Source organism: Mustelus asterias, chromosome 10, assembly GCF_964213995.1.
Source record: "Mustelus asterias chromosome 10, sMusAst1.hap1.1, whole genome shotgun sequence".
Taxonomy (NCBI): domain Eukaryota; kingdom Metazoa; phylum Chordata; class Chondrichthyes; order Carcharhiniformes; family Triakidae; genus Mustelus; species Mustelus asterias.
This window is the reverse complement of record NC_135810.1, coordinates 104,117,324-104,261,502: the sequence shown is the minus strand read 5'-3', so window position 1 is coordinate 104,261,502 and position 144,179 is coordinate 104,117,324. Positions and strand designations below refer to the sequence as shown.

The 144,179-nt window shown below is 45.8% G+C and overlaps 1 protein-coding gene across 1 annotated transcript; it reads right to left on the bottom strand.

Annotated features, from left to right (window-relative positions):
• Positions 1-33,355: 33,355 nt before the first annotated feature.
• Positions 33,356-123,579, bottom strand: relt (RELT TNF receptor). The gene is made up of 11 exons (XM_078222344.1): positions 123,482-123,579; positions 109,446-109,508; positions 98,665-98,778; positions 95,946-96,124; positions 83,559-83,644; positions 75,948-76,193; positions 58,546-58,632; positions 56,153-56,255; positions 46,803-47,021; positions 45,677-45,851; positions 33,356-36,813 (listed from the first exon to the last, which is right to left on the bottom strand). The coding sequence occupies exons 2-11, from the start codon at positions 109,488-109,490 to the stop codon at positions 36,802-36,804; spliced, it is 1,266 nt and encodes a 421-aa protein (XP_078078470.1). The 5' UTR covers positions 109,491-109,508; positions 123,482-123,579; the 3' UTR covers positions 33,356-36,801.
• Positions 123,580-144,179: the final 20,600 nt, after the last annotated feature.

Genomic DNA, 144,179 nt, shown 5'->3' with positions numbered 1-144,179 from the left:
GATCACTTTGCTGCGCAACACTTACCACTTGCATTTATGCTCTTCCTATACTGTAGAAAAATGTTATGATTCTAGTTGATGCTTCTGGACGGAAGATCCCAGAATGGAACCCTGACTCAAAAGATAGGCACTTGTACCATTTTTACAAAACAAAAAGAGTCACCGGACTGCCAAGTAACTTTTAACAAAAAAAACATACTATACGGTCAGTATTCCTTCACTCCCACTTCATGTATGCAGATTTTAAGGATGACGCATATTACAAAATACATCTTGTGCTACAAGGTTTTCAGTAAGCACACAGTCCCTTTGGATCTACGGGCTGACTGATCAGGCAGCACCAAATGGCAGATGCCACTCAATTGATCTGTGAATTTCTCCTCAAATTTCCCCCAGCTGATTGTTATACAAGTTTTTCCAAATTCCACTGTAAAGTGCCCAGCCTAGCTGCTGCCATGCCCACATGTCTGTCCTTGGCCTGCAGCAATGTTCCAGTGAAGCTCAACGCAAACTGGAGGAACAGCATCTTATCTTCCAGCTAGGCACATTACAGCCTTCCGGTCTCAACATTGAACCATAGAAAGAAACCATAGAAACCCTACAGTGCAGAAGGAGGCCATTCGGCCCATCGAGTCTGCACCGACCACGATCCCACCCAGGCCCTACCCCCACATATTTACCTGCTAATCTACACATCCCAGGACTCTAAGGGATAATTTTTAACCTGGCCAATCAACCTAACCCGCACATCTTTGGACTGTGGGAGGAAACCGGAGCACCCGGAGGAAACCCACGCAGACACGAGGAGAATGTACAAACTCCACACAGACAGTGACCCGAGCCGGGAATCGAACCCGGGACCCTGGAGCTGTGAAGCAGCAGTGCTAACCACTGTGCTACCGTGCCGCCCCGTTGAATTCAACAACTTCAGATGGTTTGCTCTACCCCACCTTGTTGAAGTGGAAACTTTCCTGCTTCTTGACTGTGAAAGATAGACTCTACAAAATTCGTTCCTTCAATATGACAAGCATTTATTTACGAATAACTGCATGCAGTATATGGCTGAAACTTGGGGTCAGAGAGCAGTTGATACAGCTGCTGATTCTTCCACAAGTCCGCAATTACACAGAGAAACAGTTCAGTATTTATACATAATCATTATCAGTTTTCGTGACCAGAGCATATTCAGGAATTCGATTAGTAATAGAATCATAAGCAATATCATTAATCATGTTTTAACTTGCTGACCTCCCAGAACTCGTCCCATTATTCATGCCCTTATCATGTCCTTTGATGGAACAGAAAAAGGTTGGTGACTCCTTCCTCCCTGACCTTATGTTGTTTTATTTACTCATACAGCCTTATTAACTCTTACAGGGGTCTGGCATTTTGAAATAGCTTTGGTCAGCCATTCTTTATATTGTAACAAATTGTTGACCAATTTTCCCATCATGCCCTTAGTTCGTACAACTTCACAACCTTGGCCCCCTTTGTTTTCATTCCATTTTTATTTAATTTTCCACTGTTTTCTTTCTTTATTGTCTTCATTTTCTTCCCCCCCCCTCTTTCCCCAACTCCATCCCCCTCCCCATACCTTTTCTAGCCCCCTACCGCTTCCCCTTTTCTACCTCTGTCCCATTCCCTCCCTCCCCCAACATCTCCATCTGTCACAGCTTGCAGCTTCTCTGCCGTTTGGCCATTCACACCCTTTATTCTCTCTGGGGACAGCTATTAGCTGTCTTTTCCCCTGGTTTCTGTGGCTATGACTCATCTTTCATTCCCTTCCCCTGCAGTATAAATATCTCCCACTTTCTATGCCTTTTAACTTTGACAACGGGTCGTCTGGATTTGAAACGTCAGTTCTTTTCTCTCCTTACAGATAGTCATAGAGGTTTACAGCATGGAAACAGACCCTTCGGCCCAACTTGTCCATGCTGCCCTTTTTTTTAAAAAACCCCTAAGATAATCCCAATTGCCCGCATTTGACCCATTTCCCTCTATACCCATCGTACCCATGTAACTAAATGCTTTTTAAAAGACAAAATTGTACCCGCCTCTACTACCACCTCTGGCAGCTTGTTCCAGATACTGTGAAAAAATGGCCCCTCTGGACACTTTTGAATCTCTCCCCTTTCGCCCAAACCTATGCCCTCTAGTTTTAGACTCCCGTACCTTTGGGAAAAGATATTGACTATCTAGCTGGTCTGTGCCCCTCATTATTTTATAGAGCTCTATAAGATCACCCCTCAGCCTCCTACGCTCCAGAGAAAAAAGTCCCACTCTATCCAGCCTCTCCTAACTCAATCCATTAAGTCCCAGTAGCATCCTAGTAAATATTTTCTGCACTCTTTCTAGTTTAATAATATCCTTTCTATAATAGGGTGACCAGAATTACACACAGTATTCCAAGTGTGGCCTTACCAATGTCTTGTACAACTTCAACAAGACATTCCAACTCCTGTATTCAATGTTCTGACCGATGAAACCAAGCATGCCGAATGCCTTCACCAGTCTGTCCACCTGTGACTCCGCTTTCAAGGAGCTATGAACATGTACCCCTAGATCTCTTTGTTCTGTAACTCTCCCCAACACCCTACCATTAACTGAATAAGTCCTGCCCTGGTTCAATTGTCTAAATTAAACTCCATCTGCCATTCGTCAGCCCACTGGCCCAATTGATCAAGATCCTGTTGCAATTGGAGATAACTTGCTTCACTATGCCACCAATCTTAGATGCTGCCAGACCTGCTGAGATTTTTCCAGTGTTTTCTCTTCTGGTTTGAATTCAGCTAAACTAAAAAAAGGCTTCCTACCCTAATGGTGCCCCTGGTTGCTAAGTAACCACTCGTTCCTTCTCCAAGCTTTTATTTACTTTCACGCTGTAAACCCTCTCAGCACAATAGAAACAGTTTGAACTGGAACAAAAATCCCCGAAGATGCAAACACTTTTGACGTGAATCTAACTATAGGTTTATCCTTCCTTACACACAAACACTAAATTAAACCCACTTAAATCTATACCTTAATATTTAACAATACACATATAGATTGCATAAAATTGCCTCTTTTCCTGACAATTCATGCCACCTTATGTCATTCAAGGAAAGCGATGTTAAATTTGAATCAATGTGCACCTTGCTGAAAGTTGCTTGGTGTAGCATTGGGCTTTGTTTAACTGGCTGCATTATATACTGCTGAACAAAACTGTAAATCAAATCCTTGCACTATACTGCATCACCAGCAGTGTTGCACTGAAACTGCATCAAATTGAAGATGATTGTGTAAGGTTCCTTTTCAATTCCTTAGCTAATGATTATCAAGAGAGTCAAAAGTTATTGGGAGCAGGCAGAATGCGGAGCTGAGGCCACCATCAGATCAGCCATGCTCTTACTGAATAGCAAAACAGGTTCAAGGGACTGAATGGCCTACTCCTAGTTTGCATGATTCAGTCTACGCATTTGTTGCAAGACCTGGACAATATTTAGGCATAGGCTTTTAGATGGTAAGTAATATTGAGGCCAAGTCCTAACCATCTCCAGTGCAAGTAAACACATCCCCATGTCTTTCAATGGCTTTGCCAGCATCCGTTTTGACACCATTGACTTATAAATCAATTGGAAGTTCCGTGGCTACGAAACAGCAGGTCAGAAGCTGCATTCTAGGATGAGCAACCACCTGATTCCACAAGCTTCTTGACTACCTCTAAAGCAGGGGTCTGATGGGTGCAACACTGACAGCATTCAAGAAGCCTGATAACATTCAGGACAAAACAGTCCACTTCAGTGCTAACACCTCAAGCCTCCACGCCATTGCTGGCACACCCTAGCTGTATTGTATACTATCTACATCATGCATTGCAGCAATGTGCCAAGGCTCGTGTGAGCACTTCGCACACCTCTTCTTGCCAAAAGGACAAGTAGTAGGTGCCAACCACCCAAATTCCTCTTCCAAGTCTCAAACTATGATGACTTGGGATATAGCATCATTCATCATGCATCGGCGTGGTGGAACCGCCTACCTAACAGCACTATGGAAGCATCTTCCCTACACGTCAGTGGTTCAAGAACTGACAGTAGCAGTTAGCACGGTAGCACAGTGGTTAGCACTGCTGCTTCACAGCTCCAGGGTCCCGGGTTCGATTCCCGGCTCGGGTCACTGTCTGTGTGGAGTTTGCACATTCTCCTCGTGTCTGCGTGGGTTTCCTCCGGGTGCTCCGGTTTCCTCCCACAGTCCAAAGATGTGCAGGTTAGGTTGATTGGCCAGGTTAAAAATTGCCCCTTAGAGTCCTGAGATGCGTAGGTTAGAGGGATTAGCAGGTAAAATATGTGGGGGTAGGGCCTGGGTGGGATTGTGGTCGCTGCAGACTCGATGGGCCGAATGGCCTCCCTCTGCACTGTAGGGATTCTATGATTCTATAAGAAGGTAGTTCACTTTTATCAACTCTTGCCTTGCCAGAACCCAAGAATGAATAGTTTAGAAATAGATCTACCAGTTTGTTCCTCAATGGTAACCTGCTAGAAACTGGAATAATAAAAAGCTGCCTTTTGTCCTGTGCTGAAGTGGGTATGAAGCAGTTTGAAATGACACTGCATGGAAAGAAGCCACCCCTGTACTCATTGTCCTTCCCAGTGACTTATCAGAAGTACAGCATCTTGGTCTAGTGGTGAGAACCGCAGTGAAGATATTGTTATCACCATTAACTAGCTAGATATAATCAGGCATACAGGATGTTTGCAAATCTACATTTTTAAATCTGTGGTTAGAAAAAAAGATGGCATTCAGAACTCTTTGACCTCCCAACCCTGGTCAAATTGCCTACATAAGGCCTACTCAACAAAATATCTGAATCCCCTTTAGATAATTATCTAATATATTATTGAAGGAATGTAAATCATAGAAACCCTACAGTGCAGAAGGAGGCCATTTGGCCCATCGAGCCTGCACCAACCATAATTCCACCCAGGCCCTACCCCCATATCCCTACATATTTACCCGCTAATCCCTCTAACCTATGCATCTCAGGACTCTATAAGAGGCAATTTTTAGCATGGCCAATCAACCTGACCCACACATCTTTGGACTGTGGAAGGAAACCGGAGCACCCGGAGGAAACCCATGCAGACACGAGGAGACTGTGCAAACTCCACACAAACAGTGACCCGAGCCGGGAATCGAACCCAGGTCCCTGGAGCTGTGAAGCAGCAGTGCTAACCCACTGTGCTACTGTGCTGCCCTATGTGTATGTAAATATGTGTTTGGAGAACAGGTAGTTTTAGGGAATTTGCATTAGAAATCAGGTATAGTTTTAAGTGTGTTCAATGTTTTTGTGCCTGGAGGCTTTAACTTGTAGTTATATTCATCTGGGCGAAGGTGTTTGTGTGAGGGTTGGTTAAGTTCCAACTGTGTTTCTGTTGTGCTTAGAGAAGGCAACAGTGGGAAGAATAAACAGACCAGCAGAGGAATGTGGGCATTACTTAACAACTGGAGGCCCTTGTAAGAGTAGCAAAGCTTTTAAATTTAAATTTTAATTGGTTATATTGCAGTTGGAGACAGGACACTGGGGAGTGAACCTCTCTCAACTCTGCCGGGAGAAGCTGGATAGGGCAAGGGAGTTGCAAAGATGCAAGCTTCCGAAGGAACAAATTACAGTCCAGATAACCAGGGAATTGGAACAGAAAGAACCTATTGAGACAACTGAAGTGAGAGAACAGGGACCAAGGTCTTGTTCAGCAAGGCCTTTGACAAGGTCCCTCATGGGAGGTTAGTTAGGAAGGTTCAGTCGCTAGGTATACATGGGGAGGTAGTAAATTGGATAAGACACTGGCTCAATGGAAGAAGCCAGAGAGTGGTTGTGGAGGATTGCTTCTCTGAGTGGAGGCCTGTGACTAGTGGTGTGCCACAGGGATCGGTGTTGGGTCCATTGTTGTTTGTCATCTATATCAATGATCTGGATGACAATGTGGTAAATTGGATCAGCAAGTTTGCTGATGATACAAGGATTGGAGGTGTAGTGGACAGTGAGGAAGGTTTTCAAAGCTTGCAGAGGGATTTGGACCAACTAGAAAAATGGGCTGAAAAATGGCAAATGGAGTTTAACGCGGACAAGTGTGAGATATTGCACTTTGGAGGGACAAACCAAAGAAGAACGTACAGGGTAAATGGTAGGACTCTGAAGAGTGCAGTTGAACAGAGGGATCTGGGAATACAGGTACAGAATTCCCTAAAAGTGACGTCACAGGTGGATAGGGTCGTAAAGAGTGCCTTTGGTACATTGGCCTTTATAAATCGGAGTATCGAGTATAAAAGTTGGAGTGTTATGGTAAGGTTATATAAGGCATTGGTGAGGCCGAATTTGGAGTATTGTGTACAGTTTTGGTCACCTAGTTACAGGAAGGATGTAAATAAGATTGAAAGAGTGCAGAGAAAGTTCACAAGGATGTTGCCGGGACTTGAGAAGCTGAGTTACAGAGAGAGATTGAATAGGTTGGGACTTTATTCCCTGGAGCGTAGAAGATTGAGGGGAGATTAGATAGAGGTGTATAAGATTTTGATGGGTATAGATAGAGTGAATGCAAGCAGGCTTTTTCCGCTGAGGCTAGGGGAGAAAAAAACCAGAGGGCATGGGTTAAGGGTGAAAGGAGAAAAGTTTAAAGGGAATATTAGGGGGGGCTTCTTCACGCAGAGAGTGGTGGGAGTGTGGAATGAGCTGCCGGATAAAGTGGTAAATGCGGGGTCACTTTTAACATTTAAGAAAAACTTGGACGGGTTCATGGATGAGAGGGGTGTGGAGGGATATGGTCCAAGTGCAGGTCAGTGGGACTAGGCATAAAATGGTTCGGCACAGACAAGAAGGGCCATAAGGCCTGTTTCTGAGCTGTAATTTTCTATGGTTTCTATGGTTTCAGAGGAATTCAAGGAAGAATAAACAAAGGGCTCAGAGTTAGAGATGCTTGCAGTACCAGATATAAAGTGGGACAGCAGACTTAAGAGGTAAATTAAACGTTTAATGCCATTTTAATAGAGTCTGGGAATCAAGAGTTGAAGCAATTATGAACAGTCTGTATAGCAGTCAAGACAGAGAAATCCTAAAAGGTTGGTGTAAAACCCTGGACTGGATTCACTGTTAAAAGTGGAATGGAATATTTGTTTAACAGTGTAATTTGGAAAACCTGATCTGGATTTTGGAATTCAAACTGTGAAGGAAAAGCAATACTTGGTGAGATTTTAAAGCACATTCTTTTGGGAGTGGAATTTGGGAATTCTCATGTGACAATCATCTGGCGGGATTCTGAGAAAACCACAGACACTAACTTGCGTTCAGAGCGGAGTGTGTGTATCTGACCACAGCCAATCCGTGTACTTAAAACGGGACTTTGTGTTAATGGTACCATTGTAGCTTACGATGTACTTTGTAATCTGCACTAATCTTAAAATCTGTGCCTGTTTGTTAAACTAAGGGGAGAGTAAAAGAGTATTGTACAATAATCTAACTTTTCATGTTTAATAATTTTTTTTCTTGTTAAAACTAATTAGTGTTCCTGTGACTCGGTTCCTCTGTATTTTATGCAAGAAAAGTAAAAATTACTATCTTTTGAGCCAGGGTTCCATTCTGGGATCTTCCCGCCCAGTTATAACATCAACTGGGATTGTAACAAATGTAATGATGGAGTAAGTTCAAAATAAAACATACACTGGTGCATCTGATATTTTTGCTTCTGTTACTGTCTAGGGACATGTAAAGAATGAGCAGAATAATTGACTTTCATGAGTTATTAAAATAAGTATGAAAAAGAAGGAATTGATTGTAGATGATTGTGAAGATTTCTCATATAGAGCATACATTTAATATGTCAATAGGTGAACAGCTAGATTATTAGGACCATGTAAAGGCAAAATAGGATTTGACACAAAAATATGCACAGAATATTGTGCATATAAATCAAATAAATGGATTAGATATAGGCAGATAAACATGATAGCAGAATGGGTCTATGTGAGGCAGATAAAATGTGGATGTTTCTTTTTCCTTTTATAGGAGATGGGTTTTGCCGGCTAGGCCTACATTTATTGCCCATCCCTAGTTGACCTTGAGAAGGTGGTGCCTTCATAGAAATCATAGAAACCCTACAGTACAGAAAGAGGCCATTCGGCCCATCGAGTCTGCACCGACCACAATCCCACCCAGGCCCTACCACCATATCCCTACTTATTTTACCCACTAATCCCTCTAACCTATGCATCTCAGGACAATAAGGGCAATTTTAGCATGGCCAATCAACCTAACCCGCACATCTTTGGACTGTGGGAGGAAACCGGAGCACCCGGAGGAAACCCACGCGGACACGAGGAGAATGTGCAAACTCCACACAGACAGTGACCCAAGCCGGGAATCGAACCCAGGTCCCTGGAGCTGTGAAGCAGCAGTGCTAACCACTGTGCTACCGTGCCGCCCTTCTTGAAGCGCTGCAGCCCATGTGGTGTAGGTACATCCACAGCGCTGTTAGTGAGGGTGTTCCAGGTTTTGATCCAGCAACTGTGAAGGAACGACCATATATTTCAAAGTCAGGATGGTGAGTGACTTGGAGGGGAACCTCCAAGTGATAGTGTTCCCATGTAGCTGCTGGCTTCATCCTTCTAGACGATAGCAGTTGCAAGTTTGGAAGGTGCTGCCTTGATGAGTTCCTGCAGTGCGTCTTGTAGATGGCATGTACTGCTGCCACTGTTTGTTGGTGATGGAGAGAGTGAATATTTGTGGATGGGGTGCCAATCAAGCAGGCCGCTTTGTCCTGGATGGTGTTGAGCTTTTTGAGTGTTGTTGGAACTGCACTCACCCAGGCGATTTTCACACTAACTTCATTGCAGTATTAATGTAAGCCTACTTGTGACACTAATAAATAAATAAATTGGAGAGTATTCTATCACACTCCTGACTTGTGCCTTGGAGAAAGTGAACAGGCTTTGGAAAGTCTAGAGGTGAGTTACTTACCGCAGGAATCCCAGCCTCTGACCTACTCTTTTAGCCATTGCATTTATATAATAGAAACCCTACAGTGCAGAAAGAGGCCCATCGAGTCTGCACCGACCACAATCCCACCCAGGCCCTATCCCCATATCCCTACATATTTTACCCACTAATCCCTCTAACCTACACATCTCAGGACACTAATGGGCAATTTTAGTGTGGCCAATCAACCTAACCCGCACATCTTTGGACTGTGGGAGGAAACCGGAGCACCCGGAGGAAACCCACGCAGACACGAGGAGAATGTGCAAACTCCACACAGACAGTGACCCAAGCCGGGAATCGAACCCAGGTCCCTGGAGCTGTGAAGCAGCAGTGCTAACCACTGTGCTACCGTGCCACCCAATATGGCTAGTCCAGTTCAGTTTCTGGTCAATGGTAACCCCCCAGGATGTTGCTTTTGGGGGACTCAGCAATGGCATTGAATGTCAAGGCAAAAATGTTATTTGCCATGTTTTGGCCTGATATCTAGCCTGAATAATGCCCGGGTCTTGTTGCATTTGGACATGGACCACTTCAGTATCTGAGTCGTTGAGAATGGTGCTGAACATTGAAAACATCAGCAAATGTCCCTACTTATGACCTTATGATGGAAGGGAGTTTGAAGATGAAGCAGTTGAAGATGGTTGTGCCCAGGACACTACCCTGAGGAATTCCAGCTGAGATATCCTGGAACTGAGGTGATTGACTTACAACCATCACAGACATCTTTGTGCAGATAAGACTCCAACTAGCGGAGCGGTTTTCCCCGATTCCCATTGTCTCCAGTTTTGGTAGGGTTGCTTGATGTCACACAGTCAAATGCTACCTTGGTGTCAAGGGCAGTCACTCTCACCTCTGGATTTAAGCTCTTCTGTCCATCTTTAAACCAAGGTTCTAATGAGGTCAGGAGTTGCGCGATCCTGGTGGAACCCAAACTGGGAATCCGTGAGCAAGTTATTGCAAAGCAAGTGCCGCTTGATAGCGCTGTTGCTGACTCCTTCCATCACTTTGTTGATGATCAAGAGTAGACTGATAGAGTGGGAATTTTTTTTTGTGGTCAGGACATACCAGGACAATTTGCCGGGGAGATGCCATTGTAGCTGTACTGGGACAGCTTAGCTAGAGGCTCGGCAAGATTTGGAGTACTAGTCTTCAGTAGTATTGCTGAAATTTTGTCAGGGCCCATATCCTTTGCAATGTCCAGTGCCTTTGGATAAATACGGTGATAGTTTCTGAGAGCTTCCAGATATCTATACAAGGAGTATCCAGCTAAAGATTGCAGAGCAAGAGATGGACGTGGGTTGGGAGTGACATTGGTCACTGCAGGCGTTTGATAAAATGTTTGAAATTTCAGTTGATTACTTGGAGTGCTGAAATAAATCAGGTGATAATTTTCTGATCTGTCCACAACAAAGCCAAGCATTAAACATTAAAGTTTTGTCTTAGAAACAGAAGAGGCCATTTGGCTCATCGAGTCAATTTCATGAAAAAGCATCTTGCCCAGGCCCAGCCCAATCTCCATTACCCCGCACATTTACCGTGGCTAATTCCCCTAACCTTTGGACACAAACGAGCACATAACCTACACATTTTTGGACTGTGGGAGGAAACCGGAGCACCCAGAGGAAACCCACGCAGACAGTGAGGAAACGAGCAAACTCCACACAGTCACCCAAGGCGGAAATCGAACGTGGGCCCTGGCACTCTGAGACAGCAGTGCTAACCACTGCACCACCGAGCTGCATCTCCAGTTTCCGTTGGGCCTCACTGGAACATTGTAACAGGCCGTGGAAAATAATGTGAGCATGAGAGTAATATGGTGGATTTAACTGACAAGTGACAGGAAGGTTGGTGTCCTTTTGCGAACTGGGCGAAGGTGTTCCACAAAGCGGTCACTCAGTCTGCGTTTAGTCTCCCTCGTGTAGAAGAAACCACATTGTGGGCAGTGAATATAGTGGACAAAATTGAAAGACGCACCAGTAAACCGCTGCTTCACCCGGAAGGAGTATTTGGGGCCTTAGACAGAGAGGAGGGAGGAAGTGAAGGGACAAATATTGCACCTCCTGTGATGGCATGGAAACAATGCCCAAGGAATGAGATGTTGGGGGTGAAAGAGAACTGGACCAGGTTGTTACAGAGGATACAGTTCTATCAGAATGCTGATAGGGGAGATGAGAGAAAGATGTCTTTGCTGGTGGCATGATGCTGGAGTTGGTGGAAATGGTGGAGGATGATCCTTTGAATGTGGAAGCTGGTGGATAGCAAGTGAGGACAAGAGGAAACCTATCCTGGCTCTGGGAGGGAGGGGTAGGGGTGAGGGCAGAAGTACAGGAAACGGTTAGACACAGTTGAGGACCTGTCAACCTGAGTGGGTGGAATGGGGGAGTGGGGGAGCCTTGGCTAAGGAGAAAGGAATACGTGTCAGAAATGCTGCCATGGGAGGTAGCATCATCAGAACAGGTGCAACGGAGATGGAAAAACCGGAAGAATGGAATGGTGTATTTGCAGGGAGCAGGGTTTGAGGAGATTTAGTCGAGGTAACTGTGCGAATCGATGGGCTTGTAATGACTATTGATGGAAAGTCGATCACCAGAAATGGAGACAGGGAAGCCAAGGGAGGGAAGTTTTGGAGGTAGACCATGTGAAGGCGAGAGAGGGTTGGAAATTGGAAGCAAAATTGATTAATTCTCCCAGTTCCAGGCCTGAGCACGAAGCAGTGTCGATGCAGTCATCAAGGTAACTGAAAAAGGGCCTGAATATGATCGGAACTAGAAATGTTCCACATAACCCACAAAAAGGCAGATATAACCAGGGCCCAAACAAGTAGCCATAGCCACACCATTTATTTCGAAGAGGTGAGACAAGTTAAAGGAGAAATTCTTCGGTGCAAAAATAAGTTCATCCAGGTGAGGGAAGATGGTGGTGGATAGAGAGGAAGAAGGAGCTCTCAGTCTGTCCCGGTGGAGATGGAGATGTCGAGGGATTGGACATCCTCAGTGAAGAGGGGATGGTCAGGACCAGGAAAGTGAAAATAGTTGAAATGATGTTGGGTGTCAGAAGAATCGAGAATGTAGTGGGAATGAACTAGGTAAGGGGAGAATAGAGTCAAGTCAGGAAGAAATATGTTAAGTGGGGCAGGAACAGGCTAAAATTATGGATCGAGTAGGACAGTGCTCTTTGTGGATAGATATTGACCAGGACATCAGAAACATTCTCCTGCTCTTTTTCAAATTGTGCCACAGGATATTTTACGTCCGTCTGAGATGGTGGGGTTTCCATTTTGTGTATTTGAAAGATTTCAGCACTGCCTTGGTGCTGCACCAAAATTGTGCATTCAAAATCTTGATGGGACTAAGGAACGTAGGAGCAAAAGTAGGCCATTCAGCCCATTGAGCCTGCTCTGCCATTCAATGCGATCAAGGCTGATCAGCCACTTCAATGCCTTTTCCCCCACATTATCCCCATGTAGGAACATAGAAAAACATAGAACATAGTAAAATAGGAACAGGAGGTGGCCATTTGGCCCTTTGAGCCTTTACATTGAGCCTTTAATATCCCTGTATGTCATTGGCATTTAGAAATCTATAAATCTCTGCTTTACTCAGCGACTGAGCTTCCATAGCCCTCAGGGGTAGAAAATTCCAAAAATTTACAACCCTCAGAGTAAAAAAGATTTTCCTCATCTTGATCCTAAGTGACTTGACCCTTATCTTGAAATTGTGCCCCCTGGTTCCAGACTCCCCGCCCAGGGAAAACATCCTTCCTGCATCTACCCTGTCCATCCCTCTAAAAGTATTCTGTAGGTTTCAATGAGATCACCTCTCATTCTTCAAAACCCTGGAGAATACTAGCCCAGTTTCTCCAATCTCCCTTCATAGGACAGCTCCAAATCCTGGGAACAAGTCTGCTGAACCTTTGTTGCACTCCCTCCATGGCAATAATACCCTTCCTAAGGTAAAGGAATCAAAACTGCACCCAATACTCCAAGTGCAGTCTAACCAAGGGCCTGTACGATTGAAGTAAAACTGCTGTACTGAACCCACATTCTTCTGTATCCAAACACTTGCCTTAATGTAACAATTTGAATTTGGTATAACATCCTAGTATGCTGTACAAAACGATATCAAACTAAATTTGACACCGTACCACACAAGGAGATATTCCTCATTTGCTAATGCTTTGTCTCTTTGTTTTATTTCAAATGTTCAGCGTTTTAAGGGTTTTATTTGATTTTGAGAGCCCTGGTGCTCCTGCAGTACTGAAGTTCCATCTACAGGTGGTGCTATTTGTCACGACTTTGATCTTCAAAAAAATGCAAGTAGCAATGTGGCATTTTGAGTCAAGACACCGGTAGTTAAACAAACGACTGGAGTAAACTTACCCCCCTTTTGATCCTTAAATTCCTATTTCCAATCTAAGGGTACAAGTTAGTTTTTGGACAAGTAGGGGTGGCACAGTGGTTAGCACTGCTGCCTCACAGCTCCAGGGACCCAGTTTCGATTCACGGCTTGGGTGACTGTCTGTGTGGAGTTTTCACGTTCTCCCCCGTGTTTGTGTAGGTTTCCCACGGGTGCTCCGGCTTCCTCCCACAGTCCAAAGATATGAGGGTTAGGTTGATTGGCCATGCTGAATTGCCTCGTAGTGTCCTGGGATGCGTAGGTTAGAGGGATTAGCGCAGTAAATATGTGGGGTTACGGGGATAGGGCCTGGGTGGGATTGTGGTCGGTGCAGACTCGATGGGCCGAATGGCCTCCTTCTGCACTGTAGTGATTCTATAAGTTTTTGTCAGTAATTGTGCTGCCAGTTTAAACCAATTTTTGAAAAATGGAGATTGTGTTTGGTTTTGTGACTTCTTTCTTGTGCATCCGTGTGTAGGAGATGCCCATTGGCTGCTGTAAGCCACCAGGCAGACAAGGTTGTTAAGAAGGCATATGGGGTACTTGCCTTTATTAATAGAGACACAGAATACAAAAGCAGGGAGGTTATGATGGAGCTATATAAAACATTCGTTAGGCCACAGCTAGAGTACTGTGTGCAGTGCTGGTCGCCACACTATAGAAAGGATGTGACTGCATTAGAAAAGGTGCAGAGGAGATTCAGCAGGATGTTGCCTGGACTGGATCATTTCAGCCATGGAGAGGCTGGTTAGGCTGGGGTTGTTTTCCTTGGAGCAGGGAAGGCTGAGGTGGGGGGGGCACCTGATTGAGGTGTACAGAATTATAAGGGACATGGGATAGGTAGATAGGAAGAAACCTTTTCCTCTTGGTGGAGAGGACCAAGCTAGAGTCCCAGGCTAGCCACACAGACTCCCACTGACTGTGGCAAGATCTGCAAGATATAACAGGCTACAAGATGAAAGCATGTAAAATCGCCGGCTCCAACGCACTCCTGCCCGATGAGCTCAATGCATTCTGTACCTGTTTTGAGCAAGAGATCAGCGAGAGAATGCCCTCCACTGCGGAAGCCTCGGCAGAACCCGTATCCGAGGTCACCATCGCAAAGAACAAAGAAAATTACAGCACAGGTACAGGCCCTTCGGCCCTCCAAGCCTGCACCGACTATGCTGCCTGACTGAATTAAAACCCTCTACCCTTCCGGGCACCATATCCCTCTATTCCCATCCTATTCATATATTTGTCAAGACGCCTCTTAAAAGTCACTATCGTATCTGCTTCCACTACCTCCCCCGGCAGCGAGTTCCAGGCACCCACTACTCTCTGTGTAAAAAATCTGCCTCGTACATCTGCTTTAAACCTTGCCCCTCGCACCTTAAACGCCCCCTAGTAATTGACTCTTCCAACCTGGGAAAAAGCTTCTGACTATCCACTCTGTCCATGCCCCTCATAATCTTGTAGACTTCTATCAGGTCGCCCCTCAACCTCCGTCGTTCCAGTGAGAACAAACCAAGTTTCTTCAACCTCTCCTCATAGCTAATGCCCTCCATACCAGGCAACATCCTGTAAATCTTTTCTGTACCCTCTCCAAAGCCTCCACATCCTTCTGGTAGTGTGGCGACCAGAATTGAACACTATATTCCAAGTGCGGCCTAACTAAGGTTCGAAAAGCTGCAACATGACTTGCCAATTTTTAAACTCAACACCCTGGCCGATGAAGGCAAGCATGCCGTATGCCTTCTTGAGTACCTTCTCCACCCGTGTTGCCACTTTCAGTGACCTGTGTACCTGTACACACAGATCCCTTTGCCTATCAATACTCTTAAGGGTTCTGCCATTTACTGTATATTTCCTATCTGTATTAAAGCTTCCAAAATGCATTACCCCACATTTGTCCGGATAAATGCAGCCTTTTCGAAAGTCAACCCACAGAAAGCAACTGGCCTGGATGGGGTACCTGGATGAGCACTCAGATCTCGCACAGATCAGCTGGCCGGGGGTATTCGCAGACTTCTTTAACCTCTCTTTACAACAATCTGAGGTCCCTATCTGCTTCAAGAAGATGACCATCATCCCGGTACCGAAGAAACTCCAAGCAGCGTGCCTTAATGACTATCGTCCCATGGTTCTGACATCTATTATTACTGCAAAACTTTGGGTGACACGGTGGCACAGTGGTTAGCACTGCTGCCTCACAGTGCCAGGGACGCGGGTTCAATTCTGGCCTCAAGTCACTGTCTGTGTGGAGTTTGCACAGTCTCCCTGTGCCTGCAAGTTTCCTCTGGATGCTCCAGTGCGGGTTAGGTTGATGGGCCATGATAAATTGTCCCTTAATGTCAAGGGGATTAGGAGAATAAATATGTGGGGTTACGGGGATAGGACAGGACCTGGGTGGGATTGTTGTTGGCCATGATAAATTGTCCCTTAATGTCAAGGGGATTAGGAGAATAAATATGTGGGGTTACGGGGATAGGACAGGACCTGGGTGGGATTGTTGTTGGTGCAAGCTTGATGGGCCAAATGGCCTCCTTCTGCACTGTAGATTCTATGATTATGAAGTGCCTCGAAAGGTTAGTCATGGCACAAATCAATTCTGGCCTCCCAGATTGCCTCGATCCACTACGGTTCGCCTATCACTGTAACAGGTCCACAGCAGACACCATCTCCCTGGCCCTGCCCTCAACCCTGGAGCACCTGGATAACAAAGCCACCTATTTCAGACTCCTGTTTGTTGACTACAGCTCAGCCTTCAACACCATTATTCCTACAAAGCTCATCTCCAAACTCCCTAGCCTGGGCCTCGGCTCCTCCGTCTGTGACTGGATCCTGAACTTCCTAACCCAAAGACCATAATAAGAACATAAGAACTAGGAGCAGGAGTAGGCCATCTGGCCCCTCGAGCCTGCTCCGCCATTTAATAAGATCTTGGCTGATCTTTTTGTGGACTCAGCTCCACTTACCTGCCTGCTCGTCATAACCTTTAATTCCTTTACTGTTCAAAAATTTATCTATCTTTGCCTTAAAAATATTCAATGAGGTAGCCTCAACTGCTTCACTGGGCAGGGAATTCCACAGATTCACAACCCTTTGTGTGAAGAAGTTCCTCCTCAACTCAGTCCTAAATCTGCTCTCTGCTCCCCCTTATTTTGAGGCTATGCCCCCTAGTTCTAGTTTCACCTGCCAGTGGAAACAACTTCCCTGCTTCTATCTTAACTATTCCCTTCATAAGCTTATATGTTTCTATAAGATCTCCCCTCATTCTTCTGAATTCCAATGAGTATAGCCCCAGTCTACTCAGTCTCTCCTCATAAGCCAACCCTCTCAACTCCGGAATCAACCTAGTGAATCTCCTCTGCACCCCCTCCAGTGCCAGTATATCCTTTCTCAAGTAAGGAGACCAAAACTGTACACAGTACTCCAGGTGTGGCCTCACCAGCACCTTATACAGCTGCAACATAATCTCACTGCTTTTAAACTCCATCCCTCTAGCAATGAAGGACAAAATTCCAGTTGCCTTCTTAATTACCTGCTGCACCTGCAAATCAACTCCTTGAAATTCCTGCACAAGGACACCCAGGTCCCTCTGCACAGCAGCATGCTGCAATTTTTTACCATTTAAATAATAGTCCATTTTGCTGTTATTCCTACCAAAATGGATGACCTCACATTTACCAACATTGTACTCCATCTGCCAGACCCTCGCCCACTCACTTAGATTATCTATATCCCTTTGCAGACTTTCAGCGTTCTCTGCACACTTTGCTCTTCCACCCATCTTAGTGTCATCTGCGAATTTTGACACGCTACACTTGGTCCCCAACTCCAAATCATCTATGTAAATCGTAAACAATTGCGGTCCCAACACTGATCCCTGAGGCACACCACTAGTCACTGATTGCCAACCAGAAAAATACCCATTTACCCCCACTCTTTGCTTTCTGTTAGTTAACCAATCCTCTATCCATGCTAATACATTACCCGTAAGACTGTGCACCTTTACCTTAGGTAGCAGTCTTTGGTGCGGCACCTTGTCAAATGCCTTCAGGAAATCCAGAGATACCACATCTACAGGTTCCCCATTGTCCACTGCACATGTAATGTTCTCAAAGAATTCCACCAAATTAGTCAAACATGACCTGCCATTCATGAACCCATGCTGCGTCTTACCAATGGGACAATTTATATCCAGATGTCTCGCTATTTCTTCCTTGATGATAGATTCAAGCATTTTCCCTACTACAGAGGTTAAGCTAACCGGCCTATAGTTACTTGCCTTTTGTCTATCTCCTGTTTTAAACAGTGGTGTCACATTTGCTGTTTTCCAATCTGCGGGAACCACCCCAGAGTCCAGCAAATTTTGGTAAATTACCACGAGTGCATTTGCTATTTCTCCCGCCATCTCTTTTAGTACCCTGGGATGCATTCCATCAGGACCAGGAGACTTGTCTACCTTTAGCCCCATTAACTTGCCCAACACTACCTCTTTCGCGATAATGATAGTTTCTAGGTTCTCACCTGCCATAGCCTTCCTGGCATCAATAATCAGTAAGGATAGGCAACAACACTCCACGATCATCCTCAACACCCCACAAGGCTGTGTCCTCAGTCCCTTACTCTACTCCTTATACGCCTATGACTGTGTGGCAAAATTCCCCTCCAACTCCATTTTCAAGTTTGCTGATGACACCACCATGGGGGGTTGGATTTCAAACAATGATGAGACAGAGTACAGGAATGAGATAGAGAATCTGGTGAACTGGTGCGGCAACAATAATCTCTCCCTCAATGTCAACAAAACGAAGGAGATAGTCATCGACTTCAGGAAGCATAAAGGAGAACATGCCCCTGTCTACATCACCGGGGACGAAGTGGAAATGGTCGAGAGCTTCAAGTTTCTAGATTCCCGCTCACCAACAACCTGTCCTGGTTCCCCCCATGCCGACACTATAGTTCAGAAAGACCACCAATGCCTTTACTTTCTCAGGAGGCTAAGGAAACTTGGCATGTCCACTATGATTCTCACCAACCTTTACAGATGCACTATAGAAAGTATTCTTTCTGGTTGTATCACAGTTTGGTATGGCTCCTGCTCTGTCCAAGACCGCAAGAAACTACAAAGGGCCATGAATGAAGCCCAGTCCATCACGCAAACCAGCCCCCCATCCATTGACTTGAAAAAGCAGCCAGCATAATCAAGGACCTCACGCACCCAGGACATATTCTCTTCCACCTTCTTCCGTCAGACGTTCAGAAGTCTGAGATCATGTACCTACCGACTCAAGAACAGCTTCTTCCCTGCTGCTGTCAGTCTTTTGAATGGACCTACCTTGCATTAAGTTGATCTTTCTCTACACCCCAGTTATGACTGTAACATTATATTCTGCACTCTCTCCTTTCCTTCTCTATGTACGGTATGCTTTGCCTGTATAGCGCGCAAGAAACAATACTTTTCACTGTATGTTAATACATGTGACAATAATAAATCAAATCAAAAACCAGGAGACATAGATTTAAGGTTAGGAGCAGGCGCTTTAGAGGGAATTTGAAGAAACACTTTTCCACCCAGAGGGTGTCGGGAGCCCTCACAACATTTAAGAAGCATTTAGATGAGCGTTTGAAACGTCACAGCATACAAGACCACGGACCAATTGCTAGAAAATGGGATCAGGACAGATTGGTGCTTCATGGCTGGCGTGGGCATGAACGGCTGAAGAGCCTCTCTCTGTGGTGTGAAAGTCTATGAGTATGAGAAGGCTGGGTTGTCACTCAGTGTGCTGCTAAATGATGTTGTTTTCACGGGTCAACACTCAGGCCACAATATGGAGCTCCTACATGGTGGATCGACATCCGACCGCCAGTGCCACCTTGGCATCTGCTGCTCCCGTTTCTATCACTGCAGGATTGTTCTTCCTGCCTGCGCTAGATCTATTTAAAGTGGAAATCAGCGCACACAGACTAAGCCCACTCTTTAGGCTAGGCCTTTCTTCAAGCTGAGGCAGCTGCAGCAACTGCAAAGCTCGTGGGTGTTACTTATGTCGGAGTGTCCTTCTTTTAGCCTTTGGCTCAAGAGGTCAGGGTGCAGGGGTTATTTACCCAGCTGTGATGTTTCCCTTTACGTGTCAGCCAACCCCCTCAAGGTGTGGAAATGTTGACCAATAGGAGACAACCAAAGGACATCAATCAAGCTGACTCTTTCCAAATTTTGAAATTATTTATATGGCAAATTCTAACGAGGCTTTAATAACAATATCAAGCCAATTAATTTCAGCCATTTTAATTATTTTTAAAAACGTATAAGAAACTCCATCATCACATTACAATTAAATAACACAAATTATTTCCTATATTTCATGCGCTAGCATGTGTAACAAGCTGTCAGCTTGTCTTGAATAAATGCTTTGAACGGTTTGCTACAGCAATATTTTTTGTGGATTAGCTCCTTGTGATTCAGTTGGTAAAGCTAAGACAGTTTGTACCTGCAGGCATTACTGGCATCGGGCCCCTTGGAGATGGGGAGGCAACATCTTCCGCAGGAAGGATAGAACCCCAGGCATCAGGAAAGCATGGGAGAAGGAAAGGGGGCAAGACGGACACAGAAGCCAAATCTCAGCACGGGATTTACCACCAAGACACAGCTACCCGGAGATAGGCAAGAATGAATGCTGTAGAAACAACCACTCTCCAGGCAGATGGCCAGATATTTTTGCCCTTGCTACTGAAGACCTCACACTCCACAGCAGTAATCACCATGCTCCTACAACCTATTACCTACAACACCTGTAAGTAGTCTCACAACACCAGGTTAAAGTCCAACAGGTTTATTTGGTAGCACGAGCTTTTGGAGCGCTGCCCTTTTATCAGGTGATGAAGGAACAGCGCTCCGAAAGCTTGTGCTACCAAATAAACCTGTTGGACTTTAACCTGGTGTTGTGAGACTACTTACTGTGCCCACCCCAGTCCAACGCCGGCATCTCCACATCATGGCTACAACACGTGGACTGCAGCACTACAAGAAGGGGGTTCGCCACCATCTTCCCAAGGGCAATTAGGGTTGGGAAATAAATGCTGGCATAGCCAGCGTCACCCACATCCCTAATCAGAATAATTTTTAAAAATCAAGAGCTTCTTCTATGTGTGTGCTCACTTTCCTAGCAGCTGATATGGCTTCATTTTCCACTAGTCCAGGCTGTCTCAGATCTTCACTGCAATCTCCAAAGGATCTGAGGGGACAGGGAATCCCTTCAAGGGATGACAACTGGGCCCTTTGGGGCCCCAGCCAGTGGGACAGAGGTTACACAATACTAGCTGCTTGGGAGGCCAACCACTGAGAAGGCCACCAGGCTTCTGAAGATACAATTCCAGTGCCTGGGCTGATTGAGTCGTGGGCTCAAATTCCCTCCTGCAAGGGTCTCGCTCACTGTGGTGGTCCGCTCCATTCTCCATTACATGGAGCTCTGGAGGGGTGTGGAGATTAAGGGTGGTGCGACCCAGGAAGTAGACAGCTCACTGGGAGAGGAGCAGGAAGCAAAAGATGAGGGGGAAGAGGGGACAAAGGGAGATGACACTGATGCATGCTGGGGACCTCGCTCCTCTCCTTCACCATTAGATTGGGGTTGGATGAAGTGTGGATTTGCCTTGCCAGGTGCCAGGCCTCCAGGTCCCCTGCGACATAGAACATAGAACATAGAACATAGAACATTACAGCGCAGAACAGGCCCTTCGGCCCACGATGTTGCACCGACCAGTTAAAAAAAAACTGTGACCCTCCAACCTAAACCAATTTCTTTTCGTCCATGAACCTATCTACGGATCTCTTAAACGCCCCCAAACTAGGCGCATTTACTACTGATGCTGGCAGGGCATTCCAATCCCTCACCACCCTCTGGGTAAAGAACCTACCCCTGACATCGGTTCTATAACTACCCCCCCTCAATTTAAAGCCATGCCCCCTCGTGCTGGATTTCTCCATCAGAGGAAAAAGGCTATCACTATCCACCCTATCTAAACCTCTAATCATCTTATATGTTTCAATAAGATCCCCTCTTAGCCGCCGCCTTTCCAGCGAAAACAATCCCAAATCCCTCAGCCTCTCCTCATAGGATCTCCCCTCCATACCAGGCAACATCCTGGTAAACCTCCTCTGCACCCTCTCCAAAGCCTCCACATCCTTCCTGTAATGTGGGGACCAGAACTGCACACAGTACTCCCAAGTGCGGCCGCACCAGAGTTGTGTACAGTTGCAACATAACGCTACGACTCCTAAATTCAATCCCCCTACCAATAAACGCCAAGACACCATATGCCTTCTTAACAACCTTATCTACTTGATTCCCAACTTTCAGGGATCTATGCACACATACACCTAGATCCCTCTGCTCCTCCACACTATTCAAAGTCCTCCCGTTAGCCCTATACTCAACACATCTGTTATTCCTACCAAAGTGAATTACCTCACACTTCTCCGCATTAAACTCCATCCGCCACCTCTCGGCCCAACTTTGCAACCTGTCTAAGTCTTCCTGCAAACTACGACACCCTTCCTCACTGTCTACCACACCACCGACTTTGGTGTCATCAGCAAATTTGCTAATCCACCCAACTATACCCTCATCCAGATCATTAATAAATATTACAAACAGCAGTGGCCCCAAAACAGATCCCTGAGGTACACCACTTGTAACCGCACTCCATGATGAATATTTACTATCAACCACCACCCTCTGTTTCCTATCCGCTAGCCAATTCCTGATCCAATTTCCTAGATCACCCCCAATCCCATACATCTGCATTTTCTGCAGAAGCCTACCATGGTGAACCTTATCAAACGCCTTACTAAAATCCATATATACCACGTCCACTGCCTTGCCCCCATCCACCTCCTTGGTCACTTTCTCAAAAAACTCAATAAGGTTAGTAAGGCACGACCTACCTGCCACAAAACCATGCTGACTATCACCTATCAATTCATTACTCTCCAAATAACTATAAATCCTATCCCTTATAATTTTTTCCAACATCTTGCCGACAACAGAAGTGAGACTCACCGGTCTATAATTCCCGGGGAAGTCTCTGTTCCCCTTCTTAAACAATGGGACAACATTCGCTAACCTCCAATCTTCTGGTACTATACCAGAGGCCAACGACGACCTGAAGATCAGAGCCAGAGGCTCTGCAATCACTTCTCTTGCCTCCCAGAGAATCCTTGGATAAATCCCATCCGGACCAGGGGATTTATCTATTTTCAGACCCTCCAGAATATCCTGCACATCCTCCTTATCAACTGTAATACTGTCTATTCTACTCCCCTGCAACCCAGTGTCCTCCTCAGCTATATTCATGTCCCCTTGCGTGAACACCGAAGAGAAATATTGGTTCAATGCTTCACCAATCTCCTCCGGTTCCACACATAACTTCCCTCTGCCATCTATAACTGGCCCTAAACTTGCCCTAACCAACCTTCTGTACTTGACATACCTATAGAACGCCTTAGGATTCTCTTTAACCCTATCCGCCAAAGTCTTCTCATGTCCCCTTTTAGCCCTTCTAAGCTCGCTCTTCAACTCCCTCTTAGCCAATCTAAAGCTTTCTAGTGCACTACCCGAGTGCTCACGTCTCATCCGAACATAAGCCTCCTTTTTCTTTTTAACCAACAAAGAAACTTTTTTGGTGCACCACGGTTCCCTAGCCCTACCAATTCCTCCTTGCCTGACAGGGACATACCTATCACAGACTCGCAGTAGCTGCTCCTTGAAAAAACTCCACATGTCGGACGTTCCCAGTCCCTGTAATCTCCTAGTCCAACCTATGTTTCCTAATTCTCTCCTAATAGCCTCATAATTACCCTTCCCCCAGCTAAAACCACTGGCCCGAGGTTCATGCCTATCCCTTTCCATCACTAAGGTGAACGTAACCGAATTGTGGTCACTATCACCAAAATGCACACCAACTTCCAAGTCTAGCACCTGGTCTGGCTCATTTCCCAGCACCAGATCCAATATAGCCTCACCTCTAGTTGGCCTGTCTACATACTGAGTCAAAAAACCTTCCTGCACGCTTTGAACAAAAACTGACCCCTCTAACGAGCTAGAGCTATAACAATTCCAGTCAATATTAGTCAAGTTAAAATCCCCCATAACAATTGCCCTATTACTTTCACTCCTAAGCAGGATTGACTCCGCAATCCTTTCCTCAACCTCTCTAGAACTTTTAGGAGGTCTATAAAAGACTCCCAACAGGGTGACCTCTCCTCTCCTATTTCTAATCTCCGCCCATACTACCTCAACAGATAAGTCCTCATCAAACCTCCTCTCTGACACTGTGATACAATCTCTGACCAATAATGCTACCCCTCCCCCTCTTCTACCTCCTTCCCTACTTCGACTAAAACATTTGAACCCCGGGACCTGCAGCATCCATTCCTGCCCCTGCTCTATCCATGTCTCTGAAATAGCCACAACATCGAAGTCCCAGGTACTGATCCACGCTGCAAGTTCACCCACTTTATTGCGAATACTCCTGGCATTGAAGTATACACATTTCAAACCCTGCTCCACCCCACCTCTGCAATGCCGTGCATTGCAGTCCCCATCCATGCATCCCTCACTTTCAGCCCCACTACTCAGGATCCCTCCCCCCCCCCCGAATCAGTTTAAACCTCCCTGCATGGCCTTAGCAAATTTACCCCCCAGGATATTGGTCCCCTTCTGATTAAGGTGTAGACCATCCTTCTCATAGAGGTCACACCTTCCCCAGTACGAGCCCCAATTGCTTAAGTACCTGAACCCCTCCCTCCTGCACCATCCCCTCAGCCATGAATTCAAACCTTCCCTCTCCCTATTCCTCTCTAAACTATCCCATGGTACAGGCAAGAGTCCAGAGATAACCACTCTGTCAGTCTTGGCCTTTAGTTTCCACCCCAACTCCATAAATCCCTGCCTAATATCCCCTTCCCCTATCCTCCCTATGTCGTGTGTCCCCACATGTACAATAACTTGTGGTTTATCTCCCTCCCCCCTAAGAGTCCTGAATACCCTGTCAGACACATCCCGGACCCCAGCCCCTGGTAGGCAACACACCAACCCTGAGTCCCTACCTTTAGTTCCGACCCTCCTATCTGTCCCCTTAATTGTGGAGTCCCCAATCACAAGGCCCAGTCTTTTACAGTCCCTAACCACCTGAGCTTTCTCACTCGGCTCACCCCCAGAGATCTGCTCTCTATGCTCAGTTGATTCCTCCTCAACTGTAGCCTCCAGCACCGAAAACCTATTATGGAGGGGAACCGCCCCAGGGGATTGTCTTCCCGATTGCTTCTTACCCCTCCTCCTGGCATTGACCCAAGCCTCATTTCTAGGAGTTACTATTTCTCTATAACTCCTATCAACTTCCACCTCCGCCTCCCGAATTATGCGGAGTTCCTCTAACTCCCCCTCCATCTCCTTTACACGCTCCTCCAGAAGCTGCAATCTAATGCACTTCTTACAACTAAAATCTCCTGAAACACTACTGGATTTCCTCACCACATACATCCCACAGGAGATGCAGCATACTGCCTGAACTGCCATCCCTGAAGCCATTACCAGCAAGAAAAAAAGAAAACAAAAAACTTCCCCACACTTATAATTAGGTTAGAGGAGGATGGAAGGGTGGGATCCTCTACCAGTGTAGAGGATCGGGTATCTCCTCTGCACCAATTTATAGGGCTAGGGGCCCGAGAGAAAAAAAAACTACAGCTACCGGCAGGCTTCGCGATGCGGCCTTCCGGTTTCCGTTAATTACAAAAAACCTCCCGAAAATTAGACAAAAAAAACCCCAGAATTTACTCACAGTCCGCGCTCTCTCTCTCACCGCTCACAGTCTCCACCCCGCAGGTCCGCTCCCAGAGGAACACTCTCTTCCCTGTGGTGAAGTGGAAATCTTTGGCATCGACCACATTTCCCACTGGACAGCCAGCAGCCCCAGGGATGGCTGCCGTGGGGAGTCTAAAGGAGTGCCACATTTGATCTGACCCACCTCCATTCCCATCTCCACCGGCATTGGGGGTAGGAATCCCATGTGGGTTCCCCACACTAAGATCATAACTGGAATGGGTTTCCTACCAGGGCTGAGATTCTGACTCAAAGGACAAACCTGGCTCCCGCTTCCTACCTCCGTGGTAAACGCTTACCCGAAGATCAGAGGCTGAATGCCCGTGACCGCTGAAGTGCTCCCCCACAGGAAGAGAACAGTCTTGCCTGGTGATTGTCGAGTGGTGTTCATTCATCCGTTGTCGTGGCGTCTGCATGGTTTCCCCAACGTACCATGCATGATCAGCCTCTGATCTTCGGGTAAGCGTTCTCCAAGGCGGCCTTCATGACACACAACAGCGCAGAGTCGCTGAGCAGAGACGGATAGCCAAGTTCCGCACACATGAGGACGGCCTAAACCGGGATCTTGGGTTCATGTCACACTATCGGTAACCCCCACAGCTTGCCTCCTGGACTTGCAGAATCTCACTGGCGGTCCTGTCTGGAGACAATACACATTTCTTTAACCTGTGCCTAATGCTCCCTCCACTCACATTGTCTGTATCTTTAAGACCTGATTAGCTGTAAAGATTCGCATTCTAATCAGTATTCTGTAACTTGATTTTGTGTCTCTGTGCCCTGTTTGAGAGCAGATATCCACTCCATCTGACGAAGGAGCAGCGCTCCGAAAGCTAATGGCATTTGCTACCAAATAAACCTGTTAGACTTTAACCTGGTGTTGTTAAAACTCTTACTGTGCGTATCAGGTAGACAACGTTGACCGAGTTGCAAGAGTAGGTACCGTGTACCTGGTGGATGGTGTTCTCACATGAGATGATGGTATCCGTGTCGATGATCCGGCATGTCTTGCAGAGGTTTCTGTGGCAGGGTTGTGTGGTGTCGTGGTCACTGTTCTCCTGAAGGCTGGGTAGTTTGCTGCGGACAATGGTCTGTTTGAGGGCAAGAAGTGGGGGTGTGGGGAGTCTGTCGTTTGTTACTTAATTTCTTTAATATTGTTTAATAATGTGGAATTCTATGAAAAAATAAAATAATTATTAATAATTCAATCCTAATAGTATGGAGGTGTTTTAAGCTAATTTTATACACCAGCTGCTGGCATAAAAAGTTAAACCATCATTGTTTCATATCGATAAAAGCAAAATATTGCGGATGCTGGAATCTAAAACAAAAACAACTCTGACGAAGGGCCATCCTGGCTTGTAACGTTGGCTCTATTCTCTCGCCACAGTTGCTGTCTGCCTGCTGGGATTTTCCAGCATTTTGTGTTATTGTTTCATGTTGTCCAGCTTTTCTTGATGTCAAACAGTTTGCTCGCAAGCACTGAGCTGAGTGTGAGACAAACAAATATCCACTGAGACTGGTTGGCCGGACTGACTGCTAAACTAACTTCAGATTGTATTAGAGTTCAGAAGTGCAGCATGGTGGCACAGTGGTTAGCACTGCTGACTCTCAACACCTGGAACCCGGGTTCAATTCCGGTCTCGGGTCACTGTCTGTGTGGAGTTTGCACTTTCTCCCCCTGTCTGTGTGGGTGTGCTCCGGTTTCTTCCCACAGACCAAAGATGTGCGGGTTAGGTGGATTGGCTATGTTAAATTGCCCCTTAGTGTCAGGGGGATTGGCAGGGTTAATATGTGGGTTTACTAAGGTAGGGCCTGGATGGGATTGTTGTCAGTGCAGGCTCGATGGGCTGAACAGCCTCCTTCTCCGCTAAAGTGCAAAGGGACTTGGGAGTCCTAGTCCAGGATTCTCTAAAGGTAAACTTGCAGGTTGAGTCCGTAATTAAGAAAGCAAATGTAATGTTGTCATTTATCTCAAGAGGCTTGGAATACAAAAGCAGGGATGTACTTCTGAGGCTTTATAAAGCACTGGTTAGGCCCCATTTGGAGTACTGTGAGCAATTTTGGGCCCCACACCTCAGGAAGGACATACTGGCACTGGAGCGGGTCCAGCGGAGATTCACACGGATGATCCCAGGAATGGTAGGCCTGACATACGATGAACGTCTGAGGATCGTGGGATTATATTCATTGGAGTTTAGGAGGTTGAGGGGAGATCTGATAGAAACTTACAAGATAATGAACGGCTTAGATAGGATGGACGTAGGGAAGTTGTTTCCATTAACAGGGGAGACTAGGACGCGGGGGCACAGCCTTAGAATAAAAGGGAGTCACTTTAGAACAGAGATGAGGAGAAATTTCTTCAGCCAGAGAGTGGTGGGTCTGTGGAATTCATTGCCACAGAGGGCTGTGGAGGCCGAGACGTTGAGCGTCTTCAAGACAGAAATTGATAAATTCTTGATTTCTCGAGGAATTAAGGGCTATGGGGAGAGAGCGGGTAAATGGAGTTGAAATCAACCATGATTGAATGGTGGAGTGGACTCGATGGGCCGAATGGCCTTACTTCCGCTCCTATGTCTTATGGTCTTATGGGATTCTACTCCATTGCTGCAAGAATTTCACTCCTGTGACAATTAAAGAGTTGACTTTTTGGAAATGTGGAACCTTCATTCAACAGAAATGACAGGTGATTGTGTTTTATCCATTCATGAGATGCGGGCTTCACTGTCAGGGCCAGCATTTATTTATTGCCCATCCCTAATTGCCCTTGAACTGAGTGGCTGGCTAGGCCATCTCTAGAGGGCAGTTGAGAGTCAACCACATTGCTGTGGATCTAGAGTCACATGTAGGCCAGACCAAGTAAGGACAGGAGATTTCCTTCCCTAAAGGGCATGAGTGAACCAGTGGGTTTTTAATGACAATCATGAAACTTGATTTTTATTGAATTTGGATTTCACAATGGTGGGATTTATGGCGTTGGAGCGTGGCGACTTCTTGCAAGCTGTGTCCAGCATAGCGTCTAATTCTATCTTATATTCTTGCTCTATGCTTTTAAAACACTGTTCTAACTTTTTTCTCTACACCCAAACTATGACTGTAACACTATATTCTGCACCCTCTCCTTTCCTTCTCTATGAACGGTATGCTTTGTCTGTATAGCATTCAAGAAAAAATACTTTTCACTGTATACCAATACATGTGACAATAATAAATCAAATCAAATCAAATGAACCCCGGCTCCCCAGAGCATGACCCTGGATCTCTGGATTCCCACTATGCCATCACCTCCCTTATCCACCAGCAACGAGCAAGAAAAGAAAGAAGTTATTGATGTTAGTGGCTTTAAGACTCAGAAATGGATGTCTTTCACCCAGCAGCGTATCAGCCACAATGAGTTACTCTTCTGCTGCTCTTTCAAAGATACGTCACAAGCCACAGTTACTGAGCACAGCTGAATAACGCAGCCAAGTCAGGAGGCACTTGCAAATTTACGTTGAAGAAAAAAAAGAAAACAAAACAATGACTCATTTGGAAGAGTGCCAGATTTCACAACCAGTTTAAAAATTTAATTATTAGTGTCACAAGCAGGCTTACATTAACACTGAAATGAAGTTACTGTGAAAATCCCACAGTCGCCACACTCCGGCGCCGGTTCGGGTACACTGAGGGAGAATTTAGCATGGCCAATGTACCTAACCTGCACATCTTTCAGAATGTGGGAGGAAACCGGACCACCTGGAGGAAACCCACGCAGACACGGGGAGGACATGCAGACTCCGCACAAACAGTGACCCGAGCTGGAGAATCAAACCCAGGTCTCTGGCGCTGTGAGGCAGCAGTGCTAACCACTGTGCCACCAAGCTGCCCCAGTCTTTAACTGTTATGTACCATCCATAGTTTAACTGTTGGCTTTACATCAATCAACCTCCCATATTTTGAAAAGTTGTAATGTAAAAGTATCAATCAAATATAGTTTTAAAGAATATTGAGCACTAATTGTGACAGAATCAAAGAAACATAACATCTTCATGATGATATGACATTATAGAGATCTTTCCAGCTTAATAGTAAAAGACTGTTCATAATGGAACAGGAAGTGGCAAAATGTCTTTCAAATTTGTTTCTCTTCTGACCCTCAGAGGTTACTCCAGTTTTCTATTTTAAATAATGTGCAAAGGGTACCGGGGTTGGCGGGGGGGGGGGGGGGGGGGGGGGGGGTGGGGTGGGTGGGGGGGGGGGTGGGGGGTGGGTGGGTGGGGGGGGGGGTGGGGGGTGGGTGGGCGGCTTCCCCACAGCCGCAGATTTACATCAGGATGCCTGCAGCGTTAAGTTTGCTTTGGGTACAGTATGTTTGAATCAAGTTGTTCTCAGTGTTTGGGCACACCAGTTTGGTTTCATCCAATCACACCTCTCGGTATTACCAGTTTACATCTCCCTAAGTGCCAGGAATGTTTACTTTCCCAGCCGTTCTGATGGTAATCTCTAGAACTTCCCTGCAGTACAAATTGAGAACAAAATTCAGTGATTGAACTACTGCCAAACCCTTTGATGTCTGTTGGAGCCAATTCATAGGATTTTGTAAGTTTTAAACAGTGAACCAGTTCTACACTGCCACAGACTATAACTCTCTAATCTCTTAATCATTTCTGCTGTTGGGACTAATGTTGAATGCCCCTCTAAATAACTGGCTGGGCAATTTACTGAAGGTAGCTTGGACAGGGCTCTGGCTTGAATAATGATCCTCAGGAGCTTTAACCCAACCGCTTCCATCCGACTCTTGTAGTGACTATCCAAGCACCCACCATCATGCAGTTGTTGACCTGGTAGCACTGTCGCAATGGGTCAAACTTGTGGAACATGATGTTGGTGTGGAACGGTCCACTATCATCACCAACAAACATCAAAGTTCACTAGTGGATCAGGTGACCGTGGGGTAAAGAGTAGGGAGGGAGGGTCAGCATTAATCCAACATTTCAATCAAACTATCGCTTAGTTTAGGGTAGATCTACAGATCTTAGTTTAGGGTGGATCTCCTCTGTCCAGAAAGTCAATTGTTTGACTTAAAACAGAGTTACACATGACTGCTGAGTTCCTGAATGACTCTCTTTTTAAATTCATTTGCAGGATGTGAGTGTCACTGGCTCACCCAGGTTTTATTGCCCATCTCTAATTGCCCTTCAGAAGGTGGTGGTGAGCTGCCTTCTTGAACCGCTGTCGTCGCTGTGGTGTAGGTACACCCACAGTGCTGTTAGAAAAGGAGTTCCGGGATTTTGACCCAGTAACGGTGAAGCAACGGCAATATATTTCCAAGTCAGGACGGTGAGTGGCTTGGAGGGAATCTTCCAGGTGGTGGTTCCATATGTCTGCTGCCCTTGTCCTCCTAGATGGTAGTGGTCGTGAGTTTGGAATCTGCTGCCTACGAAGCCTTGGAGTTCCTGCTGTGCACTTGTAGATGTGATGTGGAGATGTCGGCGTTGGATTGGGGTGGGCACAGTAAGAAGCCTCACAACACCAGGTTAAAGTCCAACAGGTTTCCTAATAAACCTGTTGGACTTTAACCTGGCGTTGTGAGACTTCTCACTTGTGGATGGTACACACTGCTGCCACTGTGTGTTGGTGGTGGAGGGAGTGAATGTTTGCGGAAGGGGTACCAAAACTAACTAACAGAAAGCAAAGAGTGGGGGTAAATGGGTGTTTTTCTGGTTGGCGATCAGTGACTAGTGGTGTGCCTCAGGGATCAGTGTTGGGACTGCAATTGTTTACGATTTACATAGGTGATTTGGAGTTGGGGACCAAGTGTACTGTGGCAACGTTCGCAGATGACACTAAGATGAGTGGTAAAACAAAGTATGCAGAGGACACTGAACATCTGCAAAGGGATATAGATAGTTTAAATGAGTGGCCAAGGGTCTGGCAGATGGAGTACAATGTTGGTAAATGTGAAGTTATCCATTTTGGCAGGAATAACAGCAAAATGGGCTATTATTTAAATGGTAACAAATTGCAGCATGCTGCTGTGCAGAGGGACCTGGGTGTCCTTGTGTATGAACCACAAAAAGTTGGTTGCAGGTGCAGCAGGTAATTAAGAAGGCAAATGGAATTTTGTCCTTCATTGCTAGAGGGATGGAGTTTAAAAACGGAGATTATGTTGCAGTTGTATAAGGTGCTGGTGAGGCCACACCTGGAGTACTGTGCACAGATTTGGCCTCCTCATTTGAGAAAGGATATACTGGCACTGGAGGGGGTGCAGAGGAAATTCACTAGGTTGTTTCTGGAGTCTAGAGGGTTGGCTTATGAGGAGAAACTGAGTAGACTGGGGCTATACTCATTGGAACTTGGAAGAATGAGGGGGGATTTTATAGAAACATATAAGATTATGAAGGGAATAGATAAGATAGGAGCAGGGAGGTTGTTTCCACTGGCGGGTGAAACCAGAACTAGGGGACATAGCCTCAAAATAAGGGGGAGCACTTTTAGGACTGAGTTGAGGAGGAACTTCTTGACCCAAAGGGTTGTGAATCTGTGGAATTCCCTGCCCAGTGAAGCAGTTGAGGATACCTCGTTGAATATTTTCAAGGTAACGATAGGTAGATTAAATGGAGCTGAGTCCACGAAAAGATCAGCCATGATCTTATTGAATGGCGGAGCAGGCTCGAGGGGCCAAATGGCCTACTCCTGCTCCTAGTCCTTTTGTTCTTAAAAAAGCGGGCTGCTTTGTCCTGGATGATGTCAAGTTTCTTGAGTGTTGTTGGAGCTGCACTCCTCCAGGCAGGTGGAGAATATTCCAATGCACTCCTGACCTGTACCTTGTAGATGGTGGACAGGCTTTGGGGAGTCAGAAGGTGAGTTACTCACTGCAGGATTCCTAGCCTCTGTCTTGCTCATGTAGCTATAGTATTTATATGGCTAGTCTAGTTTAGTTTCTGGTCAATGGTAACCCCCAGGATGTTGATAGTGGGGGATTCAGTGATGTAGTGCCATTGAGTGTCAAGGGGCAATGGATTCTCTCTTGTTGGAGATGGTCATTGGCTGACACTTGTGACACTTGCATGAATCTGTTTGCAACTGATGACCGTACGTTAGTGCTGTAATGTTGAATGTCAGAGAAGTTCTGATGTGTTTTTGTCTCCTTCAATAAAATGTGTCCCAGATTAGACAGATTAAATCCAGTACTGATCAAATAAATGTTTAAAGTTTACTTATTGGTGTCACAAGTGGTCTTACATTAACGCTGCAATGAAGTTACTGTGAAAATCCCCTAGTCGCCACACTCCGGCACCTGTTCGGGTACACTGAGGGAGAATTTAGCATGACCAATGCACCTAACCAGCACGTCTTTCGGACTGTGGGAGGAAACCGGATCACCCGGAGGAAACCCACGCAGACACGGGGAGAACATGCAGACTCCACACAGACAGTGAACTAAGCTGGGAATCGAACCCAGGTCCCTGACAATGTGAGGCAGCAGTGCTAACCACTGTGCCACCGTGCCGTCCCGACATAAATGGGAGTTAAATGGGAAGTTAAATCCGAATAATTGGGAGTTAAAAAAATGTATTCAGTTGTTAAAATTTTAACTCAGACAAAACAAATCACTTCAAACAAGCCCACATGGAGAAATGATGCCGAATTTGGACTGGGGTGGGCACAGAAAGAAGTCTCACAACACCAGGTTAAAGTCCAACAGGTTTATTTGGAGTCACGAGCTTTCGGAGCGCTGCTCCTTCGTCAGGTGAGTGATGAAGGAGCGGCGCTCTGAAAGCTCGTGATTCCAAATAAACCTGTTGGACTTTAACCTGGTGTTGTGAGACTTCTTACTGTGCCCACATGGAGAAAGGGTATCTTAATCAAAGAAAGTTAAGTGCAAACTTAAAATGAATCACCGTGTAATAAGTATTAGACATACTTAGTAGGACTGGCATCATTTGTGAAGAGAGAGAAACAGATGAAAACTGACGATGAATCACATTCGAGTCCAAATGTTGCCCTCGCCACAGATGCTGCCAGTCCTGCTGACTATTTCTAGCATCTTTTGTTGCCATCCCAGATTTCCAGCAGCTGCAGTATTTTGTTGTCGTATAAATCACCACGTGACTGAGTGACAAACTTTAGTTTATTGAAAGAGCCATACAATAAAAATCCTGAAACATAACCAACCACAAATAAACAAAGCACGTGACACAAGGATGGCTTTGTAATCAGTGCATTCACTTATACTTGTCAATACTTTACAGAAAGTCCAAATAAAAGTACACGATGAGGAATAAATTAAGTAAAGAGTAAAATAATTATCAAAATCATTGTAAAAAGCAGCAATATGTAAACTAATTTTCACCCAGAATTAAAATGCTGTAAACAGGTTTTGCAAAGGGGGATGGAATCAGGAGTTGCACTCTGGTGTCACACCTGATAGATTCCCTCTTTAAATGCTCAGATAAACATATTAATGATGATCTTATGATCTGACTCGAATGGATTTTTAAAACTGGATTTGTCTAATGCCTGTCCGCACTTGGAAAGAAGAAATGCTTGGTTCAGTCTTTTAAGTTTGCCCGGGACCAGGCTAGTTACTTCGAATGAAGTATGACCAGTGGTCTTTGTAGTATCTCCGATGGAGGAGACATGGCTTTGAATCCCACCCTTACTGGGTAAAGGACCAAGTCTATAATACGCTGGGGGCTTGCTGCTCCAGAAGCCAATCCGACTAGGTTGCAGGGCAATATCCATAACATCGATGGTGACAGAGAAGCAACTTTAAAAACTATGGCTAGTACAAATTAGCTGAGGGCTTGCCTATCCTGTGTCTCGGGACAACAGTGGCTGGCACTGGAGGGTCAGAAATCCAACCCCCTGCCCTCCTCTCCAAGGTTGCTCTCCACAGCTTTGGTAGTGGAAGTCATATTAGAAGATCATGCCAGTGGAACCTAGGTTGCTATGAATGGTTGTGCTGGGATATGGTATAACACATCTTCCAGTCACACTTCAGTTGTCTAACCGATTATTCAGCCAACTGAATTTATTACATAATGAAAAAAAAGTTTAATTCTTGAAACGTCTGCACTTCCTCCAAACCTCGGACCTATTTATAAATCTAAAGATGGTTAGAAAATGCTATTAGAAAATGCAAGTCAAATGCAACCATCCTTACTGGACACTGGATCAATGTTTATTGTTCTCAAGTTTGAAAAGGACAATTAGTCAGCATTTCGCTCATAGTTACCGCTATAATAAAAACGGAAGTGAGAATTGTTATGTTTGCGTGCGCCGACACATGGCCCATGTGTTGCCCAGAATCAGTGGAACCAGTCCCGTTTATGTGGTGTGAGATCCACCCAATTCCAAATCAGGGTTATAATATTGTACAATTCCACTTTTAATCGCTGGTTTGTGTCATAATTTCTGTTTTGAGCTGGTGATGTAGCCATCACAATTATCTCTTCACGGCTCGCAGCAGGCGGGTAATATTTACATTTCTGGCTGGAACCTCCTCGGTGTGAGACGTGGAACCACAAGCTAATGAAACAACACACCTAGACCGTGCCAACTCTGGGTGTCACCTCACGCACTGGTGCATAAGGCCAGTGAATGAACCCTCCGGCTGAGGGATCTCCACAATACCTACGACGCACGCAACCTCATTGCAGCAAGGTTTTGTTCTGTCTGGTTAATAGCTTCAATGTACGCAATGACACTGATAGTACACAGGGGATAAACCAAATCATCATAACTGCCACTGTAGGCAATGAACATACATGCTCCTCTCCCAGTTTAGAAAAGCCACACTGCCTTCTATCCCCTTCCCAGAAGCTGACATTTGCAGTGAAGTCACATTGAATTCAACGCCAATTCATTCTGCCATGTTTAAACAGATTGCGAATCCACACTTCCTCAAATGCCAGGTCCTGGCTGAGGCAACACAGCTGTTGTCAACAGAAGTCACACTCTAACAACGAGAAGTGAATTAGTGAAGGAAAAGTGTGTGTTGTTAATACACAAACTCCAAGTTGAAAATCATTAAACAACTCCCCCCCACCATCCTCCATTTTAAAAAGAGGGACAAATGACATCTCAAGAATGGCTACATAGCAACAATCTACTTGCATTTTTACATTATACCTTTAAAAAGGTACATTACTGCTTTTGACATATTAAAACACTTTCCAATAATAAAACACTTCAGCAGTGGGACATGGGCATCGTTGGCAAGGCCAGAATTTATTGTCCATCCCTAGTTGCCCTTGAGAAGATGGTGGTGAACTGAATGGCTTGCTAGGACATTTCAGAGGACAGTTGAGGGTCAACCACATTGCTGTGGCTCTGGAGTCACATGTAGGCCAGACTGGGTAAGGACAGCAGATTTCCTTCCCTAAAGGACTTTAGCGAAGCAGATGGGTTTTTTTGACAATGGTTTCATGGTCATCTGTAGATTCTTATTTCCAGACAGTTTTAAAAATTGAATTCAAATTCCACCACCTGCCCTGGCAGGATTTGAACCCACGTCCCCAGAACATCAGTTGAGTTTCTGGATTAATAGTCTAGCGATAATAGGGAAGTAGAGAAAGCTGTAGTATCCATTTTGACCACTTTAGAACTTCTCCTTTTTGTTTACCTAATGGGTGCTGGCATTGCCTTTAAAACGTTCAAACCCTTCAGGTTAACCTGATCACCATATCAAAGAGAAGTTCAGCTTTTGGAGGGACAATATCCAGGGTTACTTGTAACATGGATTAGGTCAAACTTTGAGACAGTTTCAAAAGTTACTATTTTTTTAAGAAACAGATCTACAGCGATTAGTCAACTTTCCTGTGAATCACTGGTTGAATATTTAGTGTGAAAGTTCAGAACTGTCTGCCTGTCACCTGCACTTGTTACCTAATTAAAATACATTTTTAAAAAACAGAAGTGATCACAGTTCATGTAGTTCCTCGTTACTGTCATTAGCGTGCACCAGTCATAAATATAGCAAGCCCAGTCTTTATTCACTTTGTATGGCTCAATAATAGTCGGGCTCCAAGACAGGAGGTTTCTAACTCAGTTCCACAACAGGGATCTAGTTGTCCTCAAGATACAATTTAAAAAATAGACAACATGTGACTTTGTCAAGACATCTTCCATGTTAAGTAAAAAAAAATCTGTCTCTAAGGGACAGTAAGCTGATAAACCACCAATTTTTGGTACAGCTTTCAGGTTGTAACTTTTTTTTTCTCTCAAAGAGTTTAAAACAACATACAAAGGAATGTAAAGTAACTGGGGTTGTGTGTAGTGTTTCAAATGATGCATATTTCAGCTGTCAACAGAGCTCGTTCTTTGAGACTCAACTTTAAAGATAAATTTTGCCCATCTTTCACACTGGGCTTTTATGCAATTTGCCAGCCCGCATTCGGGTAGACCCTGCTTCTTAATTTGTCGCAGATAATCTAGAATATTTGGGAGAGGGATTTTTTTCCTTAAATGTTCTTCGAACTGGACTTGTTCTCCTCAACCTTTGCTTTAACTCACGCTGTGAGTCCCTTGTGGATCTTCTTCACGATCTTCAGCAAACTCAGTCGCCAACCTATTTAAAAGAAAAACAAAGGCATTTTGAGATGTGATACACGGCGTCATCTCTTTTAGACTGGGATGTGTATCTAAGTGGTTAATTATCTGTTTTTTGGGATCAGATCCCCTTTAAATTGGCTGCATGGCCTACTTCTGCTCCTATGTCTTGTGGTCGTCTTATGGTCTGCCATTCTGATGTGAGGTTTAGACCGGTTGTCTGTTGAAGCTGTGGAGGCCGCTATTTCTGTCTTGTATTAAACCCAGATAGCTTCCTGCCATAGCTGGTTGATAGAAATGCCACAACACAATGTTGAGTCACAACTATTTGTGTAAAAATCCATCAATATATTCCAGTTCCATCACTCAGCTCATTGCCCTTCCCCCTCGGTACTCTCTGCCTTTGGGTAACATGCCGTAAGAGGGCGTTGCCAACCATCGACTTCTGTTGGATTGGTGTGTAATTATGCTTGACTAAGTACTGCGGTGGTTTCTTGCTGCCTTCTACAATATGGTATGATTTTTAGAGGGAAACTCTCTGACTCACCAGGCATACTGGAAGGATGTGGGCGTCGCTGGCTGGGCCATCATTTATTGCCCATCCCTAATTACCCTTGAACTGAGTGGTTTGCTCCATCATTTCAGTGTCAACAACATTGTCTGGAGTCACACGGAGGCCAGACCAGGTAAGGACAGCAGATTTCCTTCCCTAAAGGACATTGGTGAATCAGATGGGTATTTACAACAATATTTCGCAGTTGTCATCAGACTTTTTAATTCCATTTTTTTATTGAATTCAAATTTCACCATCTGGGTGTGGTAGGATTTGAACCTGGGTTCCCAGAACATTACCCTACGTCTCTAGATTACTGGTCCAGTGACAAGACCACTGCGCCACCACCTTCCCCAGACAAGCAATCTGCCATATTATGAACACACCTTCCATGGCCATCAAGTCCTAAAGTGGGACTTGAACCAGGAGCTACTGGTCCAGAGGTAGGGACGCTGCCACTGTGCCTCAAGACCTCCCCTAGATACTCTACCTAAATGCAATGGCAAACAGAAATTACTAATAACTTGTCAATTGATCTCTTTGAATATTTGAACATCCATTACTTTCGAGATATCAATAACTTAATTTGGGGTTAAAGTTACTGCAGGTTGGGATTTGCAGGTTCAAAGGAGAATTCCTAGACTCTCAGTCTATTTTCAGTTACCGCTTACACTTTGGATAATTATTATGAGAGAGAACATCTTACAGTCAACTGCCTGTTTTAATTCCTCAGACTGTAATGAAAGGTCCCAGGTTGGAACAAAGACAGGATTTGTGGCAATAGATTTTTAAAAATAAGTAAAACAATGTAGCAAGGATTAAGTAATCTTTAGTCATGCTTTCTCATTTCAAAAGGGTAGCTTAAACATCCTTAAAGAGTTCCAGGTTTGGAAAAAAGCCCCTCCCTTAACAGAAAACAATGCGAGACAGAAAGCAAGTGGATCTTTGCTTTAAGTAACAAATTACTTTTTCAGTGGAAGAATTCTGTGTGAAAACAATTATTCAGGAAACAACATTTAACTAAACCTTCAGACTAAGAGTAGTCATCCATCTGTAACTCGGTTAATGGTAGGGCGTTGGGAAGAGTTATAGAACAAAGAGATCTAGGGGTACAGGTTCATAGCTCCTTGAAAGTCCAAAGATGTGCGGGTTAGGTTGATTGGCCAGGTTAAAAAAAAAATTGTCCCTGAGATGTGTACTTAGCGGATAAATATGTGGGGGTAGGGCCTGGGTGGGGTTGTGGTCGGTGCAGACTCGATGGGCTGAATGGCCTCCTTCTGCACTGTAGGGTTTCTATGTTTCTATGAAAGTGGAGTCACAGGTGGACAAAGTGGTGAAGAAGCCATTCGGCATGCTGGATTTCATTGGACATTGAATACAGGAGTTGGGACTTCTTGTTGAAGTTGTACAAGACATTGGTAGGCCACACTTGGAATACTGTATACAGTTCTGGTCACCCTATTATAGAAAGAATATTATTAAACTAGAAAAAGAGTGCAAAAAAGAATTACTAGGATGCTTCTGGAACTTAATGGTTTGAGTTATAAGGAGAAGCTGGATAGACTGGGACTCTTTTCCATGGAGCGTAGGAGGCTTAGGGGTGACCTTATAGACATCTATAAAATAATGAGGGGCATAGATAAAGTAGATAGTCAACATCTTTTCCCAAAGGCAGGGGTGTCTAAAACTAGAGGGCATAGGTTTAAGGTGAGAGGGGAGAGATACAAAAGAGTCCAGAGGGGCACAGAGGGTGGTGAGTGTCTGGAATGAGCTGCAGAGGCAGTAGTAGAGGCGGGTACAATTTTGTCTTTTACAAAGTATTTAGACAGTTACATGGGTAAGATGGGTATAGAGGGATAGGGGCCAAATGCAAGCAATTGGAACTGGCTTAATAGTAAAAACTGGGCAGCATGGACACGTTGGGCCGAAGGGCCTGTTTCCATGTCGTAAGCCTCTATGACTATGACCTGCAATGTCCTGAAGTCATTATGCTGCACATCTACAAAAAAATATTCAGGCATTTGCACTTTTCATTTGAAGACCTAAGCAGTTTTGAAAATGCGACAATGCACCCTAGCTTCCTCATTAGTAATCAAAGAAAGCTGTAGCTTCACATCACTTTCCCTCGGGAGTAAGTAATTCCCCAGGAAGGGTTTTTGTTTTGGGGTCAGGGTGCTGAGGCCAGTGTTAAATGCGGATTCCGATTGCGCACTGCGTTGGAAACAGTCACCCGACTGACAGCCAACTAATGGTCAAAGGCCACACTCGCCCTTCAATTAATGATGGTGGCCGGGCTGTCAATATGAGGCCTTCCGACATGAAGAGCTCGGGGAGAGAGTGGCGGACGCCTCAAGACAGAGGCAGCCTCTGCGCACTTTTAGAAGTGTTGTAAATAAAAATGTCTGCAGCTGCCAGCTTGCTAAAATGTCCCTTCACAGGGTGGCGTGTGGTCACAATGGCAGCCATATTTCCACGCAGGCAACAGAATGGCGGGTGGGGAGATGACTTTAAAATATTCTGGAGTGCTGGGTCTGAGGCTGGAGGATGCCTCCTTTCACCGGCCATGTTTTGGTCAAATTGGGTGGCCTATCTGCCAACTGGAAAATTTCAGCCGCTGTGGACGAGGGGCCTGTTCTGTTTCAGTTAGCTACCTGCGCGGGCAGGTAGCCACTGCCCTTTGACCCAGCCTCCTTGAAAAGGGCTTGGAGATGGGAGAAGGCCGGAAAGCTGACACACCGCTCTCCAGCGGGATTTTCCTGGCCCCGCCTCCAAGACCATTGGAAATCTGGTCCCTCGTTTCTCAATTTAAATACTCGCCTGAACCCATCAACTACAATTAGATGAAAGTGGAAGGATAGACTTGTTTAAGTAGGTGAAAGAGGCCCATGTGCCTGGAATGTGTATGAATAATAAATAATACAATGTTCAGCAAAACAGAGTCTAAGCTCCAGAACTGACGTTATTCAGTTCACCATTACCGCCTTTCCATCTATTTAAATTGTGCTATTTTATGGTGACAAAACTCATCAAATTCTGCTTTTTAAAAAAATCTCCTAGTATTTCAGGATGTTTAGGCAATTTGAGGACTGCATTCCACGACTGATCAGTACTTCGGTGGCACAATAGTTAGCACTACTGCCTCACAGCGCCAGGGACCAGGGTTCGATTCCCAGCTTGGGTCACTGTCTGTGCGGAGTCTGCACATTCTCCCTGTTCTCTGGTGGGTTTCCTCCGACTGCTCTGGTTTCCTCCCAGAGCCCAAAAGACATGTTGGTTAGGAGCATTGGCCGTGCTAAATTCTCCCTCAGTGTACCCGAACAGGCGCAGAGGTGTGGCGACTAGGGGATTTTCACGGTAACTTCATTGCAGTGTTAATGTCAGCCTAGTTGTGACGCTAATAAATAAACTTAACTTCCGCCAAACTCAATCGAGATTTGTCCCCTTCCCTCATCTGATTTTGGCCATTTGGATTTCCGTGACATCTTTTGTTTATTTCCCAGAACTGCAAACTAACAGCAATTCCCGGTACGAACATTCCATTTGACATCAGCTTCATTTAAAATAATGGAGCGTGCGGGGGGAGCGGACGAGACAGCAATCATTGGATACCTCGAGGATTATACAATCTGCTCAAATAAGACATCATAGGAGTGCACAAGGGCTAAAAATTGAACACAGAATTCTTTGCTCAGAGGAATAGGCAAATGACGGCAACAGTACTGGAAATTAAATGGAAAGACACGCAAGCTTTAGAACAAAAATAATGACTTAAGCACTGACTTGCTGCTTTCTTTAAGAGAACCTGCCTTCATCAAAAGACTACAAAGATTCAGCATCCGTGCAATGAATGTTTAGTTTAGAAAATTATCATCATATCCCACTGGACATAAATAATAGATTTCTCTGTGTTTTTCTTTCTGTGCTCCCGTCTCTAGATTAAGGCTGGCACTGGCTGAATAGTTGAAGCAGCATTTGCAAAAATATACTCAGCTTGGAAAAGCTTCCTGTCAGTTTGGGTATGATGATGCCGTGATTAAGTTACGACACTCGACATCCAGACATGGACTGAAGTCTCCCGTGGAGACGGGGTTGGGAACAGGATAGCTGAGGAGATAGGGCGGAGTCATGGAATCATAGAATCCCTACAGTGCAGAAGGAGGCCATTCAGCCCATCAAGTCTGCACCGACCACAATCGCACCCAGGCCCTATCCCCATCATCCCATGTATTTGCCCTAGCTAGTCCCCCTGACACTAAGGGGCAATTTAGCATGACCAATGTGCCTAACCTGCACATCTTTGGACTGTGGGAGGAAACCGGAGCACCCGAAGGAAACCCAGTCACATCAGGATGGCTCCCTAATACATTTCTGCCTCAGGGGGAGCTTCCCGAATTGGGAAGGAGAGAAATTTGGATTTTTAAAATTCATTCATGGGTATTGGCATGGGCGTCACTGGCTGGCCAGCATTTATTATCCATCCCTAGTTGCCCTTGAGGGGCAGTTGAGCGTTAAACACACTGTCGTGGCTCTGGAGTCACATGTAGGCCAGACCAGGTAAGGACAGCAGATTTCCTTCCCTAAAAGGACATTAGTGAACCAGATGGGTTTTTCCGACAATCGACAATGGTTTCATGGTCATCAGTAGATTATTAATTCCAGACAGTTTTTTTATTAAATTAAAATTCCACCATCTGGCGAGATTTGAGCTCGGGTCCCCAGAACATTAGCTGAGTTTCTGGATTAATAGTCTAGCGATAATACCACTAAGCCATCGCCTCCCCACACTATATAGCATGTATCACCACCATTGGCCACCAGAACTGAGTAGATTGCAACATTTTTAAGAGGTCAAAACATAGAATCATAGAAATCATAGAAACCCTACAGTACAGAAAGAGGCCATTCGACCCATCGAGTCTGCACCGACCACAATCCCACCCAGGCCCTATCCCCATATCCCTACATATTTTACCCATTAATCCCTCTAACCTACACATCTCAGGACACTAATGGGCAATTTTAGCATGGCCAATCAACCTAACCTGCACATCTTTGGACTGTGGGAGGAAACTGGAGCACCCGGAGGAAACCCACGCAGACACGAGGAGAATGTGCAAACTCTACACAGACGGTGACCCAAGCCAGGAATCGAACCCAGGTCCCTGGAGCTGTGAAGCAGCAGTGCTAACCACTGTGCTACCGTGCCGCCCATACTGAAGAGGAAACCACCGTGCTACCGTGCCGCACACACTGAAGAGGAAACCACCGTGCTACCGTGCCGCCCATACTGAAGAGGAAACCACCGTGCTACCGTGCCGCCCATACTGAAGAGGAAACCACCGTGCTACCGTGCCGCACACACTGAAGAGGAAACCACCGTGCTACCGTGCCGCACACACTGAAGAGGAAACCACCGTGCTACCGTGCCGCCCATACTGAAGAGGAAACCACCGTGCTACCGTGCCGCCCATACTGAAGAGGAAACCACCGTGCTACCGTGCCGCACACACTGAAGAGGAAACCACCGTGCTACCGTGCCGCACACACTGAAGAGGAAACCACCGTGCTACCGTGCCGCACACACTGAAGAGGAAACCACCGTGCTACCGTGCCGCACACACTGAAGAGGAAACCACCGTGCTACCGTGCCGCCCATACTGAAGAGGAAACCACCGTGCTACCGTGCCGCCCATACTGAAGAGGAAACCACCGTGCTACCGTGCCGCACACACTGAAGAGGAAACCACCGTGCTACCGTGCCGCACATACTGAAGAGGAAACATATTGAAAGGAATGTGAAAGAGCAGGAAATGAGATCTGATGTGTCACCAGCATTGACAAAGGCACACAACATGAATCACTTCCTAATGTGTTAACACTTGCATAATTCCCAATCTATTGTAAATTACAATGTAAGATAAGGCAGATAAGTATTGTCAACAGCTTAAAGCTTTAGCGTTTCCACAGTATAGCAAGGCAACTTTCAAGAAAACACTTCCTTCATGAAGTAATGAATTTAGAATCTTAGAACCCATACAGTGCAGATAAGACCCATAAGACAGTTACATGAGTAAAATGGGTATAGAGGGATATGGGCCAAATGCGGGTAATTGGGATTAGTTTAGGGGTTTAAAAAAAAAGGGCGGCATGGACAAGTTGGGCCGAAGGGCCTGTTTCCATGCTGTAAACCTCTATGACTCTATCTGCCATGGCGGGATTCATATCTGGGTCTCCAGAATAGTAGCTGAGTTTTTGGCATTAATAGTCTAGTGATAATACCACTAGGCCATCGCTTCCCCACCTTGGTTTAATAATCTTTATTATTCTTGTCTAACTATAAACTATCAATCTGAGATTTGAACTTTTCAGTTGGCCTGTTCTCAACTTTTTTTTTCCCGGATATTTTTTGCCCATCCCTAATTGCCCTTGAACTGAGTGGTTTGCTGGACCATTTCAGAGCACAGTTGAGAATCAAGCACATTGCTGTGGCTCTGGAGTTTCATGTAGGCCAGACCAGGTAAGAAAAACAGATTTCTTTCCCAAAAGGACATGAGTGAACCAGATAGTTGTCATGGTCACCATTATTAGAACATAGAACAGTACAGCACAGAACAGGCCCTTTGGCCCACGATGCTGTGCCGAGCTTTATCTGAAACCAAGATCAAGCTATCCCACTCCCTATCATCCTGGTGTGCTCCATGTGCCTATCCAACAACCGCTTAAATGTTCCTAAAGTGTCTGACTCCACTATCACTGCAGGCACACCCCAACCACTCTCTGCGTAAAGAACCTACCTCTGATATCCTTCCTGTATGTCCCACCACGAACCCTATAGTTATGCCCCCTTGTACTAGCTCCATCCACTCGAGGAAAATTCAGACTCACTTTGTATTCCAGCTGCTAGGATGGGATTTGAACACATGTGCCCCAGATCATTAGCTGGCCTCTGGATTACTAGTCCACCGACATCACCACCAGTTAAATCACCACCCCCATGAGGGGCTGTGGTTCGCCCCTGCTCCTACATCCCTATTCCTTCTCTTTGTCTATTTACAACTGATGGACAACAAAGAACAAAGAACATTACAGCACAGGAACAGGCCCTTCGGCCCTCCAAGCCTGCACTGACCATGCTGCCCGACTTAATTAAAACCCCCTACCCTTCCGGGGACCATATCCCTCTATTCCCATCTCATTCATGTACTTGTCAAGATGGCCCTTAAAAGTCGCTTCCACTACCTCCCCCGGCAACGGGTTCCAGGCACCCACAACCCTCTGTGTAAAAGATCTGCCTCGTACATCTCTTTTAAACCTTGCCCCTCGCACCTTAAACCTATGCCCCCTAATAATTGACTCTTCCATCCTGGGAAAAAGCTTCTGATTATCCACTCTGTCCATGCCTCTCATAATCTTGTAGACTTCTATCAGGTCTCCCCTCAACCTCCGTCGCTCCAGTGAGAACAAACCAAGTTTCTCCAACGTCTCCTCATAGCTAATGCCCTCCATACCAGGCAACATCCTGGTAAATCTTTTCTGTATTCTCTCCAAAGCCTCCACATCCTCCTGGTAGTGTGGCGACCAGAATTGAACACTATATTCCAAGTGCGGCCTCCCTAAGGTTCTATAAAGCGTCAACATGACTTGCCAATTTTTAAATTCAGTACCCCGGCCGATGAAGGTAAGCATGCCGTATGCCTTCTTGACTACCTTCTCCAGCTGCATTGCCACTTTCAGTGACTTGTGTACCTGTACACCCAGATCCCTTTGCCTATCAATACTCTTAAACGTTCTGCCATTTACTGTATATTTCCTATCTGTATTAGACCTTCCAAAATGCATTACCTCACATTTGTCTGGATTAAACTCCATCTGCCATCTCTCCACCCAGGTCTCCAACTGATCTGTATCCTGCTGTATCCTCTGATGGTCCTCATCGCTATCCGCAATCCACCAACCATTGTGTCGTCCGCAAACTTACTAATCAAACCAGTTACATTTTCCTCCAAATCATTTATATATATTACAAACAGCAAGGGTTCCAGCACTGATCCCTGAGGAACACCACTTGTCACAGCCCTCCATTCAGAAATGCACCCTTCCACTGCTACCCTCTGACTTCTTTGACCGAGGCAGTTTTGTATCCACTTTGCCAGCTCGGCAAGGTGGTTACCTTGACAACGAACGGAGCAAGAAGATCCCTCAAAGAACAAGTGGGTGAAGAGTGTACTAAGCCGAGAATTGAAATGACAGAAATGGACCTGGACATGATGGGGTTGTACATTCAGTGCGTCTGCGGACATCAAACACGCCGGTGCATCTCTCTTCTTACCTCCTGCTGACTGGCTGAGTATTTTGGGCATTTTATTGAGACACTGCCCAGTAGGGATTTACAATCCACCTGTTCATCGCAGGTAGTTTCCATTGAATCAGTGTCCTTTGACGCAGGCAGAATGATCTCATCAATTAAATTCTGTTTCTGTTCAGGAATTTGAGCAACTCGAAACCTGGAACAATTTTAAAAAAAGATTGAGGACTTGGAAACTCTTCTCTTGAATCATGAACTGATTTCAGAAGTACCACTTAGAATTCATGTTATTTAATTATGATTCTATTCGTCAGAACTTCAAATGATCTAGACAAATGCACTGTTACGATTTATATACCACGCAAAAAAAATCTTCCAAGCTTGTTTTACTGAAAATATATAAATAAAATTTCCTGTAAACAGAAAATGACCTAATTCCAATCAGTAGCTGAAAGGTCTTATTACCTTCTAGGGGACAAAAAAACCCAGTGTGTCCAGTCAGCATAATTCTGGCATTTAATGTATTGTCCTCAGGAATGAGGGGGTTCCTGATGATGATTTAATGTAATTAGTCCAAAGTGGAACGCTTGGGACAAAGGAGTTTGGAAAGTAAATGCTGCCCTCGGTTATAGGACAAATGGACTCCATCCTGTCACTCACACTCTGAGAGACATGGGCTGAACTATACAGGGCACCTTGGCCCCTCTGCCCATCCCTCCCACCCCCATCCAGGGGGAAGTCCTGGCTCAGAGAGTGGTCAGTACATCGATGGACTGCTAGCAGCAGCAGGAGCGGTGACCCTGCTGTGCGGGTTAGGTGGATTGGGCCTTGATAAATTTCCCCTTCGTGTCAGGGTGATTAGCTAGGGTAAATACTTGGGGTTACGGGGATAGGGCCTGGGTGGGATTGTTGTCAGTGCAGGCTCGATTGGCCGAATAATCTCGTTCTGCACTACAGGGATTCTATGATTGTTTGAAACTTGTGCGGAGCACGGGCCAGTTTGGCTGCAAAATGTGATGTAAAATTGAAATCAACATGGTGAACATTTATTGGATGAATTGAATCTCTACTGTGGCTAAATGTGAATAACAGTCATGCGGTGAAGAATTCATGGATATTCTCTGGAACAGTGCTCGCTGCAGCTCTTTACCTGCCGATGGATAAGATGGTGATCTCACTATTCCGACTATTCCGTGTTCCCGCTTTCACAGCTTTCGTGGAGTTCCGGGCGCTCGGATTCAGCAGAAGCTCCGGCCACTTCTTCTGACTGCATCGCGTACAGCTGGATCCTAGCAGGGTCGCTGAGGTCTGCACGGTGTGGACATGATGGTGTTTGCATAGCTTGGGAATGGTTAACAATGGACCAAACCTGTAGACAAGGTGAGGGAGAGGAGAAATCTATTAGCATCATCAGTAAAGTAAATTCCAATAGCCTTGGTTCCGAGCATGAGGGAAATGTAGACAGGGATCTTGCTGAGGGGAAGAGGCTTCTTGAATAGAACTTGACATTGATACGACCATTGTGCAACTGAACATCAATTTTATTATATTCCAACTCATATACATTATATATACATAGATATAGGCTAACTACTCCGAGACCCTTTGACCAATCTCAACCGAACTTGTTGGGATGGTAGCTTGGAACAAGGTTTGTTATAGGGCAGTTGACATTTAACCATATTCATCAAGAGGGGCGGTGGGGTGGGGTTGGTTGCTTTGGCCTCCTTGTAGGAGTTTCCTTGGTCCTGACTACTCTGGGTTCCCACTGGCACTGTAACTCAGATTTGTTTTAACCAACCTTATCTATACATTCCAAGGAAGAATGCAACAAACCTACATCATAAATCCGCAACTTCCTTTCACATTTTTCCTCATATTTACATGACGCATTATCATTTGGTGAGGGAAAACAATAGGAGGGGCACAGAGCCAGGGAAACTGTACTGACTAAAAGTTGATAGGTCATCAAAGATTCTCTTTACTTTGACTCAAGAAGGAAGCGCATCTAACGTGATCAATCATAAAACACTTCGGCCAGAATCATATCACCGTTCACGCCGGCGGGATTTTCCCATCCAGCTGCAGTGAACGGAGATTCGGCTGGCCGCCAAATTCTCCGACCTCGCTGCAGCGGGAACGTGGCTTGATCGGCCGGTAAGATGGCGCCCTTACTGTTCCAACAAACGGTGAAAGTGCAGAGAGCAACGCACTGTAGAGAATGAGAACGTTTCTTTTCACACTGATGATAAAATATTCAGGGTGTAAACGAACATTGAGGGAATATATGTAGATGTAGGGAGGGACTTCACCGCCATTCTCACTGGTGGGATCTTCCGGTCCCGCCAACGGTGCACCACCACCAACCCCCCCCCGCCCCGCGGGGTGGATTCAATGGGAAACCCCATTGACAACGGCAGGAGTGTAAGATTCCGGCGGCCATTTGCAGGCTGCCTTCCACCGCCAAGAAACACACTGCAGGGGAGGCCATGAATCCCACCCGGTAGACTTTGATCCTGAAAATATTTTGAGAGTGACACTCAGAATGTGGAGAATGATTAGTAGAAACTGTCTGTGTTTCTATTATAGCTAAAGTTTTAAAGTTAAAAGTTTATTTATTGATCACAAATAGGCTCACATTAACACTGCGATGAAGTTACTGTGAAAATCCCCTAGTTGCCACACTCCGGCGCCTGTTCGGGTACACTGAGGGAGAATTTAGCACGGCCAATGCACCTAATTAGCACATCTTTCGGACTGCGAGAGGAAACCGGAGCACCCGGAGGAAACCCACGTAGACACAGGGAGAACGTGCAAACTCCACACAGACAGTGACCCAAGCCAGGAATCGAACCCTGGTCCCTGGTACTGTAAGAGAGCAGTGCTAACCACTGCGCCACTGTGCCGCCCTCTTGGGGCTAAAGGGTTTAAGGAATATGGGGGGGTGGGTGCGGGAGAGACGTGATCAGAATATTGAATTTGATGATAAGTCATGAATGGTGGAGCAAGCTCGAAGGGCCGAATAGCCTCCTCCTGCTTCTAGTTTCTATATAGCAGAAATTGTAAATCTAATTAAACTAGAGTAAAACAAAGTAAAGCAAGGGAAAGTCAATTCATCGTGAAAGTATTTTTTTTGTCAAATAATGCTGGAGTTTAATTTGTGGGAATTTAGCTCTTTGGGTACGATTTTCCCCTCCCCTCGCCGTGCCGTGTTTCGCAGTGGCAGAGGTGACCCGCCATTGGCCAGCAGTGGGATCTTTCAGTCCCGCCGCTGCCAATGGGTTTCCCAATGTTTGCACCCTCTGCTGCCGGGGATCCCACGGCGGGGCAGGGGGGCAGGTTGGGGGAGTTGCCATCGGTGGGACCAGAACATCCCGCCAGCGGGAATGACGGTAAAATCCTGCCCTTGGTGATTCATGACTGTGGGATCAAAATTGCTAATTAAAACAATTGTGTGAAAAGCGCGTGAAGGAATGAATTGCTGAACGAAATCTGTTGGATGTAAGAAATGCTTCTAATAAATTACTTCACTGAAATATTTTTGTGGTCTGATTTTCAGAACTATTTCATTCGGTCCAACAGGGTGAATATTCCAGTTTATTATTCCATAAAAACATATTCCTTATCTTATTTCTTAAATCTTGTTTTAAACATTCTTCCCTTCATTTCCCAGATGTAGAACGGGTAGCCCAGGTTATCAAATCAATAATGAACCAAATTAATTTTCCAGTGAATGAGTATTTCCGTATTCTGGACAGTCAATGATCAAAAAGGGGTGGCTATCGAAAAAATACGACGGACGTGAGTGAAACTATGAATAAGGCAAGTTGCTGAGGTTTGAATGGTGAAAAGACATGGCATTATTTGTTTCAGTGACTCAGTATAAAAGGACCAGCCAGGAACAGGACAGTAACCTGCAGACCACTGAGGCAGCATCAGTCAAAGATTTCACTAAATAAATAAGGAGGACACGTCACCAGCTAGAGCCACTTTAAAATGGAATAGTCACAAAGAAACATGAGAAACATTTGCTTTGCTTTACGTAGCCAGGAAATGACTAAATGATAACAAGCTTCTACTAAAGTAAATAGGAAAATAACTTGATATGAGTGCGGTAAGCAGGATAGGGTCATAGAATTGAATCCGTAGAATCCCCACAATGTAGAAGGAGGCCATTCGGCCCATAGAGCCTGGACCGAAAACAATCCCGCCCAGGTCCTTTCCAAGTAACCTCACGTATTTACCCTGCTACTCCCCCTGGCTCTAAGGGGCTATTTAGCATGGCCAATCCACTTAACCAGCACATCTTTGGACTGATCCTAGGTCATTCATCGGCCCTTCGGCCCACAACATCGAGGGCCGAAGGGCCTGTTCTGTGCTGTACTGTTCTATGTTCTATTTTTTTTCAATGTTGATAAAGCAATGAGTGCTGAAGGCATCATTGGGCCAGGAGTTAAAAGGCTTCCTAAAATCAACTGCCTATCCATTTTGTTTTGATTTTGAAGTCAACTTTCAGAATGGGTAGGAATTATAGAATCCCTACAGTACAGAAGGAGGCCAATCAGCCCATTGAGTCTGCACCAACAACAATCCCATCTAGACCCTATCCCCATAACCCCACGTATTTACCCTGCTAGTCTCCCTGACACCAAGGGGCAATTTAGCACGGCCAATCAACCTAACCAGCACGTCTTTCAGACTGTGGGAGGAAACCGGAGCACCCGGAGGAAACCCACGCAGACACGGGGAGAACGTTCAGACTCCACACAGACAGCCACCCAAGGCCAGAATTGGACCCAAGTCCCTGCCGCTGTGAGGCAGGCGTGCTGACCACTGTGCCAATTCTAAGCAACTAGACGGTGAACAACATGCTGTTATAAAGGATATCAGCAGCTGGTGATCCAACCACTGAGGGCTTTAAATGAATAGGACACTGAGTTTAGTGCACCACTTGCTGCGATACACACAAAGTCCTTCATTGTATTATTTAGAAAGGCTCAGTAACTAATCGCAATGAACGGAAATGAGATCTATTAGTGTTGCATATTCTGACTGCTCCACCTAAGTGCGTGTGCATCTAGTAATCTATACAAGGGAATTACTGACAGCCACTTGGTACAAATTTCCATTCTGTTCAAGTAACCCACACGCCTGCACCCAGCACCAAGGTCACTTGTGACACTTGGACAGGAAGCCATCCATCTAGTTTTCAGGCACCATGCTTGTGGTGGGCGATTGGTGACGTGTCCAATGATTAATGGCGCTAAAAATACTGCTGCTGACATCCTGGGTCAAGATCCCGCTCGAAGATATTCCTTCAGAAAATAGGCACGTTGGCGTTAAAGAGAAAAAGAATGAACCAATCCATGAAGGAAAAGTTAACGAGTCCCTCATCGCTGGGCTGTTTGTAAGATGTCGCAAATTTACGTGAGCTGATGGAGGGAGCTGGCCAGCTCACCGTCATTCTGTCAGATTGAGCTAAAGTTCCAACGTTGCCTAACAGATGTTTTCTTGTCTGTTTACATTGACTCTTCAGGCTTCCCACTGAGTGTGTGACAGGATGGAATTACTCAGCTCACATGCAGGGCGTGTGCCGGGGAAAGGAACTGGGGAGCGGGGAAGGGTCAAGGGCATCATAGTTTTACAGATGCCCAACTAGCCAGCGAGGGTCCTCACTTCTTGCAAAGTGATTGAGGGGTCACTTAGAGGTGAAAATGCAGCTTTCCCTTCTGCGATTTAAGTTTTAAACAGTAGCACTGCTAGTGCATTCATAGCAACCTCCGACTGTCCCAATGATCATTTGACATCCAAACCCTATACTCCATTTACACCTTGGATTTAAAAAGAGCAGGATTTGAAACTCTGGGAAATTCTGAGCTCAAAAGTGGGCAGCGTAAGAGTTAGGCCACAGATCAGCCATGATTTTATTGAATGGCGAAGTGAGCTTGAGGGGTTGAATGGCCTACTCCTGTTCCAATGTTTCTAAATAGAAAGGAAAATCACTTTATTATAAATGCTGCTTCTCAGGGAAGGAAGAGATCCTAGATAGGTTTAGTTTAGTTTATCAAGGCATCTGAGCCTTATGATTATTTAGACAAAGACTTGAGGTACTTGGAGGACATTTCTCTTTCCATTATTTTGAGATAGGCACTGAGGTTTTATTTACAACGGTTCATTTTGTTCGAACATGGTGGCACAGTGGTTCGCACTGCTGCCTCTCAGCGCCAGGGTCTCGGGTTCAATTCCAGCCTTGGGTCACTGTCTGTGTGGTGTTTGCGCGTTCTCCCCGTGTCTGCGTGGGTTTCCTCCGGGTGCTCCGATTTCCTCCCACAGTCCAAAGATGTGCAGGTTAGGTTAATTGGCCATGCTAAATTGCCCCTAGTGTCAGGGGATTAGCAGAGTAAACGTGTGGGGTTACAGGAATAGGGCCTGGTGGGACTGTGGTCGGTACAGACTCAATGGGCCGAATGGCCTCCTTCTGTACTGTAGGGATTCTATGGTCAGAGTCTGTTCACTTATATGACTAACAAAGGGTTTGTCGGCTACAATGTTTATTTTGCTGGAAATGCTCTTGATTGCTTCTGTTAACCCAAACACAACGGGTGAAAACGTTCTGAGATCAGTAGAGCGCAACAAATACCACAAACCCAAATTGATCCGCCTCTGTAAAGTAAGTATGGTCGCCAACCCTCCAGGATTGGCCTGGAGTCTCCAGGAATCGAAGATCAATCTCCAGGAGTGTGCGAGCCTGGAGAAAAAACATCGGGACAAGATTGGGGGTTTGTTTTTGTCATTTACGTTGAAAATTTCTTTGAACCAGGTATAAAAATGTTGAAAATGGGAGCAAAAGGCTGTTTGGCGGACAGTCAAACGTCATCCATTCGGGTAACAGTCGTTGCGTTTGCCTTTTGGCGTAGGGATGCAGAGCGTCACATGGATGGATGTGTTGACCGACCAATGGCTGGATACTAGGGGAAAGTCGTGTGATGAAACCTCCAGGAGTACATTTAATCACAGTCGGAGGCCCCAAATGGACTCCGCCTAGACGCTTCTGTCCCTGGGTAATGCAGACCGAGGGCAAATCTCCCCTAACTGCGCAGTTCAGTGAGGCAGTCGGGCCATCGGATATTATGTGAAGGATCTTCCATAACAGGGAACTTGAGAAGAGTGGTTTCTTTTCCATTTCCATCTGATGTTTTGCAGAACAGCTTGTCAAGCAGCAGAATCACCACGGCAACACAGGGCATGGAGCTTACACACATCAGTGTTGAGGGACGACACTGATCCCTTCCAATAAAAGAGATTTCAATTCGCATTCTGGGGAGTACAGCAGCATCTTTCGCATTAGTTGATGTCGGTGCACTAGAGCTTGTGCAAAAGCAAAACACTGTGGATGCTGGAATCGGAAACAAAAACAGAAAATTCTGGAAAATCTCGGCCAGGTCTTACAGCATCTGTGGAGAGAAAATGGAGCCAACGTTTCGAGTCTGGATGGCCCTTTGTCAGAGCTGGGATTTTCCAGCATTTTCTGTTTTGGTATCACAAAAATAAACTGTGCTCAGGCGATGGTTATTAATGGCGACAAATCAAAAAATTGGTCCAATTTGAGGCCGCCATTTTAAAGGTTTTAAAGTTTATTTATTAGTCACAAGTAGGCTTACATTAACACTGCAAATAAGTTACTGTGAAAATCCCTGAGCCACCACACTCTGGTGCCTGTTCAGGTACACTGAGAGAGAATTTAGCATGGCCAATGCACCTAACTAACACGTCTTTCGGACTGTGGGAGGAACTGGAGCACCCGGAGGAAACCCGTGCAGACATGGGGAGAACGTGCAGACTCCGCACAGACAGTGACCCAAGCCGGGGATTGAACCCAGGTCCCTGGAGTTGTGAGGCAGCAGTGCTAACCACTATGCCACCGTGCCACCCGGTGCCGCAACTTCATTGCAGTGTTAATGCAAGCTTACTCGTGACACTAATAAATAAACTTTAAATTCAGCAAGCACAACTGGGTCTGGTATAAGACACTCTGCAGAAAGATGGTACGATTTCCACTGTGTTAAGACCATAAGACCATAAGACATAGGAGCGGAAGTAAGGCCATTCGGCCCATTGAGTCCACTCCACCATTCAATCATGGTTGATTTCAACTCCATTTACCCGCTCTCTCCCCATAGCCCTTAATTCCTCGAGAAATCAAGAATTTATCAATTTCTGTCTTGAAGACGCTCAACGTCTCGGCCTCCACAGCCCTCTGTAGCAATGAATTCCACAGACCCACCACTCTCTGGCTGAAGAAATTTCTCCTCATCTCTGTTCTAAAGTGACTCCCTTTTATTCTAAGGCTGTGCCCCCGCGTCCTAGTCTCTCCTGTTAATGGAAACAACTTCCCTACGTCCATCCTATCTAAGCCGTTCATTATCTTGTAAGTTTCTATCAGATCTCCCCTCAACCTCCGAAACTCCAATGAATATAATCCCACGATCCTCAGACGTTCATTGTATGTCAGGCCTACCATTCCTGGGATCATCCGTGTGAATCTCCGCTGGACCCGCTCCAGTGCCAGTATGTCCTTCCTGAGGTGTGGGGCCCAAAATTGCTCACAGTGTTATTCACGGTAAGATTGTAAACCTATGCATAGAGAACCCAGTGATGGTTTTGGGAATAAGTAGTTGAAAGACTGGAATTCCTCTCTTGAGGAGCCCTCATCCCAAGAACATTCCTGAATGCATTGACATCACATGTTCTCAGATGAGCCATCCTTCAGGTCTCTCGGGGTCGTTTTGTTATAGGTTTCTGCTCATCAACTCACTTTTGATTTGATTTATTATTGTCACATGTATTAACATACAATGAAAAGTATTGTTTCTTGTGCGCTATACAGACAAAGCATACCGTACATAGAGAAGGAAAGGAGAGAGTGCAGAATGTAGTGTTACAGTCACAGCTGGGGTGTAGAGAAAGATCAACTTAATATGAGGTAGGCACCGAACATTCTCTCTTCCACCTTCTTCCCACTGGAAAAAGATACAAAAGTTTGAGGTCACGTACCAACTGACTCAAGAACAGCTTCTTCTCTGCTGCCGTCAGACTTTTGAATGGATCTACCTCACATTCAGTTGATCTTTCTCTACACCCTATGACTAACACTACATTTTGCACTCTTTCGTTTCCTTCTCTATGAACGGTATGTTTTGTCTGTATAGCGCGCAAGAAACAATACTTTTCACTGTATGTTAATACATGTGACAATAATAAATCAAATCAAATTAAATTAAATCAAATGATTCAAAAGTCTGATGGCGGCAGGGAAGAAGCTGTCCTTGAGTCGGTTGGTTCTTCTCCTCAGACTTTTGTATCTTTTTCCCGACGGAAGAAGGTGGAAGAGAGAATGTGTATCAGGCAGCAGAATGATGCGACCTTCATCCCATCAGACTGGGCTGGATTTGAACCCAGAGGCAAACAGACATTGTGTTAATCCACAATAGGACCAAAGCACACGCAACCACAGAAATAATCTCGGACTGATTTGGAACGACGACATAAGTGGGGCAATCCCAATGAAGTTCTATGGCAGGAATTCTCCGATCTCGCCCGCAGCTGGGATTCTCCGGTCCCGCTGCAGTGAATGGAGTTCTGGCTGAGCACAAGGTTCTCCATTCTCACTGGCAGCAGCAGTAGGTCGTGCGAGACTGGAGAATTCCGGCCCATTGTTACTCCAAAACACAGTTCTCGATGACTTGCAGACTTACCGAAAGAACAAAAGAAAGAATTTGTTTGAAGCAGAAGTTTGTTTGGACAAGAGGAGTGAATCCCACAGTGGGGGGAGGGTGGAGAGGAGAGAATCCGTCTCGGAATGTCTCATCAGATTTGATTTGATTTATTATTGTCACATGTATAAACATACAGTGAAAAGTATTGTTTCTTGCGTGCTACACAGACAAAGCATACTGTTCATAGGGAAGGAAAGGAGAGAGTGCAGAATGTAGTGTTACAGTCACAGCTAGGGTATGGAGAAAGATCAACTTAATGCGAGGTAGGTCCATTCAAAAGTCTGATGGCAGCAGTTGGTACATGTCCTCAGACTTTTGTATAATAATAGTGGAAGCAAAGTCCATAGTAGCCATTTGACAGGAAATGGATGAATATTAGAAAAATAGTTTAAAGGGGTAGGAAAGAAGGGCGTGGCAATTGGGATGAAGTGGATAGCTCACGCCGACAGCTTGTATTTAGGTGATGGGGTGAATGGTCTTTTGCTGTGCTATAAAATTCAACAGCCCCCATTTTAATCTGGTCCACCTGATAGGAATGGGGTGGGTTCAGGTCAGACACCCATTGTAAATGCATAATTATCACCCATCGCTGATTTCGACAGAGTAAAATCAAATGGGGCACAGAATGGGCATCCCACTCAGTGTCTCCAGATCCCAAGGTGGTTGAGGTTAAAATCAGGCCGCGACCCTCGATTTGAGCGAACGTGTGTGAAAGGGAACTTACCTTTCTGCCACATTCTTGCTGTTGATTTCTGCCATGTTCTTCTTGGTGATCCCTTCCTTCTGCTCATGCTCCTTTAACATCTCATCCAAGGCTGCAGCATTTTCTGTGGCAAAGGAGAGAACGTAACACTGGTTTGCATATGAAGTGTCTTCATACATTGACTATGGAAGAAGACCTCCAATGTGTTACTTCTAAACTACAAAGCCGGATGGTTAGATCCACAACAGGAAGAGATCTGCTGCACTATTTTACGCTGCATTTAAAAATCACTGACCAAAATGAATGGAAACGCGACCACAATTGTTGGAAGTTGACATTTCACAAATTAATCGGGAACCAGTTTGGGCTTTAAGTTCTCGTACACAATTGACAAAACCAATCTACACCCAGTACTATTGGGAGTTCAATTCTACAATTTAAGACGGATCTTCCTCTGGCTGCAATATCACAGATGGGATTTTCCAGTTGCGTCCACTCCAAGACTGGAAATTCCCACCCGATTCAAGAAAGAGACAGATAAATATTTGATCAAAAGCAGGATAAAGGGCGATGGGGAAAAGGCAGGGAAGTGGAGTTAGGATGAGTTGGAGATCAGCCATGATCGAATAGAATGGTGGAGCGGGCTCGAAGAGCTGATTTGGCTACTCTTGCTCCTAATTCCTATGTTCCTATGATATTTGTCCTACAAATGCTGGCCAACTCCAGGCGCAGCTCTGCCGTGGCCAGAAGAGGTACTGCAGCGCTGTGCCAGCTCTTTAGGTAATTCCTATGCTCCTATGTTCCTATGAGGCCAATGGATCTTTTAATGGTCTGTCGAATTTACCCCCATGAAAGGCGATCTGAAAATTTCCTTTGTCCTGTATCTCAAAAACATTCTTTTAGAAACAGTTTGTGATACTGAACAGGTGTAATATTCACACACACATCAAAGATGTTACCACACACAACTGATGGAAATTCTTCCTACACAGGTTACACATCTTTATTTACTGGATAAACAGGCAACTTTTTCATCTCCTCTCACCCATGTCCTTTACTCTGTGAGAATCAGCACCCAGGTGGCTGTCAGAGTCAGAACTACATTTTACTATCGCCTTTAGGATCCTGACATTGTGACTAAACTGCGGCCCTGATCTTGCACTTGCTGGAAGCCTGACCGAAGGAGCTATTCTTCTAAAGGCGGTCTCCTAATCGGGTGCCTCCACGCTCGCCGTCCAATCTCAGGGCTGGTCACCCTGGAACTTCAGTGTCCCCACAGGAGAGAAAGGCACAGCTCGGATGGGTAGTTTTAAGTTTATTTATTCATTAGTGTCAGAAGTAGGCTTATATTAACACTGCAATGAAGTTACTGTGAAAATCTCCGAGATCTTAAGAGTGCTTCAAAATGGAGGTGTCCTCGGCACAAAATTACATTAATTATGCAGCGTGAGGAAGGCCATGAAGGCCAATATGAAAGGGCAAGCCAGCTTGGTGGCAGGGGGCAGGGTGATAATCGCACGACCTTGGGTCAGCCATTCCTTCCTTGGACCCATGTCAGTGGGGCATGGAGTCTCTGGTCCAATGGTCTTCCCTCCAGCTACTGAGAGGCCGTCTCCAGCAAGGCCGTCTCCAGCAAGGCCGTCTCCCTGGGGAATGGGCAAGCTGCTGGTGTGTGACATTTAAAAGTTGTCAGAGAAACGGTGTCATTTTCCTCTTTCCCTGAGCACTGGGCTCCAGGATAGCACACGGAAAAATAGATAACAACAACTTGTATTTATGCAGTGGCTCTAACATAATGAAACGTCCCAAGGAGTTTCACCAGAGCATTACAGAGCAAAATATAATAACCAGCCACATAAAGAGATGGTAGGTCAGATGACCAAAAACCTGGTCAAAGAGATGGGTTTTACCAAGTGTCTCAAAGGAGGAAAGTGAGGTAGAGAGGTGTAAGGAGGGAATTCCAGAGCTTGGGCCTAGGAAACTGAACGCACAGCCACCAATGGTGGTGCAATTATGATTGGAAAGGCACAATTTTGGCCAGAATTAGAGGAGTGCAGATATTTTGGAGGGTTTTGGGATTGGAGGAGATAAAAGAGGTCGGGAGAAAAGAGAAAGAGATAGCACTGCAATCCTCCCAATCCGATTTCAGGCCTTGGCAAGGCAATAATGCTGCATCCAGTAGGTTTGTAGAAAGGCATTTACTTCCTGGATCCAAAAGTCCTTGCTTTCCTTTAGCTGTCGGACATCCCAAGCTTTGGTGAGGTAGAATTAACATAGAAGATCAGCAGTGACCTGACTGAATAGCAGAGCAGTTTAGAATAACCAACCCAGATTTCTTGCATTAATACTTCAGAAATGTCATGTGCCTACCATGGTACCTAGAATTGATAAGAATGAAAGAATTGCATGCCTACCTTTCTTCTCTGTGATCAGCCGTACCAGGACACCGATGGTGTCTTCATTGGATTCGTCTGGTTTGAAGGCATCTTCATTAATAGCAGCTGTAAAAGAGAGGAAGAAAATGAAGAGATTTGCTGCAGAATTGAACTGCTTTTAGCAGCAGCGAACCTGTAGGGTCTTTCTAATTGTCTGACTTCCTAGGGATGATTCTCAGATGCGCTGCATCAGGTAACTATAGTTACATGCCTGTGATTTCCCAATACAATATCTTAAGAGTGTGGTGGGAGCCCGAAAATCACAGATTCATCCCTCCTAACATTTTACTTTCTCAAGGTGAAATACTCATTCATACTTTCCCGCGGCTGGGAAGGTGGAGAGAGCAATGATGGGGCAGCACGGTGGCACAGTGGTTAGCACTGCTGCCTCACAGTGCCAGAGACCTGGGTTCAATTCCGGCCTTGGGTCACTGTCTGTGCAGAGTCAGCATGTTACATAGAAACATAGAATCCCTACAGTGCAGAAGGAGGCCATTCGGCCCATTGAGTCTGCACCGACCACAATTCCACCCAGGCCCTACCCCCACATATTTTACCCGCTAATCCCTCTAACCTACGCATCCCAGGACTTTAAGGGACAATTCTTAACCTGGCCAATCAACCTAACCCGCACATCTTTGGACATGTTCTCCCCATGTCTGCGTGGGTTTCCTCCGGGTGCTCCGGTTTCCTCCCACACTCCAAAGATGTGCGGGTTAGGCGAATTGGCCTTGCTAAATTGCCCCTTAGTATCCAAAGGTGTCTAGGTTAGAGGGATTAGTGGAATAAATATGTGGGGTTGGGGGGATAGGGCGGGGGAGAGGGCCTGGATAAGATACTCGTCAGAGAGTCAATGCAAACCTGATGGGTTGAATGGCCTCCTTCTGCACTGTAGGGATTCTATGCTCATGACAGACCCCAGGACCCATTTACAAAGAATTTCACTTCACCTGTGGTGTTCAACAGAATTAAGTCTCACAACACCAGGTTAAAGTCCAGTAGGTTTATTTGGAATCACGAGCTTTCGGAGCGCCACTCCTTCAGCAGGTGAGTGATTCCAAATAAACCAGTTGGACTTTTACCTGGTGCTGTGAGACTTCTTACTGAGCCCACCCCAGTCTGATGTCAGCATCTCCACATCATTTCAGCAGCATTGTCATTCCTTGTGTTTCTGGACCTGTTTTCAAAGCCTGACAACAGCTAATACAAATTTGAAAACAAAGCTACTTTACGGGTTGTAAAGTCTGCGGTCGTGAAAGACGCTATATTAACGTATGTCCTTTCTTAAATAAGACATCTCCTGTGACTATTGCAAAGTGGAGAGCGTGTGCACTTGTCAATAGCAATCCATTGTTAAAATATTTGATGGACGCATAGTGATTGGCGAGGACCCCTCATTCAGGGAATTGTCGGAAGCAATAAGTCAATACATTTTGATTTCAATATGTTTGAATGTGTTAACATGTTATTAAAGAACACCTCCATCTAAAGGTGTGCGGGTTAAGTTGATTGGCCATGCTATTGCAGAAGATACAGAGGCATGGGATTGAGGGTGATTTAGCGGTTTGGATCAGGAATTGGCTAGCTGTAAGAAGGCAGAAGGTGGTGGTTGATGGGAAATGTTCATCCTGGAGTTCAGTTACTAGTGGTGTACCGCAAGGATCTGTTTTGGGGCCCCTGCTGTTTGTCATTTTTATAAATGACCTGGATGAGGGCGTAGAAGGATGGGTTAGTAAATTTGCGGATGACACTAAGGTCGGTGGAGTTGTGGACAGTGCGGAAGGTTGTTGCAGGTTACAGAGGGACATAGATAAGCTGCAGTGTTGGGCTGAGAGGTGGCAAATGGAGTTCAATGCGGAAAAGTGTGAGGTGATTCACTTTGGAAGGAGTAACAGGATTACAGAGTACTGGGCTAACGGTAAGATACTTGGTAGTGTGGCTGAACAGAGAGATCTCGGTGTCTATGTGCATAGATCCCTGAAAGTTGGCACCCAGGTTGATAGGGTTGTTAAGAAGGCGTATGGTGTGTTAGCTTTTATTGGTGGAGGGATTGAGTTTCGGAGCCAGGAGGTCATGTTGCAGCTGTACAAAACTCTGGTGCGGCCGCACTTGGAATATTGCGTACAGTTCTGGTCACCGCATTACAGGAAGGATGTGGAAGCATTGGAAAGGGTGCAGAGGAGATTTACTAGGATGTTGCCTGGTATGGTGGGAAGGCCTTATGAGGAAAGGCTGAGGGACTTGAGGTTGTTTTTGTCAGAGAGAAGGTCAAGAGGTGACTTAATAGAGGCATACAAGATGATCAGAGGATTAGATAGGGTGGATAGTGAGAGCCTTTTTCCTCGGATGGTGATAGCTAGCACGAGGGGACATAGCTTTAAATTGAGGGGTGATAGATATAGGACAGATGTCAGAGGTAGGTTCTTCACTCAGTGAGTGGTAAGGATGTGGAATGCCCTGCCTGCAACAGTAGTAGACTCGCCAACATTAAGGGCATTTAAATGGTCATTGGATAATCATATGGATGATATTGGAATAGTGTAGGTTAGATGGGCTTTAGATTGGTTTCACAGGTCGGCGCAACATCGAGGGCCGAAGGGCCTGTACTGCGCTGTAATGTTCTATGTTCTATGCTAATTTGATCCTCGTGTCAGGGGGATTAGCATGGTAGATATGTGGGGTTACGGGTATAGGGCCTGGGTGGGATTGTAGTCGGTGCAGTCTCGATGGGCTGAATGGCCTCCTTCTGTACTGTAGGGATTCTATGATACCCCCGTTACATATTGAGCCTGAGGCGTACTTTGAAACTCGTCAACATCACATCACGTCAGCGTGGTTTACAACAAACTCACCCAGACGTGAACCTGTCATAGGGATCAAGCATAAAAAGTGGGTATAGTCCCCAGGGAAGAGGGATATGGCCAGGCAGTGTCCTGGCAATGCCCCCTGCCACAGTTTGGCACTGCCAGGTTGGTGCTATGACTGTTTGGGTAGGGGTGGTGAATACTGGCTGTGATCACAAGGGGTGGGGGGGGGGGGGGGGGGGAGTAATCTTTTGGTGTGATTGGACGCCTTTAAACGTGGTGCCCCAATCTCAGTGCAGCCAGGCTCTCCCGGTGTGTTAAGGCCCTGCCGCTCTACATGACAGCGTGAAACACGCCCACCCGGTTTTCTTGACAGCGTCATAAGATCTGGAGAGAAACACACCGTTTTTCTCACCAGAACCAACACTCTGCCATTTTCTGATAAGAGTTTGTCCATTGTCTTCACCATGGAATCATCTATCAACATTTACAGTCAACGTACACATCTGAAGAATAGTCCTTGTAGCAAAATAAGTTACTGGTGTCCATGGAACCATACCTCAGTGAGAGTCAGTTCCTTAAGGCAAGGACAGAAGAGAAAGCACCAAATATATGGGCACTAAATAGATCACATTCAAGGTTGCTGCTGAGGATCAGAGCTGGTGCCATAGTAGATTAGAGGCTGTATTAATGCTGTTCTCTATGGTCCGTCACTGAGAGGTTCAGTGACATGACTAATTCTTGGCTTCCATTTTCTATTTGATCTTATGGTTAAGGCAAAACTGACAAGTCACTAGTTATTGCCCATCCCTAGTTTCCTGAGGGCAATGTAACAACTATGTAGGGTGGAACTGACCAGACCAGGGTGGCAGGTTCTGAAGGGTATGAGTGAAACAGTTGGGTTCTTACAGCAGCCTGGCACCTTTCATGATCCTTTTTCTGGTGCCGGACCATAACTTAGCTATGTTATTGAATCCACATTTTACCTTGGTGGGATTTCACCTCTGGGTCACTCACCCAGCAGAATAACCACCAGACCTCCTGAGATTAGCAACTCACCATGTGAACAGTACACATCATATCTAAAACACACTGTCGTCTTGCCTCTCTGAACAAAGAATAGCTTTGAAATACACCCAGGCTCAAACCTAAAAGTGAAATATTTCCCAATTGTTTCAGAAGAGGAAATAATCTTTTTCGTACGACAGCCTCAGACTGTTAACAAAATTCTTTGTTGACTATGTTCCTACGTTGCACTCCATTATCATTGGATCCTGCAGTTTCACACCACTTTCATACTCAGGCGACCTCAGGTCAATGTATTTGGCAAGGACATCACACCATACTTCCCCATTAAGCTGAGGCTGCAATGCCATAATAGCCCAGGGGTTCCAAATTCTATTTGCTCCATTGTAACCCGGGAAGAGCTGGTTTTTGACCTCCTCAGCCCTTGGGGGTGGGGGGGTGGATCAAGTCATCACTGCTCCACTCGCCGCCTGACGGCTGCTCCGAATGCCAACTGACTCGCTCACCACCTCATGGCTTTTTTCATCCGGACCCCTTTGCACCTCACACCTCACCTCGCCTCGCCTCGCCTCGCCATTTCTGGTTGCTTGGTTGGTCTGAGCTCCCCCCCCCCCCCCCCCACCCCCTTTCCCCACCCCTCCCCCAGCCTTGGATCGAGGTCAAGAAACCTACTGGCTGTGTTTGTCGCCAATGTAAAGTTAAGTAAAACACAGGATCTTTGCCTCTGCTGCCTCTCTACCTCCCAGTCACCTCAAACAACATTCAGACCAGTGTTTTCTTGCTCTAGGGTGACTCTATGGGTGGCACGGTGGCACAATGTTTAGCAATGCTGCCTCACAGCGCCAGGGACCCGGGTTTGATTCCCGGCTTGGGTCACCGTCTGTGCGGAGTTTGCACATTCTCCCCGTGTCTGCGTGGGTTTCCTCCGGGTGCTCCGGTTTCCTCCCACAGTCCGAAAGACGTGCAGGTTAGGTGCATTGGCCATGGTAAATTCTCTCTCAGTGTACCCGAACAGGCGACGGAGTGTGGCGACTAGGGGATTTTCACAGTGACTTCATTGCAGTGTTAATGTAAGCCTACTTGTGACACTAATAAATAAAACTTAAAGCTGGGCCAATCAGAGTCTGATGTCGCATTTGAGCCTATCAGCAAATGCAGAATTCTCAGGTTCGGATTGGTGCCCACCGACAGTACGTGGCATGAGACACCCCCATTGGTCAGGGCCCTATGCCAAGGCACGGTGTGTTTTGTTGCAAACCTGCCTCTGCCTTCACCCTCCGAGTTGTCAGGGGGTGGGCAAGGTGTCAGCCAGCCTGCCTGGCCTCAGGGCTATTCAGACCCTCAAGGTTCCAAGTAAAGGCCACTTTAGGGCATCTTTCTATCTCCTTATTAATGTGTGTGGGAGAAGGCAAAAGGAAAATACCATCCCACCATTTTCCAAACTCAGGGTAAAGGGCAGGAAATAAGAGGTACCCCACTTTGTGCCTCTCCCCCAATGGCCTCTCAAACCCTCACCACCACCCCCCACCCCCACTCCCCCTCATTTGGGTCTCAAATCCCTTTTCGAATGAAAATGCCCGACCAAACTTAGCTTCAAGTCTAGCATTCCTGATCTTCTTTCTTGAGACTCCTTGTAGTCTCAGCAATGGCCACTAAATGCATTCTGGCGCTGCTGGGACTACTCAGCTGTCAGCCAATAAGATTGGCCTGTAGCCCTCGAGGGTGGGACTACCTGTCTCTGAGGGGCAGAAGCCCCACTGTCAGCTTGTTCAGCCTGTTCCCAGACCCCCATCAAGTTATTGCTGCAGAACAGCCTGTATTAAAGTCAGCAGATACAAGACCAATTTGTCAACCAGGGCGCAGGATGCAATACCACCCACGTGTCCCCCCCCCCACGCCCCCCCACCCCCCCCCCCACCCCGAATAATATTCACTCTGTATAGATTGTACGACTTGTCAACCTCTCCTTAACCGTCAATCAACCCCCCTCCACTCTTCCACTCTGCCCCCTTCCCCTTCCCACCTTCCCAACTAATTGCAATCATCGCCCTGTCCAAGATCTGTACAGACCAGGGATTGAGTGAAAGAATTCCCTGGTTGGCATGTGTGATACTGCACTCGATGCTGCCTCTGCAGACTTAACCAATGCTGAAGCTTCTGCAGATTTGATCAGACTAAAAAAAAAAATTTTCAAATTAATGTGCTGAGAAGATTCTCAAAGTAGTCTGCAGCCGGGTGGCAAAAGAAAAGTTCTGTTATAGAATCATCGAATCCCTACAGTGCAGAAGAAGCCCATCGAGTCTGCACCCACCACAATCCCACCCAGGCCCCATTCCCATAACTCCACATATTTACCCTGCTAATCCCCCTGACACTAGGGTCAATTTAGTTCTCAAACTGTTTGCGACCCCATGCTTTGCAATGTTTACTCCATGAAAGTTGTGGGCAGAATCCTCCCGTTCTGGGACTAATCCACCCCTTCCCCCCCACCCCCCGACCTTGCCATTGAACTTGCTGGAGGCACCATGGGAGAATTCACGGTAGACACCAGCAGAAGATTCAGGACGGTGTAAAACTGAATTCTTATTTTTATACAATCTCAAATTGAACCGAGAATTATAGAATTCCTACAGTGCAGAAAGAGGCCATTTGGCCCATCTAGTCAGCACCAATCACAATCCCTCCCAGCCAATCAACCTCATCTGCACGTCTTTACATTGTGGGAGGAAACCGGAGCACCCGGAGGAAACCCACGCAGACACGGGGACAATGTACAAACTCCACACAGGCTGTCATCCAAGCCAAGAATCGAACCCAGGTCTCTGGCGCTGTAAGGCAGCAGTGCTAACCACTGTGCCACCGCGCCGATTTCAGTTCTGAAGATCTGTACTGGTTAAATCATTTAAAATCAGTAAAGCATAACCTTTTTAGAAGTTAAACAAAAACTAGGCACCCATTTCCAGATCTTTATTAGCCCTCCTCTTTTCCTTAAATTTTCCCCGATAATCAAGTCAGGTTGCTTTCCTGAACAAAGAACAAAGAACAGTACAGCACAGGAAACAGGCCCTTCGGCCCTCCAAGCCTGTGCCGCGCATTGGTCCAACTAGACCATTCGTTTGTATGCCTCCATTCCCAGACGGCTCATGCGACTATCCAGGTAAGTCTTAAATGATGCCAGCGTGTCTGCTTCCACCACCCTACTTGGCAGCGCATTCCAGGCCCCCACCACTCTCTGTAAAAAACATCCCTCTGATATGTGAGTTATACCTCGCCCCTCTCACCTTGAGCCCATGACCCCTCATGATCGTCACCTCCGACCTGGGAAAAAGCTTCCCACTGTTCACCCTATCTATACCCTTCATAATTTCGTACACCTCTATTAGGTCTCCCCTTATTCTCCGTCTTTCCAAGGAGAACAAGCCCAGTTTACCCAATCTCTCCTCATAGCTAAGACCCTCCATACCAGGCAACATCCTGGTAAACCTTCTCTGCACTCTCTTTAAAGCCTCCACGTCCTTCTGGTAGTGCGGCGACCAGAACTGGATGCAGTACTCCAAATGTGGTCTAACCAGTGTTCTATACAGCTGCAACATCAGACTCCAGCTTTTATACTCTATACCCCGTCCTATAAAGGCAAGCATACCATATGCCTTCTTCACCACCTTCTCCACCTGTGCTGCCACCTTCAAGGATTTTGGACTTGCACAGCTAGGTCCCTCTGTGTTTCTATACTCTTGATGGCTCTGCCATTTATTGTATAACTCCCCCCTACATTAGTTCTTCCAAAATGCATCACTTCGCATTTATCTGGATTAAATTCCATCTGCCATTTCTCCGCTCAATTTTCCAGCTTATCTATATCCTGCTGTATTGTCTGACAATGTTCATCGCTATCCGCAAGTCCAGCCATCTTCGTGTCATCCGCAAACTTGCTGATAACACCAGTTACACCTTCTTCCAAATCATTTATAAATATCACAAATAGCAGAGGTCCAGTACAGAGCCCTGCGGAACACCACTCGTCACAGACCTCCAGCTGGAAAAACACCCTTCGACTGCTACCCTCTGTCTCCTGTGGCCAAGCCAGTTCTCCACCCATCTAGCCACCTCTCCTTGTATCCCATGAGCCTTAACCTTCTTAACCAACCTGCCATGAGGCACTTTGTCAAATGCCTTACTGAAATCCATACAGATGACATCCACGGCCCTTCCTTCGTCAACCGTTTTTGTCACTTCCTCAAAAAACTCCACCAAATTTGTAAGGCACGACCTCCCTCTCACAAAACCAACAATCTCGTGTGACAAGTTGAACTTTCCCAGAATCCTACAGTGCAGAAGAAGCCCATTCGGTCTTTTGAGTCTGGGCTGACACTCCAACAGAGCATCCCATCCAGGCCCCATCTCCACAACACCCTGCATTTACCCCACTAATCCCCCCAACCACCTACACATCCTGAGACATTCCCCTCCAATTCAATTTTCAAGTTTGCTGACGACACCACCGTAGTGAGTCGGATCTCAGACAATGATGAGACAGAGTACAGGGATGAGATAGAGAATCTGGTGAACTGGTGCGGCAACAATAATCTCTCCCTCAATGTCAACGAAATGAAGGAGATTGTCATCGACTTCAGGAAGCATAAAGGAGAACATGTCTCTGTCTACATCAACGGGGATGAAATAGAAAGGGTCGAGAGCTCCAAGGTTTTAGATATCCAGATTGCCAACAACCTGTCCTGGTCCCCCCATGCCGATACTATAGCTAAGAAAGCCGACCAACGTCTCTACTTTCTCAGAAGACTAAGGAAATTTGGCATGTCCGCTACAACTCTCACCAACTTTTACAGATGCACCATAGAAAGCATTCTTTCTGGTTGTATCACAGCTTGGTATGGCTCCTGCTCTGCCCAAGACCGCAAAGAACTACAAAAGGTCATGAATGTAGCCCAATCCATCACGCAAACCAGCCTCCCATCCATTGACTCTGTCTACACTTCCCGCTGCCTCGGCAAAGCAGCCAACATAATTAAGGACCCCACGCACCCCGAACATTCTCTCTTCCACCTTCAGGAAAAAGATACAAAAGTCTGAGGTCACGTACCAACTGACTCAAGAACAGCTTCTTCCCTGCTGCTGTCAGACTTTTAAATGGACCTACCTTCCATTAAGTTGATCTTTCTCTACACCCTAGCTATGACTGTAACACTACATTCTACACTCTCTCGCTTCCTTCTCTATGAACGTAATGTTTTGTCTGTATAGTGCGCAAGAAACAACACTTTTCATTGTGTTAATACATGTGACAATAATAAATCAAATCAAATCAAACGAAGGGGAAATTTAGCATGGCCAATCCAACTCACACTCCATTTTTGGACTGTGGGAGAAAACTGGAGCACTTGGAGGAGATCCAGGCAGTCACGGGGAGAACTTACAAACTCCACACTGACAGTGACCCGTGCTGGAATTGAACCCAGGCCCCTGGTGCTGTGAGGCAGCTGTGCTAACCACCGTGCCAAGTTGCTTTATAAACAACATCCTATCTATATCGGCACTGGGAGCTGACTCTCAGCGAACAACAAAACGGTGAATAATCTATGACAAGCAGACACAAAGGATTACCAAAGGCAAATATGTTAAAGTAGGAATTTTGTTTATATTAAGAGTGCAATAGTTTCCATATTGCGTCAGTGTGAAGCCTGGATTTTATTTTTAAATACCGAACTAGTCGTAACTCTTTCAAATGAAAAGTTCTCTGCAGAAGGATTTTGGGGAATTGGTGTATTTAGATTTTGCCTTGTGCAGTGTTATCTGGATGAAGACTGCCAGAATTTAAACACTAAATCCTCAACATTAGAGAGGCTCCTAAACCCCAACTGGCACCAACACATCAGAGACGAAACTTTGGGTTTCAAACAAATTTGGAAACAATGCTGTATTGAAAGGGGAAGCAATGCAACATCAAACCCTTTAAATGGAGCCTGGGTCAAAATTCCTGGTAAATTCCAATGTTGCCCACGTAACATTTACAAATACTGTGGCTCGGTTAACTGGGCAAATGTTAGCTTTGAAACAAAACGTAGTAAGTCTTCATACTAAATGTCATTAAACAAAAAAAACGTTTACCAGAACAACCCTCCAAAAATGTACTACTTTGTCAATTAATTGTTTTTTTGTTCGGGTAGGGTAGATTTTAACAAGTCTTTCTCCAGATGTCTGTCACTGAGGTACAGACTACTCTCCAAACACTGATGACAGGACATTGTTGTCTATATAATATATACATATAGATTAACCAAGGCAAATCAGATTCTGTGACACATCAAGTGAGTACTTTCAGACTGCCAAAGGTGTTGGTAGCATAGTGGTGTTGTTGCTGGATTAGTTATAGAACAAAGAAAATTACAGCACAGGAACAGGCCCTTTGGCCCTCCAAGCTTGCACCGATCATGCTGCCCGACTGAGCTAAAACCCCCTACCCTTCCAGGGACCGTATCCCTCTATTCCCATCCTATTCATGTATTTGTCCAGACGCCCCTTAAATGTCACTATTGTATCTGCTTCCATTACCTTCCCCGGCAGCGAGTTCCAAGCGCCCACCACCCTCTGTGTAAACCACTTGCCTCGTACATCTCCTTTAAACCTTGCCCCTCGCACCTTAAACCTATGCCCCCTAGTAATTGACTCTTCCACCCTGGGAAAAAATGTCTGACTATCCACTCTGTCCACGCCCCTCATAATCATGTAGACTTCTATCAAGTCACCCCTCAACCTCCGTCGTTCCAGTGAGAACAAACCAAGTTTCTCCAACCTCTCCTCATAGCTAATGGCCTCCATGCCAGGCAACATCCTAGTAAATCTTTTCTGTACCCTCTCCAAAGCCTCCTGGTAATGTAGTGACCAGAATTGAACACTATATTCCAAGTGCAGCCTAATTAAGGTTCTATAAAGCTGCAATGTGACTTACCAATTTTGAAACTCAATGCCCCAGCCGATGAAGGCAAGCATGCCGTATGCCTTCTTGACTACCTTCTCCACCTGCGTTGCTACTTTCAGTGATCTGTGTACCTGTACACCCAGGTCCCTCTGCCTATCAATATTCTTAAGGGTTTATCTACAGACCTTCCGCCACAGAGGCTGAGGGAATTTAAGTTCAATTAATAAAGTCTGGAATTAAAATGCTAGTACCATTAAGAATGATCAAGCAACTACTGGATTGTTCTAAACACCCATCTGGTTCATTGGGACTGGAAATGTACTGTCCCCCACCTCGGTGTAACTCCAGATCCGTCCGTCGCTTCTTTAGATAGCTGAGCAAGCTGCTATATTTTCAAAAGTCAAACAGCACTGTGGATGTACCTACTTGAGCTGCAATGTTTTAAGAAGGCGGCTCACCACCACCTTGTCAAGGGCAATTAGGAGAACTCCATAAATGCTGGTCGTCTCAGCAATGCTCACATCCCAGTAATGTTATTTTTAGAAAACCACTATCCTTCACTGGGTCCTGCTCCCTCATCAACCTGTTCCTGGTCAGCTCAATTGTTCCTCAGTATCTCAAGATAAAACTCTCTTCCTTGTCTTTATGTATCTCCATGCCCTCACCTCCCTACCCGTGAGCCCCTCCACGAATCTTCAAACATCTCCATTCCATTGGTAAGCTCGAAGGGCCAAATACCCTACTCCTGCCTAATATGTATGTATTTTAAGTCCCATTACTTTGGCCTCACCTTTTGCTCCACTATTGGCAACTGTGCCTTTAGCTTGCTAGACCCTGTGCTTTGGAAATCTACCCTAAACCCTCTTTGCCTTGGTACCTACCTCAAATCTTTTAAGACCTTTGTTGAAATATACCCTATTGACCGAGCCTTTGGTGACTCCACACCATAGATCCTGCTTTGGTCCAATATTCGTTAATTCCTTACACATGGTTGAAGAGCCCTGGCGATGCTATCTAAATACAAGTTGTTTTTATTGGGTGTTCCTGGGATTGCTATGTCATTGGGCCAGGGCATAGAGCTGAACTTCCTCACATTCAAAAAGCCACCGCAATCAGAAGACCATAAGATACAGGAGCAGAATTAGGCCAATCGGTCCATCAGGGCTCCGCCATTCAATCATGGTCCAAATTAGCAAAGGATATTATTAAACTAGAAAGAGTGCAGAAAAGATTTACTAGGATGCTACCGGGACTTGATGGATTGAGTTATAAGGAGAGGCTGGATAGACTGGGACTTTTTTCTCTGGAGCGTAGGAGGCTGAGGGGTGATCTTATAGAGGTCTATAAAATAATGAGGGGCACAGATCAGGTAGATAGTCAATATCTTTTCCTAAAGGTAGGGGAGTCTAAAACTAGAGGGCATAGGTTTAAGGAGAGAGGGGAGAGATACAAAAGTGTCCAGAGGGGCAATTTTTTCACACAGAGGGTGGTGAGTGTCTGGAACAAGCTGCCAGAGGTAGTAGTAGAGGCAGGTACAATTTTGTCTTTTAAAAAGCATTTAGACAGTTACATGGGTACGATGGGTATTGAGGGATATGGGCCAAATGCGGGCAATTGGGATTAGCTTAGGGGTTTAAAAAGAAAAGGGCGGCATGGACAAGGTGGGCCGAAGGGCCTGTTTCCATGCTGTAAACCACTATGACTCTATGTCTCTAATCATTTACATTCGCTGGGGAGACATTTTAATTATAAAGGCACCCAATGACAATTGGGTTTGAATTTCATATTTGCCATGAATAAATCATACATTCATTATCCTCCCTCTCGGCACTTTTAACTGTTCAACCAATGGGCATCTTTTTCCCAGGGGCTGCCTGACTCTCGCATTGGGACCCAAAGGGGGTCCAGAGTCCACGCCTGTCAGCAGGCAGACTGGGGGAGGGGGAGGGGGAAAAGGGGGGGGGGGTGTGGTGGGTGAGGTATATTCTCGGAAGCAGTCTCCTGATTGGCCGCTTCACAGTTCGCTGTCTAATTAGGGCTGCAGCTGAGCTCCCAATGACACTGGCCCAATCACAGGGCTAGCAATTCCATCGGCAGCCCAACCTAAGGAAGTGGGTGCTGCTCAGACAGGTAGGGGGACATGAGGGTGCCTCAACATGAAGCCAAGTTTGCAGGCCACACAAAAATAGCTGGAAAGGCAAGTTATGAGGGGGATACAAAGATATTGATAGATTAAGTAAGTGGGTAAAATGTTGGCAAGCGGGGTACAATGTGGGAAAAGGCAAAGTTGTTCATTTTGGATGGGAGGTCAAAAGAATAGAATATTAGTCAAATGGAGAAAAACCTCAGGAAGCTGCAACAGAAAGGGGCTTCAGGGTACTTATGCACGAAACACAGAAAGCTAGCACACAGGTGCAGCAGGTAATCAGGAAGGCTAATGGAATGTTGGCCCTTATTTCAAAGGGGTTGGAGTATAAGAGTGGGGAAGTCTTGCTGCAACATGTATAAGGTATTGGTGAGACCACATCTGGAGTACTGTGAGCAGTTTTGGTCCCCTTATTTAAGTAAAGATATTATTTCATTGGGCGCAGTTCGGAGAAAGTACACTAGGATGATTCCCGCTATGGAGGGATTGTCTTATGAAGGAAGGTTGAATAGGTTGGGGCTCTACTCATTGGTATTTAGAAGAATGAGAAGTGATCTCATTGAAATACAAAGGATTCTTAAAGGGCTTGACAGGGTAAATGCTGAGAGGATGTTTCCCCTCATGGGGGAATCTAGGGGGCATAGTCTCAGAATAAAGGGGCACCAATTTAAGACTGAGATGAGGAGGAATTTCTTCTCTCAGAGAGTTGTATGTCTTTAGAACTCCTTGCCACAAAGAGCTGTGGGGTGGCGGAGTCTTTGTGTTAGATAGACAGACTTTTAATTAGTAAGGGAATCAAGGGTTACAGAGAAAGAGCAGGAAAGTGAACATGGGGAATGTAGAATCAGCATGATCCCATTGAATGGTGCAGCTCGAGGGGCTGAATGGCCTATTACGCTTCCTATTTCTTCCGGCCTTATGGATCACGATATTTTTTGGCAGGGCTTTTCCTGGAATGACAGCCACTGCAGTGCAGGCCTCAAATAGGGGCCACGGATAAATCACAGGCTTGCCATCCAGGTGACAACTAAGTTGTCCCATCATAGCTGCCTAACAGTGTTCACCAGGTGTGGGACAGTGTATGTACACCTCATGAAGGCTCAATAGCAGTTCCCTAAAGAAATGTTTGGCATTGAGAATGGCTGTTGGGAGTTCAAACAGTTTTAACTTAACATTGCTATCCCCACTCTTCTCTTCACTCCTAGGGGTGCTGCCTCATGCTGGCAATGTTCCGTCTGAACAGACAACCATGACGTAACAAAATAACATTCTGAATTTTGACAGATCTCTCCCCTTGTCCCTTTTGTTGATTATAAAATCGTGGAAGTTGGCAGCACAGACAAGGCCTTTGGACTCTATGGTGGCTCTTTGTTGAAGCACGTTCCACTACCCCGATCCTTCGCATCATCTTTTTTATCTTCCTTTGCTTCAAACATCAAGCCCATTTTACCCTGGCATTCTCTTCCTGAACTGCTCCCTCTGACAAAAGCATTCAAACAGCCTTCTGTCTAAAGAACTCTTTAAAAACCTCTCTGTCATTTTTTAAAAAATGCTTGTTTACCTTACAGTTTGCAGTTCTGATGAAAGGTTTACACCCAAAACATTAACTTGTCTATTTCTCTATACAGATGCTAACTGACAGACTATGCGGTCCCAATATCCTATGTTTGGAATTCAATAGTGATTTATTTCAACGAATCCCTCCAATGCAGAAGAGGCCATTCGGCCCATCGATTCTGCACCAACTCTCTGACAGAACATCTTACCCAGGCCCTCTCTCCCCCCTTATCCCAGTAACACCACACATTTACCATGGCTAATCCATCTAACCTACACATTTAGGGACACTAAGGGGCAATTTAGTATGGCCAATCCACCTAATCTGCACATCTTTGAACTGTGGGAGGAAACCGGAGCAACCCCACGCAGACACGGGGAGAACATGCAAACTCCACACAGTCACCCAAGGCCAGAATTGAACTGGGGTCCCTGGAGCTGTGAGGCAGCAGTGCTAACCACTGTGCCACCGTTCCATTTTTTATAGGTACTACTCACCAATGTTTCCTTAACTGTAAGGTCAGTTTTGTGTAATTTTCAAGCACATTGCACTAAATTTCTGTCAACACATTTTCATGTAGCTATTAACCCCTTTGAAAGAAGTAGGTTAATACAGTAACAGCATTAAAACCAGGCAGGGGTAGGAAGTTATCTGAATGCAAACCATAGACTAAGACAAGTGCACAGATACAATTCTACCCACAGGAGAGTAAAACCTGTAGTGACCCAAAGGTATTGAACAATAAGCTGAAAGCATACCGGAGAAAAGTCTTCCTCTGCTTTGAACACAATGCAGAGGTGACAGTAAATGACAAGGGAGAAATGAAAGATTCTGTGATCACAGGTCAGTTTCCCAAGGAACGTTCAGATCTGCGGCCCAGAATTGCTTCCAATGCTGAGAGCATTGTATAACTGGTTAGCTCCTCTGCCTCAAGGCTCCAGGGACCCGGGTTCAATCCCCAGCTTGGGTCATTGTCCGTGTGGAATCTGCACATTCTCCCCGTGTCTGCGTGGGTTTCCTCCGGGGGCTACGGTTTCCTCCCACAGTCCAAAAGAAGTGCTGGTTGGGTGCATTGGCCATGCTAAATTCTCCCTCAGTGTACCCGAACAGGTGCCGAAGTGTGGCGACTAGGGGATTTTCATAGTAACTTCATTGCAGTGTTAATGTAAACCTACTTGTGACACTAATAAATAAACTTTAAAAACAATTATTAAAAAGTTTCCTGAAAAAATATCTGTGCGATTCAATAAGTATTTTTTACTCTGGGAGAAAGAAATCTGTAATTGTCCATAGCTTGTAAACCAGACGACAAAGAGAATCCCATGATTGGAAAATGCACTGAAGTGGACATATTTATTCTGTGCATGCATCAGAAAGAGCCTCACTAAAGGCTTCCTGACGACGGTGGGTAAACAAACCACTTGTTGCGCTTCTAAGTTGACAGAACGGCAAAGTGCTGAGATCAATAATTGGCCCCTAGTGGCTTAGCTGATCTTAGTCATTCCTGTATAATTGGTCTCAGAGCGAATGGTGGCTTCAATCGAGGGGAAGAAACTGCCACAATTAAGTTTGCTCTAACTCAGCAGTTATGAAGTTTGATCGGTCAAACAGCAGAAAGAAAGCAAAGCAGAGAGAAGAAAAGGGAAACAAAACAGCAAAGTGAAAAGCAGGAGGCGGAGGAGAATCGGTAGAGAAAGGTAGAACAGCAAAAAAAGAGAAAATTAGAAAACAAGGCAGTAACCAGAAATTAAATATTCCTGTGTAAACTCTGGAGAGAGTCTGACTGCTCACACTGGCTGGTTCCCACCTTGCTCACCAACTGCAGTGTCAAAGTTTTCATAGAATCCCCACAGTACAGACAGAGGCCATTCGACCCATCGAGTCTGTACCGACCACAATCCCACCTATTCCTGCAACCATCCTCCTAATCCCCCTGATGCTAAGGGGCAATTTGGCATGGCCAACCAACCTAACCTGCACATCTTTGGACTGTGGGAGAAAACCCACACAGACACGGGGAGAACGTGCAAACTCCACACAGACAGTGACCTGAGGCTGGGAATCGAACCTGGGTCCCTGGCACTGGGAGGAGCAGTGCTAACCACTGTGCCACCGTGCCCCTGGGAATCGAACCTGGGTCCCTGGCACTGGGAGGAGCAGTGCTAACCACTGTGCCACCGTGCCCCTGGGAATCGAACCCGGGTCCCTGGCACTGGGAGGAGCAGTGCTAACCACTGTGCCACCGTGCTGCCCTTCTTCAATATTTGTTTAAAAGTAGGCAGTTATTATCATGACGAACCCAGAAATGTTGAAACTGCGTTGGATTTGACAGGCTACCAGCAGGTGGAAAGCAGTAAAACAGAACGCATACCATCAACAGCAAACCAACCCACCCCAATTTTATGACGGGGGGCATTGGGGGTGGGACATTGGGTAGGGTGACCACCCATGGCCAAATTGAGGCCCTTAAATGAGAAATTAATGCCAATGAGAGATCCGCACTCAACACAGAGCCCAGCAGGTTTGACCCTGTGGGCCGCTGTCCAATGGTGGGACACTTTCTTTCCAGTCCGCAGTGCCAATTGGAGGCCCTCCCCCTCAATTTTCCTTCATAGTGTCTACTTTCCCCTCTGTCCTATCGAACATGTCACCTCCCCTGCTCCTACATACTTCACCGGGGTTTGCCAACCCAGACCCGGCAAGATCCTGGACTTACCTGGAGATCCGGGTCCATCACTAAACATATCCTGCTTGGCCTAGCTGCAGTACTAGCAAAGGCCAGTGCTGCCAGTGACACTGCAACATAGGTGCAACCTTTGCAAATCTCTTTGCCCAAGTTACTGCCACAGTCAATGTGAAACCAAGCGAAATGGCGTACAAACAAAAGCTCACTCCAGATTTTATCTTTACCAGTGGAACTCTCTTCATCCGCCTCTTTTTCCGACGTGCAGCGGTATCCCTTCTTCTTCAGAAAGTTGCAGACAAGAATTCCAAGCAATCCAACAATGCAGAAGACAGGCACCAATGCGAGTACAGCGTACTCAGTGTGTTTCTCCTCTGGTGTCCCCTTCTTGCTTTTGTTGGAAGACTTTGACAGGTCCTCTTGGTCTGTCGTCTGGATGTCTCTTGCCACACGCAAAAGTCGGGAATAAACACCTAACGGAAGCAAAAAATCGTTTGTAAGTCTGGATTTTATGTTGTGGCTCATATCGAGATAGGCTTGTGCATTTAACTTTGTTAGATTATTTTGTACACAATAAACTTTTTCATAATGATAATAAACTTTAATGAACTTTGGGATGGCACGGTGGCACAGTGATTAACATTGCTACTTCACAGCGCCAGGGACCCAGGTTCGATTCCCAGCTTGGGTCACTGCCTGTGTGGAGTTTGCATGTTCTCCCCGTGTCTGCGTGGGTTTCCTCCCGGTGCTCTGGTTTCCTCCCACATTCCAAAGATGTGCTGGTTAGGCGCATTGGCCATGCTAAATTCTCCCTCAGTGTACCCGAACAGGCGCCGGAGCGTGGCAACTAGGGGATTTTCACAGTAACTTAATTGCAGTGTTAATGTAAGACTACTTGTGACTAATAAATAAACTTTACTTGAAGATGTGCGGGTTAGGTTGATTGGTCATGCTAAATTGCCTCTTAGTGTCCCAAGGTGTGTAGGTTAGGGGGATTAGTCGGGTAAATACCTGGGATTACGAGAATAGGGTCTGGATGGGATTGTTGTTGGTTCAGGCTCGATGGGCTGAATGGCCTCCTTCTGCACTGTGGGGATTCTATGATTCTATAATCGCCCCCCATTGCTATGATTCCAATTATACAAAATGTTGGATGATGTTTGTCTATCATCATCATTGTAGATTCTACAAGTCCCTATTGGACAAACCAGAGTTCTCTGGTTTGAACGGTTTCGCTCCACTCAGCATAGTGCATCTACAAGCAACAATTGGCGGAGTTACTTGTCATTTTTCAAGCAATTCAACCATTTTGATTAAATTACAATTGCTAAATTCCCCACCGTCAACATCAACAGATGCTAATGATGGAAATGAGCCACCTTCCAGCATCAACACCTTTGCAATCCCAAATGTCAGCAATGTCATCGTATTCCTGGTGTCTCATATGGCCAAGGAGGGGTTAAATGGCTCATGAAACAGACGCTAAAATGGAAATTTTTCACTTGGCAAGTGTTCCAAGTTCAAACATTTAAGAAACTGTGGCGGGTGACTGGCACTATCACAAGGCAAGGATCCCGGTGCTCCTGGAAATAGCCACAGGAAACTGCCTCCAAAATGGCAATGAGTTTAACCCCGGATTATCCGTAAGATTGAGGCGGTATAAAGTGTGGCAGGTAGGTGTAAAACCCATCTCCAAAACTAGTCTAACAGACTTTTAAAGTTTATTTATTAGTCACAAGTAAGGCTTACATTAACACTGTAATGAAGTTACTGTGAAGTTCCCCTTGGCCCGATCAGAATATTCAGGTCACTGCCACCAGTAACAGGAGCTCCATTTATTTATTAGTAACAACTAGGCTTACATTCACGCTGCAGTGAAGTTACTGTGAAAATCTCCCTAGTCGCCACACTCCAGCACCTGTTCGGGTACACTGAGGGAGAATTTAGCACGGCCAATGCACCTAACCAGCACGTCTTTGGACTGTGGGAGGAAACTGGAGCACCTGGAAGAAACCCATGCAGACACAGGGAGAATGTGCAGACTCCGCACAGACAGTGACCCCAAGCTGGGAATCGAACCCAGGTCCCTGGCGCTGTGAGGCAGCAGTGCTAACCACTGTGCCGCCCCAGCTCCAGGAGAGTGGCCTTGGCTCGCTTCACCTCACAATGAGGACACTTCGCATCCATTTTGCATTGAAAGCAGTTTGTGCTTTTCAGCTGCTCACTCCCTCGCATGAAGCGGTGCATGTTCCTCTCTGTAAAAGCAACATTCTTGGCACCATTTCGCAGTCGGGTTTGGATAACGGCTGAACTTGTAAGTTTGACAGGCAGGCTTGGTTTTTCTGAAGGAAATGCAGATTTGCTTAATGCTGACACAATGGACTGCTTAAATAAAACAACACGCACTCTGACAGACGAATAAGCATTTGAAATATCTATGATGCACTAATAGAATCTGGCATGGTCCTTTGATTGCATGGTTACACTGGATGGAAGGAAGGAATTAATGACCATTTGTTGTATGTGGTCAGATCAGGACATCATGTCCCCATTAATGCTTGGATCATTAAATACTCATTTGTGCAGTTGTGCCAAGCCAATGCACAGCAGCACAACGTGGCAGCTGCTGTGCTGCCCCAAGGTGGGGCACGTCAAGCTATTTTGGGATCACGTCTGTAGGCCTTGATCACAAATAGCCTAATCCTTTGTTCGTGAGTGCGAATTATCACAAGAGGAGACAGACAAACCTCCTCCCAAAACCTCAGCAAGTTTATCCAATGATTCGATGAACCGTATAGACCAAGGAGGTCATACATTGGAGTGGGCTGATCTCAGCTGGGGAGAGCAGAAGCGGTCAGGGGCGATTCTTCCAAAAATAACTAAGTGCGCACTGGTCGAATGAGTCTCCGCCACTCTGTGCTCCTTAGAGAACCTCAGGGGATTCACACCAGTAAGTGGGGGAAGGGAGGGGGCACATCCCGCTGGAGAGGCCAGACGGAGTGTGCTGAGTGGGCCACTGCACATGTGCCGACCTGTCAGTGGGGAGATTGGCACACGCACACTGGCCCCCCCATCGCCAGCCTCCTGATCACCGGCCTCCCGATTGCTTCCCAGGCTCCCACCTCCCAATCACCAGCTTCCCAAACCTCTCTGACGCCAGCCTCCCCAACCCGCCCCCTCCCCCCGGGCCTGCCCTAATCGCCAGTCCCTCATGATTAGCCCTGTCAACCCCGCCCCCGTGGTCAGCTCCAACCCCCATGGTCAGCCCCGCCCCCCATGTGCAGCCCCCATCACCCTCCTTCCTCCCCCTCCCACCGATCCCTCAAGCGGAGTGTGTAGCGGGTGCCCCCTACCACCAATTGGCCCCGCACAAGTAGGCCATGCCCCTTATGGCTCTGCTCCCTTGGCACTGCCTGGTATCCAGTGGGCAATGCCAGGCTGGCACTGCCCAAGAGGCACCACCACTGCCCCCAACCTCCTGGTGGGGGACATTAATGGCCTCTGTCCCCACCAGCGGGGGTGATCATGCCTGGTCCCTGTTGATGGGGAGCAACTTTAATCCCCGCTGGTGGGAACATCTCCCTGCGGGCAGGGGGGAGGGGACACTAACAAGCCCAGAGACTACTGTCCTGGGCTGGCTAATGATATGGAAATATGAATTTCCATATGGTAAACAGCTTTGCGCTGATTTCTGGCGCAACGCTGATTACGTGAAAAAACACAGCCTGGGAGATTCACGATCGGCCATCCACCGGTCGCGACTCTTGCTACAGGCCTCCCCACTGACGTTTCCCGGTCTGCTGCGCTACCCGAGCAGTGAAGTGGGCTGGAGAATCCCGGCTATTAGCTTTCAATACAGCACAAAACCATGAAGGTCAGGCACAATGGTTTCTCCATTGTCTGTGGCTCCCAGAGCTTTAGCATAGCAACTAAATTGAAATTTAGTTCCATCTGGTTGAATTATTTCTTATACCTTCCTTTGGGTTCCTCCATTAATACCCCACTAGGCCAGCAGATCACTAAGAAGATTTACGAGGATGCTACTGGGACTTGGTGGTTTGAGTTATAAGGAGAGGCTGGATAGACTGGGACTTTTTTCCCTGGAGTGTAGGAGGCTTAGGGGATGATCTTATAGAGGTCTGTAAAATAATGAGGGGCACAGGTCAGCTAGATAGTCAATATCTTTCCCCAAAGGTAGGGGAGTCTAAAACTAGAGGGCATAAGTTTAAGATGAGAGGGGAGAAATACAAAAGGGTCCAGAGGGGCAATTTTTTCACACAGAGGGTGGTGAGTGTCTGGAACAAGCTGCCCGAGGTAGTAGTAGAGGTGGGTACAATTTTGTCTTTTAAAAAGCATTTAGACAGTTACATGGGTAAGACGGGTATAGAGGGATATGGGCCAAACACGGGCAATTGGGACTGGTTTACTGCTTAAAAAAAAGGGCGGCATGGACAAGTTGGGCCAAAGGGCCTGTTTCCATGCTGTAAACCTCGCTGACTCTATAATCAAATGGGACAGTTCAGCAAAGCCTCATCAGCCTCGCAATTAGGCAAAATGAAGAGGAAACTAAAATGGGAGAAGAGCATTTGGTAATCGAGGTTCCTCCTTTCAGCACACAGCCTCTTCCAAACATTGGCCTGAATTTTTGCTCCCAGGGCGAGAGTGAAAATTTGGGAAAATTCCCAGCTCCACAAACCCAGTTGGTCAGATTTCCAATCTGAGGGGTGCGGAGAGACAGTTCCGAGGCAGCACAGGAGTTGTCGGGTACGGAGCCAGGCTGGGCAGAAGGTCCACCTCACCAATCCAGCACTTAGCCCCAACTGCAAAAAAACAATAAAATGAAAACAGCCCTCAGCCCTTCAGACACCCTCCCCCCCCCTCCTACCATACACACCCTATGTCCCATCCACGCCAACGCTTGTCACCTCATGACTGCCACCTGCCCTGCATGGACCCTCATACCCTCCATTCAACCTATGCCCCTCCATACAGCCCCTTTATAACCATTATGTCAACTTAGTGAAAACTCATGCCAAGCTATGTGCTCACTCAAAACCCTTTGTTCTTACACCCTCCATGCCAACTCAACCATTATCCAGAATAGACAGATCTCAGGATTCATGCTCAGAGGAAATATAGTTCGAAGGGTCTATTGATAAAGTCACTGTTTAAAAAAACTCTCATTGATAAACACCCTTTTGCTGTATTTTGTTTCCACCAACCTCTTAATTCCTTGTAAGTGCAAGCATGTGTAATCATTACCTCACATCTTACCACTGTTCATGCCGGTGGGATGGGAACATCCCGCCACAGTGAAAGAAGATTCTCTGACCTTGCTGCAGCGGGAGCACGGCATGAACGACAGTTAAGATTGCACACAAAAACTTTAAAACCAGTTGGAGCTGTTAATCAAACTATGAACTGGCAGGCACCCCACTGTGATAATGATAGGTTATAAAATCAGTAATGGGGCACAAATCCTATAATTATAACTTTCAGGCCTATGTCAACAGACAAAGCGAAAAAGAAAACACTGATTTTTTTTTAACTTGCAGATTGCTATTTCTTAAAAAGTTAAGTACCAGGATATTTAAATCACTTGACTGCTTCCTTTCCAATTCCCTGGACAGCTCAATGGTTCCATTGATAGCCCTCATGACAGTTCCAATATGTTTGTCCACTTTTTACGCACATTCACGTCTACTTCTAACAATCTCAAAGGGCACTTGACCACACCCAAAGGACACTTGGTCTCTCCCAAAAGTGTCCCTGGACCTCTCCAAAAGGGTATGCTACATCTCCAAAGAACTCCACAAACTTTTGAATTTCTCCTGATAGGTCTAAAGTTCACAAGCTGTGTCTTGGACATCACACGAGCAAAAATTGGATCTGACTGAAGGCAACCTCTCTTTAAGAACTGCAGCTGCATCCTTGAACCATGGATGTGCAAAGTTCTCCCTGTGCCCCTGCACCCAGTGAAAATGGTGGGTGCCAGCTTTGGGGAAGGGACTTTCAGGATTGGGCCTGTGGTGCCAATTTACATAATCCTCTCCATTCTGGTGAAAACCCAACGATTCATCTCTCTAGAAAGGTAACCCATGGAAAACTCTAACGTACCAGCCTAACACTATGATCAACAATATTCAACTCTGACCTATTGTAATTGCTTGGGGAGATGACGGCCCAGTAGTATTATCGCTAGACTATCAATCCAGAAACTCAGCTAATGTTCTGGGGACTCGGGTTCAAATCCCACCACAGCTCTTGGTGGAATTTGAATTCAATAAAAAAATCTGGAATTAAGAATCTACTGAAGATCTTGAAACCATTGTCGGAAAAACCCATCTGGTTCACCAATGTCCTTTAGGGAAGGAAATCTGCCGTCCTTACCTGGTCTGGCTTACATGTGACTCCAGAGCCACAGCAACGTGGTTGACTCTCAACTACCCTCCAAGGGCAACTAGGGATGGGCAATAAATGCTGTCCAGCCAGTGACGTCCATGTTTCAAATGAATAAAAGAACTCCTCATTTCTATAGGTTGTTTTATCACCTCAATGTATATTTACCACTTAACCTTTAATCATGGTGTTCAACAGATATTCATCAGTTAATGTTTTAGAATGAGTTATTAATTTGGTATTCATTTATGAAGATCAATTTCAGGTGTAATATCTAGTTCTGTATGAATAAACTTACAAGATAATGAACGGCTTAGATAGGATGGACGTAGGGAAGTTGTTTCCATTAACAGGGGAGACTAGGACGCGGGGGCACAGCCTTAGAATAAAAGGGAGTCACTTTAGAACAGAGATGAGGAGAAATTTCTTCAGACAGAGAGTGGTAGGTCTGTGGAATTCATTGCCACAGAAGGCTGTGGAGGCCGAGACGTTGAGCGTCTTCAAGACAGAAATTGATAAATTCTTGATTTCTCGAGGAATTAAGGGCTATGGGGAGAGAGCGGGTAAATGGAGTTGAAATCAACCATGATTGAATGGTGGAGTGGACTCGATGGGCCGAATGGCCTTACTTCCGCTCCTATGTCTTATGGTCTTATGATTAATCTTGCAATTCTATCACCATGTGCCTGAGTGCCAGGCTGAACATGCAACTGTAAACATAATCTCTATTACTGATCTGTGGGCACGGATTCAAATATCAGCCCATTGTCACACCAGGCCCTTTATCATGTACTTTTATAGCAATCTCACGTCAGCTTATAAACAACTTGCTGTTTCCTGCCAACACACTACTGACAACAAGCAACAACACCAACAACCTTCAAATCCCCTGATCTTAACAAACATAGGACAGGGACATAACAAAGTGATTGCACAAATGCAAAGATTTAATAACATGGCACAGTGGTTAGCACTGCTGCCTCACACTGCAAGGGACCCGGGTTCTATTCCCAGCTTGGATCATTGTCTGTTTGGAGTTTGCACGTTCTCCCCATGTCTGCGTGGGTTTCCTCCGGGTGCTCCAGTGTTCCCCCACAGTCCGAAAGACGTGCTGGTTAGGTGTATTGGCCATGCTAAATTCTCCCTCAGTGTACCCAAACAGGTGCCAGAGTGTGGCGACTAGGGGATTTTCACAGTAACTTCATTGCAGTGTTAATGTAAGCCTACTTGTGACACTAATAAATAAACTTTTAAAAATTACATCTTTTGGTTGGCGCTCTCTCATACAGGTGTTTCTTTTCATGGAAAAATCGAATGAATGGCCAAGGCCTGTCATAAAAGACACCACTAAAATTTGCAATGATTAAGAGCATAAAGCAAGAAGTGGCGTCAATGGCTTGACTGTGGACTCAATTGTCCTCTCCCAGCTGTAGACTAACCTGCACATTCCACAGTTCCTATCTGAGCAGAAGAGCATGGAAGACATTCCTCCCCATCAGAGGATCCTTCAGCTCTGGTGAAATACCTGCAAAGCAGAGCAAAATTAAATATTAACATACAATTTTAAAAACTGACTATTACGTGCCCTGTACACTCAGATGATCCTGCAGTTATATTACAATACTGACTTATATTTATAGTGTCTTTATGGGTGGCACAGTGGTTAGCACTGTTGCCTCACTGCGCCAGGGACCCCGGTTCAATTCCGGCCTCGGGTGACGGTCTGTGTGGAGTTTGCACATTCTCCATGTGTTTGTGAGGGTTTCCTCCAGGTGCTCCAGTTTCCTCTCAAAGATGTGCGGGTTAGGTTGATTGGCCATGGTCAATTGCCTCTTAGTGTCAGGGGGATTAGCAGGGCAAATACATGGGGTTACGGGGATAGGGCCTGGGTGGGATTGTTGCTGCTGTAGGCTCAATGGGCCGAATGGCCTCCTTCTGCACTGTAGTGACTCTATGATCATTTAACCTAATGAAATGCCCCAAGTCCTCGCCAGAAATTTAAATTGACAAAAGTAAAATTTAAAATAAATGTTTTGACTTGAGTGATAAAGTATTAGGAAGGACACATTAGGCTAGGTAGGACAGACAAAAGACTAGTGATAAAAATGCAGCTGGGTATGGTAACAGGAATAAGGCTACTAACGGGATGAGTTCCAAAGCTCATAGTCTTTCATCCTCCTTGACTATGCTTCTTACGTTCTTATGAGCTAAGTGTGACAGATGCAAAACAGGCCGCCAGCGAGTTGACATCGCTATCGCCAGAAAAATATAAAGATAAGCAAAAGGAGCCACATAGTCAGACCTGACAACGGGGTGTAAAGTGGAGCCTGTGTCAAGGAGGAAAGAAGCCTTTTTTCTACGCATTTGCTCTTCTATTTCTTTTCCACTCTTGCATTTAGATTTGTTTCTCTTAGGATTCTTTTGAGAGAAAAATCTCACACCCTTCCCCAAGGCTTGAGTCAAGAGAAGATTCCTATACATAATTAATGGTGTCCCACCCTAATCGTAAACAGCTGTACTGAAAGTATCTTTTAACTCCAGATTTTTGAGGTATCTTCCTGCATGGCAAAAAATGCAAGAACTTGGAAATGCAGAGATCACGTTAAGCTCACGGACTGTTTGGGGTGGCACTGAGGCACAGTGGTTAGCACCGCTGCCTCACAGTGCCAGGGACCTGTGTTCAATTCCAGCCTTGGGTTTACTGTCTGTGTGGAGTCTGCACGTTCTCCCCGTGTCTGCGTGGGTTTCCTCCGGGTGCTCCGGTTTCCTCCCAGAGCCCAAAGATGTGCGGGTTAGGTGGATTGGCCACGCTAAATTGGCCCTCAGTGTCAGGGGGATTAGCAGCATAAATATGTGGCGTAATGGGGATAGGGCCTGGGTGGGATTGTGGTCAGTGCAGACTCGATGGGCCAAATGGCTTCCTTCTGAACTGTAGGGATTCTAACTTCATTTGCATAGCAGCATTTCCTTCCTGCTTTTGAATCCTAAATACTTTGGACATTACTAAATGTATATCCCAGTTCCCACTTCCTCATTGCACATTGATGAATTCATCCTCAGTCACACTTCTTTATCTAGACAGAAACTCAATCATTCAGAGAGGAGAGAGCATCATCATCTGGACTGCAATCCTGAGCTTGTTAACATTAATCTGAATAAGGAATCCCAATACTGTTGGAATACTAAAAGTAGTTGATAATGGATTTCTTGTAAAAACTCTGTAAGTCAGCCAACAGTAGTATTACGTTTAAAACCAAATGCTTTCTTTTTTGTTACATCCTTCTCACATTCCAAAGCCCCACCTGCTGAAAATCACAGTTTAATTGGTAGAAAATTAGGGGCTGTGCAAGTGTAATTTTCTCTTTTGTGCCCCTGGCAATTGAGCCTCTACCCAATCACTGGAACTCTACTGTCTCACCCACCACGGAATCGGAGCAGGTGAGGGTCCAACAACGGAAATCTCCATTGACCCCGGGCAGGAATTTCCGGTCTTGTCCAAGCGAGGCCGTAAAGTCCTGCCCAAGGAGTGTAGAATTGGAAAGAGTCCCACTTATAAACCTCAAATGCAGTCTTCTGTAACCGGAAGAATCCAGTTAAAATCTACAATGCAGAAGGAGGCCATTTGACTCATTGAGCCTGCACCGTCAACAATCCCACCCAGGTCCCATCCCTGTAACCCCACATATTTACAGTCCTAATCCCCCTGACACTAAGGGGCAATTTAGCATGGCCAATCAACCTAATCCTCACACCTTTGGACTGTGGAAAGAAACTGGAGCACCCGGAGGAAACCCACGCAGACACGGGGAGAACATGCAAACTCCACACAGACAGTGACCCAAGGTCGGAATTGAACCTGGGTCCTTGGTGCTGTGAGGCAGCAGTGCTAACCACTGTGCCACCGTGCCACTCTTGGTACATTACAATGTCATAGGCTAACCTTTCAGCAATTTTCTTTTATTCATTCACAGGACACAGTGGTCGCTTCCCGAAGGGACATGGACAAGGATTGTCGGAAAAAAAACTATCAGATGGTTTTTTTTCTGACAATTGACAATGGTTTCATGGTCACCAGTAATTCAATAAAATGCCGTGTCTGAACTTTCTTGTTGTTTAAAATAAGAACGTAGGTTTTTGCAATATCTCATCTTAGATTTAGACGTCACCATCTGACAATGTTAGGGAGAGATCAGTTAACAGATTTTATAATTATTGTAAAGGAGAGGCTTTAGATTAGGTTGCTCTGGCTGGGTCTAGACGTTAAGGTAGGAAACGTCCTGTGTGAGGCAGTATGGAATTTTTGGTCATTCATATGTACAGTAGTGAGCACCGCTGCCTCACAGCGCCAGGGACCCAAGTTCAATTCCTGCCTCAGGTCACTGCCTGAGTGGAGTTTGCACATTCTCCCCGTGTCTGCGTGGGTTTCCTCTGGGTGCTCTGGTTTCCTCCCACAGTCCAAAGATGTGTGGGTTAGGTGATTGGCCATGCTAAATTGCCCCTTAGTGTCAGGGGGATTAGCAGGGTAAATGTGTGGGGTTAAGGGAATAGGGCCTGGATGGGATGTGGTCAGTACAGACCCGATGGGTCGAGTGGCCTCCTTCTGCGCTGTAGGATTCTATGATTCTATCACATATGCACAACATGGAAACTGTCTGGCGATCCATTGAGCTGGAATTGGGCTCCTCTGTCAGCAGGTTTAAAGATGACTGGGGCTCGTAAAATTCAGTCCAATTAGTTCAGCATGATTTTAAATGCCTACAGAGTGTTTTGTTGCCATGTGCAACTCAAGTCTCCCATTCATAATGACTGGCGGTGGGGGGTCGGGGGGGGGGGGGGATTCACCGGCCCCATTTGCTACTAGTGGGAATCTCGACAGCCTGCTGGATAGGGGATAAAACTGGATTGCTGCCAGGCGTCAAAGCTTTTCCAATTCATCAGGACTGCCGCACTGGCCCCTATCAGATTCCAGAACAGAGAGGGCGGGAACCTAAAAATACTTTGCTGCTTTTGAAGTTGCCTGCAGCTGTGACCACAAGAATGTAGCTACAGACAATGTTAAAGCAGCTAAATGCTCTAAGGTCCTCCTTTGTATAAAAATCACAGTTAGGAACAATGGGGTCGGGGAGACTATGTGAAGGGAATGATCAACACACAAAGGTGATTGCATGCCATGGAAAACCATTATGCTGTCAATGAAATTTAAAAAGTTGGACTGAAATTGAATGGAAACAAAGGTTTTCAAAGGGATTTCAACGGCTTTGAACTTTCTATGAAGGCTCAGAGACTTGAAATAAATATGTTAAAGGAATGGGGCTGGGTGAGCAGCTGTGGAGAAACGAACACCCATCCCCACCCTCCCACCCCCCAACCGCCACCCAGTGAAAGCAACTTCTCCTGTCAGTCAGGGGGCTTGAAAGGGGTCACCTGCAGCTTCTTAGAGAGAGAAAGGGGAATCCCTTCTGCTGAATGGAGTGCTGCTGGCATTTGGAAGCCTGCCAGCTGTCCAGGGGACATAGAATCCCTACAGTGCAGAAGGAGACCATTCAACCCATTGAGACAGCACCAAACGCAATCCCACCCAGGCCCTATTCCTGTAACTCTATGTATTTACCCAGCTAATCCCCTGACACTAAGTGGCAATTTAGCAAGGCCAATCCACCTAACCCACACATCTTTCGGACTGTGGGAGGAAACCGGAGCACCCGGAGGAAACCCACACAGACACGGGGAGAACGTGCAAACTCCACACAGACAGTCACCCAAGGCCAGAATTGAACCCAGGACCCTGGCGCTTAGAGGCAGCAGTGCTAACCACTGTGCCACCGTGCCTCATGGAGATTAAAGTGACCAAGTCACTTCAAAGTTTTCACAGTTGACAGACAGGGGTGATGATTTGAATCATGGAGCTGCCTGAAATCACCATGCCAAGAGTGATCTTCAGGCTTCCCAGGGCTAGAAGGGGCAGTCTAGACAATAGATCCCCAACTCGCCTCACAGCACCAGGGACCCAGGTTCGATTCCAGCCTTGGGTGACTGTGTCTAGAGTTTGCACGTTCATCCAAGGACTGCATGGGTTTCCTCCGGGTGCTCCAGTTTCCTTCCACAGTCCAAAGATGTGCAGGTTAGGTTGATTGTCCATGCTAAATTGCCCCATAGGGCCCTATTTTACCATTTTGATTCTGAGTGCTGGGCGGACTTGAAACTGGGGGTGTTTCAGATCCGACGTTTAGACCAGTTCTCAGGCACCCCCATACGCACTCTGCCTGCAAAAATATCAGTGATTTACGAATCGACTGCACAAGCCTCTGGGTGGGGCTTAACGTGCCCGAAATCCTGCAGCTCCGATCGGCGCCTCCAACTGTGCATGCGCAGAAAAAAAAGATAGAATGCGGCTCGCCTGCCACATCGCTCCTGGACCGGATAATGCCTCCCCCTGGCCCCCACAGACACCGCTCCATCCCTACAACATTACTGACCCCCTTATCATCCCACCCCCCCCCCGCCACCCAGTTCGATTGTGGCACTCTCCCCCCCTTCCCCTCCACTGATCTCAGACAGAGTGGCAGTGGACCCACCTTCTCCCCCACCACCCCCCCCCCCCACCCGATCTCAAGCAGAGAGCCATCGGACGTTCCGCACTTACTAACTAGGGCGCCCGAATCAGACTTGTATGGAGCATGTCTGTTTTGCACCGATTCTGGATAAGCAAATGCGTGGTCAAGGGGGAAGTGCTGGTATGGTTGGGCATGCAGCCCAGTCAGTCAGTTTAAAGGCAGCAAATGCATTTAAATGGCCATCGGCCCATTTATGGCGTGGTCCCGATCGCGGCCATTCTCGGGCCTTGGTAAAGGGGGAACCGGCGGGGAGGCGGGCGCGGATCGCACTACTCACCTCTCGCCCAACTTTACCAAGTTTTCGTACCCGAAAACGGGCGCAATGTGATGGTAAAATCGGGCCCATAGTGTCTCAAGATATGTAGGTTAGGGGCATTAACAGGATAAATACATGGGATTACGAGGAAAGGGCCTGGGTGGGATGCTCTATTGGAAAATCGGTGCAATCGGTGAAATGGGCCGAATGGTCTTTTTCTGCACTGTAGGGATTCTATGATTCTGAGAGAGGTGAAAGGGAGCAGACCATCAGGATCGGAAAATAGTTTTGGAGTAGCTTTGAGAGACTGATGTTTCTACTTAAGGGACAGTGAAAAGTATAACCATGGCGGGGGTTCTGTTTGTACTAAAAACTAAAAGGGAATTTATTTTCTGTAGTTCAGAGTATGAGTTGCCGACAAAATAATGTTTGGTTAATGTTGCTTTTAGTTTGACTGTTACAGTAAAAGACTTAAACCTGAAATATTGACATGAGATCCTTTCAGTGGGTCACTGAAAATTCAAATCGCTTTCAAAATCTATTGGTTTCATCAGGGAATATAATGAGAAGAAAACGCAGGAATGCATTAAAAGGGCAATCAGCGGGACAAAATGAAACCAGAAAACAACAAGTGGAAAATAAATGACACAGGCTTAAACCTGAGGATGAGTATAATATAGGAAATATTCCAATTGGTTATTTCCTACAAATATTAACAAGGAGAGATATGAAACACATGTCTTCTTCAGATAAATTTTATCAATCATTTTACTTTATTATGAGTGAATTGGAAATTCTAAATAGTGCTCAAAGACAAGTAAACTCCCAGGTATTGATGCTATTCACCCCAGAGATTAACTAACACTGAGTGAAGTTACTGTTAAAATCCCCTAGTCACCACACTGAGGGAGAATTTAGCACAGCCAATGCACCTAACCCACATATCTTTCGGACTGTGGGAGGAAACCAGAGCACCCGGAGGAAACCCACGCAGACATGGGGAGAACATGCTGACTCCGCACAGACAGTGGCCCAAGCCGGTAATCGAACCATGGCCCCTGGCGCTATGAGGTAGCAGTGCTAACCGCTATGCCAACCGTGCCGCCCCAAAGGGAGACATTGAAAATCATTATAATTACAAACCCGTCATTCCATGTAACACAATGTAATCAAGTACTGTCGGTAAATTAAAAATCATCTGCACAACAATAACTTCTTTATGGATCCTGGCTGACTGCCGATAGAGTCATAAGGTTTTACAGCACAGAAAGAGGCCCTTTGGCCCATCATGTCTGCATCAGCCATCAAGCACCTATCAATTCTAATCCCATTTTCCAGAAGGGAACAACATGCCTAACCAACCTCCTGGAGTTCACTGGCAAATCACAAATCCAAAGGGACTGCAGTAAGTCCTAAGATTTGGTGTGCCTCAACTTCATTGCAGTGTTAATGCAAGCCTACTTGTGACTAATAAATAAACTTTAAAACATTTGACAAGATTTTCTTTGCACGTGAGGCTATTAATCAAATTCATCGTAAATCCTGGGAATGGATGAGAACGTGGCTTGAGGGTGGGAAATGAGTGCTACTTAGAGGAATTGTGTCCAACTAGGTCAAGTATTGAGTGCACTACCTCAGAGCTCAGTTTTGGGAATACAACGATTTCTAATTTACAGAAGTAGGTGGGTAAATTGTTGGAAGATATTTTGAGAGACAGGATCTACAGGCATTTAGAGATGCAAGGACTGATTAGGGACAGTCAGCATGGCTTTGTGAGTGGAAAATCATGTCTCACAAATTTAATTGAGTTTTTTGAAGGGGTAACCAAGAAGGTAGATGAGGGCAGTGCAGTTGATGTTGTCTACATGGACTTTAGCAAGGCCTTTGACAAGGTACCGCATGGTAGGTTGTTGCATAAAATTAAATCTCACGGGATCCAGGGGGAGGTATCTAAATGGATACAAAATTGGTTCCTTGACAGAAGCCAGAGGGTGGTTGTAGAGAGTTGTTTTTCAAACTGGAGGCCTGTGACCAGACTGGTGGCATAGTGGACAGTGAAGAAAGTTATCTCCAATTGCAACGGGATCTTGATCAATTGGGCCAGTGGGCTGACGAATGGCAGATGGAGTTTAATTTAGACAAATGCGAGGTGATGCATTTTAGTAGATTGAACCAGGGCAGGACTTACTCAATTAATAGTAGGGCGTTGGGGAGAGTTACAGAACAAAGAGATCTAGGGGTACATGTTCATAGCTCCTTGAAAGTGGAGTCACAAGTGGACAGAGTGGTGAAGAAGGCATTCGGCATGCTTGGTTTCATCGGTCAGAACGTTGAATACAGGAGTTGGGACGTCTTGTTGAAGTTGTACAAGACATTGATAAGGCCACACTTGGAATACTGTGTGCAATTCTGGTCACCCTATTATAGAAAGGATATTATTAAACTAGAAAGAGTGCAGAAAAGATTTACTGGGATGCTACCGGGACTTGATGGATTGAGTTATAAGGGGAGGCTGAATAGACTGGGACTTTTTTCTCTGGAGCGTAGTAGGCTGAGGGGTGACCTTCTAGAGGTCTATAAAATAACGAGGGGCATAGACAAGGTAGATAGTCAGTATCTTTTCCCAAAGGTAGGGGAGTCTAAAACTAGAGGGCATAGGTTTAAGGTGAGAGGGGAGAGATACAAAAGTGTCCAGAGGGGAAATTTTTTCACACAGAGGGTGGTGAGTGTCTGGAACAAGCTGCCAGAGGTAGTAGTAGAGGTGGGTACAATTTTATCTTTTAAAAAACATTTAGATAGTTACATGGGTACGATGGATATAGAGGGATATGGGCCAAATGCAGGCAATTGGGATTAGCTTAGGGGTTTTAAAAAAAAGGGTGGCATGGACAAGTTGTGCTGAAGGGCCTGTTTCCATGCTGTAAACCTCTATGACTCTAGCCAGGATTCTGAAACACCATGCAAAGCAATAACATTTTACAGGTGTTACCGCACTAGGGCTGGGATTTATCCCTCCCATGGGTATAGCAAGCCATTGGCTGCTGACAGCACCTTATGGTCCTGCCTTATCCCTGGGAAATCTGCCGCAAGGGGTCGACATCGGCAGGACAAGACTTGGGGGGAGGATTGGAAAATCCCATCCTGGGATGTCTTACTGTAGGGTCTTGGTGAAATCACATTTGGAGTATTGTGTGCAGCGTTGATTTTGATTTGATTTGATTAAATATTGTCACATGTATTAACATACAGTGAAAAGTATTGTTTCTTGTGCACTACACAGACATACCGTTCATAGAGAAGGAAACAAGAGAGTGCAGAATGTAGTGTTACAGTCATAGCTAGGGTGTAGAAAAAGATCAACTTAATGCAAGGTAAGTCCATTCAAAACTCTGACAGCAGCAGGGAAGAAGCTATTCTTGAGTCGGTTGGGACATGACCTCTGACTTTTGTATCTTTTTCCCAATGGAAGAAGGTGGAAAGGAAATGTCCGGGGTGCGTGGGGTCCTTAATTATGCTGGCTGCTTTGCCGAGGCAGCGGGAATGGTAGACAGAGTCAATGGATGGGAGGCTGGTTTGCGTGATGGATTGGGCTACATTCATTGGTACATTTGTAGTTCCTTGCAGTCTTGGGCAGAGCAGGAGCCACACCAAGCTGTGATACAACCAGAAAGAATGCTTTCTAAGGTGCATCTGTAAAAGTTGATGAGAGTCGTAGCTGACATGCCAAATTTCCTTAGACTTCTGAGAAAGTAAAGGCATTGGTAGGCTTTCTTAACTATAGTGTCGGCATGGGAGGGACCAGGACAGGTTTTTGGTGATCTGGACACCTAAAAATTTGAAGCTCTCGACCCTTTCTACTTCATCCCCATTGATGTAGACAGGGGCATGTTCTCCTTTATGCTTCCTGAAGTCGATGACAATCTCCTTCGTTTTGTTGACATTGAAGGAGAGATTATTGTTGCCGCATCAGTTCACCAGATTCAGATTAAAGCATTAGTCACTTTATCGAAGAAATAATCTACTTGCCACAGAGGGAATGCAATGAAGATTCACCAGAGTGATTCCTGGGGTGACAGGATTGTCATATGATAAGAGATTGGGTTGGCTAAGCCTGTATTCACTGGAATTGAGAAGAATGAGAGGGATCTAAATGAAATGTATAAAATTCTGACAGGGCTGGACAGACTGGATGCAGGTTGTTTCTTCTGACTGGGGATCTAGAACAGGGGGTCACAATCCCAGGATATGGGGTCGGCAATTTAGGACTGAGATGAGGAGAAATTTCTTCACTAGAGGGTGGTGAATTGTGAAATACTCTACCACGGAAGGTTGTGGAGGCCAAGTCACTGGATATATTTTAGAAAGATTTCTGGCATCAAGAGGTATGGAGAGAAAACAGTAGAATAGTGTAGAGATAGAGGATCAACCATGATTATACTGAATGGATGAACAGACTCAAAGGGCTGGAAGAGCTACTCCTATTTTCACTGTTTCTATGAATCCCGTCCATGCAAATTCACACTTACCCCCACCTCAGAGGCTCCAGGGTGGGGATGCTGCTTAACATTCTGCCTTATGTCTTGTCCAGTAAGCACCATGCTGCCAGACCATCCCTCATAGCTTCCTTTAACAATGATTAGAAAGCCCTCCGAGCTCCCAGCATAGAACATGTTGCAGTTCTATGATGGCTGTTAAACATAACGTGCAAAATAACATAATATACACGGCAGCACAATGGCACAGTATATCCAAAGATGCACGGGTTAGGTGGATTGGCTATGCTGAATTGCCACTTAGTGTCAGGGGGACGAGCTAGGGTAAATGCGTGGGGTTATAGGGATAGGGCCTGTGTGGGTTTGGTTTACAAGCCACAGTGTGCAGAAGCTAAATACATTGTATTGATAAAGGATATCTAACTGTTGACATTTGAATGAAATATGTGCATGCTGAAGCCAATTAATTGCATTGTGCTCCTGAGATTGTGAAGATATAACTGTTAATACAGCAGCAACTGAATCCAATGACCGACCTAAATAGATATTTGTACTCGTTCACATAGTAAATAATTATATTCTTGGATTGCCAATGTTCTGGTCATTGTTATATTACTAATGCACTGACATCCAGATTGCTAAGTAGATGCCAGGTCTTGTGGTGTTGGAGGGTTTCATTTTGTGAAGTCACACAAAAAGTGTTGATTCGCTTCATTTGCATTTCCAGGAATGCCTTTCCCAAACATTATGCCAGATGCTGTCGAGAAGCTGGCCTCACTTGCATATCTTTTCATCTTAAGGGTTGGTAAATCTTAATAATTTGTCCACAGATATATTAATCCTTGGAATTCACCTGGAAACTTTGTGACAGCAAACAAACTCTCACCAACTTTTACAGATGCAGCATAGAAAGCATTCTTTCTGGTTGTAGCACAGCTTAGTATGGCTTCTGCTCTAACCAAGACCGCAAGAAACTACAAAGGGTCGTGAATGAAGCCCAGTCCATTACGCAAACAACCTCCCATCCATTGATTCTTTCTACACTTCCTGCTGCCTCAGAAAAGCAGCCAACATAATCAAGGACCCAATGCACCCTGGACATTCTCTCTTCCACCTTCTTCCATCAGGAAAAAGATACAAAAGTGTGAGGTCACGTACCAACTGACTCAATAACAGCTTCTTCCCTGCTGCCATCAGACTTTTGAATGGACCTATCTGGCACTAAGTTGATCTTTCTCTACACCATAGCTATGACTGTAACACTACGTTCCGCACCCTCTTCTTTTTTCTCTATGAATGGTATGCTTTGTCTGTATAGCGCGCAAGAAATAATACTTTTCACTGTATACTAATACATGTGACAAGAATAAATCAAATCAAACAAACACTCACATGCAATCGCCAATAGTGTATACAAACACATATCCAACACATTTTATGTATAACTATGCACCACAAATTGCAGCTGGAATTGTCCAGTCACTATATATGATCCTTTACTGGATCATATTAAGTAGATTTTACATGATTCAATTATTACTTATTTAGGCTTTTTTAACAAATGCAGGATTTTACAATACGGGTATGTTTTAAAATGTCACCTTTAACTTAAGGTGAAACAGAATGTTCTGGACAGGGGGGGATAGTGGTCATACTAAATCTCTACCCGGACAGAGGCCCATGTGATCTGATTCTCATGGGGTAAGAAACTCAAACTGAAACCTATTGAAAATCAGATGACAGTCTTCAGACTTTGACACCGAAAAAGAGATAGTTGCGTTTTAGACACAGAGGCACCAGGAAAGACAGAGACAGAGAGAGAAAGAGAGAGAGAGAATGTAATAACTGCTGTGAAGAGCAGGAAAATACTATTTTTGAGTTAGCAACCAAGCAGGGTGCTGGTGAGAGTTGGAGCAGATGGGACATTTGGAGACTTAAGGAACAAGGAAGCACCAACATAGACGTTGCTGGTGCAAATGGATTTGGGAGACTCAGGATGACTGGATTGCTTTTTGAAGGACACTGGAAGGTGTAATCTAACGTGGCAGGGAGAAGTGAGCCAGCTAGGAAGCTCGGAGTAACTTGGGACGTGACCTCGTAATGTAATAAATCTGCTAGAAGTGCGGTGCACAGTAAAAGGAGTTAGAAAAGATATCTCAATTGGATTAATAAATAGTTAAAGGGGAATACCTTTTCATGAGTTTGGTGCATTAGTTGCATGTTAAGTAATGTTTGGTTTTAGTCTGTTTGTTACAGTAAACAAGCTAAAATGTGAAATCTTATCCCTCATCTTATTTCCGTTGATAGCCGGGAAATGCGACTTTCTTTTAAAAGTTACCAGGATCTACCAGGATCATAAGAGCATACAAGTAGAGAGACAGACAATGGTACAGACAAACACAAGTTTTCCCGCAGTTGCGCAGGCTCTAGAATTGACAAAATGGAGAACGATTGAGTAATTACCCTGGCAAACAGTGGCCGCACACAGCATCTGCTGTCGCTGTTCCCAGATGGGCAGAAATCTTCCTCAGACTGGCACAGGCCGTGTGTAGTTTGCAGGACCCAGGACCGTATGTGTCTGAAAAGGTGGCCGGTGCACAGTATCTGCAGCTCATTCTGATGCCTTTTCCGTAGCCACATTCCTAAAGAACAACGATCGTATTTTAACAACAGTAAAAAGTAATTACCCTTCCCAGACAGCAATCCCAAAACAGCTTCCTTTGTTTACAATTATGTCGTTAAGCTGACGGCACCACTAACAGTTATTACAATGCAGGGCCAATTAAAATTTCACTGTGTTTTCTATCGTTACCTAGGAGCTTTTAAAAGAGTAGGCTGGAAGTGACGATTGGAGGGGGATAATAGTGTTGATTTTATAAAATACATAACTATGAGCATAAAATTATATTGATATTTTAAGTACTTTAGGATTCCATAAATCCCTTTGTTTTCCAAGTGTATCAAATCCTTCTGTCCAGTGAGATTTCATTTATCTCAACTAGCGTTCTTGTTGATTGATCAATAATGGGATTATTAATGACTTGCTGCTAAATTAATGAGGGAATGATATGATTGACACTTAGTGCATGGATAACTCTCACCATCAAACAGGCCAAGTGGGTAACATTGATCTTGGGCGACATTGTAAAATGGAGAGAGTGAATTGGCAGCCTGGTCAATCCTGATTTCTATTTCCATTGAAGTCAGCCAGCAAACAAGATGAGATAAGAAGCTCGAGCATTCCATCGCGCCTCGTTTAGGTGGCTTCCTGGGTCTGCCCCTTCCGGCATCATTAAGCAAAGGAGAAACACTGACTTTCTCAGCCCTTTCTAAGCCTGACCCCCTTCCTGCCTCTGGGTAGGGTTATCAAAGTGGCTTCCCCCACTCAGGCCCAAATTAAGCTGCTGTTGTCTCCTGCTCACACAATGGGAGACCGACGTACAGGATAGAATTTAATACCACCCCCCCCCCCCCCCCCCCCCCCATACCCCTTGAGGGCTGGGATGCGGGGGCATCTGCACAATGAGTCAGAAGGATACAGGGTGGAGATTCCTTCACATCCCAACTGGTTAAGTCCAGGGTTACTTACGTTTATCTATTAGTGTCACAAGTAGGCTTACATTAACACCTGCAATGACGTTACTGTGAAAATCCCCTAGTCGTCACACTCCGGCACCTGTTCGGGTACACTGAGGGAGAATTTAGCATGGCCAATGCACCTAACCAGCACATCTTTTAGACTGTGGGAGGAAACCAGACCACCCGGAGGAAACCCACGCAGACACGGGGACCAGGTGCAGACTGCGCACAGTGACCCAAGCTGGGAATCGAACCCGAGTTCCTGGCACTGTGAGACAGCAATGCTAACCACAGTGCCACCCTAAGGCCCTCATCTCACCGCCACATTCTACCAGTGGTAGGCAGGGACCACACCACGTGGGCAAAGTGCTGGATGAATCCTGGCGGGAATGCCTGTGGCCTGGTTGGGGAAATCCATCCTTTTCTGGGATCCAGAAGGACTCCTGCCTTTGAAATAAAGTCCCCCGCTAGTTTCCCAACCTCTGCTTGATGACCCCGCTGATGCCATCCCAATCACCAGCACTCACCCATTGCAATGATCCCTCCACTCGGCCCCATTGCACTACCAGCAGTGGCCACCACTCCCAGTGGCGCTCAAAGGTGAGATACCCACCAGGCACCAGGAGATCCGGTGGAAAATTGCCCCCGGTGGAGCTGGGAAAATGATGGCAGCCAGTGGGCTTCCAGATTGAGACTTAATCCTAGGAGGGCTCTCGCAAGTGGCCGTGGCAGAGTTGCCATCAGCTCAGCAGCTGGTGAACACAAACCCAACAACACAAACTTAAAATCTTGCCCACAAAGGTAAAGAATGTCCCCGCCGGCGTCGGGTGGCCACCAATACTGCCTGCTCAGGTGGATGAACGAGAAAATGGCAACAGTTCCAGGGTCGATAGTTAATCCATTCGTTACATTTGTACCATCAACACCCCCGGATTCCTATGGGCTGATGGGGTTGAAATCAAAAACTTTAAAACCCTCATCAGCTCTCTCACTCTCTCTCTGCATGTAGTCACTGAGGGGCCCGCTCTGCTCTCCTTCAAAATAAAGCCTTGGGATTTTTAAGTCTACCAATGGGTGCCTCAGTCTAATGTCTCATTCAAAAGGCAGCCCCTCTTGAGCGGGACTTGAATGCATAACTTCCGATGTGTAGGCGAGAATGCTTTTTATTTGTTTGTGGGAAGTGGGCGTCGTTGGCTCAGTCAGAACTGCCCATTATTAGACTTTTTAATTCCAGGTTTTTATTGAATTTAAATTCCACCACCTGCCGTGGTGGGATTTGAACTTGGGACCCCAGAGCAGTACCCTGTGTTACAGGTCCAGTGACAATACCACTGCATTCATTGACTTGGCCAACCTTTAAAGTCATTCAATTTCTTATGGCACTGCATCCAGTTCCTTGGGACTTGACTCCTGACATTCCCATTGCCTTTTTAAAAATTCATTTACGGGACATGGGCGTTGCCGGCTTGACCAGCATTTACGACCATCCTTGAGAAGGTGGTGGTGAGCTGCCTTCTTGAACCGTTGCACTCCCTGAGGTGTAGGTATGAGCCAAGCATACATATTAACATCAATAGTAGACATTAAGGATTGCATTTATTACCTTGTCAGGCTCCTGCCCTGGAGGACAGTGGACACAGGGGACACATCGACCTTCCTTGTCCTCAAACTCCTGCTCACCACACCGGAGCATCGTCACACTTTTGCAGCTCAGCAGCTATGAGAATACAGGCTGTTAGTGACTCAGAATCATTCAACCTCCTCACTTTTAGTAACACGTACTGAATTGCTCATGAAAGCAGCTTATGAATGCCCTGGAACCACAAAGTCACCTTCTGACCAACAGCTGACTTATCGTTCCATTAACCCTTCATGCGCAGAGGTCTGAGTATTCCCGCATGGCTGTCATTTTCCAAGTAAAGTCAACAAAAGGTTTCAGTGGCACAGTGATTAGCACTGCTGCCTCACAGCGCCAGGGACCCGGGTTCAATTCTGGCCTTGGGTGATTGTCTGTGTGGAGTTTGCACGTTCTCCCCGGAGCTAATCCGGTTTTATTTTGACACCAACTTTTACTGATGCACCATAGAAAGCATTCTTTCTGGTTGTATCACAGCTTGGTATGGTTCCTGCTCTGACCAAGACCGCAATAAACTACAAAGGGTTGTGAACGTAGCCCAATCCATCACGCAAACCAGCCTCCCATCCATTGACTCTGCCTACACTTCCCGCTGCCTCGGAAAAGCAGCCAGCATAATCAAGGACCCCACGTGTCCTGGACATTCTCTCCTCTACCTTCTTCCTTCGGGAAAAAGGTACAAAAGTCTGAGATCACGTACCAACTGACTCAAGAACAGCTTCTTCCCTGCTGACATCAATTGAATGGACGTACCATATATTAAGCTGATTATTCTCTACACCCGCCCTGTAACTGCAACACTATATTCTACACCCTCTCTTTTCTTCTCCCCTATGAACGGTATGCTTTGTCTGCATAATGCGCAAGAAACAATACTTTTCACTGTATCCCAATACATGTGACAATAATAAATCAAATCAAAATATTTAAGGTCAATTCTTTTTTCAAATGCTGTGTGACAGGGCAGTGTCTGAAAGAGAAAGATTGATCAGGTAAGCCCCATTGTCAGAAGTGTGCACAATCAGAGGCAGAGCCACTTTATATTATTGTTTGTGTGACAAATAGGCTTACATTAACACTGCAATGAAGTGACTGTGAAAATCCCCTAGTCACCACACTCTGGCACCTGTTCGGGTACACTGGGGGAGAATTTAGCATGGCCAATGCACCTAACCAGCACGTCTTTCAGACTATGGGAGGAAACCAGAGCACCTGGAGAAAACCCACGCAGACACGGGGAGAACATGCAGACTCTGCACAGACAGTGACCCAAACCAGGAATCGAACCCGGGTCCCTGGCACTGTGAGGCAGGAGTGCCAACCACTGTGCCACAGTGTCGCCGGTATTGATGCTCTTAAGCTCTGCAAATGCTGCAGAACTGTTTCATTTTCCTTCCTATCAGTGAGAATTAACCACAAGTTACCTTCGTGGTAAAGTTTGACACTGGGGCTCACTCTAAATAAATCTTTCACTCATGTCACACAAGTTCACCATGTCGTCCTGATCTCATGCCAAGCAGCTTTCTGCTTTAATCTGCTTTTACAGCTCTGTTCACCCAGGCCCGCCTTGTCTAGACATCCTTGGAGGATTGAACAGCAGTGACTCTCCCTCTCCTCATCCTCATTCCTTACAACACCGAGGGCAGGGTCAGTAACTCCAGCCACGAATCTATGTAACCATTCCTCGACTCACGAATGTCTCAACAATCTACCCCTGCTGCAGGTTTCTGACACACACAAAATGCTGAAAGTCATTTGCTGTTTTAAAAAAGAATCCCCTGGTATCATTAAATCATGATGTGGAGATGCCGGCGTTGGACTGGGGTAAACACAGTAAGGAGTCTAACAACACCAGGTTAAAGTCCAACAGGTTTATTTGGTAGCAAACGCCACTAGCTTTCGGAGCGCTGCTCCCCAGCAGCGCTCCGAAAGCTTATGGTATTTGCTACCAAATAAACCTGTTGGACTTTAACCTGGTGTTGTTAGACTCCTTACTATCTTTAAATCAATCAGAGGTACAGAAACACTCTGCATCTCCTCACCTGTTCAATTCTCAGAATGAGAACCACGTCACTTGTTTTACCGAGTGACGCACAAAACCACACAGCAGATTAACCTATCCCTTCGAGGGAACTGCAGAGGGGCTGAATTTAATGTTCCCTGAATGCTGCAATTAAGCAGCACAAAGATTTTTGCTGCATCAATACTGAAATGAGAGTGACCTGTCGGTGTGAACTCGCCCAGTGTCCATCAGGGTGCACTGCTTTCACCTGATTCACTGCCATGGGTGACAACTTCAATTCCTACCTTCTTTGCAATTTTCATCCCCCCCTTTCCCCCCACCCCACCCTTTCCTCCTGATGGTGCTGCCACCTTCTGAAGTACAGCTCTTGGGGCAGTCCACTGAAGTCTATTTGATTTGATTTGATTTATTATTGTCACATGTATTAACATACAGTGAAAAGTATTGTTTCTTGCGCGCTATACAGACAAAGCATACCATTCATAGAGAAGGAAACGAGAGAGTGCAGTATGTAGTGTTACAGTCATAGCTAGGGTGTAGAGAAAGATCAACTTAATGCAAGGTAAGCCCATTCAAAAGTCTGATAGCAGCAGGGAAGAAGCTATTCTTGAGTCGGTTGGTACGTGACCTCAGACTTTTGTATCTTTTCCCCGATGGAAGAAGGTGGAAGAGAGAATGTCCGGGGTGCGTGGGGTCCTTAATTATGCTGGCTGCTTTGCCGAGGCAACGGGAAGTGTAGACAGAGTCAATAGATGGGAGGCTGGTTTGCGTGATGGATTGGGCTACATTCATGACCTTTTGTAGTTCCTTGCGGTCTTGGGCAGAGCAGGAGCCATACCAAGCTGTGATACAACCAGAAAGAATGCTTTCTGTGGTGAAGTCTACCAATGAGTATACTGGAATGGGGTGAGCAGAAAGTATGGAGGAGACTTTCCTGGGCCTGGAGCCAGACTAACTGACCTGAAGAATATGGCGAACCAAATGCACTCGTATGGCACGGTGGCACAGTGGTTAGCACTGCTGCCTCACAGAGCCAAGGACCTGGGTTCGATTCCTGGCCCAGGTCACTGTCTGTGTGGAGTTTACACGTTCTCCTTGTATTTGTGTGGGTTTCCTCCGGGTGCTCCGGTTTCCTCCCACAGTCCAAACGGCGTGCTGATTAGGTGCATTGGCCACGCTAAATTCTCCCTCAGTGTACCCGAACAGGTGCCGGAGTGTGGCAACTAGGGGATTTTAGTCAAGTAATAGGGGAGGCAGTGGTGTAGGAGTATTGTTACCAGACGAGTAATCCAGGGCAATGCTCGGGGGACTTGTGTTTGAATCCCACCCTGACAGATTGTGAAATTTGATTGAAATAAAAATCTGGAAATACAAAATCTAATGATGGCATGAAACCATTGCTGACTGATGGAAAAATCCATCTGGCTTGCTAATGTCCTTTAGGGAAGGAAATCTGCCGTCCTTACCTGGTCTGGCCTACATGTGACTCCAGAGCTACAGCGATGTGGTTGACTCTCAAATGTAATGGAGGGCAGTTAGGGATGGGCAATAAATGCTGGTCCAGCCAGAAATGAATAAAAACAAATTATGCCTGTGACCAGAGGGAGATGGATATTAGGAAGGTTGTGGTGATGGAGATTTGCGCGCTATTGAATTAGCAATAATCAAGCAATTCTCAATCCACACTAGAGTAATGTAGGCCGTGTAAACAGCGCTGTAGAAAATATATTAGGATGAATCACAGCAAGAGTTTGTATATTCCCAGCATATTGTACGGATGGATCCAAAATGTAAATGAGAATTAATCATAAAATAATTTGTATCCAAAACTTGTTTGGAAGAAAGCAGGAGGAGAAAGAACGGATCCTTTTGCTTCAGAATAAAAATACCAGATGAAGCATCCGGTACAAATGGGATAGCAGACAATGGACAGATCACCTGAGAACCGGACCATCCAGTATAAAAACCAGAGAGCTGACCCGAGTCTAGCAATTTTCCGAAAGCCAGGTAGGTTGGAACACGCTCGTTAAAATCTGGAGTGAAAATCGCGTAGGTTCAATTTTCAAACACAGCCTCCACCCTGTCTGTTTTTCTGATATTCATAGCATTGTAGAATCCCTACAGTGCAGAAGAGGCCATTCAGCCCATCGAGTCTGCACCGACTCTCCGACAGAGAGTATCTTACCCAGGGCCCTCTCCCCTATCCCTGTCACCCCACAAATATTTCCCATGGCTAATTCTATCTAACTTACACATCTTGGGCCACTAAGGGACAATTTAGCATGGCCAATCCATCTAACCTGCATAAAAGCAAATTATTGCGGATGCTGGAATCTGAAGCTAAAAGAGAAAATGCTGGAAAATCTCAGCAGGTCTGGCAGCATCTGCAGGGAGAGAAAAGAGCTGATGTTTCGAGTCCAGATGACCCTTTGTCAAAGCGTCTTTGACAAAGGGTCATCTGGACTCGAAACGTCAGCTCTTTTCTCTCCTTACAGATGCTGCCAGACCTGCTGAGATTCTCCACCTAACCTACACACCTTTGGAGTGTGGGAGGAAACTGGAGCACCCGGAGGAAACCCACACAGACACAGGGAGAACTTGCAAACTCCATACAGACGGTCACCCAAGGTCGGAACTGAACGCAGGTCCCTGGCGCTGTGAGGCAGCAGTGCTAACCACTGTGCCACCACTGTGCCATCCATGTGATCCCTTCCATCTGAGCACAGTTCCAGCAACCCTGCAAAACTCCACTCCTATCGTGACAACTGCTGTGGCTGCCACGTCATTAAGTTCAACGAAGCAGCCACAAGAGGATTATGATGGACCTTTGTGGTATAATCCCACTCCGACTCCTCCTGTTGTTATCCCATCGTCTGAATGTGGCTGCACAACGGGTGAATTTAATGCAATAAAAAAATGCATTGGATCAACCGCTCAGGAATTAACACCAGTTTTTCAGCAGAGGTTGCAACAATTTACTGTCTGCCTCTAGATTTTGATTTTAACAAGCAGCTCGCACGGTACTCCTGACCCGATAGCACTATGAAGTCTGCTAAAGTAGTGATTCATTTTCTAAATTAGGAGTCTCCTTTCACTGCTCCTAGACATAGCACCCAATCCACCACAGGGTGAAGTATCCTCTATCCACAGAAGCCTGAGCTGTGAGTGGGCCGTCGGCGGTGTCCGTGCAGCCCCAGTGATTTGTGCTGTTTGCTCATCTCCCAACAACAACTTGAATTTGCATAGCGCCTTCCAAGACAGCATTATCAAATCAAATTTGCCACAGCATGAGATGTTAGGAGAGGTGATGGAAAAGCTTGGTCAGACCGGTAGCTTTTAAGGAGTATCTTGAAGGAGGAGAGCACAGCAAGAGGTGGAGAGGTTTGGGGAGGGAATTCCAGAGAACACTCAAAAACATTGTCGCTAACGGTGAAGCAATTAAAATCAGGGATTTGCAAGAAGCCAGAGTTAGAGGAACCCGGGGATTGTGGACGGTTGGATGAGGTGAATCTGGTGAGCTGCTGCGATGACAATAATCTCTCCCTCAATGTCAACAAAACAAAGGAGATAGTCATCGACTTCAGGAAGTGTAGTGGAAGACATGCCCCTGTCTACATCAATGGGGACTGTGGTGAACCACTGTTGCTACATGTATGTGCCTGGACACACCCATGCTGCACCTGGCCCGAGACTCCTCCCTTTCCACCTGAGACCCCTCCCTTTCCACCCAGAGTGGGGTATAAAGGTGATGGTCCCTCCTCCTTGCCTCAGTCTAGACCAGGTCAGCTACAAGGGTGTGCTCCTGTTCTCTGTGAATAAAAGCCTATTAGTTTCCCTCACTCTCAGAAGTCTTCGCGTCGTAATTGATAGTGCATCAGGGACACAGTGGAAATGGTCGAGAGCTTCAAGGTTTTAGGTGTCCAAATCACCAACAACCTGTCCTGGTCCCTCCACGCGGACACTGTAATTAAGAAAGCCTACCAACGCCTCTACTTTCTCAAAAGACCAAGGAAATTTGGCATGTCCACTACAACTCTCACCAACGTCTACAGATGTGCCATAGAAAGCATTCTGTCTGATTGTATCACACATTGGTATGGCTCCTGCTCTGTCCAAGACCACAAGAAACTACGAGTGGCCGTCAATGAAGCCCAGTCCATCAACCAAACCAGCCTCCCATCCAGTGACTCTGTCTACACTTCCCACTGCCTTGGAAAAGCAGCCAGCATAATCAAGCACCCCACACATCCCGGACATACTCTCTTCCACCTTCTTCCGTCGGGAAAAAGATACAAAAGTCTGAGATCACTGACTCAAGAACAGCTTCTTCCTTGCGCTATGAGACTTTTGAATGGACTTACCTTGCACTAAATTGATCTTTCTCTACACCCTAGCTATGACTGTAATGTTACATTCTGCGCTCTCTCCTTTCCTTCTCTATGAACAGTATGTTTTTTCTGTATAGTATTCAAGAAACAATACTTTTCACTGTATACTAATACATGTGACAATAATAAATCAAATCAAGGCTACAGATGTTAAATCTCTCCATGACTTGCTTTCAAATATCATCACTTTACATTGATGAAGATCACTTTGCTATTAATTCTCCATATTGTCCTGACTCCAAGTTGAAGTCTGCTTTGCTAAAGCTCCATTGAAGCACAGCTCCCTTTCAGTTCACAAATCAGTCTTAACATTTTCTAGTTCTTTATACCTTCTCTTCTCTTTCTTTCATGCACGGAATACAATGAAAAGCTGTTTTTTGGGCAAAGTGATTCAGAATGAACAGAATGAATCCAGCTTGCTCATGAACAGGCTTTGATTTTTCAACTCAATCCATTTATATTCGACAAAAAAAATTTCTGCATTAAAAAAAAGAATCAGTCCTTCAGCAGATTTCATGGTACTAACAGGTCAGGAATGCTGCTTGTTAAGAAACTAATTCTAGGGAGCTGACAGAGACTTGTGGAATCCCTGTTGAAGAATTGGGGCTTATTAAGTGAGTGGTACTTGTTTATTGGACTGAATCCATCTTTTGTAAGGTAATATTCACATCATGGGATAACAGCAGAAGGGACGGGGAGTGTACAACATCAGCAGTTGAAAGGACTGGAGTGTATAACTCCAGTGTATATGGTTAGCACTGTTGCCTCACAGCGCCAGGGACCCGGGTCTGATTCCCGGCTTGGGGCACTGTCTGTGTGGAGTTTGTATGTTCTCCCCGTGTCTGCGTGAGTTTCCTCCGGGTGCTCCGATTTCCTCCCACATTCTGAAAGACTTGCTGGTTGACGTGCATTGACCGGAACAGGCGCCGGAGTGTGGCGACTAGGGGAATTTCACAGTAACTTCATCGCAGTGTTAATGTCAGCCTCACTTGTGACTAATAAATAAACTTTACTTTAAAACAAAACATCAGCAGTTGAAAGGACTGGAGTGTACAACATCAGAAGTTGAATGTGCGTTAACCAGTTGAAGGTGGCCCACTAGTATTTCTCTCACAGATGCTGACTGACCTGCTGTGCACTCTTCCAGCACTCAAGCTGCTTTTGACTCCCTAACACAATGGGCCCACTAAACAACAGAGTTAAAAGTGCGAGAGTATTAGGAAGTGGCAGCTCGAACATCTCCTTACACCAAAGCTTGTCGGGAATAATGATGCCACCAGAGACAGCACAATACACCGCACGAGCCTACTAAACATTAAATCATTCCGTGCAGCATTTTCACTCCACTCTGATTCTGCATACACTGCTGCTGCAAGAACAAATGGTGCAGAAAACAAAAAGAAATGTACAATAATTGGGAGTTTTGTTGAAAATAATGACACCAGAAATCATTTTCAGGAACCCATCCAGCCGCATGCATCAATGGGCTTCAAGTCTGCACACGCGGGAATTAAAATACACACCCAGCTTAAATACTGATCACGCTGATTTGATTTATTATTGTCACATGTATTGGGATGTTAGGAATGGGTTAACAGACCTTCCAATTAAGTCCTAATTTGATGTCAATTATTCAACGGACGTCACTGATATATAAAAGGGGCCACAGGTGGCACTGGGTGTTGGACCAAAGAAATAAAGGTAGTTTATGAAGAAGCAGAACTCGGGCCTCCTTTATTGAACTGCAACCGAGAATCTCAAACGTGGGATACAGTGAAAAGTATTGTTTCTTGCGCACTATACAGACAAAGCGTACCGTACATAGAGTACGCAGGGGAGAAGGAAAGGAGAGGGTGCAGAATTTAGTGTTACGGTCGCAGATAGGGTGAAGCGAAAGATCAGCTTAATATACGGTAGGTCCATTCAAAAGTCTGATGGCAGCAGGGAAGAAGCTGTTCTTGAGTCGGTTGGTACGTGATCTCAGACTTTTGCTGATCGATAGGGATTCCTTCACAGCAGTGGGAAAGTCAGGTTTGTAGTCAATGTCCATTACAGGACCAACATTGCAGTCTAGTGATAGTCCTGTAATAGACACTGACTACAAATCTGTAGAGAAAGGAGTGGATAACGGCCAAGTAAATGATTTAGTAAGCTGTCGCTCCCATGGTTTTTCAGAGACTGCCTGCTGCATGCGTGTTGCCAATAACAGTGCAGGGTGCCAGAAACATTGTACCAAATTTCTCATCACAAGAGGCCTCGCATTCTTCTGAAATTCATGTGGCCCATGACTCTAGCGGATTATTTAAAATGTCCCTCATTACTCATGATAGATAGCGCTGGCCCAGTTTAAGCATACAAATGTGTCGAACTTTATCCTGTTGATAATTTTAAGGAAGGGATTGTTGGGAATTTACAGCTTGTACACTTCGGGCTGGAGTTTGTCCCTCTAGTCTGGCACTTGGAACTGAAGTCCTCTTATTTTCAAAACACTTCAATGTCTTATGAAGCAGAACAGTGTTAATGGTGAAGAGAAAAGATTGCAAAACACAAATTAAAACTTTAACCATCCAGTTTTGGTTTGAATCAGAGCTGTTTCAGCAGAAACCCTGGACAAGTATCTGTTTGCTCATCCAAAACCCTGCTGCCTGCATCTTGCACAAATCCTATTCTCCTCTCTCCTCCATATTCACTGACCTACACTGGTTCCGAGTCAAAGTTCCTAGTCATATCCTGATGTTCAAATCTATCTATTAAGGGTGGTTAGCACTGCTGCCTCACAGTGCCAGGGACCCAGGTTCGATTCCAGCCTTGGGTGACTGTCTCTGTGGGGAGTTTGCATGTTCTCCCCGTGTCCGCGTGGGTTTCCTCCGGGTGCTCCGGTTTCCTCCCACACTCCAAAGATGTGCAGGTTAGGTGGATTGGTCATACTAAATTGCCCCTCAGAGTCAGGGGGATTAGCAGGGTAAATACGTGGGGTTGCAGGAATTGTTGTCGGTGCAGGCTTGATGGGCCGAATTGTTGTCGGTGCAGGCTTGATGGGCCGAATGGCCTCTTTCTGCAGTATAGGGATTCTATGATTGTCTCCCACTTCCCTATCTCCATAACCACCTCCAGCATGACAATTCCCCTGTCACCAACACGTGTGAGAACATAGCATTCCTCCAGTGCTGGCCTCTTGTGAATCCCAGAGTTCCTTTGCAGCACCATTGGCGACAGCGCTGTCAGCAGTCAACGTCTCTGGAATTTTGGTTCGAAGCCACGTGACCTCTCTCTCTCTCTCTCTCCATTAAGATGTTCTCTAAAGCCTACCTATTTGACCATGCTTTTGGTCCTAACCTCTATTTCTTTGCCTTGGTGTCAATTTTTGTCAAAGTGCCTTGACACATTTTACGATACTTAAGGTCTGGTCCAAAACATTTCCTTCCTACCTTTCTTGCCTCTTCTGTTTTAAAACTTATGATTTCTTCAAAAACATACCCCAACTCTTACTGCACCCAAGTAAATGGGACTTTTCCAGCAAAGATAGGTGTTTGAGCAGAGGATGTATTATCTGATTTGATTTGATTTATTATTGTCACATGTATTCACATACAGTGAAAAGTATTGTTTCTTGCGCACTATGCAGACAAAGCATACCGTTCATAGAGAAGGAAACGAGAGAGTGCAGAATGCAGTGTTACAGTTATAGCTAGGGTGTAGGGAAAGATCAACTTAGTGCGAGGTAGGTCCAATCAAAAGTCTGACAGCAGCAGGGAAGAAGCTGTTCTTGAGTCGGTTGGTACGTGACCTCAGACTTTTGTATCATTTTCCCGACGGAAGAAGGTGGAAGAGAGAATGTCCGGGGTGTGTTGGGTCCTTAATTATACTGGCTGCTTTGCCGAGGCAGCGGGAAGTGTAGACAGATTCAATGGATGGGAGGCTGGTTTGCGTGATGGATTGGGCTACATTCACGACCTTTTGTAGTTCCTTGCGGTCTTGGGCAGAGCAGGAGCCACACCAAACTGTGATACAACTAGAAAGAATGCTTTCTATGGTGCATCTGTAAAAGTTGGTGATAGTCAAAGCTGACATACCAAATTTCCTTTGTCTTCTGAGAAAGTTGGTGGGCTTTTTTAACTATAGTGTCGGCATGGGGGGGCCAGGACAGGTTGTTGGTGATCTGGACACCCAAAAGCTTGAAGCTCTCGACCCCTTCTACTTCGTTCCCATTGATGTAGAACTATAATTTATATAGAGCGGACTCCATGGCTCACTTCAGGTCACTGTCATGTACTCCTTTCATAGTTGCCCACCAGTGCATCTAAAACAAACAATCATCTGGGAAAGATGGTACTCACGGTGACATAGTAGAACAATGAGCAATAAAGAGGGTTCCTTTTCATCTTCAATGTGCACCAGCCCTGATGAGAAAAAGAAAGGCACAATGAAAGATCAGAATCCGACAGTTAGCACCCACTTCAGCACGAATTGTGCACAGACCAATCTCGGGTACAAACCTGGGCGAGCCTTTATCTGGTGAAACAGTAGGTATGTTGTTCACTGGCAAGACTTAATGTGTCTTCAATCTCAGTTTAAGAAGGGTGTGAGGTTGATTTAAATATTCATTATATGTTTTACATGTCATTAACAAGCCCCGGACGCGATCGTCTGGACTCACTTACCTTAGTCCCCTCGCCAGTCAAGGTCCTCACCGGCAAGGATCACAGATGGTCCCTACCAATGGACCAGACATGATGGCCTTACCAGGGGGGGAAATCGGAGGTCATTGAAGCCCTCCAGGTGGTGAGGGGCAGGGTTGAGCAGTGCCTATGGCGGTGGGGGGGGGGGGGGGGGGGGGGGCGGCTGTGCAGTGGTGCCCCTAAAGCTCAGCAGCAAGCTTCTCAGGTGAGCTGAGACTCCACCCACTCCCCCTACTGGCGGGACTCACATTATGGCCTCTGTATTGCACAGAATGCTGTAAATTCACATAACTTTGCTCACTGAGAAAACCAGCCAGAAAACCTACCATTTTCTCACCCATTCTACACTTAGAATTTTTTTGAGAAAATTGCACCCATTGTGTTGGTGTATGGGGGGAATAACAGGCATTTCTGTTTCTCCCCCTCTTCCTTTTCTGACTGTTTTTCCTCGCCTCCACTAACTCCTTGCTCTGACTTACACAATAAAAAACAAAGATGCCTGTCGAGCGAGCGATGAGGAGTGGACCCTGCTTCTCATGCACTCAGGGTGAGCGACTCCCTCCAGGAGAAAGGAGATGTTAGAGCATTTTCTCCTTTAAATATTACACACTGCAGCAAGCGATTAGTTTATGAACAATTCATTCAGAACATCAGAAGAACTCCTGGCTTTTCTTCAAATCATTCCGCAGGGCTGTTTACATTTGGCACCTCATTTTAACATACTGTGTGAACGATAGCACCTCTGGTAGTACAGCACTTCCGCAGTGCAATGTCAGTGCTGGCATTGAAAATTTAATTGAGTAACAATGATGCAGGTATAATGAATCCGAGTCAATTAGCGAGTATAAAATGATTGAATGTGATGATTATCCATAATTTTCTGTCAAAGTAATGCCAAGACTAATGATGCTTGCAATGACTTAAATGTGCAAATGCTGAACCATCTTCAGATGAGGCAGATACATGATTGAAAGTGGAAATCCAAAAGTTGCTGTCACAATGTTAAAGACAGGGCAGCACAACTCATTGCCAGGTACACCGCTGAAATGCATGAAGCAACATGAAGTTACTGTACATGTAATGTGAATCCCGCCAGTAGGGGGAGTGGGTGGAGTCTCAGCTCACCTGAGAAGCTTGCTGCTGAGCTTTAGGGGCACCATTGCGCAGCTCCCCCCCCGCCCCCCCCCCCCCCCCCCCTCCCCATAGTACAGTCACCTGGCCACTGGATCACTCTGGGTGTTGTTGGAAAATAGTGATAGTTTTAACTATGTTGTATTTGTGGGTATTAGGAATTTTCTTCTTTGGTGATCTCTCGCCAACGGGTACGATTATCCACCCAAGAAACACCAGGTTGGCAGTGCCAGGGTGCGGGGCGATGATGGGGAGGGAGATTGCTGGTGATAATCGATGGCGAGGGGATGGGGAGATTGTCCCGATGTCCATTGGAGGGCGGAGGGGGGCGGGGGGGGGGGGGGGCACTCTCTTAACTTCGAGATCGGGACACCCTTTTTAAAGAATGATGGCGCAAAACACGCCCCCCTGCTTTTTTTTTGACAAAGTGTTGGAAAATCTGGAGAGAAAACCTCGCAACACGTTGGTTTTCCGTTCTAGACGTGACACTTGTGCCATTTTTCGGGAAAATTCCACCCTTGGTTGCAGAGTGTGATATTTCTGACCACGAGTTGCCTTTTGGCTTACTGGATTGTGCACTTACTGTGAATATTAGAGTAGAAGATGAAATTAGTAACTTGTGTTATCCTTATGAACCTGCATATATCTGTAAGGGTACAGTTGTGGATGGAGGAGCGGTGTAATATAATTCATCTTTTCTTGCTTAATAAATATCTTCATTCTTTTGTTAAAAGTTTATCAGTGGGCTGATTCTGTTCAGTAGCCACTCTCCACAATTCTAAACAAAATAATATAGTTAGGAAGTATCAGGCCCAATTCCAGCTTAGGATCTGAATTGTCCGATAGTGACACCAGCTAGGATACCTCCACTACAAGGACACCTGCAAACAAGTGGGGCAGCAGTGGCGTAGTGATTTTGTTGCTGGGACAGGGCCCCAGGGCAATGTTCTGAGGACCCACGTTCAAATCCCACCACGGCAGATGGTAAAATTTGAATTCAATAAATGTATAATGATGACCACATTGTCAATTGCCATAAAAACTCACCTGCTTCACTAATGTCCTTTAGAGGAGGAAATCTGGCCTACATGTGACTCCAGAGCCACAGCAATGCGGTTGACAATGGGACAGGCAATAAATGCTGGCCCAGCCAGAGACACCCACATCCCCATGAACGAATAAAGAAAGAACAAGGTACGAAGATGGCAGATATCGATGCTAATAATTGGGAGACAAAAACTGATGGTGCTGACTGTTTGGAAGGGCATTGGAAAAGGAGAGCAGAAATGAAAGGTCCAGCTGGCCAAGAAAGGCCAGTAAATCGTGCGCCTTCTCAGCCCACTGTTTTCCTCTGTAGCAAGTGTGGTAGCAGAGACTGCCATGCCAGAGTGGGGCTCCTAACCCACACCAGCTGATGCTTAACACAAGAGTTGGCCGCTACAGTGCAAATCATCACCTTGTGAGAGGTAAGGCTGCCATTATGGCAGATACGATTCAACTCATCATAGTAATTTAGAGCTGCCCAGAAGTGACACAACGAGGCTGTTTAATAAAGGTTTTGCTTGTTACACGGTGGCACAGCGGTTAGCACTGCTGTCTCACAGCGCCGGGGACCCAGATTCGATTCCCGGTTTGGGTCACTGTCTGTGCGGAGTCTAAACATTCTTCCCGTGCCTGCGTGGGTTTCCTCCAGATGCTCCGGTTTCCTCCCACAGTCCGAAAGACATGCTGGTTAGGTGCATTGGCCATGCTAAATTCTCCCTCAGTGTACCCGAACAGGCGCTGGAGTGTGGCGACTAGGGGAATTTCACAGTAACTTCATTGCAGTGTTAATGTAAGCCTACTTGTGACAGTAATAAATAAACTTTTTCAAAACTTTAAAACGTGAAATTTAAAATTGAAGAAAGAAGTATTTTCCTTATCCCTTCTGTCCCTTAATCCAATCTCTGTATTTGAGTTGGCATTGAATTCAGCCACTCAGATTTGCACTTGCCATCGCAATTTTTCTCCCATTAATTTCATAATCTTTCAATTGGATTGGTTAAGGAGACACACAGTACCTTGCTGTTCACTCCCAGTTAACCAGCTTCCCTCACAGTGACATTAACCACTTACACTTCCAACAACATGTGATGTAAAGGCAATATTAAAATGGCACGGCTAAGTCCAACTAATGACCAACGTGGCTCAATCCACTTCTGCACCAAATTAAAGTTTATTTATTAGTCACAAGTAGGCTTACATTCATATTGTAATGAAGTAATTGGGAAAATCCCATAGTTGCCACACTCCGGCGCCTGTTCGGATACACGGAGGGAAAATTTAGCATGGCCAGTACACCTAACCTGCACATCTTTGGAGTGTGGGAGGAAACCGGAGCACCCGGAGGAAACCCACGCAGACACGGGGGAGTACGTGCAAACTCCACACTGACAGTAACCCAAGCCTGGAATCGAACGCGGGTCCCTGGTGCTGTGAGGCAGCAGTGCTAACCACCGTGCCACCCTATTATAGCTCATTACATTTGAGAGGAAGAAAGAAGAATCATAAACCAAGGTTTTCAATTGAAGCCAGGCAAACCTCCACAGGATGAGAGATAAACTAGGTAAACTGGGCTGAACTGTTAATGGATAACTCAAAGGAGTGTCTGGTACCATACGATACCGGTACAAAATATAAATGTTCCACTTTGGTACTTAAGCAAATCACACACAAAGAATGAGGCAAGAGACAGTCTCAAGCTAAAAGAAAAGATTTATAAAACTACAAAGTTGTAAAAATCCAACAGACTGGTAAAGCTACATAAGATACAAAGAAGTGCCAAAAAAGAATATGCAACTCAATTTGCATGGGTCTCAAAACTAAAAGGTTTCTGTATGTTATATATGAAGGATGAAAAGGTTGCCACATGGTGGGTTCTTTAGCCAGTTAGTCAAGATTTATTAGAAGGGTGTTCTTTGTTTACAGTCCAGGATGGAAGAGAGAGAAAAGCACATCAATGTCTCTGATGATGTCACTACAAGTCATGTGACTACCAAACAGTGATACATGGAGGCCATTCGGCCCATCGAGTCTGCACCGACAACAATCCCACCCAAGCCCCGTCCCTGTAACCCCACGTATTTACTCTGCTAATCTCCCTGACACTAAGGGGCAATTTAGCATGGCTCATCAACCTAACCCACACATCTTTGGACTGTGGGAGGAAACCGGAGCACCCGGAGGAAACCCACACAGACACGGGGAGAACGTGCAAACTCCACACAGACAGTGACCCGAATTGAACCCAGGTCCCTGGCATTGTGAGGCAGCAGTGCTAACCACTGTGCCACTGTACAGCCCTGTGAACAGGAACCAGGATTGTATTAGCACCAGTAATTGCATTTGGCCAGTATGGGGAAATCTCAGAGACCCGGCGGTTAACATCCCTGGGGATTGAAAGTAACTGGTGAAGAAATTGCCGATCCGAAGCTCCTACATTCAGGAATTGGATGAGAAAGTTGTCACTCCACTTCGTAAAGAAGTCGGGGAGAGAGAAACCAGGTGACTGCAGACCCATCAGTTTAACAATGGTTGTGAAGGAGTTACTGACATCTGTTATCAGGGACAGAGCGAGGCTTGTTACAACATTAACTTCTTGTTGTTGAAGCAGAATCCATTCATTCTTTTAAAAGATAGCTGCTTCAAAAAGGCAATATTGACCAAGTGGATTAGGTAGGTGGAGTAAAACTTCAGAACATACTTGTTGAGTCAATACCCTGTTCCTAAATTGTAGCATTCTATTGTTCTAAGATTCATTGAGTAGTGAGAAGAAAATAAACTAGTTTATGCGAGAAACGCTAATGATATTTCTCCTTGCTAATATTTTATTGCAGTGGTATGAATAGGTTGAAAGATGATTTCCAAAGTACATTAGTCCCACACTGATCAGCACAAGGTATGGGGTTCGGTTTTATCTAACCGGCATCAGCTGCAATCCAACCTTTGGTTTGCCATCATGTACTGGGGATGCGATGGCCTCGTGGTATTATCTCTAGACTATTAATCCAGAAACTGAGCTAATGTTCTGGGGTTCGAGTTCGAATCCTGCCACAGCACAACAGGAATTTGAATTCAATAAAAATATCTGGAATTAATCCACTGGTGGCCATGAAACCATTGTCAATTGTCGGAAAATCCCAATTCTGTTAGGATTGTATTCATTGGAGTTTAGAAGAGTGAGAGGGGATCTTATAGAAACTTATAAAATTTTAACAGGAGTAGATTCAGAAAGAAATGTTCCCAATGGTGGGGGAGTCCAGAACTGGGGGTCATAATTTTAGGACAAGGAGGACTGAGGTGAGGAGAAATTTCTTCACCCAGAGGGTGGTGAATGTGTGGAATTCACTACCACAGAAAGTAGCTAAGACCAAAACGTTGTGAGATTTCAAGAAGAACTTAGCTATAACTCTTGGGGCTAAAGGGATATGGGGGGAAGGCAAGATCAGGATATTAATTTTGATGATCAGCCATGATCAAAATGAATGGCAGAGCAGGTTCAGAGGGCCGAATGGCCTACTCCTGCTTCTAGTTTCTATAAAATCTCCCATCCTTACCTGGTCTGGCCTACATGTGACTCCAGAGCCACAGCAAGGTGATTCTCAACTACCCTCTGAAATGGCCCAGCAGTTCAAGGGCAACTGGGGATGGGCAATAAATCCTGGCCAGCCAGAGACACCTATGTCCCACGAATGAATAAAAAAAATCTCAGGATGACTCATCCAGTGCATGACATTACACTACTCCAGTACTGTGCATTCTAAAAGAGAACCGGGCATTAATTGTTCTAATTTTTCTTTCATGCAAAGCCAATGTAATTAGCCTGATTTGCAAAATCTGCTTTGAATATGGCAAACCTCCCAACAATGGGGATAGCCAGACAATGGACAGAAGGGATACTGCCTGATATGAGAAAATACATATGCAAAAATATATTTGAAAACTGGCACTTTTTAAATCAAGTATGTAACACTCTGAATACAGTGAGAGCGAGCTGTTGAGGGATCAAGAACAAGGGGCCACGAATGTAAGATACTTCGATCAGTGCGCAAGAGAAACATATTTCTATGTAAAGTTGTAAGGCTGTGGAATTCACCACCATAGTTAGTGGATTACGTCAACACACAAAATTAGCTATCTGGTTACGTGAAAAGGGATTGAATAGATACGGAAGCAGGGTGATTAAACACGATCAGGACTATTTGCTCACAGTGGTAAATGCTGACACAGACTGGCTGGACCAAAGGCCTGATTCAATACTGTCAACACTAAAGTTAAAGTTTATTTATTAGTCACAAGTAAGGCTTACATTAACACTGCAATGAAGCTACTGTGAAATTCCCCTAGTCGCCACAGTCCAGTGCCTGTTCTGGTCAATGCACCCTAACCAGCATGTCTTTCAGGCTGTGGGAGGAAACCGGAGCACCCGGAGGAAACCCACGCAGATACGGGAAGAACATGCAAACTCCACACAGTGACCCAAGCCAGGAATCGAACCCGGATCCCTGGTGCTGTGAGGCAGCAGTGCTAACCACTGTGCCACCGTGCCACTACTTCTATACAAAATGACTGCGTCAATTCCTTTAGGAATATGGCAATTTTTTTTAATGAACTGGCCAGTTTAAAAGCTCCTCCCTTTAGGTCACCAGTGGACAACAAAGGACCAAAGTTGCTTGATTTGTCAGTACATAAGATGAATAGAAACCGGGGGTACATGATGGCCTAGTGGTCATCACATGATGGCCAAGTGCCGTGGGGTGGCACGGCAGCACAGTGGTTAACACTGCTCCCTCACAGCGCCAGGGACCGGGGTTCAATTCCCGGCTTGGGTCACTGTCTGTGTGGAGTTTGCACGTTCTCCCCGTGTCTGTGTGGGTTTCCTCCGGGTGCTCCGGTTTCCTCCCACAGTCTGAAAGACGTGCTGGTTAGGTGCATTGACCCGAACAGGCGCTGAACTCTGGCGACTAGGGGAATGTCACAGTAAGTTCATTGCAGTGTTAATGTAAGCCTTACTTGTGACTAATAAATAAACTTTACTTTATTATCACTAGATTATTAATCCAGAAACTCAGCTCATGTTCTGGGGACTTGGGTTTAAATCCTGCCACGGCAGACAGTGCAATTTGAATTCAATACAAAAAATATTTGGAATTAAGAATCTACTGATGACCATGAAACCATTGTCGATTGTCGGAGGAACCCAACTTGTTCACTAATGTCCTTTAGAAAAGGAAATCTACCTCCCTTAACTGGTCTGGCCTACATGCAACTCCAGAGCCAATGTGGTTGACTCTCAACTGCCCTTGGGCAACTAGAGATGGGCAATAAATGCTGATGATGTGGAGATGCCGGCGTTGGACTGGGGTAAACACAGTAAGAGTTTTAACAACATCAGGTTAAAGTCCAACAGGTTTTGCTACCAAATAAACCTGTTGGACTTTAACCTGGTGTTGTTAAAACTCTTACAATAAATGTTGGCCAGCCAGCGACGCCTTTGTCCCACAAATGAATAAAAGCAAATTCATATAATAAGCAGATACACACCATTAGCAATTCCTAGGCATAAACACTGTACCTACTCATAAAAGTCAAAAATGTTTGAGAGCAGTTGGTTAAGGCCAAAACACGGATGTTGGCCAGAATTCTCTGGTACCCCGTGCCCCGCCACTGCTACCGGCGAGAATGGAGAAATTGCCATTCACAGCAGCGGGACTGGAGAATCCTGGCCGCAGGTGAGGTTGGAAAATCTGACCCAATGTTTTCGGCGGGTTGACACGCATGCTCAACTTGTGTGCAAGTGACATGCATGAAAGACCGTCACAGTGGAATAAGGTAAAAACCAACAACACCAAAAAATTAATATACATTCTCTCTCATTTATTTATTTTGTGACCTATTAATTATCTGATGTCTGTTCAGTTATGAAATTCTGAACGGCATGCATTCTATTAGTATTTATACACATAAAATAAAATCTTTAACATATCCAGAATTATATATATTTTGGTTCTGAAATCTTTGGGCATAGATCCTTGAAAGACTAAAGTCGACTTTTAAATGAGGTATATGGAAAATTCTGGGTTTTTAGTCCAAGGATCATGGGGTGGACCTGTACACGAGATTGACTTTTACATAAGTACACATGGTAAGCAAGCGTACCATCACTCATGAATACGGAATGCTACCATTATGTATCTTTGACCTAATTTTGATTCACAGCTCCTCATCCTGAAAAGGACAGAACCTGGAAATAGATGTCACACTTTTGCTGCTTCTTTATTTCAGTTATCACAAATTATGTAGGTCACTGCGACAATGCGCTTATATAAAACTTATTATTGTGCTATCAAGAAGTGTTATTAAGAGGGCTAGTTAGTTTTGTATTACTATTTCCATCTAATGGTCGGCACAGTGGTACAATGGTGCCTCGCAGCGCCAGGGACCCGGGTTTGATTCCCAGTTGAGTCACTGTTTGTGCAGAGTTTGCACGTTCTCTCCGTGTCTGCGTGGGTTTCCTCTGGGTGCTCCAGTTCCTCCCACAGTCCAAAGACGTGCTGGTTAGGTGCATTGGTCATGCTAAATTCGCCCTCAGTGTACCCGAACAGGCACCAGAGTGTGGCAACCAGGGATTTTCACAGTAAGTTCATTGCAGTGTTAATGTAAGCCTACTTGTGACACTAATAAACAAACTTTAAACTTTAATGGTTTATTCTCACTTCTACATATATTTAGCTTCTTAAATTAATAGCTTCGTCTACCGTTAGAATCTGCCAGTGTTGTGACTTTCTTCTGATTCAGAGACAGGAATAGGGTAGCATCATGTACTATTTTGGATGCATTCCGCAATGGCTCATTATTCTCCCTGCTAAGAGCAAGCTTCAGTTGATTGGAAGCATGGTCTCGTCTGCAGAAGCTAACTTTCACAGAGGACATGAATAAAGAGGAAATGCTGGGGACACTCAGCAGGTCAGACAGAGAGAGAAAAACTGAGTTAATCTTTCATCATCCAAGTCCATCAAGCTGAGACATTAACTCTGTCTCACTTTCTCTGCAGACGCTTCCAGAAGCTTTATTCAGAATTCTCTCTGGTTTTATTTCAGATTTCCAGTCTCCACAGTTTGCACAAATAAAGAATATTGAACATGACCCAAATTGTAACTTGGGATGAAAGCAATGTGCATCCCCAGGTATCTTTGGTACAATTTGTGTCCCCCCCACTCCTAAAGAGATTATATAAATTCAGCTTCTGCTCCCCTGGACATACAGGCAGGGATTTTGCTATGGTGATGATGACAAACCGGTTAACATGCGCCATCATTCCTCCACTGAAACTGACTGCAACGTCCAGGGGGCAACTTCCAGTTCTGCCACTGTCAATGGGGTTGGCAGTTGTTTGCACCCTCCGTCACTGGGGAATCCATGGCGGGATGTGTGGGGTTGGGGGGGGGGGGGGGCACCATCGGCAGAACCAGAAGATCCCACCGGCAGGAACAGTTGGAAAATCCCAAAATCCCACCTCAGGAATCATAGAATCCCTACAGTGCAGAAGGAGGCCATTCAGCCCATTGAGTGTGCACCGACCACAATCCTACCCAGGCCCTATCCCCATAATCCCATGCATTTACCCTAGCTAGTCCCCCTGACACTAAGGGGCAATTTAGCATGGCCCATCCACCTAACCCGCACATCTTTGGACTCCACACATTTGCAGAATAATGCAGGAATCCAGAAGCTTTTATCAATGATGCCCCATGCTCCTCCACAGGATGCGCTGTTGGGGCACCACTACTCCCTCCCTCCCCCTACTACTCCGCCCCCCCCCCCCCCCCCCCCCGCTCTCCCCCCCCACACACACATACCGAACAGACACCTTAAAGCTGAGCTTATCCGGCATTTTCTGTTTTAATTACGGATTTCCAGCCTCCGCAGTATTTTTGCTTTTATCCATGGCGAGAAGGGGTCCAGACAATGGAAAAAGGATATTCTGAGTCAGGACATGCACTGCAACTTCCCTTCTGTCTGTGGAGATGCCGGCGTTGGACTGGGGTGAGTTTTAACAACACCAGGTTAAAGTCCAACAGGTTTATTTGGTAGCAAATACCATAAGCTTTCGGAGCACTGCTCCTTCGTCAGATGGAGTAGAAATGTGCTGACTATAGACAGGGTTAAAAATTAGGTTCACTATGAAAAACCAATGCAATAAGCCAGAATTACAAACACGGTGCTTGATCAGCTGTCCTGAGGAGGTACCAAGCCCTTCAATTCAAACACAAGCAACGTGTGGGTTCTATATTCCTGGGTTTCTGAAGCACATTTCTTCAAAGTATTTTTGAGTTGGTCTTCTATAAATTGGATAGTTGCTCTGAGACCGTTAGAGAGAGAGCTGGATAATTCAGGGACTCCAAGCCGCCATGTAAAAGTTAATTACTCAGGGACTTGGTGTCTGATCCAGTTGATACTAGTTAAGGAAAGGCTGGTAAGGTTAGTCAGCCCTAGTGACTGGTGTAAATCTGGTGTGACAAATTGTTTCTGTTTATTTAACCATGCATCGATTATGCCTAGCATGGGCGGCACAGTGGTTAGCATTGCTGCTTCACAGCACCAAGGACCCGGGTTCAATTCCCGGCTTGGGTCACTGTGCGGAGTTTGCACATTCTCCCCGTGTCTGTGTGGGTTTCCTCGGTTGCTCCGGTTTCCCCCCACATTTTGCAAGACGTGCTGGTTAGGGTGCATTGTAGCCCGAACAGGCGCCAGACTGTGGCGACCAGGGGAATTTCACAGTAACTTTCATTGCAGTGTTAATGTAAGCCTTACTTGTGACTAATAAATAAACTTTAACTTTATAGTATGAACCATGAATTAGTGAAGGGTTTATTCTCGTATATTAAGTTCGATGAGATGTGAGGGCAATGGGCAGCTGAAACAGAGTGTTTTCTGTTAATCACGGACCTGATATTGAGCTTGTAAAAAGTGCACTCCAGCTAAACAGAGAGTACAGCACACCTGGGAGGGAGGAGTCAGACAGCAAGCCCTGGGGTGGCAAAACCAAACAGACTGGAGTGATTCTCAATCTCACCAACACTTGATTTGATTTGACTGTATTGGGATACAGTGAAAGTGTGTTTCTTGCGCGCTGTACAGATAAAGCATACCATTCATAGAGTACATAGGGGAGGAGAGGGTGCAGAATATAGTGTTACAGTCATAGAAGGATCAGCTTAATATAAGGTAGGCCCATTCAAACATCTGATGGCAGCTGTTCTTGAGTCAGTTGCTGGGTAACCTCAGAGTTCTGTATCTTTTCCCCGACGGAGTATGCTTGCTGCCTGAAATGTCTATTTCCGTGTCACATAAATCATTCAGAGGGCAGTGACAGCTTTGTTCCACTCCAGCTAACACCAGCTATAAAAAGTTTTAGCAGCGTACTTCCTCTCATGTTGTAATCAAACACTGCGCTGAATTCCATCGCTCCGTGCAACCTGCTACTTAACAGTGTTTGAATGGAACACAGACTGTATAAATACCACCCCCCCTTTACCCCTCCAGAATTGGTGGTTAATTTCCCCTGTTGTTTTTCAAGGACATACATAGTTTTTGAGTTATTTGTTTTCCTGGGAAGAACGAAACACTTCCCTGAAATGAAGTAGCAACAGCGCTCTGCTGTTGGCTACATCCCAGCATCTGCTTCACTAGAAGTTACTTAGAAAGAATCATAGAATCATACAGTGCAGAAGGAGGCCATTCGACCCATCGAGTCTGCACTGACAACAATCCCACCCAGACTCCGTCACCCTACATATCCCTCTATGCATCCTGGGATACGAAGGGGCAATTTTAGCATGGCCAATCTACCTAACCCACAGATCTTTGGACTGTGGGAGGAAACCAGAGCACCCGGAGGAAACCCACGCAGAAACAGGGAGAACGTGCAAACTCCGCACAAATAGTGACCCAAGCCGGGAATTGAACCCAGGTCCTTGGTGCTGTGAGGCAGCGGTGCTAACCACTGTGCCACCCCATTCAACCACTGCCAAACTTCCTGCCACTCTGTCAGAACTGATCATCACATTAACCAACCTGCTACATTTAATTTCTTTGCATGAGACATGATAAGTCATAATTTGTATTTCCCTTGCTGGTTTAGAATAAGGCGAACTGAGTCCTCTGTAAAAGCAGCTTATTCATTTGCTATCCTTATTTTTACCCCTCACAGGAAGTATAGCCTGGTGTTTCCCACTCAACAGATGTGCCCAGACTCATGTATGAGCAAATTCTGCATTTCCTGTACTCAATACAAAAAAACAGTAAAGCACTGGGGAAATGAGGACTCTGAAATAAAAACAGAAATTGCTGGAGATACTCAGCGGCTGGGGTAATCTCGCAATATGTCCTGATGAAAAGTCCCAGAGCTGACCTGAACCAAGTATCACTCAGTACAGACGCTGTCAAATCAGCATTCTCAACATTTTCCGATTAAACATTAGGAACACAGTCTCCGCCCCGCTGAAACTCAAAATGTTTTGTGCAAACATGCCTTGGTGCTTTGTAGGACAGCAAGTTTCAGGTTAATCTTGGTTTGTTAACAGTCACTCCTCGCTAAGTACCAGAAACAGAATCGTATTGAATTGGAGTTAAATCTGCAGCTGGGAGATATTTTATACAGGGACCGATCAAAGCCCCTGCCCCCATTCCGAGTCAGAGTGGGATCTTTATAAAGACACAAACTCGCTCGACGTTTCCGAAGCCGGGCGCTGCCTTTCTAACTCTCCCATCGAAGGACGGAGAGTTGGGGATCAATGCGAGAGGAGAGCCCCCGGACACACCACTTCCCACTGGCTCACTGCTGTAACTCTCACTGGGGATCACTGAAGGCTGGCTGACCCCACAGTCTGCCCCCCAACTCCCCCACCAACACCCTCCCCATCTGCTCAATTCACTCCCATCAGAATTAAAATCATACTCCCTACAATCATCTCAATTCACTACAATCACCATTAAAATCATACCCTTACAATCATCTCAATTCACTACTCACCATTAAAATCATACACCCTACAATCATCTCAATTCACTACAATCACCATCAAAATCATACCCCTAACAATCATCTCACTTAACTACAAACACCATTAAAATCATACCCCCTACAATCATCTCAATTCACTACACTCACCATTAAAATCATACCCCCTACAATCATCTCAATTCACTACACTCACCATTAAAATCATACCCCTAACAATCATCTCAATTCACAACAATCACCATTAAAATCATACCCCTATAATCATCTCAATTCACCACAATCAGTTAAAATCAAATCCCCTACAATCATCTCAATTCACTCCCATCACAGTTAAAATCATAGCCTCTAAAATCTGCTCAATTCACTCCCATCAGAATTAAAATTACATTCTGCCCATCTCCAAACATGACCTGGATCACTTAGATCCATTCATTCATTCATTCATTCACAGGACATGTCAGTGTAACAATATAAAAGTATTGCTTTAAAGCACACTCACCTGTGGACTAGGTGTGTATTTGTTGAGAGCTGTTGTTAGGAGCTGTAGTAGTTTGCCTCTCACTCTCTGTGTGCTCAGAGACTGACACTGCTCCCAGCCACTGCTCCAACTCTGACTTTGAAAGGGCTCCTTCCGAGAAAGGTTGATGAAGTCTCCCTGACGTCAGACCCCACCCCCAGCCCCGCCCCTTTCTCCAATCGCTTGCGTCATGGCGCATGGCCCCGCCTCCAGGCTGGGTGGGCGTTCCCCAGCCTGTCAATCACAGCCCAGCAGCCTTGTTTTGGCACCAAGCCCCTGACTCACTGCCTATTAAGGTTTTTAATCCTTATCTGTGCTGCAATGTGTGCTTTGCTGCGGCTGGAAATGTGTTCGAAGCTTTCAAAACGAGAGTTGCATTTAAAAATACCTTTGCAAACCCTCAATTACTCTGGTGCGTGAAGCTTATTTATTATTTATTAGTGCCACAAATAGGCTTACATCAACACTGCGATGAAGTTACTGTGAAAATCCCCTAGTGGCCACACTCCGGTGCCTGTTTGGGTACACTGAGGGAGAATTTAGCAAGGCCACGCAGACATGGGGAGTACGTGCAGACTCAGGGACGGTGGTGATGGTGGCACAGTGGTAATGTCATTGGACTAGTATTCCTGAGGTGCAGGCTGATGCTGGAAGCTCAGTTCTGTAGAAGGGCCATTTGGACTCAAAACATTGGTCGGAAATTTCCCATTCTGCCCGCCCTGGGAATCCTAGCGGGCGAGACAGGAAATTCTGTGGTTCATTCAAAGGTCCATTGACCTTGGTAATTTTCGTTCTTGGGGCGTCTGTGGCTGGAAAATCGCACCCATTAATTCCATTTCTCACCACAGATGCTGTCAGACCTGGTGGGTTTATCCAGCATTTTCTGTTTTATTATTAATGCTGTAGGGACATAGCTTCGAATCCCAGCATGACAGCTGTGGAATTTGAATTCATCTAATAAATCTAGAACCTGCACTGTTCACACTTCTGTCAGAAATGTGTTAACATAAAAAAAAACAGGCGGCACGGTAGCGCAGTGGTTAGCACTGCTGCTTCACAGCTCCAGGGTCCCGGGTTCGATTCCCGGCTCGGGTCACTGTCTGTGTGGAGTTTGCACATTCTCCTCGTGTCTGCGTGGGTTTCCTCCGGGTGCTCCGGTTTCCTCCCACAGTCTAAAGATGTGCGGGTTAGGTTGATTGGCCAGATTAAAAAAAAAATTGCCCCTTAGAATCCTAAAATGTGTAGATTAGAGGGATTAGTGGGTAAATATGTGGGGGTAGGGCCTGGGTGGGATTGTGGTCGGTGCAGACTCGATGGGCCGAATGGCCTCCTTCTGCACTGTAGGGTTTCTATGATTTCTATGAACCCCATCTGGGTGGCTAATCATAGAATCCCTACAGTGCAGAAGGAGACCATTTGGCCCATCGAGCCTGCACCGATAACAGTCCCACCCAGGCCCTACCCCGTAACCCCTGCTACTACCAGGAAATTCAGCATGGCCAATCCATTGAACCCACATCTTTGGAGTGTGGGAGGAAACCGGAGCACCCAGAGAAAACCCACGCAGACATGGGAAAAAGTGCAGGCTCCACACAGTGACCCAAGGCTGGAATTGAACCAAAGTCCCTGGCACTGTGAGGCAGCAGTGCTAACCACTGTGCCACCATGCCACCCCAAATGTTGAATGTGGAGTTGAGCTTGCAATCAGATCAGCCATAATCTTATTATATTATTGAGTGACGTATTCCAGCTTATAATTTGTATGTTCCTAAAGGAAATCTACCATGCCTGGTCTAGATCTGATAGCAATGTAGTCTGACAGGGTCTAACAAGTCACTCAGTTCAAAGGCAATTACTTGCCCATGGAAGAATAATAAGAAATCACACATCAAACTCCCAAAAACAGCAATGTTGATGTTGATTGAGGGATAAATATTGGCCAGGACACCAGACGTAATTTCTCTGCCTTTTTTCAGAATTATGCTGTGAGATCGTTAATGTTCCCTCTGTGAGGACAGACGTGGTTCAAAGTCCCAAAAAGGCACCCCTGACAGTGCAGCAGTCCCTCAGTGCTGAGCTGGAGTGCCAGCCTTGTGTTTTGTGTTCAAGTCAGGCGGTACAGTGGCACAGTGATTAGCTCTGCTGCCTCACAGCGCTGGGGGCCCAGGGTTCACATTCCCAGCTTGGGTCACTGTCTGTGTGAAGTTTGCACACTCTCCCTGTGTCTGCATGGCTTTCCTCCGGGTACTCCGGTTTCCTCCCACAGTCTAAAAGACGTGCTGCTTAGGTGCATTGGCCATGCTAAATTTTCCCTCAGCGTATCCGATCAGGCACTGGAGTGTGTGGCGACTAGGGGGATTTTCACAGTAACTTCATTGTGGTGTTAATGTAAGCCTACTTGTGACACTAATAAATAAACTAAACTTGAATGGCTGATTGCCTCCAAATCACGAGACAGACAAGTATGCGGAGAAATAAATAGTCCTGTATTTTTAAAAGTCAGAATTATGATCCCTTGTTCACAAAATTCTCAGGCATCTCAGCCAGAAAAACAAAACAACACATAACAGATGGCAAACTTAACTACTAATCCCGAGAGCCTTTAAAAAGGGAGTGAGAGGAAATAACTGCTGGAATTGTCTAGCCAGAGAGCATTTCCCATGTCACAGTGAGACAAAATGTATATAACACACTGCAGCGACACTAATGTACGTTGAATATTTAGAATATTGTTGGACCACCTGATTGGGGTAGTTATATAACGTTTTGGCTTCACACTGGTGACTGCCGAACTACATATATAGCGACAGCTAGTTCGTAAATTTATCATGTGCAGAGAGATATTCAGGGAGGCAGTAGTGTCAGTGGTATTGTCACTGGACTAGTAATCCAGACACCTCGGGAGACAGTGGTGTGGTGGTATTGTCACTGAACTAGTAATCCAAAGACCAAAAGTAATGCTCTGGGGACCCTGGTTCAAATCCCGCCATGGCAGAAGATGAAATTTGAATTCAATAAAAATCTGGAATTGAAAGTCTAATGATAACCAAGGCAACAATTGTCTTCAAAAGTCACCTAGTTCACTAATGTCCCTCAGGGAAAGAAATCTGCCATCTTTACCTGGTGTGGCCTACATGCGACTCCAGACTCACAGCAATGTACTTGACTCTTAAGTGCCCTCTGAAATGGCCTAGCAAACCATTCAGTTCAAGGTCAATTAGGGATTGACAATAAATGTTGGGCCAGCCAGTGATGCCCACATCCCCTAAACGAATAAAATACTACTGCAAATCAATTGGCACAGCAGTGGACAAATAGGAGGCAAAGAGGAGGAGGGGGAAAGTGGAGGTAAGGAAGGTCGGGGAAGGAAGGCTTGACTAAAGAGAGGAGTCGTTTAGAAGGCAGGTGATAGTGCAGGAAGGAATGACAGTGAACAGACTAGGCTACTATCAGAGGTGTAGAGTATGAGACAAAAAAGAAAGACTTGCATTTATATTGTGCTTTTTCATAACTAGCAGACAGTCTCAAAGTATTTTGCAGCCAACGAACCAATGAAATATTTTTTAAGTGTAGCCACTGTTGTAGTGCAAGAAATGTCGCAGCCAATTTATACACAGCAAGCTCCAACAAACGGCAATGTGATAATGACCAAATAATATGTTTTGTGATAATAGCAAAATACTGCAGATGCTGGAAATCTGAAACAAAAACAGAAAATGCTGGAAAATCTCAGCAGGTCTGACAGCATCTGTGGGGAGAGAATAGAGCCAATGTTTCAGGTCTGGTCATCCAGACTCAAAATGTTGGCTCTATTCTCACTCCACAGACCATGGGGGCGATTCTCCCAAAGAAATTCTGTGCCGAATTTGCATAAGAACTGGAATGAATCCCACTGGTTTTTTTCAGTGGGAGTTTCAAAATGAATCTCCCCCACTCTACACTGCAGAGTTCACCAGTGTGATTGGCTTAAAAATGCTGGGGCAGGGCCTATTCTTACCGGAGAGGCTGGCAGCACGGCGCTGAGTGGGCCATTGCGCATGTGCTGAGCTGTCAGAGCAGAGATCGGCGCGTGCGCATTGGCCACTGTCTGACGACCTCCCAATTGCTGGCCAGCTCAATCGTTGGCCAGCACAGCAACCCGCATTCCAGCCGTGCGATCCCTCCCCCCTCGGCCCCATCACTGGCCCCCCAAACATGCCTGGGCCAGCCTCGACCACACACCCCCTCCCATCAGCCCACCACTATGCTCCCCCCCGGCTCCAACAGCCCTGATCTCCCGATCCACCCCCCCCTCCCCCCACACTGGCAGTCCTGATCCCCCCCCCCCCACAGCACTGACCCCCCCCTCATCAGGCTGACTCCCCCACCCCCGCCGCCCGGATAGCCAGCCACGGTCGCTGCCCTCCCTCTCTTTGTCACTCAGCCCAAATGCAGAGTGGCAGCGGGACCCCTCACCCCCACTGATTGCCCACCGGAGACCCTGCCCCCATCAGGCCCACCCACTTGGCACTGCCCGATGCCCAATGGGCAGTGCCAAGATGCCCCCTGGGCATTGGAACTATGCCCCTTGGGCAATGCCAGGGGCCCAGGCTGGCACTGCCAAGATGGCAATGTCCAGGGGGCAACTCCCTCCTCGGTGTCTGACCCACTGGGGGGCCTCGATGGCCTCCCTTCACTTCAGTGGGGTCGGACCACCAGCTCCTCGCAAGTGGGGAGCGATACTAAACCCCGTTGGGGTGAACCATTCCTGGCGGGGTGAAAGGCTAGCGGGTCTGGAGATTTCAGTCCTGGGCCTACTAATGATATGAAAATGGTATGGAGATGCTAATTTGAATATTCGCACCCATTTCTGGCGTGGACCTGACAGCGCCAGAAATCCAACGCTCGGAAACTCGCGGAGGCTGTGGTACCCAGTGGGGAGCCCTCGAAACGGCCTCCGCTGGAATCCCCCGGCTGGGAGAGTCACCCCTAATGTGCTTTGTGATGTTGATTGAGGGATAAATACTGACCAAGACACTGAGGATAACTCCCCCACTCCACCTCAGAATAGTACCATGGGATGTTTAACATCTTCTCAGGTGGACAGATGTGAATTTGGTTCATTAATGTCACCTCTGAAAGTAATCAGGAGCCAATCAAGCAAGATTTTCTTGAGTTAATAAAAGCAAATTTATTAACATTTGAACCCGAAGGAAAAAATAATAAAAATCACACACACACGAATTAGTTAGAGTCTATTTCAAAGAAATGTTAAAAGGATAAATGCTTAAATGTTCTTCAATTGCCCTTGAGTAGTAAAGCTTTAAATATTGCGGCTGATTTGGCTTAGCTGGTTTTGTGGTTATGGTCAGATGTGAAAGGTGTTACGATTGTTACAAGGTCTTTGTTCACCGGTTGATTTCTAGTAAAGTTGACTCCTGAACCAGGTAATACACTTGTTCCAAAAGAGAGATGGAGAGAGAGCAGCAGCACTCAAATTCCTTCCGCTGTTGAAAGCTTTCTCACAATCTCTCTCTGCAGTGGCTGTGAGTCTTGTCCTGAAACACTTCAACCATTGTGTATTTCCAAGGGGGTTTTTGGGTGTCTGCCTGATTCAGCCATCATTTCACTTTGCCTCTTAATGTCTCTTCCTTAGACAGTTATGAGTTTCGGTGAGTCTTCACACTCCCCTGAGGGTGATTTGTTAGTTTTACACCCCCACCTTGGAAAGTGGCCTTGCATTTTTAAGCAGTTCGTCCTGTTTCATTTCAAATTGTAACATTTCCAATCAGTTGAAAGTTCATAAATCCATATTTTCAAGAATAAAGCCTCGTGACAGTGTACTTAATGATTTTTCTTTGTACAATGCCAAAGTAGCACAGAATGAACACATTCATTTTAATACTGCTTTCTCTTCAAACCAAGCAGAAAGGTATTCCGCTTCCAATATAATTGGAGTTTAAAACAAAAACAGAAAATGCTGAAAATCTCAGCAGGTCTGACAGCATCTGTGGGGAGGGAATAGAGCCAATGTGTCGGGTCTGGTCATCCAGACTCAAAATGTTGGCTCTATTCTCACTCCGCAGACAATGGGGGCGATTCTCTCAAAGAAATTCTGTGCCGAATTTGCATAAGAACTGGAGTAAATCCCACTGGTTTTTTTCAGTGGGAGTTTCAAAATGAATCTCCCCCACTCTGCACTGCAGAGTTCACCAGTGTGATTGGCTTAAAAATGCTGGGGCAGGGCCTATTCTTACCGGAGAGGCTGGCAGCACGGCGCTGAGTGGGCCATTGCGCATGTGCTGAGCTGTCAGAGCAGAGATCGGCGCGTGCGCATTGGCCACTGTCTGACGACCTCCCAATTGCTGGCCAGCTCAATCGTTGGCCAGCACAGCAACCCGCATTCCAGCCGTGCGACCCCTCCCCCCTCGGCCCCATCACTGGCCCCCCAAACATGCCTGGGCCAGCCTCGACCACACACCCCCTCCCATCAGCCCACCACTATGCTCCCCCTGGCCCCAAAAGCCCTGATCTCCCGATCCACCCCCCCCCCCCACACTGGCAGTCCCGATCCCCCCCCCCCCACAGCACTGACCCCCCCTCAGCAGGCCGACTCCCCCACCCCTGCCGCCCTGATAGCCAGCCATGGTCGCTGCCCTCCCTCTCTTTGTCACTCAACCCAAATGCAGAGTGGCAGCGGGACCCCTCACCCCCACTGATTGCCCACCGGAGACCCCGCCCACATCAGGCCCACCCACTTGGCACTGCCCGATGCCCAATGGGCAGTGCCAAGATGCCCTCTGAGCATTGGAACTTTGCCCCTTGGGCAATGCCTGGGGCCCAGACTGGCACTGTCAATGTGGCAATGTCCAGGGGGCAACTCCCTCCTCGGTGTCCGACCCCCTGGGGGGCCTTGATGGCCTCCCTTCACTCCAATGGGGTCAGACCACCAGCTCCTCGCAAGTGGGGAGCGATACTAAACCCCGTTGGGGTGAACCATTCCTGGCGGGGTGAAAGGCTAGCGGGTCTGGAGATTTCAGTCCTGGGCCTACTAATGATATGAAAATGGTATGGAGATGCTAATTTGAATATTCGCACCCATTTCTGGCGTGGACCTGACAGCGCCAGAAATCCAACGCTCGGAAACTCGCGGAGGCTGTGGCACCCAGTGGGGAGCCCTCGAAACGGCCTCCGCTGGAATCCCCCGGCTGGGAGACTCACCCCTAATGTGCTTTGTGATGTTGATTGAGGGATAAATACTGACCAAGACACTGAGGATAACTCCCCCACTCCACCTCAGAATAGTACCATGGGATGTTTAACATCTTCTCAGGTGGACAGATGTGAATTTGGTTCATTAATGTCACCTCTGAAAGTAATCAGGAGCCAATCAAGCAAGATTTTCTTGAGTTAATGAAAGCAAATTTATTAACATTTGAACCCGAAGGAAAAAATAATAAAAATCACACACACACGAATTAGTTAGAGTCTATTTCAAAGAAATGTTAAAAGGATAAATGCTTAAATGTTCTTCAATTGCCCTTGAGTAGTAAAGCTTTAAATATTGCGGCTGATTTGGCTTAGCTGGTTTTGTGGTTATGGTCAGATGTGAAAGGTGTTACGATTATTACAAGGTCTTTGTTCACCGGTAGATTTCTAGTAAAGTTGACTCCTGAACCAGGTAATACACTTGTTCCAAAAGAGAGATGGAGAGAGAGCAGCAGCACTCAAATTCCTTCCGCTGTTGAAAGCTTTCTCACAATCTCTCTCTGCAGTGGCTGTGAGTCTTGTCCTGAAACACTTCAACCATTGTGTATTTCCAAGGGGGTTTTTGGGTGTCTGCCTGATTCAGCCATCATTTCACTTTGCCTCTTAATGTCTCTTCCTTAGACAGTTATGAGTTTCGGTGAGTCTTCACACTCCCCTGAGGGTGATTTGTTAGTTTTACACCCCCACCTTGGAAAGTGGCCTTGCATTTTTAAGCAGTTCGTCCTGTTTCATTTCAAATTGTAACATTTCCAATCAGTTGAAAGTTCATAAATCCATATTTTCAAGAATAAAGCCTCGTGACAGTGTACTTAATGATTTTTCTTTGTACAATGCCAAAGTAGCACAGAATGAACACATTCATTTTAATACTGCTTTTTCTTCAAACCAAGCAGAAAGGTATTCCGCTTCCAATATAATTGGAGTTTAAAACAAAAACAGAAAATGCTGAAAATCTCAGCAGGTCTGACAGCATCTGTGGGGAGGGAATAGAGCCAATGTGTCGGGTCTGGTCATCCAGACTCAAAATGTTGGCTCTATTCTCACTCCGCAGACAATGGGGGCGATTCTCTCAAAGAAATTCTGTGCCGAATTTGCATAAGAACTGGAGTAAATCCCACTGGTTTTTTTCAGTGGGAGTTTCAAAATGAATCTCCCCCACTCTGCACTGCAGAGTTCACCAGTGTGATTGGCTTAAAAATGCTGGGGCAGGGCCTATTCTTACCGGAGAGGCTGGCAGCACGGCGCTGAGTGGGCCATTGCGCATGTGCTGAGCTGTCAGAGCAGAGATCGGCGCGTGCGCATTGGCCACTGTCTGACGACCTCCCAGTTGCTGGCCAGCTCAATCGTTGGCCAGCACAGCAACCCGCATTCCAGCCGTGCGACCCCTCCCCCCTCGGCCCCATCACTGGCCCCCCAAACATGCCTGGGCCAGCCTCGACCACACACCCCCTCCCATCAGCCCACCACTATGCTCCCCCTGGCCCCAACAGCCCTGATCTCCCGATCCACCCCCCCCCCCACACTGGCAGTCCCGATCCCCCCCCCCCCCACAGCACTGACCCCCCCTCAGCAGGCTGACTCCCCCACCCCTGCCGCCCTGATAGCCAGCCATGGTCGCTGCCCTCCCTCTCTTTGTCACTCAACCCAAATGCAGAGTGGCAGCGGGACCCCTCACCCCCACTGATTGCCCACCGGAGACCCCGCCCACATCAGGCCCACCCACTTGGCACTGCCCGATGCCCAATGGGCAGTGCCAAGATGCCCTCTGAGCATTGGAACTTTGCCCCTTGGGCAATGCCTGGGGCCCAGACTGGCACTGTCAATGTGGCAATGTCCAGGGGGCAACTCCCTCCTCGGTGTCCGACCCACTGGGGGGCCTTGATGGCCTCCCTTCACTCCAATGGGGTCAGACCACCAGCTCCTCGCAAGTGGGGAGCGATACTAAACCCCGTTGGGGTGAACCATTCCTGGCGGGGTGAAAGGCTAGCGGGTCTGGAGATTTCAGTCCTGGGCCTACTAATGACATGAAAATGGTATGGAGATGCTAATTTGAATATTCGCACCCATTTCTGGCGTGGACCTGACAGCGCCAGAAATCCAACGCTCGGAAACTCGCGGAGGCTGTGGCACCCAGTGGGGAGCCCTCGAAACGGCCTCCGCTGGAATCCCCCGGCTGGGAGAGTCACCCCTAATGTGCTTTGTGATGTTGATTGAGGGATAAATACTGACCAAGACACTGAGGATAACTCCCCCACTCCACCTCAGAATAGTACCATGGGATGTTTAACATCTTCTCAGGTGGACAGATGTGAATTTGGTTCATTAATGTCACCTCTGAAAGTAATCAGGAGCCAATCAAGCAAGATTTTCTTGAGTTAATGAAAGCAAATTTATTAACATTTGAACCCGAAGGAAAAAATAATAAAAATCACACACACACGAATTAGTTAGAGTCTATTTCAAAGAAATGTTAAAAGGATAAATGCTTAAATGTTCTTCAATTGCCCTTGAGTAGTAAAGCTTTAAATATTGCGGCTGATTTGGCTTAGCTGGTTTTGTGGTTATGGTCAGATGTGAAAGGTGTTACGATTATTACAAGGTCTTTGTTCACCGGTAGATTTCTAGTAAAGTTGACTCCTGAACCAGGTAATACACTTGTTCCAAAAGAGAGATGGAGAGAGAGCAGCAGCACTCAAATTCCTTCCGCTGTTGAAAGCTTTCTCACATTCTCTCTCTGTAGTGGCTGTGAGTCTTGTCCTGAAACACTTCAACCATTGTGTATTTCCAAGGGGGTTTTTGGGTGTCTGCCTGTTTCAGCCATCATTTCACTTTGCCTCTTAATGTCTCTTCCTTAGACAGTTATGAGTTTCGGTGAGTCTTCACACTCCCCTGAGGGTGATTTGTTAGTTTTACACCCCCACCTTGGAAAGTGGCCTTGCATTTTTAAGCAGTTCATCCTGTTTCATTTCAAATTGTAACATTTCCAATCAGTTGAAAGTTCATAAATCCATATTTTCAAGAATAAAGCCTCGTGACAGTGTACTTAATGATTTTTCTTTGTTCAATGCCAAAGTAGCACAGAATGAACACATTCATTTTAATACTGCTTTTTCTTCAAACCAAGCAGAAAGGTATTCCGCTTCCAATATAATTGGAGTTTAAAACAAAAACAGAAAATGCTGAAAATCTCAGCAGGTCTGACAGCACCTGTGGGGAGGGAATAGAGCCAATGTTTCAAGTATGAGTCTATTGACCCACAAGGAAGCTTTTATTCAAACAAACTTTTTCAATTATAACAAAAATAATTAGCATAACTTTTACCAATTGAAACACTTAAACATGATAAGGTACAGTTCTTAACTGATCTCCATCTCTATTAGTTCCAGACAGAGAGAGGGAGAGAGAAAGAGCTGCTGCTCCTTCCAAATCCAAACAGCAACTGCCTGCCTGTCTCTCTGTAAGCCTAGCTCTGTCTATTCACATGGCTCTCTCTTCTTGCCAACCAACCTAATTAAACCCTACTCTGAAACCCCAGGGGTCAACCCAAAAAATAACAAACTGCATTAATTCAGATTAAAACAAAGACCCCAATAACTAGGAGCCATCATTCTTCTACGTGCTCAGCATGTGGGCTGCCAGTTGCAGACAAATCGGCACCGTTTAAACAGAGTTGAATCTTAACACCTCCTCCATAAGAAACATGACAAAAATACACTTCTGAAAAGCACAGTATCATCACACAATATTGATTCATCCACACCCAATGAATAAAAGGCTATATTTCTTGTTAGTCAGGATTGAAGGACTGAAGACAATAGGGGGCAGGAATTATAGAATCATAGAGCCACAGAACTTAAAACACATTTGGAGGCTATTTGAAAGCACTATCCAATTAGTCCCACTCCCCTACTCTTGCTCCATTAAGATGCAGTAGCTAAGCGGGTTAGTCAAGTTGGTACGGGAGAAATCAGTGTTGAAATTGTGACATGATCCCTTGGGTCTAGCCATCAAGTTGAAGAGCCTACATCACAGAAACATCCAAATCAAGAAAGCCTTCCAAGCTGTAGGAATAATGAGGCGGGAGCTCAGAATTCTTCATTTTTGTGACTAGTAGATGTCCAATTTGTTGAAGAAAATGCCTGAAAAGTGAGAATTAATGCCAGTTAGGGTGGCAACAGACGCATTATGTTGATCAAGGTATATGCCAGTAGTGCAAAATGGAACACACTTTGATTTTTCTTGCAGCAGCAAGCATCCAAAGCACTACTAGATGGTGAATGCTGAGTACAAGTTTCCCTACAATAGCAAAGCTCCTCTGAGCTCATGTAGAAGGAATGACCTGTATTTCTTTAAACAGTGCATTTGCTGACAGTTTAAGTTTTAAAGTTTATTTATTAGTGTCACAAGTAGGCTTACATTAGCACTCCAATGAAGCTACTGTGAAAATCCCCTAGTCGCCACGCTCCGGTGCCTGTTCCGGGTCCGCTGAGGGAGAATTTAGCACGGCCAATGCACCTAACCAGCACGTCTTTCAGACTGTGGGAGGAAACTGGAGCACCCGGAGGAAACCCACACAGACACGGGGAGAACATGCAAACTCCACACAGACAGTAACCCAGGCCAGGAATCGAACCCGGGTCCCTGGCGCTGTGAGGCGGCAGTGCTAACCACTGTGCCACCTGACATAACTTCGATGTGGAAACTTTAACGTCAAGGTGGCCAAGGGGGAGTCCAGCAAATTTTTGACAGTGATTTAAATTTTCTCAGCAGTATTGTGGAATGGATTGAGGGTCGAGGCTGGCAGGAGCTGACAGGAGTAGCTTTTTTCTCAGACTCCAACATGAAGTGTAGCTTAAAGGGCCAGGCAGTGTCCCAAATGTAATGAATGTTCCCTTCACTGAAGATGTGAAATTCAAGGCGTGGTGAAATATCTGTTGATTACTCCCCTATGCATTAACGTGCCTAATTGTGGCCATTTAAAATTTTCATTGATGCTCCCCATTGCCTAGCAACAATCACCAGATGTTGTGAATGGGCGTAAGCTACAGCCAACATTACTAAAGTGATAATGATAGAATATGATATTATTACAATAATAATTAGAGTACCTTATTAATTCAAGTCTGCTGTGTGTGTAATTAGTGGGAGTACTAGACATGATAGCAACATGTGCACATTCCCTTTGGATAGATCACAAGTCCTCCCCATCCACCTTTAATTCCAGAATGGCCACTGGCAGATTATTGCCCGAGGCTGGACGCAGAGGTTCACTAGAATGGCACCCGGGATGAAAGATTTCATCTTGCTGGAGAAACTAAAGAAAATGAGGATCTTTTACTGAGCACAGTGAAGGTTAATTAAAGATTGGATAGAGGTGTTCAAGATCATGAACGATTTTGATCGTCTAAGTAAGGAGAAACATGTCAAGGTCCGTTGACCTCGGGTGGGAATTTCCAATCTTGCGGAATGCGTGGCCAGAAAATCCCGTCTGTTAAGTTTGTTTCAGGCTGATTCCGGGGATGACGGGGCTGATGTATGAGGAGAGATTGACTAGGTCAGGGTTGTTTTCGCTGGAGTTCAGACGAATGAGGGGGGATCTCATAGAGACTTATAAAATTCTAACAGGATTAGACAGGGTAGATGCAGGGAGGATGTTTCCGATGGTGGGGGAGTCCAAATCAGGGGTCACAGTCTGAGGATTCGGGGTAGACCATTTAGGATGGAGATGAGGAGACATTTCTTCACCCAAAGAGTGGTGAGCCTGTGGAATTCATTACCACAGGAAGTAGTTGATGCCAAAACATTGAATGTATTCAAGAGGCGACTGGATATAGCACTTGGGGCGAACGGGATCAAAGGATATGGGGAAAAAGCAGGATTAGGCTATTGAGTTGGACGATCAGCCATGATTGCAATGAATGGCAGAGCAGGCTGAAAGGGCCAAATGGCCTCCTGTTCCTATCTTCTATGTTTCTATGTTTCTCTCCGGGTGCTCCGCTTTCCTCCCACACTCCAAAGATGTGCAGGTTAGGTTGATTGGCCATACTCAATTGTCCATTAGTTTCTGGGGGATTAGCAGGGTAAATATGTGGGGTTACAGGGATAGGGCCCGGGTGGGATTGTTGTCGGTGCAGGCTCGATGGGCCAAATGGCCTCCTTCTGCACTGTAGATTCTATGATTCTATGACTCTCCACAGATGCTCCACATCATGACTCCACAGATGCTGCCAGAGCTGCTGAGTTTTTGCCGAAGTTTCTGCTGTTACCATGCTACAGCCCATTTTCCTCCGTGCTGGGCATGACCTCAACCAGCGGAGAGATTTCCTTCCATTCCCAATTGACTTCAATTTTTCTCAAACACATTTACTTCACATTTGGTCAAATGCTGGCTTCGTGTTTTACATGTTTTGATGGAGGATTAATCACCAGTGGGGCGATGCACTGAGAACAGATGTTTGCAAACTTCCATGGCCACAACTTACAAACAAAACAAACCAACGAGCAAGACTCGCAACCACAAACAACATTGGTTTTACTAAGCTTCAAGTGATGAATTGTGAGGGCTGACAGGTATGTGTGGTGTATGGCTCATTTTCTGGAACCCTCAACCAAGTTCTCAGCTCTTGGGTAGAGCTTGGAGTTGTTATTTGGTTGGGTAAGCATTGCTTCAGTGTTTTTGACTACTTCATATTTCCTCACATCAGCCTCTCCCATAATTTCATCCCCACCCTATTGATTGCCTCATTGCTGTTCCCCGGTACAATGACCTCAAAGCCTACACTTAACTGATGCGACCTGCAAACACAGAAATGTCTGGTTCCTAGCAGTCTTCTGCACTTTATCTTTTGGAGCTTGTATCTTGGCTCACGTACTTCTTATAGCCAGTAGCCCATCTTCTGAAGGAACAATGCGTAACCACACACTCCTCATTGTTTAGTTGAGACAATTCACTTACATCATCCACTAGTTTTAATCTGTTTTCAGAATTTCTAAAAAGCTGTTTGCTGTACCATTTAATCCATTAATCCCACACCCTGACAGTAGTCAGCATTTCTCCTCTTGGCAGAACCAGTTCTTACTTTTCCCTAACCATGTCTTTCAGTTTATTAAGGGTTTTCTCTCCAGCAATGCTGACAAGGGATCTATATCTAAAGCATGAACTCACCTATTTTTTTTTTGCAGTTCCTGACATTTTCTGCTTTTATTTCAGAGCTGTATTGTTTTGGGTGTTATTTGCAGCATCAGAATTCCAGTACATTTGGAAACTAAGAACCAGTTGGCATCTGCGGGAAAATAAACATGCCAAATTTCATTTCAATGCACAGTAATTTATTGATGGTTTCCAAATGTGGTAGTTAATTGAAATTATTATCAGTCTCTTGTTACATTATGGTTGTAAAAATCGCATATGAATAGCCATTCACTGAACAGATTGAGCGAGAGAGAGCAATACAGCCCTTCGGCCCAACTGGTCCATGCCAGCCATGGTGCCCTCCCAGCTAGTCCCAATTGTCCACGTTTATCTTCATCTCACTGCTCTCCTTATTCTTCTTCAATTCTCTGCCGGAAGGCAGATCTGAGCCACAGTGTCCCAAATTCCACCATTTTAATTTATTCATTTGTGGGACATGGGTGTCGCTGGATGGCTAACATTTATTGCCCATCCCTAGTCGCCCTTGAACTGAGTGGCTTGCTAGGCTATTTCACAGAGCAGTTGAGAGTCAACCGCATTGCTTTGGATCTGGAGTCACATGTAGGCCAGATCAGGTAAGGACAGCAGATTTCCTTCCCCAAAGGACATTAGTGAACTAGATGAGTTTTTCCGACAAATGACAATGGTTTCATGGTCATCAATAGATTCTTAATTCCAGATATTTTTTATTGAATTCAAATTCCACCATCTGCCATGGCGGGATTTGAACCCGACTCCTCAGAAAGTTAATTGAGTTCCTGGATTAATAGTCCAGCGACAATAGCAGTAGGCCATCGTGCCCTCATGAGTAAGGTAAGGAGGAAGGTCCCACAGTAGTCTAAACGGGAATCGAACACCATGCTGTTGGCACTAATCTGATCCAGACCAGCCAGACAGCTAAATCCCCCACCATGCCCCTATTGAGTCCAAGTTGCTGTGGCAACATACACTTTTACATGCACATTGTAGCCTGGAACTGGAGATAGTGATGGCAGAGGCTCAAATTTCTTTCCATCATACGGCTGACCAGGAATGGCAGAACCCTTAGGAGTATTGACGCTGAGAGATCTGGGCGTACACGTCCACCAATCACTGAAAGTGGCAACGCAGGTGGATAAGGTAGTTAAGAAAGCATACGGCATGCTTGCCTTCATCAGTCGGGGCATTGAGTATAAAAATTGGCGGGTCATGCTGCAGCTGTACAGAACCTTAGTTAGGCCTCATTTAGAATATTGTGTACAATTCTGGTCGCCACACTACCAGAAGGATGTGGAGATTTACCAGGATGTTGCCTGGTCTGGAGGGCATTAGCTATGAGGAGAGGCTGGAGAAACTTGGTTTGTTCTCACTGGAACGACAGAGGTTAAGGGGTGACCCAATAGAGGTTCACAAGATTATGAGTGGCATGGACAGAGTGGATAGTCAGATGCTCTTTCCTTGGGTAGAAAAGTCAAGTACTCGGGGACATAGGTTTAAGGTGCGTGGGGAAAAGTTTTGAGATGTGTGAGGCACGTTTTTTACACAGAAGGTGGTGAATGTCTGGAACACGCTACCTGGGGAGGTAGTGGGAGCAGGTACGATAGCGGCATTTAAGGGGCAACTCGATGAATACATGAATAGGACGGGAATGGAAGGATACTGTGGACATTCTATGACTCTATGATTCTATGATACAGACTCAGTATGTGCATATGGTTTTAGTTTAGGCAGGCATCATGATTGGCGCAGGCTTGGAGGGCCGAAGGGCCTGTTCCTGTGCTGTACTTTTCTTTGTTCTTTGTTCTTTGAGTCTCTCCTGCTTTGACACCCTGCCATTGATGTGTGTTGGAAGAAAGAGTAAGAGGAGCATTATGAGTGAGGGGAGACTTCAGCCTGAGTGAGTGAGAGCCCGAATGAGGAGTGGCATGGTGGTACAGCGGTTAGCACTGCTCCCTCACAGTGCCAGGGACCTGGGTTCAGTTCCAGCCTTGGGTGACTATGTGGAGTCAGCACATTCTCCCTGTGTCTGCGTGGGTTTTCTCTTGGTGCTCCAGTTTCCTCCCACTGTTCAAAGATGTGCAGGGTAGGTGGATAGGCCATGGTAAGTTGTTCCTTAGTGTCTCAAGATATGCAGGTTAAGGGGGCGGGGGGGTGAGTGGGATAAATACGTGGGGTTATGGGGATAGGACCTTGTGGGATGCTCTTGTCAGGGAGTCAGTGCAGACTCATTAGGCTGAATGGCCTCCTTCTGCACTGTAGGGATTCTGTGATTCTATGATTCTATGCTCATAATAGAGCTCAGGGCTCATTTACAAAGGAGTTTCGCTTCACCCCTGGTTTTCAACAGAATTCCTTCATTTCTGGACCTATTTCTATGAGTTGGAAATTGGTTCTAAGTGGAAATTTGGAACATGGGGAAAAGAAGTGCTTGAGGTAAGGTTCACTACAAGAAGCGATTTTGAATAAAGTGCTGGGAGTTGGATAGTTATGGGAGTTAGGGAGGGAATGGAAAGAGATTCTCTTTTGCTTTCTACTTTCTAACTTTTTCAGCCTTCAGAAAGTGGTCTTCCTCTGCTACAAGAAAAGAAACTGATCAATGGGTGAGTATCTGATAAAAGGCTAAGGTTTATTCTATTCCTAAGGTTCAAAATGGTCCAGCAACTGTTGGAAAGGTTAATAAAATATACGAAAGCAAAAGTAAAATATGTAACTAAGTAAAATAATTAAATCGTTAATGAGAACACATTAAGGATGGCAGGAGAGGTGATGTGTCACAGCTGCGGTATGTGGGCGCTCCTGGATGCCACTTTGATCCAGGGTAAACACATCTGCAGTTAGCGTTTGAAGTTTGAGCAGCTTTAACTCTCCCCCATCTTTCCAATTGCCCAACAGATATTGAAGTTTTGTCAATTGTTTTGGATGAGTTGGGGGCTGTAGGGTGGATCAGGTGACTGACCATGGTACAGGAAGCCATTCAAGTGGGGGAGCAAAAAGGAATCCCCAAGGGGGGGGGTTGCCTTTGGCGGAACCAGAACATCCTGCCAGTGGGAAGGGCTGGAAAATCATGCCCTGTGTCTTTAAACCTACATAAAGGCAATGATGAGGGCACGAAAGCTGAGCTGGTTGTTGGGAAATTTGGGTTGAGGGCTAGGTTAATGGAAATGCAGTGGCAAATATTTAAGGGGATATTTCAGAATTCACAGAATAGAAACATCCCAATGAGGAAGAAGAAAGTCCAAGGGAAAGATCCGCCGTCCATGGTTAACCAGAAAGGTTAAAGATAGTATCAAACTTAAAGAAAAAGAATACAATTGGGGTAGGTTTTCAATTTGTCAGCTGGGCGTAAGACTATGTTCCCCTATTTTAAAGACTGCCAGATTTTTATTGATGGGAGCTCAAAGTCATGACGTTTATGTGAGTAATTGGTTGCAGCACCCATGTGAAATTCTGATGCTATCTACAATGATCTACCAAACTTTACATGGCATGGTGAAGCTAGGTGGTTGCAGCACAGCCTGTGGTCCCTGATCAGTGAAACTACTTTTCAGGAATAACTCAGTTTTCACCAGTTCATTGGCTCTTTGGCGTGCTTCACGACTGCCTATAATTGCTCCCATAGCTAAACTACTCGAATCTCTTTCCGGTGGCAGGTCAGAAAATTGGACAGAATACAAGGAACAGCACAGGATGAGTAAAAGATTAATAAGGAGGGAAACATTAGAGTCAGAGACAGATAGCCAGAAATATAAAAACAATAAGATTTTTGATAAATATTTAAAAAAGAAAAGAGTTTAAAAAAGTGAGTGTTTGTCCTGTAGAAAGTGGGTTTGGAAAATTGATACTGGAAAACCAGGGGATGAATTAAATAGCTATTTTGCATCGATGTTCACTATTGGGTTGGGATGGCGGCATGGTGGCTAGTACTGCTGCCTCACAGTGCCAGGGACCTGGCTGTTTGATTTGATTTTTGATTGTCACATGTATTAGGATACAGTGAGAAGTATTATTTCTTCCGCTATACAGACAAAGCATACCATTCATAGCGTACATGAAGGGAGAAGGAAAGGAGAGGGTGCAGAATATAGTGTTACAGTCATAGCTAGGGTGTAGAGAAAGATCAACTTTGGTAGGTATATGTGGTAGGTCCATTCAAAAGTCTGATGGCAGCAGGGAAGAAACTGTTCTTGAGTCAATTGGTATGTGACCTCAGACTTTTGTATCTTTTTTTCAATGGAAGAAGGTGGAAGAGAGTATGTCCAGGGTGCGTAGGGTCCTTAATTATGCTCTCTGCTTTTCCAAGGCAGCAGGAAGTGTAGATAGAATCAATGGATGGGAGGCTAGTTGGCTTGATGGACTGGGCTGCATTCACAACCCTTTGTAGTTTCTTGCAGTCTTGGGCAGAGCAGGAGCCATACCAAGCTGTGATACATCTAGAAAGGCTGCTTTCTATGGTGCATCTGTAAAAGTTGGTGAAAGTCGTAGCGGACATGCCGAATTTCGTTAGCCTCCTGAGAACGTAGAGGCGTAGGTGGGCTTTCTTAACTGTAGTGTCCGCATGGGGGGACCAGGACAGGTTGTTGGTGATCTGGACACCTAAAAACCTGAAGCTTTCAACCATTTCTACTTCGTCCCCATTGATGTAGACAGGGGCATGTTCTCCTTTACGCTTCCTGAAGTCGATGACAATCTCCTTCGTTTTGTTGACATCGAGGGAGAGATTATTGTTGCTGCACCAGTTCACCAGATTCTCTATCTCATTCCTATACTCTGTCTCGTCATTGTTTGAGATCCGACCCACTATGGTGGTGTCATCAGCAAACTTGAAAATTGAATTGGAGGGGAATTTGACCACAGTCATAGGTGTATAAGGAGTATAGTAGGGGGCTGAGAACACAGCCCTGTGGGGCACTGGTGTTGAGGATGATCGTGGAGGAGGTGTTGTTGCCTATCCTTACTGATTGTGGTCTGTGAGTTAGGAAGTTCAGGATCCAGTCACAGAGGGAGGAGCTGAGCCCTAGGCCACAGAGTTTTGAGATGAGTTTTGGGGGAATAATGGTGTTGAAGGTTGAACTGCGGGCAATAAATAGGAGTCTGATGTAAGTGTCTTTATTATCCAGGTGTTCTGGGGTTGACTGTAGGGCCAGGGAAATGGCGTTTGCTGTGGACCTGTTGCGGCAGTAGGCAAACTGTAGTGGATCCAGGTAGTCCGGGAGGCTGAAATGGATTTGTGCCATGACTAACCTTTCGAAGCACTTCATAATAATGTACGTCAGAGGCACCGGACGATAGTCATTAAGGCACGCCGACTGGCTTCTCTTTGGTACCGGGATGATGGTCATCTTCTTGAAGCAGTTAGGGACCTCAGATCAGTGTAAGGAGAGGTTAAAGATGTTTGTGAATACTCCTGCCAGCTGGTCCGCACAGGATCTGAGTGCTCGTCCGGGTACCCCATCTGGGCCAGTCGCTTTCCATTGGCTGACTTCCTCCCACAGTCCAAAAATGTGTAGGTTAGGTGGATTAGCCATGGTAAATTGCTCGTTAGTGTCCTAAAGTGTGCAGATTCGGTGGATTAACCATGGTAAATGTATGGGGTTACAGGGATAGGGAGGGTAGTCTGCTCTTTCGGAGAGTTTTTACTGACACCACAAGACATCCTAAACTGTTCTTATTGTGTAGTTTTATCTTGCACACTTACATAGTAATACAGTCAAACTTAATGTAAGAAATAGATAGGTTACACTGCATCTGTGTCAGTGTATGTATGCGTAACAGTAAATTTGGGATTAAAGATAGGGAGTTTGCGTGTTTTTAGCAGATGGTGTTTTACGACGATAGCACCATTTCTTTCCCCAAACTATTTCCCTCCCTTTCCGAATGTTCAGGCTGGTGGGATCTTCCGGTCGTGCCAATGGCACATCGCTGCCATGGGTTTCCTGGTGATGAGGGATGTATTCAACCGGGAAATCTTGTTGAAACAGCGGGACCGGAAGATCCCACTGCCAGTCAATGAAAGGCTGCTCCTGCCATCGCAGCAGGTTGCGTGGAAAATCCCGCCCAATGTCAAGGGAAATAAAAATTGTGAGGGATGTAAAACAGGCTCTTACCTGATTTCTGAAAGTCAGAATGACTCCTCCCACCGGAAAGAGATTAGAGTAGTTTAGCTATGGGAGCAATTATAGGCAGTCGTGAAGCACGCCAAAGAGCCAATGAACTGGTGAAAACTGAGTTATTCCTGAAAAGTAGTTTCACTGATCAGGGACC

Bases quoted from the DNA above. Each gene is read 5' to 3' on its own strand.
- relt (XM_078222344.1), bottom strand. From the start codon at position 109,490: ATGAAAAGGAACCCTCTTTATTGCTCATTGTTCTACTATGTCACC. The intron at 98,779-109,445 runs GTGAGTACCATC...GTATTCTCATAG, and splicing joins CATTGTTCTACTATGTCACC to CTGCTGAGCTGCAAAAGTGT. The intron at 58,633-75,947 runs GTAAAGATAAAA...TCTCTTTTACAG, and splicing joins GGATGAAGAGAGTTCCACTG to CTGCTATTAATGAAGATGCC.